Raw genomic sequence first — 101,334 nt, 5'->3', positions numbered from 1 at the left:
AAAAGTTTTCTTCAGAATGCATGAATTTTAACTCAATCACCAGTAGAGGGCAGAATATCATCCCACACCTCCAGTGAACACTTTGTAAAACAGTAAAATACTATGCATTTATTATGCATTATTCATTTAGCCTAACTAAACTTGAGAAAATTTAACTGAACAATATATATATTTTTTTTTTTTTTTTTTTTTTGATGTTTCTCAAAATTTCAGTAATTACAATTAAAAAAAGACTTTAGATCTAAATATATTTAAAGAGCGAACCAGGGCATCAAAGTTCCCCCACTTTATGCATTGTTAAATGATATTTGTGTTAATTTTTGATGTGATTGGATGCACCAGTTTGATGAAATGAGCGCACTGGTCGAAGGAGGGAGCGTGAAGTTTGTCCGCGCTGGCTTCCCATCCCTGTGGAAGCTTCATGCCATTGTCTCGTTGTCAAAAACAGCCTGTCTAGTCGGAAACTTTGAAACAGGATAATTATAGTTCAGGCTTGTTTCAGACACTGCCAAATCCAAGTATGAGCTTATGAGAAGTGAGAGTTTTTCGAGTAGCCCTAGTATGCAACACAGAAAATAGCATTTCTAGAGGAGAGAAGCGTGGAGCAGGTAAGACGCTGTTTGGTGTCTGTATGACCCATGTTTTCAGTGTTTGATGTTTTTGTGATGAATCATTGTGCTGAAAATCGTGAGGAATGTGAAGATCCATTTACCGCACTGTCCCCATTCATTTCACTTTTGCTGGTTTGTTTGGTTGTTTTAGTTTCGCTTTGTTTTGTTTCTGGGCTCTTTTGCATTAGCTGCTTATTTTGTCTTCAGACAGTGTTTGTTTATGCTTTCTGTCAAAAAAAGCTATTATAGCAAAACACAATTTATCCTCTGATTGAGTCGATATTTTTGTCATTTACGTCTAAATTTGAATTATTTTTAAACCAGTAATGTATTTACTGTTTAAAACATTTATTTTTTTATGGCTATGTTTGCATTTATTTACATGACTTCTTAAATAAATGGTTTTAATTTATTTTTTAATTTTGTTTTTAGTTTATTATTTTATTTTGCAAGTGGTTTAAAGGAATGACTTGTTTAATTTTTTATTTTTAGATACATTATTTATTTTACAGATGTTTTATTCAACAACTCCTTATTCCTGTTTTTTGTTTTGTTTTTACAAATGAATTCTAAAGAGAATATATTGTTTATTTTTCATTTGTGTTTGTTTAAAGTATAATATTGTAATTTTTGTTTGTTAATAAAATGTGTTGTAACATTCAAATATTCTAGCAGTGGTTTGTCAAAAGCTTTGTGTTTGTTGGACACTCACAGTGATCAAATAAGCTACTTTGGCCCAGTCGGTCTAGCACTAACCAGTCTCTCTCTCTCTCTCATATGAGACTAGGTGTTGCTGAATGGCATAAGTTGTTGAGCAGTGCCAGAAGTCATGGCAGAGCTGGAGGTGGATCAGTCCAACCTGCCCAGAGTCCAGGAGGGTAAAACCTGCCTGACATGCATCATAGTTACACATTGCAGGCCATTTCGTTTTGGGTGATTTGTGCTATTGTGCTGTTGATTCCCATTCTGATGTCTCAGATTTTCAGATGTCTCATTCTGATGTTATATCCCATGTGCTGCAAGCTTTTGCTGATAAGTCTGAGATCTGATTAACATTCCAGACATCTGCTGTATAGCTCGGAAGCAAAAAAGCTGTCTTTTTTCCATCACATGGCTCTGTTTTCTCCAGTATTGTCTCTTATGCTTCTTTTGAAGGGGGAAATTTTGATGATGATTTCCCTTCTGTTCTCATTCTGTACACAATGCTTTCATTGTTTTGTTTTGTATTTTTACGCTTAAACAAGCACTGGCTATAGAACAAAGACTCTATTAGATCACCCAATTAACTAATGTCTATGCCTTACTATGTCTATGCATTACTATGCCATGTTTTATCCCATTGGGTTAATATCCTTTTTAAACTTAGCCTGTGAGCAACAGTGTTTTCATTTCCTCAGTTTGTTTTCAGTACTAGTTCCCCAAAGCATTGTGTAATAAATCTCAGTGATCTCCCTTTGTCTTCACCCTTGTTTTATCAGTTCCTGTGGATGTGTTTTTGCTCTGGTAGTTCTCTTGCCATAGTCTTGGGAATGCTGTCTCTATACCCCAGTTCCCTTGAGAAACTCAGCCTCTTTCCTCACTGCCCTTTTACCCCTATGCATCCTTGCATACTCCATGCCTTCACTGACCCTTTTCCACTTTATGCTGTGAAACCTCTGCCCCGATAGATATTTATAAATGTCTGGTAGTATGGCAACTATATATTTCTCTTCAACTGTTTGGGGTCAGTAAGTTGTTTTTTTTTTCTAAGAGAAGTTAATCTTTTTCTTCAGCAAGGGAACACTTAATTGAGCAATATCATGATTTTACAAAACTTTTTCTTCTTTTTTTTTCTTTTTTGATCCATCTCAGACTTCGTTTGTCAACCACTTGTTTGTTTTGTTTCATCTCAGTGTCTCTGTCTGTTTTGCATGCTGTGACTGCTCAATCTTATTTTTTAAATGGGCGTATCATGTTTTTAAAGTATGCATATATGCTTTGAAACGTATGTTTTCCCTGTCTTTGTAATATGAGCATGTCTTTTTGGCTTGGCTTCTGCAAAACTAGTTTGACAACTTTATATCCACACCCTCTTGCCTGCCAATCCACTCAGCGCCCCAATCAGACACCTGAATGCTGAGGTTCGATCCACTAAACCACATCGCTGCTAGAACTGGGTCTGCAGGCTCAAATCCCTCTTCCTACAATGAGAGGAGCTAACAGGTGTTTAGACTGTCAAGAGTGAATTTTAAAGTAACACAGGTGTACAGCTTCTCCCTCATTGACTGGATAAAATGGACGATTCTTTCAGCATGTGAATCTGTGAGTGTTGTTTTGTTGACTGGAAATTTAGAGACATGAGCCTCCTGCTGTTAGAGGTTCTGGAGTTCCTCAGCTGTAGATAAAGATGAGCAGAAATCCCCAGCACTGCCTGAACTGTTATGGGGGTGGATACAGCTGTCAGGAATCTTATCAGTTTAGGTGTAGTTTGAAGGACGGATCAGTGTTTAGACAGAAGCCTAGTTTGTTTTCCTGACCAAACTTAATCACCATACTAAATTCAACTGTCAGTAGTTCATTTTGTTGTCCTTGTGTTATTAGGATTGTTTTGACTAAAGGAATCAGACCAGAAGTTTTTAATAATTGACTGTAGGTGTATGTACTTGGCTAGCTTGCTAGCATATGCTTCACATGTCTTTTGCTGTGTTATGCTTCCTGAGAACAGTAGCTCTGATTAAATGAGGCTGATAATTAAAATTTTTGTGAATCTTATATTGCATGTAAACGCCTTAATACATAAGAAACTGATTGAAATAGGATCTTAAGTGTGAGAATAATTGTTGGTCTATTGTTAATTGTCGCACTATTAACTATGACTTGCCTCAAATTCCTAATTTGCTGCTTATTGGTTAAGGTAGTTGTTAAGTTTTGGTATGGGGTGGATTAAGGGATCTAGAATATGGTCATGCAGAACAAGGCATTAATATGTGCTTTGTAAGTACTAATAAACAGCCCATATACATTAATATGCATGCTAATAAGCAACTAGTTAATAGTGAGAATTGGTCCCTAAATGGTTACCTAACTGTCATGGAGTCCTAAGATTGCTTAGCTTTTTAAAGCATTAAACAGCTCACCAAGGTTGCATTTGTTTGATCAAAATACATTAAGACCATAATATTGTGAAATATTTCAATTTAAAGTAGCTTTTCTATTTTTATCATATCTTTACAAAGTAATTTATTCCTGTGATAGAAAAGCTCAATTTTCAGCATCATCTTCAATATCACGTGATCCTTCGGAAATCATTCTAATGCTGATTTGGTGCTCCAAAATAAGTTGTGTTTGTGTGTCTGTGTGTGTGGGGAAACCCTTAAAAATTGATTCCAGGATTATTTGATGAATAAAAAGTCAAAAAAAAAAAAAAAAAAAAAAAATATATATATATATATATATATATATATATATATATATATATATATATATATTTTCATTAGAAATATTTTGTAACATTATAAATGTCTTTACTGTCACTTGATCAATTTAATGCATCCTTACTGAATAAAAGTATTAATTTATAAAAAAAAAAAATCTTACTGGCCCCAAACTTTTGAACAGTGGTCTAAACCTTTAATCTAGTTATCCTGACATTTGATGAATAGGCTTGCGTTTAATTTGTAATGTAACATCAAAATGCTTTTTCTGGCATATGTTTAGATACATTATTAGCAAGGAATATATATATATATAGGGTCCACAAATATTTTTATAGTGTATTTGTGTTGATGTTAGCGTTCTTGTCATGCCCTGTCCCCAGGCAGAGAGTATGTTGGCTGCTGGACAAAACAAACCAGCTGAGTCTACAGAGCCACTGAATGTCTCAAAAGAGGACAAAGACACTGGCCATTATGTTTTGCCCTTATCTGTACTCCTTTCCAAAGTAAACGCCACCAATCTCACTATCCTTTTACTCAGCTTGTGTCTTTTTTTCTGCTGCTGGCACATCTGGAAACCCTTCCTCCTGTGTGCAGGCGTATGTATGTGCGCTCTGGGTGGATGTGGATGTGGAGGGCATTGTTGGGAGGTGCTTGTGTGACCTGATATGGGTTATCGCAATATGCAGCAGGTGGGCTCAAGCAGAAAATACATTTGTCTTTTTGGATACTGAAATGATTGCATTTAAATCTGGGATACTCCACAGAAGGTTCATTTCTCTCTGCTCGCATTTTCAGGGAGTCAGTAGTTTCACTCCACCAGACGGGGTGGCTGGGCCTCACAGCTATACATAGATTCCCACCAGCTGCTCAAGTCAGAGGTTGTGCTGAAGTCAGTATGTCTCCATTAGGATATTATGGTCATGCTACTCTAATTCAGCATAATTGTTCAGGCCATCCTGAATAAAGTAGATGTAGCTAGAGTCATTTGTGTTTCAGTCCTGTTGAGTGTGAATCTAGCAGTTACACTGATGGGGTGGTTCTTGATTTAGTAAAACGCTCACTTTTACTGCTCTCAGTGTCTGTAATGTTCTCCGTCCCGACCGCAGGTCCAGCACCAGCGCTAAAGCCGCAGACTCCAGCTGTTGTGTCAATTACAGGCCATATTCCTTTCAGAAACTCTCTGCGACTCATCCGCCCTGTAAATCGCTGAATTTGAGGTTGCTTTTTACTAAATTTGAATTTGGCGTACACTTTGTGGATATCCTGAGGGGCGGCGCCACGGGATTGTTGAGGTTTTGTTGCCATGAGCGTGTTTATGAGAGCTCTACATGTTTGTTTGGTAACACCAGAGACGCTGCTTCAATCAACACTACTCAACATTCACCACAACATGTAGCAGAAAGGTTATTTACTTTAACTCCTTGAGGGATTCTGCAGTGTACAGAACACTGTTCTGAGCTTTTTTAGGTTTACTGCATACTGTATAGGCTTCCCTAGAGGTAAGAAAATGGCAATCCACAAAATAAATGTCAATTTCAGACAGAATTGCTCCTTAACGTCATCAAACAAATTACAAAAAAATTTTACAGCACCTCAAGAGGTTCGAGTAGGTCTAGTGTTTATTTAACTTTTTTTCTGTGGTGCTTTAGTGCTGCAAAAGATCCACACTCAGCTCTCATATAAGCAGCAACTTTTTTACACACGTGTATTTTATGTGGCTGTATATCAGCTTGAAAGACTCTCAAGAACTGTACTTTTCGGTTCACATGCACATTTGTTAAATTCAGAGTTCACTGACCTGATGGTCTGTGTTTTTGCTTCTTGTTAAAGGAATGTTCTGGGATAAATAAAGTTTAGTTATATCAGTGGCATGAAAATGCTGCTGATTAGCACAGAAAATAATGCATGCCCAGATCTTCATCCACCTAGAACAGTAGTCCTTCCATTAAAAGGGTGATTTAGACTATTTTAGAGCTCAGATAGCTAAGAAACACTTTAGTACAGAAGAAAATGTAATCTTCTTATTTCTGCTTTAAATCCTCTGAAACGCTTGCCCCATAGACATTACTTAAATTTTGTTTGGTTTTACAAATTGAGAGACAAATTATTTTAAATAGCACGACACAGAATTCTTTTAAGATTTTCCTTAAAGCAGAGAGAGCCTTTCTGGGTTTCAATTATTTTAACATAGGGTTTAAAACGAAGTGTGACACCTACGGGACCAAAACCACAAGTGTAATTTAGTTTTTAACCTTCCAGGGCCAGTTATTGTAATGCAGACTGTTATTATGGCTTCATGAAATTTGAGTGTCGTGTTTTTAAAGTTAGTGTATAAAGAATTTGACTTTTTTAAAAGGAATAAAATGTTTTTTTTGTTGTTGTTGTTTTTAAATATCAGGCTTCACAAATGTAGTGCTATGAACATTTTTTTAAATGAGCTTTACTAAAATGACCTGAAGTGATTTCTGAAGACATGAAATAAGACAGCATGTCTCTGAACACAGTCCAAATGTCTGCCAGTATTTTCTGACAGAGTCTCCATTTACAGCCTTGAATGTAATTTGTTTAAACTACTATAGATACTATACTTTTATAATCTGAAGTGATCATAAGACCTCTGATAAAAATCAGCAGCATTTCTCATAGCTGTTAATTGTTTTGAAGTTGTATTGAGTGTTGTTTTTCCTCTGCAGTATGCCAGTGTTTTGCTGTACTGGAGGATGGAGCTCTAGCTCATAACCTGCAGGAGCAGGAAAGTAAGTCCCATTTCTCTCATTTCATCTGCCACACCTAAAGCATTTTAATATCTTAATATCTGTTTTCTCAGCCTTGACATTAAGCCGTCTTTTGTAAACTTCTAAAGTGGGCTGATGTTCACACACCTAGAAATACATGTACAAGGGTGTTTCAGTACATAAGGTAACTAGACCAATTATATTTGGTCAAATAAGGTCTGTTCTTTGAACAGCCATCCACAGAGATCGCCGCATCAATATTTGGGTTAATGTTTTTCATCTCTGCCTTTTACCCGCCCCTAAATGGCATATAAAAAAACAAACTGTGATTAAGTTGATTTACATGCTAATCAGATGATCTCTCTGGGCAAGTGTGCACTTCCTTTTCACAGTAAGGCTACAGGAGGTCTAATTACATTATATACTGACACATCAATACAAATACATCAGATGCTTAGAAATAATTTTCAAGGTTTAAATATTCTGATATACACTACAGTTCATGATTTTAGTGTCGGTAAGATTTACACCTATGTTTATGTGAACAAAAATGCAGTAAGAACAGTAATATTGTTAAATAAATAAATATATATTTTCAAAATGTAATTTATTCCTGTGATGGCAAGTTTTCAGCAGCCATTACCCCAGGCTTCAGTGTCACACGATCCTTCAGAAATCATTCTAATATGCTTATTTGCTGCTCAATTAGAAACTGTAATTATTACTATATTAATTTTGGAAACAATTGCTCCGCTTAATTTTTTTTGGGACCCATTATACATTCTTTAATGAATAGAAAATTCAAAAGAACTTAGAAATGGAGATCTTTTATAACATTATCAATGTCTTTGTTGTCACTTTTGTTCAATTTAATGCATCCTTGCTGCATTGAAAACAATTATTCTACATATTCTACGATCTATATATTTTTTTTTTTTTTAAGGTAAGCGGTTGCAAATCTATTTTAGCTACATTTAAATAAATTTAGTTGACTAATTTTCAGCAAAATTTGTTTATTTACAAAATGTGTTTATGTAGGTAAAATAAATTGATTGCCACCACTTACCTTAAAAAAATAGTAAATTCAATGAATCTTTTTTTTTTCAGTGTGAATAAACATTATAACAGTAGCGTGTCTTCCATGTGCTCTTCTGTAATCTTGCATGCTTTCTTCAACAGTTGAGCAGTACTACAACTCAAATGTGCACAGAAGTCAGCTGGTGCAAAAAGACATTAGAGTAGCCAAGAGACTCCAGGATGAGGAGGAGCAGAGTGCTCAGATACTGCAGCACCAGACCACTCGCCAACTGTAAGATCACACACAGGCAATCAAAGACTAGTCACACCACTATCAGATATGACACTGTCTATTCATGCTTGTATACTGTTTATCAGCAGTTCAGTAGCTGATAGCATGTCCAAAGTCCACCAGTGTCCAATAATGTGACAGTTTTGGCATTTCTTCCTTACATTAAAGGAAACGGAGATGTTTTTTTAGTTGTTTTTATTATATCAAAGGTGTTTTTTTTTCTGTGAAGGGAGGAACGAGACTCAGAATACGCACGCATGATTCAGGAGGAGATCCAGCGGCGTGCGGACGAAGCTCGGAAGAGGGAAGTGGAGGACGAGGTGTGTAACACACTCCAGGCTCAGTAAACGTCACCCCTTCTGTTTTTCATTTACACCTCTGAAGCACTTTGTCTGAGGGATCAAATGGATCAATAATTAATGAGTCACTGTGGGACGCCAGTGAGATGATGTATTCTGCTAGTCTCCTGTGGAGTGTAAGTGCTGGCAAAGACCACACGGGAATGAGCATCAAGCTACTATAAAGCAAAAATAACACTCGTACTGTGCATTAATCAACTTCAGATGCATTTAACTCCAGCCCAACTTAAATAACCTCCCCAGGCACACTTATAGTCTTCGAGTTCAGTGAGTCACAAGCAGAACAGCTGAGTGTGGAAATGTTCTCCTCCAGAAATAAAAGGAAATCTCTATGGATCTGCAGCTTTTCTTTAGTGAGGGCTTTGTATTAAGGGTCCCATAAATGTTATAGCAGTTCTTTGTGTTGGAGGTGGTATGGCATAGTGGTTAAAAAGCTGCAAGCGATAATCCATGAAGTTTGTCATCATTTACTGACCCTCATGTCGTTCCAAACCTGTATGAGTTTCTTTCTTATGTTGAACATAAAAGAAGATATTTTGAAGAATGCTTGTTGTTGGTCCCCATTCACTTCCATAGTATTTCTTTCCCGACTATGGAAGTCAATCGGAACCAACAACTGTTCGGTTCTTTAAAATTATTCAAAATATCTTATTTTTTGTTCAACATAAGAAAGAAGCTCATACAGGTTTGGAACGACATGAGGGTCAGTAAATGATGACAATTTTCATTTTTGGGTGAATAATTCCTTTCATTTCTGGTTGCTCCAGAGTGAGCTATCTTTGTAATACCAGTACTAAAAGTTATTTTAGCATCAAAGTTTATAAATATTAAATCTAAGTTCTCCCCCAAAATGTTTTTCTGATTTATAGTAAGGCAGTAAATATAGAAGTATTTGGAGAAACAGTTCCAGAGCGTTAAAATACATAGATACACACACATACAGTGTGTACATATATAAGTTTGAGAACCACTTCAACAAACATCATGACCAGACAATTAATTTGCCTAGAATAGTAGTTGTCCTGATAAAATGGTTTTCACTTTTTAGTTCAAATAACACATTAAGAGATGTGCATTTGTGCATGTAAGACCTCCTGATTGCATTTGTTGATTTAAATTATCATGATCCAGGACAATCTCTGAGAAATTTAAATGGGTAAAAAAGTCTTCCAGGAAAAATTATTAACTTGTTCAGCTTTTATTTTTCCCTTCAATGACATTGCAGCAAACCTTAATTAAGGAGTCTCTTGTTCAGATTTGTTTGAAGACAGACAGACAGACAGACAGCCTGTGGGGGTTACTGTGGAAATCAAAGCCTGAGTGTTTTTGGGAGTGTCTTGAGAGTGGGAGAGTCCCAGGTGATTCAGGTGGCAAAGCTGAAAATTGTTGGCTCAGCAAGTAGAAAATCTGAGTCAGAGAACTTTGGCATATCAAATTATTAGATCCTGACCACCTATTATAATGCAGGTGATCTCGTAAATTTGGGTTCCAGGTAAATCTGAGTCAACATACCTGTGAGGCATTTCAAATTACAGTATTTTACTAATTCCGAATAAGGAGTTTTGGACATTTGGGACATTTTATGATTCAGAGTTGTATAGTGAACATGATCTCTGTTTCTGCAGGTATTTTTGACTCATGAAAGAATCATGACTTCTGCCAGCTTCACTGCAGAAATCATGCATGTTCTTAAACATTTTAATCGTTTTGCAGTTAATATATCTAAACATTATTAAAACAAAATTTAGAACAAGACTTTAAAATCAAGACTGATTTGTGAAGTATTTGATTTATTAATTTTTTTTTGAATAAACTTTATAATTTTTTTTCCAGATATTCTAAGTTATTACCTTACACAGTTCTGCTTCTCAAGTATATTTATCTTATTTTATTTTAAAGATGTTATTGGAAAGCACCAAAAGTGCTCATTGGCGTTGAAATGTTAGTTTAAACCTTTAAAACGGAGATGATAAAATATCAGTCTGCTTATTCTTGTTTAATTCATATTTACTAGTAATCTTGAAGGTGTTTTCAAACCTGCGTGGCATATTTTGCACTGACAGGCCTCGCATATTGCATAAAATGTCATTCCGCTGCATTAATTATACATATTTACACCCCTGCAGCCCTGTGTTAATTAAAGCCTGTGAGGCAGCAGGTCGCATCTAAATATCATCTCCACACGCAGCTCTGAAGCCTACTCCCTGCTCCTGTAGGAGCTTGATAGGACAGGAGTAATGCTGAAGATAATTCTCACCCAGTCGTTCTAATAATTGTGTACACAAACAAACCTCATCTGGAGGGGTGATTTCTTTAGAGTCCAGGTACCAGATAAGCTCAGAATCAGCCCCCTGGAGACAGGAGCTTGTCCCTGTGTGGGTCAGAATCTCTCAGCACAGGACAGTGGATTTAATTCGGTTGGTGCTGTGAAGTAAGAAAGGTCAGCATAACAGGTTAATTAGAATAGGAGGACACCGGGACCTGATGGCAACAGACATAGAGAGGCACTGCTGAGGAGGTTAACATGACAGTTTAATGCAAGGGGCCCCCAAATATGAATATTTCCTTCTAAGGGAGATATATATTTTTAGGTATGCAGACCCTTTTATGCTGTGTGTGGAAAAATATTAAGCATGGCATTATACAACAATTTCCAAAATTAAAAGACTTAGCTTTTTGTCATTGCCTAAAGCCAAAACACTTATTAATATTGTTGTTTTTTTATTTGTAGTTAACAGCAAAGTCAACTATTATTGACAACTATATTATTTTTTATTTCTACTATTAGAACATTGGAGAAACATAGTTAAGTTTCACAATAAATACTAATGCAAAGCATAGTGTTAAAATACATTGCTGTAAAATCTTTTTTTCTCTCAAATTTTCCACAGGCGCCTTAGCGCCCCCTTGTGAAACATTAATATACTCAAACTTAAAAACATCTGACCTAAACAGCTCTTTACTTACTGTCTTTACTTACTTAAGGTCTTCAAAAACGTTTTTATAAATATTTAGCCCAGCTCCTTAATTCTTACATCTTTCCTTCATGTTGAAGTATGTAAACCGCATTAAAATCCCAGATTTTAGCTCAGTAGAAATCAAAGTTTTATGATTGTTGGAAAGAACTTTTGTCATTGAGACAGAACTCTGCTATCCTCTGGTTAAGTGCTGTAAATTCTCTGTCATATACAGGGTGTGTTACATTTATAGTTGTTTCTGCAAGACTTAAAAAAAAAAAAAAAATAGTAATTATTTTGCAGAAATCATAGTTTGTAACTTTCTTTTGAAATGTGGATAAATTTCATCTTTATTTAGATGGCACAAAATGTTGGAAGGCATGTGATAAGATAAAAGAAATGGTCACTGTGGTAATCGTACTGTAATTGATTCAGTTAAGATAAGTTTCAACCATACTTTGTCAGAGGAAACTTGTGAGTCATTGTGGTCAGCTGTGCGATAAGTTGTGTCCCCTGTTTGCCACTTTAGCTGCAAACCAAGCACATAGCTGTTTGAAGCTTCTGCATGGTGGGCTTTTTGCAGTAAGAGCAGGCAGGTACGTAAGCGTGGAAATTCCCCTCAGTTGACGTACGGCCGACTATCACTGGCGTCTGTGTTGTGTATGAGCGGATATATTTTTAGTCACAAAACCCACGCTTAGTTGAGGGTTTCTCCTTGATGTGTCATAACTGTCAATATATTTCTTTCTGACGTGCTATTATAGTTTTTTTTTTTAAATACAATCTACAGGTATATTTTACATGCTTTTCTATATTCATTAAAAATGTGTTTAAAAAAACAGATCCTCACTTCCCCAAATGACCATTATGATCTGTAAAACTTATTTTTGTTGTTGTTTTTTAGGAAATGGCAAAAAGGATACAGGAGGAGGAAGAGCTTTATTTGAGACACAGGAGCAGTTACCAACATAAAGATGGTAGAGGTAAAATACTCCTCTGTAATTCATGGTGTTATTGAATGGTTTTTATGAAGCGGTGTAACTTCAACAGTTTTATTAGGTAGGCCGCTCTTTTGTGACAGCAGTCTCACATTGTGTTCACACTGACAATGTTTCTGTTGTGTGACAACTGCATTTCTGTATAGAAAATAGTTACATTTCTAGATTACTGCATTTTAATATTTTCTTTCATGATGGCCATACATTTTATAGATTATTAGGAGTGTGAAATCTAAATTACATGTCAAGTGGGCCACATTAACATTGAACCCGAGTTTGATTTGTGAAAGATCATGTTGATAAATAGGTTCATAGTGCAGTATCAATGAGTTTATGTGAGGCCCTGCAAAAATATGCTCATCTGTGATGCTACTTTCAGTGGAACTTCTGGGAATCAGCGACATGTTCACATACAGTATAAATGCTGCATACTGTTAATATGGGCGCCATTCACATGCCGAGGGCACAATGTGTGAAACACAACTTACATGTGATTAAAGCAGTTCTTTTGCGTGTATAACAGTATTTGTTTGTCTCCTTCGTTTACTTTGCAAACAGTAGCTTTCTTGGATAAATAAGTAGTAAACATGTTCACAGTAAGAATTTCTTATTCCAATAACATTGTGACTATGTCTCAATGTCTTGTCACATGTTTTCATTGTCTAGTCAAATGGTTGTTTCCTGTATAAGCATCTGATTTACTGTAAAATAATGTGACTCCACGAGTAATTATTTCTTACACCGAATACTCCATCCTTAAGCAAATTTGGAATATTAAATCTACTGAAATAATACACAAATACTTTTTCAACATGCAGTGTACTGTTAATGCATCCATCATACAGTATGACACACACAGCCTGCTGCTTCATTTGCTTTTTAAGCCCCACAGGACATGATATAATCTGGGATGATGATCCTGTACAGTCATGTTTGTTTCCTGTTTGTAAAGTTCTATGGTTACACCACATCCTTTGTGTCTGACATTAAAACCTGAATTCATTTAATGGCATAAACAGAGTTTCAAGAAAATGTCAAGTTTTGCTTTAAATATATTGACTTCATTCATGCCTGCAAAATTTACGTTTACACTTAAAACAAGCCCAGTTAAAATATAGTTCACCCAAAGGTGAAAATTAATTTGGAATGACATGAGAGTGAATAAATGATGATACTACTAACCATGTCCTGAATCACCCTGAATTCAGTGAAGCTCCGTGGGGGGTTTTTTCACATGAATTGCATGTATTATTTTAATTTGTCCTTTTTACTTTTAAACAGTGCTTGATATGTTAACTGTTTTACTCTTAACCCCCCCTGTTCTCTAACCATTTCTCAAATCCCCTGCTTTATGTTTGCATGGTTGGCTTTACTAAAGAGTCCACAAACATTCCTGCGCGTCCATACTTACCCCGGCCTGTTCATGTACCTCACAACCGGTCTCCAAGCAGAAGATGGCAGCACTCCTCCTCACCCACCTACTCAGATTCTGAGGAGGACCTGATTGAGTACAGTAGGCCTACAGCCATACGACAGGACAGCAAACCCACTGTAGGGCAGAGGAGGCTGATCGGCAGACCTTCCAGAGCTCATTTAGAGCAGGATAACAAAAGCATGACCAGCCAAAGCAGCAGTAACAGATCATCACACCTGTCAGGTGGATGGGGAGATGTCATTAAGCTCATAAAGAACGATATGAGTGAGCAAGGCTACCTGAGCCACAGCTCTGAGGATGATCTCTTTGAACCAGTCTATAAACTTGAGAAAATATTGCGACAGAAGCAGCAGGTCTCAGGAACAGGGCTGAGTCGACACAGCAGCATGAGGGAGGATCATAACAGAATGTGGCAGGGAGATGGTTGTGGCCGTCGAGAGAGTTTTAGGGAAAGACATGTTCATTTCCTGGGTGAACGGAGTCGCTCTAACAGTTATCTTGTCGACGCTTGTAGGACCTTTGAAAATGGTCACAGGGACACTAGGGAAAGAGTTCAGTGTTCTGCAGGGATGCTAAGAGATGATCACACACACCTCAGAGAAACTCAAGGTCTCCACACTCGAGCTCATGAGTTTCAACGAAACATTTCAATGCGACGTAGTTATCATGGTAACGTCAGGCGGACATCGGTGCGTGAGGGAAGCAGAACATGCAGCGTAGATGATTCTAACTTGGCTAGACCAAGACACTCAAATAATGCCCCCTCACTGCAGCCTAGAGTGCCACAGTTTATGAAGTTGGAAGTGGAGGACCGTTTGAGAGATACAAGAAGTTGGGAAATGGCAAGAGGCAGAAATGCACGGCAGAGTGCTCAATCATTAACAGAGGATGAAAGGAGGATAGACCGAGACCACAGGCGTGGAGAGTGTAGAGTGAGGCGAAGTCAAAGTGAGCGCTGTCAGACCTTCGAGAAAGAGAGATCGAGCACAGGGGAAGAGTTGGAGAGGGAGAGCAGGAAGGAGGAAAGACGGATACAAAGACTCCAGTCTTGCAGTGGGCGCTCTTCTGGAGCAGGTAACCCCTCTCTGCAGTGTGGCTGAGCCTGTCCCTACATCTGCTCATTGCTTTCCAATCATCCCCAATCAGTAAACAAGAACTCCTGTCCATTCCTGTGTGCTTCCGGTGTACATCTTGGGAGTTGAGACCATTTTTTGGTGTCATCTGCATTTTACTAAAGCTTCATCCCTTCTCCAGTGAGACTAGATCTCATCCTTGTTTCTCAAAAACTTCAAAATCTCATCTGCTTCTCTTTCTCTTAGAGCAGCATCAGTTGTTTTCTCCTTTTCAGTACCTCAGCGTTAAATATTCTTGGTTCTTCTTGACTTGGCCTTGCATTTACTTTTTGATTTGTCTCTTACTTTGTGTGTCCTTTAGGTGTGTTTTCAGGGCTGTAATCTTAACCAGTAAGGTTCCCAATGAGTTAATGAGTCTCAATCAGAAGTGTCCAATCCTGGTCCTGAAGGGCCACCTTCCAGGAGAAATTAGCTCCAGCCCTAATTACACCCATGAACCAGCTAATTAAGGTCTTCAGGATTATTAGAACCTTCCAGGTAAATGTGGTGGAACTAAACTCTGCAGCACAGTTGCCCTCAAAGAGCAAGATTGGACACCTCTGGTTGTGGCCCAAATGACTGAAGGTGATGGTGGCCTGAAAACCCTGTCTCCTCTCCACATTATCTGGCTGTGATTTTGCCCTTATTACCTGACAGGACCTGCTCTTAGGAGTGGAACGGCTGCTCTTGACTTGGGAGATTTGGAGCAAGTGCTGCTGGATGAGGAGCTGGCCCGAAGGCTTCAGGAAGAGGAGGAGAGATTGGCCGAAGAGGTGAACTACAAGACCAAATATATCTACTGCAGTTTTGGTATATTCCACTTACTCCTTAATCAAGCACACTTGATTCAGGTCATCGGCTCATTAGACATTTTAAGACTCTAAGACCTTGGAGTGTCAGACAAGGGAGGTGATGTTTGGTGTTGAGGGGCTCCAGGAACATGATTGAATATCACTGGTATATAGTATACCAAGCCGCCATGCTGCTGGAGGGCCACCTTCCTGCCAAGTTTACTGAAGTGTGTTCTCTTCTCTCAGACTCAGCAAGGTTCCTCACCTCTTAGAAGGGACTGTCCTATTGGAGACTTCAGAGCAGCACAGGTTGCTCAGGATGAGGTAAGCAGAGTTTAAATGAGGGCTAATTTTCAAATGCATAAATGGGTGCATAAATTGTCGTTTTGTGGCAGGAAATTGCACGTTTCATGCAGAAACAGGAGATAAAGGCTAAACGGAGGTCTCATGAGCTGGAACCTGTTCAAGAATACAGGGAGAATGACAGGAGAACAGCATGTGACAGACAGGTAGCCATATTTTTAGACTGACACTATCTTTTGTTACTGCGTAACCATGTACTCATTACTAACGAACCAAAAATTCAAACTATCTGAAAGTATCAAATGACACCTCCGCAGCACTGTCTTGTCCATGCATGTCTTGGACACAGTTCCTTCTGATATTAGTGCTAATGAACTGGTTAAACCTTACTTTTGATCATATGATTCATCAGTATTGCCACATGTGTTCTTTGGAAATATTGATCTTTCAAGGATGATTCACACTGACTCGGCAAACACCAATTTCTAACCAATTCTAAAACCCTGTTCCTGTTTGTTTGACCAGAGTGAGCTAACCTTTCGTTGCCTTTTTTTGTAGTAGTACAAAGAAATTCCCAATTTTTTTTAATTATGAATTTTGCTGTTTGATATACAGAGGCAGAGACTGGATTCCGAAGGTCTTAAATCCCCAGTTGATGACTTGACCCCAGACAATCAGCACCCTAATCACATTTCCATGACAATGTAAGTCACTATTTTCTCTGTGAACTATGGCTTAATTTTCAGGAAATATTCTTTAACTTCCTTTGGTGTCACCACAGGCAACTGCAAGCAATCAGGAATATTGCAGAAGAGCTGGACCCCACCTTTCAAAGGAAGGATACAGCTGAATCAGGTCAAAGCAATGATGCTTTCATTCATTCACATAACACAAACAGCTTTTAAAGTATTTATGAATGGTATGAATAATAATTATAATATTAACTTATAGATTCCTGTGAAAATCAAACTTCACAACAAGGAGGTTTGTACAGCCCCTTGGAGGAACCTACTTTTGTGCCCCCCACGAAACGACAGAGTGACAAGCTGGGACGAGTAAAGCCCAAGGAGAAAAAGGAAAATGCAAAAGAGAAAGAGAACTGCAAGCAACAGTGATGCTGGGCATATAAAAGTGTGAAATCAACTGCAATACTGAATTAATAACCAAATTAGTTTAAAGAAATGCATGCATGTCCTGGCAGTTTGGGGCTTTCCAGTCTTCTGCTTTCTCCAAGACTTGGGATACTTTTGTAATCAACAAATCAACCTGAACTTGCAAAACAGGGACACTCCATCCAGATAATGCTGCTATTACTAGTAAGCATCTGTTTAAGTCATGTCATGCTCTTTTGGTTCTTTTGGTTTGTTTCATTTTTATTTAGCAGCTGGTTAGTGGCTGGTTTGTAACCACAGAGGGAAAGCTACCACTGGCAGTACTTGGCATTACACATTTGACTTCTGGGAAAACCTGAAATGATACTATGCTTTGATATAGGAAGTTGGCACATGGTTGAGTGAACCTCTTTGGAGTTTTTCTGCATGACTGTTGGTCTTTTAAGATATTCAATCAGGCATTCTTTTTAAATTGCTTGTACATTTTTTATTTCCCCCCCCCCCCCCCCCCCCCCCCCCCCCATATTTCAGGAACTACACTAGTCTTAATTTACCCAAAGTGTTATTTTCATTTCTAATGGTTGCCTTATGAAGTTCTGAAAACTTTTTGCAGAACCTGGTCATGCATTCACATTGTAGAAATTAAACATTTACTGTTTCTAATATTATTTTAATAATTTTGAGTAGTTTACACGATTTTGGCTTGAGTCGTCTTCCTTCTTTGTAGTGTACATGAGCATAGTCTATAATATATGCAGTAATTTTGCCAGGCTGGAGGAAATGAAACTTATGAACTGATGCTGAATTCTAACATTATACTATATATGTTTTTATTGTATATTATGGCAACAATGTATATAATGTGTTGTCATGAATCAGTAGGCCTTCATTGCCTATTTAAAGGTTAATGAATGCTTTGTACAGAAGACATATATCTTTCTTGATTCACATAAATAAACACATTTTACATTTACAGCAGAAATTGTGTGGAATTAAATTTGAACTGTAGATAAAGGTTAAGACTTTCCCTAATTACAAACAAATTCATGCAAATCTCTGCGGGAAGCACCTCAAACATCAGTTTCCAGTGAGACCTTCTCTTCCCACAAAATGAAAGGGTTTTACAGACAGGATTACCCGGTATAAGGCTTTACATAGTAAACTCAATGTGACACATGAAGTGACAAATTAAACAGGGTGACCTTTTTTTGACCGTTAAAGACCATTATCACATTTCTCATCCACCAGTTGTTCCGCTCCACCCTTACTGCTCTTACGCTTATAACGCCCTGAGAAAACAGCTCCTTGGAGCTCTGCAAGTTGGTACACGTATGTCTAGATGTGGGAGGAAAATTAATCTGGAATGAAAAATGATTCATCGTGACTCCTAGATTATTAACATTACTGATACTGTAAATATTTTTCAACTCTGGTCATCAGGGAACTCCCACTGAGTCTGCAGGATATACAGTCCACTGAACAATCCTGTTAGATTAGATTAGAAATGTAAAACCATGTCAGAAACTAGCCACTTGAACTGGTTTAACCTCTGTTCTCAGTGAGAATAAACTTAAAGGAATTATTCCATGTTTTTACAACTTCAGAGGATTTTGTACCCAATAACCTGTTTAATACGGAAGTTCTAAGCGGCCATGCATTATTATAATTTTTCTGTCTTGTTTTCTCGTGATCACGACATAACGAAAGTTGTTTTGTCGTTATCACGACTTAATTTTCTCGTGATCTCGACATAACGAAATTTGTTTTGTCGTTATCACGACTTAATTTTCTCGTGATCTCGACATAACGAAATTTGTTTTGTGGTTATCTGGACATAACGAAAGTTGTTGATCTCAACCTAAAAACCGTTTTCTCACGACGTAATTGTAGCTATCGTGAGAAAATCAGGGTCGCAGTTGCAGACCCGACAGCCTCCTTCTCAAGTGTCCAACACTTATGTGTAAGTTGTCAATCACTGACAGACACAGAGCTAAAATGGCCGAGTATGAATATGCATGACAAGTATTCTATCATGGATCAATGTAGTCGGTCACACACACAACACCTTCAATATTTGGGATGGTATTATACCATATTTTTATTTTTATTTTTTCAGTTTGAGTGAGTCCCTAATCAAAGTAAAAGCGAATACGATCATCCATGATGCTGCGATTATGCTGCTTCTATAGCATTTTCTCATGCCGAATACACAGATAAAATTAAGTCGAGATAACGACAAAACAACTTTCGTTATGTCGAGATCACGAGAAAATTAAGTCGTGATCACGAGAAAACAAGACTAAAAAATTATAATAATGCATGGCCGCTTAGAACTTCCGTAGTATCCACTCCATGAACTCAAGGTATTTACCTACAGGAAATTCCCAAACACATAGATTCGCAGACCCCTGGGGCAAACTGATATATTTACAATATTGCCTACATAACAAGCTGTGCAGTATAGCTACTATAGTGCAACAGTGTAGTTTTTTCATTCCATAGCCTATGTTTTTATAGGGCTTTTTCCACTGACCTTAACACCAGGTTGTCATCTTTGCGTGTGAAACGATGCGACGTCAGAACGTAACGCCGACAACTAATCAAACCAAACACAGCGCTCGCCTCATTAACTACACATGAGGTTTGTAGAGTTATCGCAACATTCAGCGTTCTATTTAGTTTCAGCGTATGAGAGGTAAATGTCAACGCGTTAATTGGGGTGAAGAGACTATTTTAATTTTACAGTTGAAAGTTCGAAAAGTCTATTTAGCATAAACTGGAAGGCACAGCCAGGAATAAATAAGCCCAGCTGCTGCGTATGCGCGAGACAAAGCTTTAAGCAGTTCATCCAGTCAATGATATAATGCAATTATGCAAATAAGAATTTTAACCCAGGATTTACAAATGTAGTATGTGAAACCCCGAGTCGAAACCTAAATGCCCAGGGTAAATTCCTGACCCCAAGTGAAGAATGAATTGTGAATGAATGAACAGTAAATCATAATTTTGTTAACCCAGAAAGGCAAGAGTTGACAATTGTACTTATTTTTAATGTAAAAAACTAAAATGTACAAAAAAAATCTTGAGGTCAAATGTTTAGTTTCAGTAGGTCAACATGACACATCACAAACACATTTAGCTACAAAAAAACTACTCTGCTCTCTCTGTTGAGTTCCAGAGAATAAAAAAATAGAAATAAAAATAACTGGACCAAGAACTATTATTTAAAAATAAAAAATAAAATTTTAAAGTGCAAACATGCCTTTTAAAACAGTCTCATTGTGCTTATGTTGTCCTCTTTGTTCTTGATCCAAATATCATTTTTTTTTAAATGATGCTCTTTTAGAAAAAGTGGGGAAGCCCACCAGGGTATTTCAAGAGGGCTTTGACCAGAAAATGTGACACAAGCACCAGTAGATGACGCCTACTCTCATAAAAGTGTTGACATGCTGTCTGCTACTGCACACCTACATTAACATCCACTCATCTTTGTGTTATTAAGGTGCACCACACTTCAGAAGTTAAAAACTGCAATGTGAAAGTTCATTTTGTTCTTCAGAACAAATGTAACTCTTTTTGTTCAGATTAATCACTGAGACACCAACTGGAATGGCTGATTGACAGCCAGTCATGTATGTATTTCACAGTTTAGTAGATGTTCAGTAATTTTGTCCTCTTGTTACTGTAGCAATGCTAAAGTCAGATAAAAAAATAAAAATACTGTCCAGTAAACTCACACTATGAGTTTAGATTCTGAGTCTTGCGAATTGATGGACGCTGAGCTGCCACCTTGTTCCTGCTCAGGATGACGAAAACTACAGTCTTCCTGCTCAACAACCATTATCCTTGACTCCTCTGAGTGGTCTACAAGAAAGGAATGACAATACTGTAAAATCAGACAATATCATAACAGGTAGTTTTATTCTGAGAACACCATATAGGAAGGACAAAATGGACACAGGTTTAAATGGTACCTTGGTCGGGGGTATCGGTTTTTGGCTTCTTCTCTGTTTTGTTTTGTGCCTTTACGTATGCAACAACGGATGCTATGATAAAAAGGACAGCCAACCCTGCCATCCCTGCAGCAATGAAAACTGGAAGCCGGTTTGTCTGTTCTAGAGGAAACAAAAATGTCCTTGAGTACAGCTCTGCAATGGTGGTAATGTTTTTTTGTTTTTGTTTTTTTCACTAGATATTTTCATTTACCTTTTGTAATTTTTGTCCCAGTAGGTAAGAGATTTGGTCTAGGTTCTGTAACAAACACAAAAACATTAGATGATGCGGCATGTTGCTTTCCATCCAAGTTGTGTTCTCCTCACCTTCTAAATTTGTGCATGTACTGTCACTGGTAGCATTTCCTTTGACCAAAGTCTGTCCATCAGGACAACTAGAGAATGAATAAGAATGTTTGAATTATTTATGGCAAATGCATTTCGGAGAAACAATATTTAAAAAAACAGCCAATTGTACGCTACCTTTTTTTCCATTCTTTGCACATACTGTGGATTTTATCATTGAATTTTCCCTCTGGACATTTTCTACAAGATCCTGCAAGCATTAATTTACAGAATTTAATTGAAAATAATACAGCATAACCACAAGCAATTTGATATTAAAAAGCTTGAGAGCTTCTTAATATCAAAGCGGAGAAGGTGAAGAACAGGGGTTCAATTGAAATCTTACGTTCTTCGGTGGGCTCCTCCCCCACCTTGCATTCATCAACACAGAAGGAACATTTGTTGTTTCCACACCGATATCCGTCCTTGCATCCACATACGGTATCACTGCTGATAGTGCAAGGTTTATGTGTAAACTGATTTCCTGTAAACATGTACCAGAAAGATTAATGCTTACTCAGTATGATGTTATGTATATATTATGTACTCGGCATAAAGCACATATCAAAGCTTATGATGATGCAGATAAATAAAATCATTTGTTTTCTCATAACCATTAATTATCTTTTGCTAACCAAAATGACAGTGAGGATGTAAAACTGGATCATACCTATGCACTGGGTACATCTCAAGCAAGATAACTTAAGATTCTTAAATGGAATGTAAGTTTCAGGTTCACAGGGGGTACAGAACCTTTCTGGGTCTCTTCCACATCTTTCCACCAAGCGGTTCCCTGTAACCACAAGCAGCTGCTTTCAGCATGACTACTGAATCTCATACACATTTGACACTGATAGACATATGACTTCAGCACTCTAATCACTAAAGCGTGTCCAAAGGTCTTAGGTTTTTTTTCATCTCATTAAAATCCAGCAATAAAAAAGTTTTGAAAAATATAAAGTTCAACTTTTTATCTGATAATTTATTAACATTTTAGTCCACTGTATATTTAATTGTCTGATGTCATACAACATAACGTATGCTTATCTGGAATGACATTTCCAAAACATAGGGATTGTTACTGCTAATAGAGAATGACACCCACTGAGTCTCAGAACCCAGACCAGTGTTGGCCCAGATCCAGCCCACATCAGGCCCGCATGGATTTCACACGGGCCAGATCTGGGCCAACACTATGTTGCTGTCTGGGAAGGTTTGAAACTGCACATTTCAAGTAAGCTTTACAGAGCTCCTTATTTATAGTAAGATTTCTAGGACAACCCTTTGGGTTCTCTAAGGATTATCTAGTCATCTTTACGCAATGACAGAACAATTCATGGTTTTCCCTTTGAGTGCTAAACCACATCCTTTTCATGTGACACTTTTAAAATGATCTGAAACTTCCTTTACTAATGTGTAATTTCAGTGATAATCTGTAATCTGCTTTTTGGCATCTTCGATATTCCAATAAATTATTTTTTTAAAAAGGACTATTATTAAATTGCACCTTAAAATTAAGATAGATTTTTATTGTTAGGTTATATAACGCAGTACATTGCTGTCAGTAAATGTCTCTGTACCTGGCTTGCAGCTCTTGCAGCAGACGCCATTGTTTCCATTAAAAATCCAGTCATCACATCCAGTATCAGCACCTAAAGTGGAGTTCAGTACTAGACTGAATATTAGTAAAATCCTTGGAAGTCCTCTGAAAGCAGCCAACATTTCTTCCTGCACAACAAATAAAACATTTTAACAACTAAGGAAGATTGTTTAGCAATTATTAATTAACTGTAGGCTATATGTGATATAATACAATATAATTGTTTAATTACACTGACACTACTGTCTTCAGTAGAGCTGAACTTAAATTTCATAATGAATGTACTTTACAGTTACTGAACTGACTGGAGCTAAATAGTGACACTATTGACTTGCTACAGCTGATTTATAGCAGAATTTGGATTTGCCACATTTTTCAACTTTGCATCATTTATTCTGTTACTTTCCTGTTTAAAAATGTGAAGCTGCTTTGAAACTATCTCTATTGTATAAAAGACTATACAAATAGATTAACGATTGAAATATTATTATTAATAATAATTAAAAGTGTAATTCATTAATTCATTCAACTCTGTCAGCAGTGAACAGTGAAGTAAAATAGTCTCAATTAACATTTAAAATGCTCAAATGATTACATATTTTTAAATGTAGCATAGTTACAATTATGTATACATGATTAATATGAACGAAGTAGTCACATGTAAATAATATTCTCTTACTGTTTTCAGTGTAGTGGTCCTGACTCCAAGCAAACGCGCACTAAAATGAGAATTTCCACTGGCTTGTCATTTAAAGATCAAAAATGTACAACCTGTCATTGTAGGCGGGTCTATGACACGTTCTTTCACTCTCTCACACACTCCCACACACACACACACAGTAGCTGTCACACCTCTGTCAGCCTGACTTTTACTTCACCGTCTTCAGTGTCTGTCCTCACACATTTAATGTCGCGAAATAAAGCGTTACAGCGAAAGAGAGAGAAAGAGAGAGAGAAACAGGCAGCAGCCTTTGAAGCACGCGGACATACAGCTATAGACAGACATAGCCTACTAATAACTGTTTGTACTTTAACAGCTGGTTATTGACACATCATAACTCATAACTCAGTTCTCAGTACAGAAACTCTGCGGATGAGGAGTTTAGACTTCCTCATAAGTCTATTTAAATTATTTTCTTCTTACTCCTGCCTTTGGAATGGAGTTTGAAAGAGGCTTGGCAGTAACCTAAATTTCCTTGACTTTCAAGAAACAGCTGATTAAGACATTGCCCCAGTAAGTTTGTAACTCAGCTGCTTTTTTTTTTAACGGCAACACAAACAAACAACAAAAAATACCCATAATGAAAAAACATGCGTGTTATAAGGTTATTAAAGCGCTTTATTGCACAGTGAGATGAAGATAATTTGTATAAGACACTTTTTATAATACAGTCTTGAGCAATGCAAAAACCCACGAAAGCCACATTACACAAATAATCCGCCTTAACTGCAGTATCATGTCATTATTGACGTCGTTTCTAGTTGACCTAGCCTATTACTATGAGCTGTGCACCTCCTCTGACTCTGAATTATAGCAACAGCGTCCAAACATAGCGCCTCAGGAATAAATTGTACGTTACTGCCATACAGCCATATGGTAGGCTACAGCCATAGATACACCCTAGAATCCACATTCGACCGCTCCAGCCATGTCCGTTATCCCGGAAAGTTCTATATGTCATCACTCACAACATACAACAATATTTAAAAAAAAACAACAACATTGTGCAGCATCCGGTTGTAAAACTAAAGTAGGCTACCTTTCAAATGCCTTGTTAGCTAACGGATTTGTCTTGTATACAGGGGTGTGAAGTTTTTTTGCCCCCTTCCTGTTTTTTTGTTTTTAATTTGCATATTTGTCACACTTGAATGATTCAGATCATCAAACAAATTGTAATATTACACAAAGATTATTTTATTTAGTAAACATTGTGACGTTTTTCTGTGGGCGGAGCTTAGGTGGAGACAGAAAGATTCCACTAACCCCTTCACTAAGGCTAGCTATGAAGTCTATTTAGCTTGTTTTTTAATAATAACTGGAGTATAGCTGCACTGTCCAGGACCGCAATGTTATTTGAAAAGGTTCACTTTAACGGACGAAACCAGATTGGCTGACCCGCACACACTTGATGATTTGACCGGATTGTATAGTTAAGACAAACTCAGTGTCTATCTAGTCATGAAGATGTATTTCAATTTCAGCTGGCAACTATTTTTACAGCTACATTGTTATTCCAAGCCACAATTAATCACAACAATGTATATACAATTACATACGATTAAGCATATAAATAGTCAGTTTGTTGTTTTACACATTAGCAGCTACCTATTTCACCCATGGCATAGTGAGATGCATAAGAAATATGCAAGCATTTTTGACGATCATTTCTGTCCAGTCCGCTCGTTTTATCTCGTTTCACTACAGCTGTAGTCGGTTTTTTAACTGGCAGTAGCATTAGGTATGCCTTAAAGTTTCAAATTGGAGCCTCTACATCATATCGATTCGGGCACCCAACATCACAACAAGATGATATTTTAAGCTCCTTATGTAGCCGAATCTGTGCTGGTTTGAATTGGCTGCCTCCAGTTTTCGCTTTGTTTTGCCTCCAGCTAGCGCTGTGATGTAACTGTGGCGTTGGCCCTAAAAGGGTCTATTGGCAGTAACCTAACTCAGCTTTCTAAAATAATGTGGTTAATCACGGTTCTTTCATGATTTAATAGGAAGGGGCAATTAATTTTTCACGTAGGGCCAGGTAGCAAGGATCTTGGAAGGAAGATGGCGGCGCGATCGATCGCTGCGGCTGCTCCGGGTCCCAAAGACGGTGCTTTTATGTCGTTTAATGTCGTCTGTTCGTCTCCAAATAGTGTCAGTTTACCGCTATAGGTTTATAGTGTTTTTTTACTTCATTGTTGTAATGTCTGTATTTATGTAGCACCGTGGTCCTGCGAGACACAACATTTCGTTCCACTGCATGTCCCCACATGTAGAGGAAAGAAAATAAAGCTCAACTTGAACTTGAACTTGTAGGTTTGGACAGTTTTTTCTTCTTAATAAATGAAATCATCATTTAAAAACTGCATTTTGTATTTACTTGCATTATCTTTGAGTAATATTAAAATTAGTTAGATGATCTGAATCTTTTAAGTTTGACAAATATGCAAAAAAATATATATATTATCTTGAACACATATACATACATACATACACACACACACATATATATATATATATATATATATATATATATACATACACGCATATTGCCTCATTACTGGTTGTTTCTATGGGCCGCTATATGTAAGCAGTCGGCCATACTGGAACTTTCAAAGCCTGGAACTCTCAAGTGCAAGTACCTCTATCACTGTTAAAGAGTAATTATCTGGAGAAGTGGATTTACTTATAGAGTTCATTAAAGTTACCATGATCATTGATCATGGTCAAAGAAGATTTGAAAACGAGTAATCAGTCATAAAATTGTACGACCTTACCTTCACTCGGTAGAAATACAAACAACAAATACAGCTCTAAAAAGGGGCAGAGCTACATAAGGTCAGTTACAAGCTGTAATTATGTGTTCTATGAAGACCTGAACACTTTTTACAATCTCGTAATTAATAATCATATTTTGTGTTCGGTCAAGTGTGAAACAGACACACCCACCTTAACAATGTCAATATATAGTTTATCTTGCCCGAAAAGTCCATACCCATTACAGATAACTTCTGAAGTAACAAATAATTTACATACACACATCCTCTAGATACAAGACCCCATCTATTATTTTAGCCACATATTCTTTTTATATCTATTTCTTATGAAAGTGGATTCAAGAGGTTAATCAAGTCTATTGCATGTTAAGATGTCTAAAATTATAACTGTTAGTTCGTAAGCTTTTTTTTATTTGTCTATGGGCAATAAAGTGCTGCAGTGACATTTTCTTGTAGGCCAACCTGGAAATCTGCATTATCCCAGTTCTCTGAAAGCGGACTACTGAATAGGCTACAGGAGATTTCCTGTTCAGTTTGATGATGTGTAATGCCCCTGACAACCTCTGTAGTCTCATTTAGCCACTTGTTAGCAACCACCTTTTTCAAGATAACTCAAATATTAAAAATAAAAAAAAATCATACTGTAAATAAAACATGAAAATATCTCAAACACAGACATTATTGTAGGCATTTAACCAGAAAAAAAAAAAACTATTTTGAGACATTGGAAGTGAAAGTGCTAAAATGCTAACAAGTTTCAGGAAACTATCTACCCTCCAGACATGCATTAAAAATCCATCATACAGACCAATTAAAATAATTGAATGAATGAAAGAACAGCTCCTTTTAACACTGATATTAGTTTTAGGTGCTGGACCATAGTCGCAGCTAACTTGAGAGGAATGCCATGTCTTTTAAAGCGATGTGGAAAAACAGCTCTATCTGTGATAATGAGTCTCACTGTTTTTTCCCCCGTTGGTTTTTGTCTACAGTCTCATCATTTACAAAAAATTAGGCTGAATTCAGTAGTGCTATTCTAAAACACTTATGTCATATAATTAACTAAAAAGAAAGCTAGTAAGCTTCTGAGACATACACCTACACTATTACCACATCACACTCCCAAGTTGACCTTTTCATTGGAAGGTTTCATTGGTAATCGTCAGCCCACACCAAGAGGTCATTTGCAGATTGATTCACTTAAGAACCTGTCGAGACGTCATTTGAACGTCAGAAAAGAAAAAAAAAAAAATCAGTCTATGCATCAGACTCAGCATATATTGCACACGTTGCTAAAGACTCAGAGATATACATCAGTTTGTGTCACACCAAGGCTAAGTATCTTTTAGGCATCTGTTCTTTCCACTTGACACTTTCCCTCCCTTTAAATGATAAGCATTTTTTGCTTGCTGTCAAATAAAAAACACTTTGTCAAGCGGTCTAAGCTCACTTCCTCAGATTGAGAAACTGTAGTAGTGTGTCACAGCCAGAGCAGGGCAAATGTCTTATACGTAGCGGGGAAATACTTCCGTACGTATGCCAGGAAGTGTTTCAGAATCTGCATCTCAGGCTTACCATCGACTATTCTCTTTAAAGAAACTTTATAATGATGTAATAGACATACATAATTTATGAGGTGTAAAAGGCGTTTAGCCTTTAGATCATTGGTTCAGTGTGGAAAATGTTGTTTTACCACAACACCAAAGCTCTGGAGATATGATCAAAAACTATGCTTTGGAGATATAAAAATGATACCTTCTCACAAGTTTCATAATATATATACACACACACACAACACAGAGCTTGTCTTATAACTTGTATAATCTTGGGCATAAAGGACAAAAATGACAAGACAGGAGACACCTGTTCTTTGAAAATGATCCGGTGTTGTGGAAACACAAATCATGCAGACAAAACAGATAACAGATATCACTGCCGTAAGCTTTTACCAAAGACTCCAATGTTGTCTCCCAAATAGAAAATAGAGACCTGATGGTGCCAGACAGTAGACCAAGACAATGGCGGGCCACTTCTTAATACATAAATTTTATTTTCTCAGTTTTATATATATATATATATATATATATATATATATATATATATATATATATTTATATTTATGTTATATATTTACAATTTATTATTATTCTTTTGTGAAGAAACAATAAAGCAAACAGCTTTCACTGCAATCAGCGTTTCATTCAAAAGGGCCCAGAAGTTCCATTCCAAAAGTGCTTAACAAACTCTTACTCTTTCCTGTTTTGGCTCAGGCAGATGGGTCAGTTCATGGAAGATTACGAATAAGGACTCCGCCTCACTGCTTTACCAGTAAATTTGACCATAACAAATATATCCTTCCTCCAAAAACAACTGCTTTAGAATCATGACTCAGTAATTATCAAGGGCCTTTGGTTAGCCTATCTGCCTGTTTTAATATATAGGTTACAATTTACAAGGCCTACTACCATTCTACTGCATTAACTGTACAGTGACGTTCGTAATACAGTGGTGAATACTAAGACAACTGGTGACTATGAAAAGCACCTGTTTGTTATTGTTAAAAATGTATCATGTATATTTAGAGTTCATGATGGACATTTGGCATGAGTCTGAGCATTTATTTAGTGATAGCTTAACATGCTATCACGCTAATGAGGGAAGTCTGAGTTGTAGCCTCACAAGACAATACATTCAGCAATGTTTAGGGACGTCAATTGTCGTTACGATGTCTGATTGTCAATGGGGTTATGACTTTGTAAATATAAAGTCAAATGCAACTGTGTAAGGAAAAAATCATCCAGCGTGTGAATACATTTAAAAGTACAGACTGTGTAAAGAGTCATGCCGGTTGTCTGGCTTGTAACTTGTGCAAAGTGCAGAGCAGCTGAGTATAAGAAGCAGACAGTCTGATACACTGACTTTCCTGTTAAAAGCTTATTAGTTGAGTTATCTTGTGCTGCTACCGCAGTATTGTAGTTTTTGTGTTTCAGAGTTTAAATTAACTCTACAGTTGTGCTTTTTTTTTTAGTGTACTTCGGTGATCTAAATAACATTGAATGGACATTAAAGAAACAGTTGACCTAAAAATGAAAAATCTGTCATCATTAGCTCACTCTTATGTTTTTTTCCCCAAATACTTTCTCTCTTCTGTGGAACACATTTTTAAATATCCTGGTCATTCCTTTCCACATAATAGAAGTAAAAGGGGACTGGGGCTGTCCCGATATGCTCCAAAATTCCCAAAAAAAAAAAAAAAAAAAAAGTAACAAGTCCATGCAACAAAAGGGCTATATGACAAGTCTTCTGAAGACATACGATAAATTTTGGTGACAGAAAGCTAATCTGGTAACTAATGATAATCTTCTCTCTCTTAATTTTTTTCCTTCTCCTTTTATGGTTTTTTGTCATTTTGTAGCTTGACAGCCCTTGTCCCTACTCATTCTCATTATATAGAAAAGAGCTGGCAGAATATGTTCAGGATTTAAAAAATTGCAGTGTTAAGTATTATTTATATGCTATTATATTAATATTTTTAGTTAGCTTGATTTGAACATTTTTGTTAATTATGAGAATTTATCATTTTTATGAGTTATTTTTTAATATTTCTATACAATATTTATATTATTTTATTTAGTTTAAATCATTTTAGGACCACTGCTGTTGTTTAGTTAATTAAATGTTTAGTTCATTCTTTGTAAATTGCTTTAATGTATAAAAAAAAGCATTTTAAGACTTCAGCATAAATGTATTAAATTCTGTTAGTTGCCAAGGCAACATTTCTAATTTTCATTAAAGTTTTTCATCGAATATTTAGATTTGATTTCAGCTTTATTTCAATTACTGAACACTATTTTTTAATAGTTTTAGTTAACAATTACAATTTATTTTTTGTTCCACAGAAGAAACTGGATAAACGAGCAAGTTACAGAACTTTCATTATTGGGTGAACTGTCCCTTTAAATGCTTTAAATAGCGCTGTCAGTTTGTACATTTTCAGTGCAGGGATCGTCAGTAGCAAAAATTCATGAAGCAAACTGCGGGAAGTAGGCCTTGTGCTCTGAAAGGGTTGAAGGCACTCTCCTGTCACATAATATCAACAAAAAATTCACAAGGATTGCCCATAGCATGTTGAAATGACTGCCGACTAGCGGTGAGTTCTGGGGGTACGTTTCCTAGCTCCCGGACGGGGGGAGCCCCAGGTGGGCTGTTGCTTGCTGCCGCTTTGGGGGCGAGGTGTGCGAGGCAGTACGGAGGGGGCAAACCCGGCGGGCCATAAGAAGAGCCGTGACTTCTCTCACTGTGGGCACAGGACAGATGTTTGGGCTGAATGAAAGGGGCATGGCTGTAAGTGAAGTTGTGGCTATGCTGCGAGATGCTGTGACACTGGCCGTGGCTGTACCCAGAGTGAGTGTAACTGTGGCTGGAGTGGGCCTGACTGGCAGCAGAGCGGCTGTGGCTTTGATGACTCAGTTGACTGGGTGCTCTCTCACCCCTCCTTACAACCCACGCTCCCATTTCTGATTCACTGCCCCCACAGCACGGTGCCTTATGGTCCTTCTCTCGAGGGGAGGGTCTCCGACCTTTCCCAGCACTGGGGTTGGAGCCACTGCTTCTACTACCTGTGGTGAGAGATTAATGTATTTGGACAAAAGTAGTATTATTTTCCCTCACAAAACCACATGCTAACCAGACTCAACAAGCAATGACAGACATTTTTTCAGTTTTATCTTTATCTTTATATTTAGAATTACAGCCGTGACAAGCACATCTACATTTGGTTAGCTGCTTGATTTATATTTCTGTAGTGTCAACCCACGCAAAATATCATTGGATAAAATTCCGGCTTCTCATTTACACTATGTTTCAAACGTTTAAGGTCAAATGAGTACCTTTATTCAGCAGTGATGCATTAAATTGATCAAAAATGACTTTTGCATTGTTTTAAAAATGTTTAAAATAAATCCTGTTCTTATGAACTTTCTATTTATCAATGAATCATGAAAAATAAATGTATCAAGTTGGCAGTTTTCAGCTGATAAGAAGAAATCAGTGCTGTCAAACGCATCCAGAATAAAAGTTTTTGTTTATATATATATGTGTGTATAATTATTATGTATATTTAGACACACACATGCATTTTTTTATATTTTAGAAAAATATGTTTGTATACATGTTTGAAAATATGTTTGTATATTAAATATATTTATATATAATATAAATTACATAAATATAAATATATACATGTAAATATTTTCAAAATATATACTGTATGAGTGTGTATTTATATATACATAATAAATATACACAGTACACACATATATTATGTAAACAAAAACTTTTATTTTGGATGTGATTAATTGTTTGACAGCACTAGAAGAAATGTTACGTTGGCACCAAATCAGCATATTAGAATGATTTCTGATGGATCATGAGACACTGAAGATTGGATTATTGATATTTCACACTATTTTTACTGTTTTTGAAAAAAATTGCAGCCTTGGTGAGCATTAGTGACTTTTCAAAAATTCAGAAAAATCTTACCAACCCTAACTTTAGAATGGTAGTGTATACTAAAAATCAAAAATATACAGACAGAATGATTGTGGAAGCTGACAAAAATCCAACAAATCCCTCATGTTGTGCAGCAACATTTTTGCGCTCTACTGTAACGGTCTCCTTAAAATAAAACACAAAAATGTCCAAAATATTAACAAATATTTAGTATGTAATACTAAAAACAACCAAAACAAATTCCCCAATTCTGACAAGAAACACCATAAAAAGCTGTCTGGAGAAGCATCGTGGAAGGTACATGTTTAGTTTTACGCTCTTCATCTGTGCTCTGATTGGCTGTAATGTCTCACCTAGGACACAGTGTGAAGGTCAGCAATACCATGAGGGTAATTAACATCAATACCTTAACAGAAACGATATGGTACAAATATGAACATTTTGTGGTGGCTATGTGTTTTAACCAACGTCGGCATTGAGGGTAGGTCAAAATGATATGGATGGCCTAAATTTTTGCCATAATACAGTTCTTGGGAATGCATTAAGCTTTTACTGACATCATACAGTATCATTGAAATATTCACTTTAACTATTCCTAGTTGATTCCGACTGGCAAAAAGAGTAAATGTATTGCATAACAACTTTTCAAAGGATGAGAATCAGTCCGATTCTTATGCAAAATGAGGGTAAAACTGCACATGCACACACAAGAAACACAAACAAGAAACACAGCTGGGGAGTCACAATGGCCACCCCAATGATTCATATGCCATATGATGACAAACCACTGGAATAAAAAGATGTCAAGGAGAAAAGGTGGGGCGGGAGGACGTTTAAATGAGAGTGCTAATCTTACCGGATACCCCGTGAATAGAAGAAAATTCCATCAGTCTATAGACGGCCAGCAAAAACAGAGGGAATATCAGAATTACGACATGTTGCCCAACCAGATCTTCCATCTAACACTCCCACACAGAATATACCAACAAGCTCTTCAAAAAAAACACCTGCACACCAGTTTTTATGATGCCACCATATGTTATGCTTCCCAAAGCGACCAAACTTGAGTATGTTGGAGCGGTGTTAAAAAAGTCATTACGATCAATGACCTTTGCATTATTACTGATTCACATTCCCATTCCCAACTCTGTACTAACTCCACCATGCACATTTATTCAAAGGGTGGCATAAGCAGTGTAAATGATTTAAAAGTCTGGCCATACCACGTATATGGAATATCCAAGTGAATACAGCGACAATGATGAAGCTCTGGAAATGGAATAATTGGAAAAAAAAAATTGTTGGCATTTGAGATCTTGATTTAGTCTTACTGTTAAAAAGTCTTACTGTTTCATTATTTACTTTTTTTTAAATTCAATAAATAAAGTCATTTAATTTAAAGAAAGGATAATTGTAACACTCAAATGTAAAAATGATAAAGATAAAAATAAATTCTCACATATATAAATAAAGTTTGATATATAAACAAAAAAAAAAAATATATATATATAACGATTAGTGCTGTCAAGATTAATCACAATTAATCGCATCCAAAATAAATGTTTTTCTTACATAATATGTGTGTATACTGTGTATATATATTATGTACTGTATATATAAATACAAACACATGCATGTATATATTTATGAAAAATGTGTTATGTTTATATATTAATATATAATATAAAATATAAGAATATAAATGTATAAATGTATATACACATGTAAATATTTTCAAAATATATACTGCATGTGTGTGTATTTATATATACATAATAAATATACAGTACACACATATATTATGCAAACAAAAATTTATTTTGGATGCGATTAATTTTGACAGCACTTATATAAATAAAAGTTTAAAGATATTTTAAAAATGTTTTGAGAAAGTTATAGAAAAAGTAATTAATTAATGCTATTTTATGATTATGATTTATCTATATTACTCATGTATTATTATATATTATGCGATTTTATTTACATTACATCAAATAATTAATAATCATTATATCTTCTTTAAATATTTTTGTATTGTTTTGGGCAATTTAGAAGCAATACTACAAAAACATCAGAATTGTTCCTGTTTGTGTAGTATATCTTTAGGGTTTAATGTTTATTAAAATGTATTTGTCAAAACTTTGTCATGCAGGTGTCAATATTAAAGTCTGTCCTAAATCTTTAACTTATAATATGTCTCGTACCTTAAATGAAATTACACATCAATTATAATCATTCACATTATAGATAAATTTCATGAATGTAACATCAGCCTTTGTTTATTTCTAGTTTACCTGACTAATTAATTACTATGCATTTGATTTACATGAGTATCAACTGCCAATATGAAAAAATTGTTGATTTTTAAAACTTAATATTTTAAATACTTTCTGAATAAATGGACAAACTGAAAAGTGGTCTAATCATGCAAATATGTGCACATGATTTACTAGTCTTGTGTCAATGATGTCATTCTGGCTGGGTGCCGTGTTCATTCAGGTACTGAAAGCAAAACTCAATCTGCCATGAATATATTGTAGCATTGTACCTAAACACCCCACATGCAGATTTACAACAAACCCACTGACGGTTTCCATTTTACTGTAGTAAATTCCATTTACAATACATCCGAGCAGTTACTAATGTAATAGTTGTTACTAAACATCATTAGGCACACCTGAAACCGAAAGAAAAAGTCACACAGGAAGCTCACGGGATTGTGTGTGGGGACGAGTGTGGAAAGGGGTTTTCCCTTATATCCATAAGTGCATCATTTATTGCTCTCTCTTACACACAAACAACACCCACCTTCGCTCTGTTGGCTGCCAGCACTGCCACTGTGAAAACTGTGGCAAGGGTCCGAGTATCCAGGAGGGAAGCCCGGTGGAGGAGCGGGGTAACCTGGGTAAGGGTAGGGCTGACCGCCGAGAGGCCAGGGGTTGGTTCCTGCTGGAGGAAGAGGAGCGAGACCATCCTGGTCAGAGCCCCCACCACTAGATCCCTCGTTCAGATTGAGAGAAGCCATATCTGAAAACAGAATAATTACAGAATAATTACAGAATAACAGAATAATTACAATTATCTTTATTTCACGTCATTTTAATTGTAGTATTATTAATGACGGTTTATGACGCTAAGCACCAAATCTTTGACTTTAACCTTTAAGCCAGATCTTATCTTAATGTATTAAAGGTACACTAGTGTTAATAAATTGGTGGGGTTGGTCATTTCTTTTCTTTTTTTTGACAGAAATTAATACTATTATTCAGCAAAGATACATTAAATTGATCAAAAGTGATAGTAAAGACACAATCAGGGTTTTTAATACTGACAATAATCTGAAATTTTTCTTAAGCACAAATTCAGCATATTAGTATGATTTCTAAAGGAACATGCAACACTAAAAGCTGGTGTATTGGCTGTTGAAATTCAGCTTTGCCATCACATGAATAAATGACATTTCAAAATACATTACAATTGAACACAGTTATTTTAATTCTAATAATATTTTACAATATTACTGTTTTTGATCAAATAAATGTAGCCTTGGTAATATAAAAGTTAATAAGAGAATCTTTATCAACTCAAGTGTGTGTTCACTGTACTTTGGCACAGGTCTCCAAAGGTGTAGTAGCACTGCTCCGAGAAGGTGATTTTATTGACTGTGTGTCTCAGGTAGCCGTGTTTCAACAAACTGCTGGCATATTTTCGAGCATCTCGACGGTCCTTGAAGCCCTCCACCCGTGAGAACAACCAGTCGACAACATCAGCCCCTGGAACACAGAGATTGAGCAAATGAGAAAAATAACACAGATTACATTGATTATACAAAACATCTACCAAAAACTAGATGCTAAGGAAAGTATCTCCCACCCAACAAATTTAAACCACAGCAAAGAAATGCACAAACCGATGACAGCATTGGCTATAGTGATCTTCAACCACATTCGGTCTCTAATCTCCAAGCCTGAATCTGGTAGCTGCATAACTTTTACTATAGTTGCCATGTCTGTTTTTGACACTGAAATGGGGAGGTCATCAAACTCTGTGAAATGAGAGAAAAATTACAGTGTTGAGCATCATAAATCTGCCATTCTATTACCAGATGATCTCTAGAACAGTGACTTTGATCATACCGTAATGGGGGAATGGCCCAGAAAGTGCAGTAGTGTGTGAGATCCAGGCAGCAGGGTCGATTGGTCTCACCGGCTCGGCTGAGGACAGACAGACAGACAATTTAAGTACAATCCAATAAAACTGATCCAAAAACTGAACTGGATGAACACAGCATGGGTCTTCATGTCTACAATTTAGCTGCTATAATGGCAGGCAGTAGGTACCTCTAGGAATGGTGAAGTAGCTTCTAGGAGAGGGGTCCCAACATTTCGCCACTGTTAGGCTTATCGGCCTGTAGAGGACAAATGAAACACGAAACCGTGTTAAAGAGAGCATACAGATTCACTGAAAATGTATCAATCAACTGAGGTGTAACATCCAATCTCACCCAGGTTTGGAGACAATCTCCCGTAGAATCCTGACAGCATCATCATTACTCATGTTCTCAAAGTTCACGTCATTGACCTGAGGAAATTAAACCTCCCATTATTTGATGCATTACTTCAGATGAAGGTTTTTGGGTATTTTTACTTGAAAATTGCTTGAAAATTTATCAACAATAGTCCCTATGAGTTTAAATGCAACTATTGTGCAGCGTCATTATTGTTATTGTATTATTTGCAGAAGCTCCTCCACTACAAGTTTTTATATATAACAATATATATATTTTCTTATTTGAGGAATTTAAAGGTCAGTACACCTAAAAAAAAAAATAATCAAACTAATTTTTTTATTATTATTATTTACTGACTTTAAATAGTAAAACAAAATAATAATTATAATGATTATTAATAAAATAATACATTTAATAAATAAAATAATGAATAATACAATTATTATAAATAAAAAAATAGTCAAAAAATGACTACAAATCTCATTCGAGTTTCTTCTATGGAACATAAAAGGTGAATGAAGAGAATCCTGGCCACTCTTCAATAAAACAAAGGTGAATGGAAACTAGGTGTGGAACTAAGATGCTCCATAAAGGTATTATAAAAGTGGAACAAATGACTATATGAACTATATTCTGAAATCTGATAGCTTTGTGTGACAAAAAGACCAAAATGTAAGTCAACTTGTTCCTCACATAAAGCTATTATATATAACAGTGAATTAAGTAATATGGACTTTTTTATAGTGCATTTTTACTACTAATTCATTGTAATTGCGTAAAAAAGGATGAACAGGATATCTCTTTTTATGTATATCAATAGAAATGAATTCAAATGAGTTTGGAACAAGTTGGTGAGTAAATAATGACTAAGGTTTTTTTACTTTAAAAAAGCCACAGTTTCTTAGTCTACCAAACTGCCTGTTTGTTTACATATGTGACGTTTTATGGTCATTTGGACATCATTTTGCAAAATTCACCTAATAGCACAGGGTCATCTAACCATTATGGTTTTTAAATCAGATCACCAGGGTGAGGAAAACCCCTTTGTTATGTAAATAAATGACAAAAGACTTGAAAGCACCACTCTGTCCTTTGCGGTCATTGACACAAAAAGGTCATATAGCAGGAAGGAAAGGGAGTGGAGCACAATAAGTCAACAACACTGGGAGGTGACCCAAACCTTGACAATTCCACAAGTGCATTTAGAAACTAAAACGAGAAGAGACTTACAATAACAGGCCAGTTTCAGTTCTGTTCAAGTAATCATTGAAAGTGAAATTTATCTATTAAATTTGACAATGTCGCAGTGACATTGAAGATATATATAAAATGATTTTCCTGGTGTTAAAATTGAAGTGGTATTTACCTAATAGAATGACATGAGGGTGAGTAAATCATGACAGAATTCCCCTTTAAGTAACATTGTGGATACTGGCAATTATTAGGGAGCACATTTTATCATTTTTAATCTTACATTTATATTTAGTCATTTGGCAGACGCTTTTATCCAAAGCGACTTACAATAGGGGAGAAATCTTCCTAAAAGTGTATTAGACCAGTGTCTAGGTCCCCCTTGAAAGTGGTTTCAGACTGCTGATCATTTCACCTGTAACAGCATGTCTCCAGGCTCAATCCTGCCGTCAGCCGCCACCGCTCCACCTTTCATAATAGAGCCAATATAGATGCCTCCGTCTCCTCTGTCATTACTCTGACCCACTATACTGATACCCAAGAAGTTGTATTTCTCTGTGAGAAAGAGAGATAAGGCTGTGAATTTCCAATGCCGTGTTCATCTTTATTTAGACCACACTGTGCACACTAGACCTTGAAATACGGGAGGTTCGGTTTATTAAGCAGGTGCAGTTGAAAGATAAGAGATAAGAGGGAGGAGACAAGGGATGGATGATGGGAAAAAGAACAGGGTGATCTAATAGTGAATAAGTTCTTACCCATATTGAGAGTGACAGTGATAATGTTGAGGCTCATTGTGGAGTCTGTAATACTACTGAAGGACGAGGACTGTAAAAAGAACATATAAAAGATTAGTACAGATCAAACACAAACGTGTAGAGATGTCTACTTTTTCCTCCACATTCTCACCCTGTCCATTTTGGTGACTTTCTGCCTCCGTCGTCGGCGTTTGTGTCTACGCATGAGGTGTGATGAAGAGCTCTGCTCGGTTGAACTGCTAAGTCTGTGGCTTCAGAAAAAATGAGAGATCACAGCAGAGATCAATGCTACACTAATAAAGCAGCATGTTATTATGAAACTATAAGGGCTTTATTTTAGTGGTCAAACATGATCTCCAATATGAGTTCAGTTTTGAGGTCAGTTCAAGTTGTCAATTCATATCAGTGGGCAAATGAATACAGTCATTGTTTGAAAGGAAATGAATCCTGCACTCTCAGCCAAACATGTTCCAGGGAAATGAAACACTGAGTAATGTCTGACCTGCTGGCATCCTCATCCTCCTCACTGTCGATAAAAGAGCTGGATTCCAGCTCACTGCTCATCACTGATGCACTGTCATAGCCAACAGCTAAGTCACGATTCGCCCGCTCTGATTTCGAGTGACCATTCACACGAGGGACTGAGACAAAACAAAAAAGACATTGTTTAAAAGCTGAGGAAAAACAATACTTCAAAGACAGAATACAGTACATAATTCTGGGAAAGGCACAATAGCACTGAATGACAAATTTGATAAACAGGAAAGTGTTTTCTTGATAATGAACTTATAAAGACAGTCTTTGTTTAAAAGGAATTGAACCCTCGTCCATTTAAAAGTTTCAAACAATCTATGGATGAAAGTGTGCAGTCATAATACTCAAATGGGCTTTATGCTGAAGAACTGAAGGTTTATGAAGTTATTCGCTTCTGGAAACCATCACATCAGTCAAAAAACATGCTGGGGTATACATACAGAGACAAGGACGAAGCTGTGTCTCTGGGTGGCATCGGATGCGCTGAAATGGTCTGACCAAACGATAAGAGCGCTGTGGACCCCGAGAGCGACCGAAACATTCCAGTACTGCAGGAGTGGCCATTTCAGACCATTACCTTCCACATAGCCACTCATACGCACAAATCAGACACAGCTATATTATCCAACCATATTTGGCTCTTCACACACTGAGGAAGCTCTATCATTCCATGCCATGTGTGAGTTCACAGGACAACGGTTTCACCCCAACGATCAAGGGTACAAGCACAGGCCTGTGGCAAGATGAGCTGCACGCCTGCAGCCTATCAGTAGCCCTCTTTTTTTTCAGAAAGGATAGTCCACAGGTGGGTAATGCATTTATAGCCTCTCCAGAGTCCCTTTAGGCTCACTTTAGTATGCGTTAGACGTCAGGAAAGAGAAATAACAGAAGATGAAGATGAAGATGAAGATTTGCTTAAGATATGGGCACCAAAACAAATCTCTGGTAATGTTCCTTCTCTGACTTCAGGAGATGACCATGCCTGTGAAGCGCAATATTAATGTAAGTGAAGAATATATTCATACTAAAATCAAAACAGGCTATAAAAAGTCTAAAATGCTTTTTATAAAAGGCCTAAATCCTTTAATATTTGCTGAACTATTTCTAATGTTTCCTAGTCCAGTTAATTCACTACTGAATAATACTACTGATCAAGAGATTATAATAAATCTTAAGTAAACTTTTATATGGTAAGTAGAATATACTTATAGACACAGGATTTGACAGGATATTATTTTACAGATGTAACATTATATAGGCTAGTATATTATAAATATATACTTTATGATTACCATTTAATTTAGAAAAAATTGCACAGCAACAAGATTACAATCTATATCTATAACTTTACTGAATGTATTTTACTTTATCAGTAATTCATTCCAACTACACATAAAAACTGTATTTGTATCAACATGCAACAGAGATTTTAACCACACAACTAATTTTTTTTTCTTTGCATACAACACTAGTTCAAATTAATTATACGGGGTGGTGTACAAAAAGTAAAAAGAAATCCTAACATTCATGATAAAATTTATCTTAAACTTAAAAATACTCTTGTTATCAGAGAGATGCATTTGTCTTACCTCTGCTGCTGCACAGTTTTCATTACAGTGCTGCACCTCTCATTAGCTTGCAACATATCAAGGGCTCAATGAAATGTAACCTCCTTCACGCGGGAACTCAACTGTCTATCAAATATGTCCCCGCATCAGTTTCCACTTTAACGGCACAGGAGTGTGTAAGACAATGAACAAGCCCTGAGCGAGGGTGCAGTCTACGCTACTCACATATAAGCCTCTGGGCACTGCTGCCACTGATAACTGATGACTTTAACGGTAAAGCTGTGCACACAGAAAACTGTCATTTTGTTGTGCATTCACGATGACAGCAAAACACCACACAACACGAAATCTAGCTTAACCTACAGACGAGCCAAACCCAAAACAAATCAACACCTACATGTACACCAAACAGCAAAATGGAAACTGAATATCGGTGGCTCAGCATGGTTAATAGATAAGTGCCTGAGGCTAGAAAAGAGATCTCCTCTCTCACTCCTTCTGCCCCTAGGGCACACACCTGTCCTTAATAAGCAAACACATATTTTTCATCCAGTCACACCCAGCAGAGGTCAGCACTGGGACAACCTTGACAAATCACCCTCTGACTCTGCGAGATTGACAGAAAGTGAGTGCAAAAGCCATCTGAATTTTGCATTTGTTGCTTTTGTAATGAAAAGGTGACTCTGCTTTTGTAAACTAAGAGCTAAATAAAACTTTATTACAAATTAAACTAAAAACAAATCAATAGTGAGAAATATAATATTAGATTTGTCCTTATCAGAGAAAGGAATGTGTGCATTTGTACGTCAAATAATAATACTAACAAATATATATATTTATATTTGATTGTAAAGCTTAATATTCAGCATCATTCCTCCAGGCTTCAGTATCAAATACATGCATGTGTGTGTTATTAATGTATATTTTTAAACATTAATCTTCAGAATCTATCATGATAACTTTCTGGGTTTAACAGCTCTACTATGCATGACTATTTCTGGAGAAGAAAAGGGGAGCTGACCTGACATATTTCTCACACGCTCTACATCCAAAACCTCCAGAGATACAGCGCACAGTTACACGACTGCTCCAGACATACATATGCTAATAGCGAATGAAGATGCTTTACTTCAAAGACAGACTCAAAAAACCCAAGTACAGTTTGGATCACAACCATTAAACCATCAAGTGTTGGGGAGCAACAAACTGAAAGTACTGACACTACAAAACACTCCATGGGGAATGATGTCTCTAGCAGACAGTCGGAAACACAGAGGTTCAACAAATATCCATAAATCATCAGTATCTTCAGCGAGCACACAAACACAAACACACACACACAAACACCTCCATCTGTCTCTTGTGTCTGACGGTGTCGCTGCTAATGAAGCTTCACTAATGAATGCACTTGGCACTGATGAGGTGCAAACAGCAGGAGAAATAGAGAGAAAGAGCATGAAATGATTCCAGTGGACAGAACTGGAGAAACAGCGGGGCTTCCACAAATACATCAGATAGTATGAGAAGGAAGCAATCCTGTACTTTTCTATACAGTAAGAGGCTGAGGAAATCAACTATGATAATCAGGTTCAGCAATGTAGACATTCTAGATGTAGCTGGGGCATTTTCAATCACCTTAAAATCTATTGACAACACACACACACACCTTTAATCTTCTCTCATTGCAGGCAAAAGTACCTATAAGGAGCCAAGAACATTTTTTGCTGATGACAGAATATTTTTCTGTGCAAAAGGAAGCTTTTAAATTTCCAAGTGACCTCTCTTTACCCAGAGCTCAAGTCAGCATGCACACCAACAAAAATAAACTTTCTGTACTGGTTTAAAACAAGCAAACTTCCAGCAAACAACCACAGAAAGCTGGGAAATATGCTGGGGGAAAAAATCAACTACATCCTGCAACACCCTGTAACAAATTCTAGAGATTTGAAAGTGTTTAAGTTGAAGCGATGACGTTAAAGGAGTATTAGAGGAAAATTATGTCATTACTTATTCACTTAAGAACAATATCTTATTCAGCAAGGAATCAGAATCAAGTGACCATACTTTTCCCTTGTAAATTAATGATTTAATTATCTCCATAAAGAAAACAAAATATCACCACCCTTTTAGGAAAGTGTTAGGAAGTTAATCACTTTTTGAAATATATTTATCTTATGTTTTGTTAAAAACATAATTTCATAGAACTATTTAATTTTTTTTTTTTAAATTTGCACTATTAAACTCACCTTACAAAAGAAACACGTTTTGTAATGGCCCACCTATAAATATTGTTACCTTAGCAGTAGCTGTCCTAAAACAGCTTACCAACTAAAATGCTGTTTTTTTGTTTTGTTTTTTTTGTCTCGTGTGCCTGTGCTTGGAATATTTCATTCTTCTGCCAGACATTCATCGCCTGGGGAAAACACCTGGGGTAAGAACTCTCTTTACAAATAATATCATATGTATCATATGTTTCCCCGGCACATGATATGCGATGTGAATATAGTGTGAGAACTGGTCTGTTTTGCAGAGTATTGTTCAAAGTCACTCACTTTCTCGTGCCCTCCTGTGAGCTCGCTCCCTCTCCCGCTCTCTCCGCTGGCTCTGGAGAGACTCCGTCCCTGTTTCAGTGTCCAACCCATCCCGACTGCTCACCGCATTGGCACTAGTACACACATACACACACAAAAAGAGAGGTCTTTATTATATAGTCTCGAAACCATCTCTATTATGCTGAGTCATAATACACTTGGCCACAAAAGTAGATAAATTGTTCTGGGAAACCTTCTGAAATTATGATTACCAACATTCAATTTCATCGCCAACAGATATTTCATTGTTTAGAAGTATATGATTTACAGCCGAGCATTTTCAGCAGCTGTCACTAGTTATTCAAAGCTGAGAATGTATGGTAAAAAGTGTTTAGGACCAGCTGAGATGAACTGCAGCCCAGGAGTTTCAAATCCTGCAGGGCTGCGGTTGGGGGTAAATGGGGCCACGATGCAGTGTAGGAATGAATAAGTGTACGCAGATATGCCAAAGGCTAGTTATTCTAGCAGAGTGGTTAGAATGCTCAGGGCAGAAAAGAAATATGAGGTTGGTGAGAACAGCTCGCTGTGACACATGCAAAGATGCTAACACATGATAACACATGAGAAAAAAATCTGTCATTTTCGCATGGGTCCCCTGGAAGAAAAAAAACAGATAGCATAATGACTGTGAGACTGAGAAAGTATGTATGTATTTTAGAATAAAACCCCGCACCCAGGATCATTGGTTCAGTTTCCAAGCAATGCATAAATGCAATCTTGAATGCAACGTAAGTCACTTTGGATAAAAGCATAAATACATATAAATATAAATGACTGCCACACTATTACTACCTACAGAAAATAGGCAGTACACATTTAGTAGAGATTTTATTTGCATATTATTACCGTTACTCGTTTTGCATAACTCTTTTAATAAACTGACCACTATAACAATGCAAATAGTGCTTACCAGCTGTCTGCTTCTAATTGATTATTTTTATTTAATTTTTTCTGTCATATCCCTTCAAGGGTTTTTCCAGAAAATAAATTTACACAGATGTAGATTCATCCATTTAAGTTATAATTTCATTTGAAAGCAGTGTATAACAACTGACATGTATTCACATCTTAAGAATGAACAAGGTTTTGCCATATTTCTCTGTATTTCAAATCTGTTTCTATATTATATTAGCCCAAAGAGAACATACAATAAATTTATATAGTTATGTTATAAGGCTTGTGTATATCCAGTGATGTTTGTAATATTAGGATACTATTTAGGGGAAAATATCTTAAACAAAACAAATAGATAATGCTTGAATGATTTCGAGCCAGAAAATTGTATCTTCCTAAAGTTTACTTGCATCCACATACCAAAAAGGAAAGTCCCACCCCTCAAGCAAAATTAGCTCAAACACAAAGCAGTGTGATAATGTCTCTCTCTGCTGGATAGAGCCTGTTACTTCAGCAGTATTGTGATAATTTACCAAAAGTACATCAATTAATACACCAGTATCCATGCATTAAATCAGTGGATCTCAACGGTTAAGACAGAATTCTGGGACACAGGTCTGTGTTGAAACCAAACTGGAGGGAGAAACAAAGCTAAATGAAAATAATAAAAAAGCTTCTAATGCAAAAGGTGGCACAGAGGTACTTCTGTAGTGCCATTTAGGTCTAGACTGTTTAATGCTACTAAAACTGAACACATAACAAGCATAATTTAGTCTGGCTTTGTGTTTTCACACTGAATCTTGAGCAGGCACTGAGCAGTCTTAACTCAGCTGTTTAAAGATGCCTTTATATAATTATGCATAATTAGGACAGCAAAATATAAATTCTTGTGGAATTTTAAAATGAGAGAAATCACTATTTGTTTTGTTGCTCAAATGCAAAGTAAAAAAAAAAAACATTTAAAAAATTTAAAAAACAATTCAAATATAATTGCCTGATTTCTAATGGCTTACAAATAATACCCCAAAATGAACAAAATTCTGAAATCACTGTAAAATACATTTACATACAATGCTATTAAATACCAACTGATGCATTTAATGCACATATCTTGTACTCTGTGAGTACAGGGGGCAGACGGACCAGACGGTTCAGTCCTGGGGGAGACCGAGGCAGCTGTGTCACCCTGCAGAGCCCGCGGGGCAACGGAGACGGGTGCTTTTAATGTCCACTAATCCGGATTAGCTGCTCAAGGGACAGCCGAAAACATACTCTCCTCACCCTACCAAATTTATTCAGGAGGACCAATAAATAATGCACAGCATAAAGATAGCAGGCAGAGGATAACATTTGGTTACTTACTAATGCTTACAGCGAAGCTTTTATAATGGAAATGAGGGAGATTTCTTGAGGGAGAAACGTTCATATTAATTTCATGCAAAATTGGCTGTTAGTCTGTTGGAGAGACACTGGGGAAAAGGATTGACGGGAGAAAGGAAGCAGTCTGTGGTTCACCTTCACATCTGGCACTAGATGGCACTAGATACTACAGAAAACAAGTCGTGACAATTCTTCGGTAAGGTGAGAAGGTTACAACAAAAAAAGTCAAATATTAGATAAGAAATCGCAGGATTTTCACAAAAGTGAACAGGTGCAACAGATGCACAAAGAGAGGCTGTTGTAAAATATTCCTGAAGCTCATTGATCTAAATTTAGCCTTCAACATCTTCAATATGAACAAAGAGAATATTTAATCTGTGTTTGTGGTAGGCACAACATTACCAGATATGCAGCAGCGCACAACTCTCAAAGCCTTCTTTACAATGTGAAAGTGTTTTTTGAGCCTTTTGTTCTTGCAGTAAAGCTGCAGTTCATGGGTTTATTTTCACTAATAAATGGAATAAATTCCATCAAATATTGTGTTTATTGTAGCAAATAGTTCAAGAGATCTCTTTTTGTGTTTATTTATATATACACAAAAGGAGATATAAAGAAACAGCGAGTCGATTAAATAAAATAATTAGAACAAATTGGTCCAAGAAAGATTCTTTCATGAATCCAACATGACTATCACTAAAACAAATATTGATCTTACAAAAGCTATAACTGGTATTTGACCCAGAATATGAATTATTATGTGGCCAGCTGTGTATGAGTGGAGGAAGGTATTGCTACATGACTGGTTAAAGACCTAACCACATGAATACTGGCAAATCAAACAAACACATTGAACTTTGTGAGGCAAACATGTGTTCTATTAGAATGCAGCTCAAGAGACAGGCGCTTCAATTGGACTGTGATTCACACATGTGGCTCCCGAAAGGACAAGAATGATATTTTCCCTCCAGCTGGATAACAGACATCTGCTACTGCTGTGACTGTGGTCAGGAACTCAGAACAAATCAAATCAGTGGTTTTGTAATGCTTGTCAAGAGTGTGTGTGTGTGTGTTCTATGAATTCATGCAGACATCTGCAGATGTATTTGTCTGGTTATTCAAAAACCCAATGCATATGCATATATAATGCAAACATGCAACTTATACAATGACTTGAGTACACTTCTTCTATGTTGAACGTTTCTTTTTTTCTTTTTTGTAGGCCTTAAAAGGTGCAATAAAAAGACCCAATGATATTGGGATATTGAAAACAGTGATATTCATAATTCTTTATATTTGACTTCAAAAATTAGTTTACCTTGAAAGAAAATACTACTAAGAGTTGCTAAGATTTTTTTTTAATTCTCTCATGTGGAGAGGACAAGTCTCTTATGTTGCTTTCTTATGGGCAAATAAAGATTATATATATACAGTGGTGGCCAAAATTATTAACACTAGTATTTTCACCAGCTAAAAATTGGTTTTAAGTCAGTTATTTCTATATTTTGCTGTAGTGTGTCAGTAGGATATAGCAGTTTACATTTCCAAACATTCATTTTGCCATTAATTGTAATAATCCAGTGAGATTTTTGTTTGCACAAGGAGTCTGACAACATCATCATCCAGTCTGTCTGGAATGACATGAAGATACAGAACAAACTGAGACCGACTAAATGCAGAAGAACTGTGACAACGTCTCCAAGATGCTTCAAGAAACCTACCTGCAAAGCTACAGTACTGTTAAAAGTTTTAGGCACTTTAGACACAAAAAAAACCTGTCAATGATTTTCTTTATCAATTAACTTCTATTAACTAAATAAAATAAAAAAACATTTGTTATGACTATCCTTTGCATTTAAAGCAGCTTTTGTTCTAGGTGCACTTGCGCATAGTTTTATAGCTTTGAAGGTAGGTTTCTTGAAGCATCTTGGAGACGTTGCTTGGAGACGTTGTATTAATCATACTGACCCCACACTTTTGAACGATAGTGTATGTTTGAAAACTTTTAAGATGTGTATAAAATACATGAAAACAACATGAAGAACTTGACCCTCCGACTTCAATTTATACATTACATTATCTTTATTTGTCATGCATCCAGTTATAATGGGATAAGTGTCCTTCACTGCCTTTACTGGTTTACTACGGGCCTAAGAAGTGAGTAATAAATGTCAGACAAATTATTTGCATGGCATTACTCACTGGAAAGAGGGGGGTCTGGAATCTCCAATCCCTCCAGTTCGCTCCAAGGGTGGTGGCAGCTCTTTGTGGCTTTCTGTGCACTGAGATCCCCCATCTGAGTGTGTGCCTTCAGCCAACACCAACTACAGCCAAACACACACACACACACACACACACACACATACAATTACCCACAAAGGCTTCAGGAAGAAACTCTCCAGACTAACTACTAGCCCTGCATAAATAAGTAGACCAGCAGTAGGAAGAGAAGAGAGTGCATTTGTTTGAGAAGACAGGAGTGTGAAACATGGACCCTTTAAGGCAAGTCTTCTTAATAAAGGCCCTGGGCGGCCATTTCAACATATTTCAAATCAGCAATAAAATATGACCACAATGGTGTCATTATTGATCCATGCTTTGCTGAAATCACACACAAAAAATCAGGTTGGTCCAGTTAAATTTCATGCAATAGAATTGCAAATATTTCTATGAGCAGTCCGACGACTCCACCTCATTCTATCAGAGACAAAAAAGGAGCCTTATGATGTGGTAAAGTGCTTTCATGATCCAAATAATTGGCAGTAGATGAGGATATAACCTTATAAACACTGTTGTTCATTATCTGCACAAACCAATGATAAAACCTTGAAGTAAGGCAGAAATCCAATGCACTATGCAGTGATCATGTTATGGTATACTGAAGGTCTCCGTGTTTGGACAGCAGGCAGTGAAGCACATATTTTAGTGCAGCCCAGCTCAATGTCATGTCTCTCAGCATGTCTGTGCAGCTCTCTGCAGCTGGAGGCTCGCTGGAGTCCACTAACCTGTATTTTGCACCTCACATCCACTTTACACAACTCTATGGGTATAAAACCTGCTTGTAGTTGTGTAGATGTGTATTTTAGAGGCCATTATCAAATTAATTATTATGCTTTGCGTTTGCTGCACTATCATGTGTAAATATTTAAACAGTCCTCTATTTGTATGAAGTTTACTCATACAAATTAGGTCACAGAGTTTAATTCAGATTGCTGTCCATTTTACTTTTGTAATGTGACATGAAACAGGACATATTCAACGACAAAAATGTCAGAGCGGACTTTGGGTAGTGATTAGATCTTGAAAAGTGGTTTATACTGTAATTGTTAAATGATTAAGGCTTTGGTGTCATCACACAAAACAGAAAGTTTCAGAGGCAGAGCAAGTTTAACATTTTAATCAAAGATTATAAGCATAAACATCATTTGTATAAACAACATGCACTGTTTACAATAAAACCAGGAGTGTGAATTAATTCTGGTTTTAACTGGTTTAAGATCGTCTCCCAGCCTAAATACCCAAGCTGGTATTTATCTATTTACTTGGTTGGCCAGCTGAATAACGCCTGAATGATTCACAAAAAAGAGCTGATTCATAAGAGTCACTGAGGAATCAGACTACACTGGTCACATTGTATTGGTTTAATCACTAAAAAGAAACTAAAATAAACCAGTTCAAAAGAGACATTCGTTCAATAATCAGATAACATTAGTTGCGCTTTATTGGTTTATTCACTAAAAATAACTACTTCAAAATAGTCACTTATTCAGGAATCAGAAGACACTGGTTGTACTTTATTGGACTGTTGCTTTAGTGAATAAACCAATAGAGTCACCTGTTCAAGAATCAGACTACACTGGTTGCGCTGTATTTGTTTGATTCACTAAAATAAGCCAGTTCATAAGAGACATTTGTTCAATAATCAGACAACACTAGTTGCGTTTTGGTTTATTCAATAAAAATTCCTACTTCACAAGAGTCGCTATTTCAGGAATCGGGCCACACTGATCTTGCAGTACAACCCGAATTCCGGAAATGAAATTTGAATAAAATGAAAACTAAAAGAATTTCAAATCACATGAGCCAATATTTTATTCACAATAGAACATAGATCACATAACAAATGTTTAAACTGAGAAATTTTAAAATTTTATATGCAAGATGAGCTCATTTCAAATTTGATGCCTGCAACAGGTCTCAGATTAGTTGGGACAGGTGCATGTTTACCATGGTGTAGCATCTCCTCTTCTGTTCAAAACAGTTTGAAGACGTCTGGGCATCGAGGTTATGAGTTTCTGAAGTTTTGGTGTTGGAATTTGGTCCCATTTTTGCCTGATATAGGTTTCCAGCTGCTGAAGAGTTTGTGGTTGTCTTTGACATATTTTCCATTTAAGGATGTGCCAAATGTTCTCTATAGGTGAAAGATCTGGACTGCAGGCAGGCCAATTCAACACCCGGACTCTTCTACTATGAGGCCATGCTCTTGTAATAGCTGCAGTATGTGGTTTTGCATTGTCCTGCTGAAATACACAAGGCCTTCCCTGAAATAGACATTGTCTGGAGGGGAGCATATGTTGCTATAAAACCTTTATATACCTTTCAGCATTCACAGTGCCTTCCAAAACATGAAAGCTGCCCACACTGTATACAATTATACACCCCCATACCATCAGAGACGCTGGCTTTTGAACTGAACGCTGATAACACGCTGGAAGGTCTCTTTAGCCCAGAGGACATGGCATCCGTGATTTCTAACAAGAATGTCAAATTTGGACTCATCTGACCATAGAACACTTTTCCACTTTGAAACAGTCCATTTTAAATGATCCTTGGCCCACAAGACACGACGGCGCTTCTGGACCATGTTCACATATGGCTTCCTTTTTGCATGATAGAGCTTTACTTGGCATCTGCAGATGGCACTGCAGATTGTGTTTACTAACAGTGGTTTCTGGAAGTATTCCTGGGCCCATTTAGTAATGTCAATGACAGAATGATCCCGATGAGTGTCGTCTGAGGACCCGAAGACCACGGGCATCCAACAAAGGTATTCGGCCTTGTCCCTTACGCACAGAGATTTCTCCAGTTTCTCTGAATTTTTTTGATGATGTTATGCACTATAGATAATGAGATTTGCAAAACCTTTGCAATTTGATGTTGAGGAATGTTGTTTTTAAAAGTATTCCACAATCTGTTTATGCACTCTTTCACAGATTGGAGAGCCCCTGCCCATCTTTACTTCTGAGAGACTCTGCCTCTCTAAGACATCCCTTTTATAGCTAATCATGTTACAGACCTGATGTCAATTAACTTAATTAGTTGCTAGATGTTCTCCCAGCTGAATCTTTTCAAAATGTCTTGCTTTTTCAGCCCTTTGTTGACCCCGTGCCAACTTTTTTGAGACCTGCAGCAGGCATCAAATTTGCAATGAGCTCATTTAGTGGATAAAAGTGTAACATTTCAAATCAAATCAAAATCAAATCAAATCACTTTTATTGTCACATCACCACAGCACGTGTGCCTTCGTGAGTGAAATTCTTGAGAGCGTGCTCCAGACACTGCAAAAACAATTTACATATAGACATTACCATACATACGTACAGACTTATACAGATGACAATGTGTAATATACACATACATATACTCAGTACACACAGTGTACTATTAGACAGACATACAGTTACCGATACACATTATACACAGTATGTAGTACACATTCTACGTTATATACACACAGTAATATGCGAAGATGCAGCAGATTATATATAAACCGGATGTGCAAATGTCATGGATGTGCATTGGATGGTATCCGGTGCTGGCAAAAAGATTGTTGTATTTGTGCAGTAGTGTACTGGTAGTCCAGTTTGAACTGTATGGGATTAAAGTGCAGTGCGTATACTGTAAGGTGGGATTATGCTGTAGGTATATTAGTTTTGACTGTTCATTAGCCTGATAGCCTGAGGAAAAAAGCTATCCCTCAGTCGGCTAGTGCGGGATCGGATGCTGCGGAGACGTCTTCCTGAGGGCAGCAGAGAGAGCAGTCTGTGGGACGGGTGGCTGGAGTCACTGATGATCCTCCGGGCTTTCTTTATACACCGCCTGGTGTAGATGTCCTGGAGGGAGGGAAGCTCACCTCCAACAATGTGACGGGCAGTTCGCACGACCCTTTGCAGAGCTTTGCGGTTGCCAGCATTGCTGTTTCCAAACCAGGCGGTGATGCAGCCTGTCAGGATGCTCTCCACAGTGCAGGTGTAGAATGATCTGAGGATGCTGGGGTTCATTCCAAACTTCCTCAGCCGTCTCAGGAAGAAGAGGCGTTGGTGTGTCTTCTTCAGCACTGCATCTGTGTGAGCGGACCATGTGAGATCCTCAGTGATGTGAACACCGAGGAATTTGAAGCTGTTTACTCGCTCCACAGGTGTCATGTCGATGGTGATGGGTGTGTGTTCTCTGCTCTGTCTCCTGAAGTCCACCACCAGCTCCTTGGTCTTGTCGATGTTGAGTGAGAGGTGGTTCTCTTGACACCATTTAGTCAGGGTTCTCACCTCCTCTCTGTAGGCCATCTCATCGTTGTCAGTGATCAGGCCTATCACCGTTGTGTCGTCAGCAAATTTGACGATGACGTTGGAGCTGTGTGTTGCTGTACAGTCGTGTGTGTACAGGGAGTACAGGAGTGGGCTGAGGACGCAGCCCTGAGGAGCACCAGTGTTGAGGGTCAGCGGGGATGAAGTGTTGTTGCCCATTCTGACCACCTGACATCTGCCTGTCAGGAAGTCCAGGATCCAGCTGCACAGAGATCCGTTTAGTCCCAGAGTCTGGAGCTTCTCAACCAGTGTGGCAGGCACTATGGTATTGAATGCTGAGCTGTAGTCCACAAACAGCATTCTCACATAGGTGTTCTTATTTTCCAGGTGGGAGAGAGCAGTGTGCAGGGTGAAGGCAATAGCATCGTCTGTGGAACGGTTTCTGCGATATGCAAATTGTAGGGGATCCAGTGAGTCAGGCAGCACAGAGCAGATGTAGTCTCTGATGAGTTTCTCAAAGCACTTGCTGAAGATGGGTGTCAGAGCAATGGGCCTCCAGTCATTCAAGCATGTGATTTTATTTTTCTTTGGTATGGGCACAATGGTGGATTTTTTGAAGCATGCGGGAACCACAGACAGAGAGAGGGAAAGGTTAAAAATGTCTGTGAAAACCCCGGCCAGTTGGAATGCGCATGCTCGGAGCACACGGCCTGGGATGCCATCGGGACCCACAGCCTTGCGGATGTTCACCCGTCAGAAGGATCGGGTTACATCTGCGACAGAAAAGGAAAGTGCGCTCGCCTCTTCTGCTACAGCCGCGGGAGCGCGCTCTGTGTGGGCGGTGTTGTGAGCCTCGAAACGAGCATAAAAGTTATTAAGTTCGTCCGGTACAGAGGCGGCAATGTTCACAGTAGCTGGTTTATTCCCTCTGAAATCTGTGATGTTGTTGATACCCTGCCACATGCTTCTTGCGTTGTTGGTTTTGAATTGTTCTTCAACTTTGTTTTTATATTGTCGTTTGGCAGCTTTGATTGATTTCCTGAGATCGTAACTGGCTTGTTTGCGATCGTCAGAGTTTCCGGATTTAAAGGCAGATGTCCGCGCTGACAAGGCTGCTCGAACATCGCTGTTAATCCACGGTTTTTGGTTGGGGTAGATGCGGATTGTTTTTGTCGGTACTACATCCTCTACACACTTCCTGATGAAACACGTTACAGTATCTGAGTACGCCTCTATGTCGTCATCAGACGCTGCCCGGAACATGTCCCAGTCCACGTGATCAAAACAGTCCTGTAGTATAGCGTCTGATTGGTCCGACCAGCATTGAATTGTCCTGAGGGCGGGTGCTTCTCGTTTCAGTTTCTGCCTATAAGCAGGCAGGAGCAGAACGGAAGTGTGGTCCGATTTGCCGAAAGGTGGGCGGGGGAGCGATTTGTAGGCGTCCCGGAATGGAGAGTAGCAGTGGTCCAGTACACGATCACCACGCGTGTTGATGGTGATGTGTTGAAAGTATTTTGGAGCTATTGTTCTGAAGTTGGCTTTGTTGAAGTCCCCCGTAACAATAAACGCTGCATCTGGGTACGCGGTTTCCTGCTCGCTTATATTCCCATACAGTTCCTTAAGTGCCTGGTCTGTGTTGGCTTGAGGGGGAATGTAAACAGCTGTGATTATGATCGCTGTAAATTCCCTCGGTAGCCAGAATGGTCGACACAGAAGCATATGAAATTCCAGATCAGGGGAGCAGGAGGATTTAATAGAGTGTAGGTTCCTTTCATCACACCACGAGTTGTTGATAAAGAAACAGACGCCCCCGCCTCTGCTTTTCCCTGTGAGCTCTTTCGTTCTGTCCGAGCGGTGCACAGAGAACCCCGTGAGCTCGATGGCTGAGTCTGGAACCACTGCCGACATCCAGGTTTCTGTGAGGCAAATAATGCAGCAGTCCCTTGTTTCCCGTTGGTATGAGATGCGTGCCCGCAGTTCACAGAGTTTGTTGTCCAGTGACTGAACGTTAGCCAGCAAAATAGTTGGGAGAGGAGGTCGGAGGGGACGGCGTCTGAGTCTGACAAGGACGCCGGCTCTCTTCCCCCTTTTCCGGCGGCGTTTCTTCGGTCGCGATCGTGCAGCCCAGACAAAGGGCTCTGATGCGGTGTCTGTAAACAAGGCGCCGGCGTTCAGGAACTCAAAGTCCGGTTTGCGTTGCGCGACGAAGGAACCAATGTTTAAAAGCGTGTGTCTATCGTAGACAGTTATACTGACAACATCTAACACGTGAAACAACAAAATAACAAATAAAACATAAAAAACATAAGAAAAACTGCAGAGTTTTCTTGGAGCTCGCAACACGGCTGCCATGCTCGGCGCCATCTTGGTTCAACAAAGATTAAACATTTGTTATGTTCTCTATGTCCTATTGTGAATAAAATATTGGCTCATGTGATTTGAAAGTCTTTTAGTTTTCATTTTATTCAAATTTAAAAAACGTCCCTACATTTCCGGAATTTGGGTTGTATTTGTTTGATTCACTAAAACGAACCAGTTGAGACATTCGTTCAATAATCGGTTTACACTAGTGCTTTATTGGTTTATTCACTAAAAAGAACTAGTTCACAAGAGTCACTTGTTCAGTAATCCCACTACACTGGTAGTGCTGCATTTGTTTGTTTCACTAAAAAGAACCGGTTCATAATTGTCATTTGTTCAGGAATTAGACTACACTGTTCGCATTCTATTTGCTTGATTCACTAAAAGGAACCGGTTCATAAGAATCATTCCTACAGCAATTTATTCTCTTTATATGTTCCTCTAAAACTAGCAAACAGACTGGCCTGAGAGACCATCAAATAAGCTTAGGCTGTTTTAATCTGGGGGTTTTTTCAGCAGAGTTGATAGTCTGATATTTCATAATGTCACAATCTGTCCAAAACAGAGAGGAGGGCACATCCGTCTCACTTACCCAGGACACCACTCTGCCGTTGAAGCAGGGCAGCTTGGCGTTATCATCAGAGATTTCTTCTTTGACGACTCTGCGGGAAAGAACACAAACTTTTAGGGACTCTGTGAGACCAGCACCCAGGATTGAACACCAGTGTTCCCGTCTATTTGCAAAAGCTGAGGCATACTGAAAGCATGTCTAAATGAAGTATAAATGAAGATCTAATGTTTCTCTAAGTGTGTGAGTGTTTATGAGTATTGAGGGTAGAGTATCTGTACATTTATACATTCAAGTGTGGGTACATTTATATATGTGAAAGGTGCAGCAAGGGTGTCAGGGCACAGGAGGTTATTAATAGAGTGAGTGAGTGTTTTAGCAGAGTGTCTATCCCAGGCTGTAAATTCCCTACATAAATACCACACAGTTACCCTTTAACCCTCCCAGTCGAGGTTCAGCAGTCACACACCTGCTGGTCTCCTGTCACTGTGCACAGGCCTAGTCCATACACACACATACAAACCACATGAGAATGGCAAAATCCCTTAAGGCTCCATTCGTAGCCTGACCAAACAGGATTACTGGGGATGCACAATATATCTGTGACCGTACTGTTAACAGCCATAAGATCATTCAGATTTTAACTGATGGTATAAACAAATCTGAAAAAAATGTAAGTGCCATTTTAAATGGCTTTTTTTACGTATTACCTTATTTTACATATTTTCAATGCTGCATAAATGCAATCTAATAACAAACCTAATAAAATTACTAAATAGAACATATTTGCTTGTGAAAAAAACACTAAAATGATTTCTCCCAAGCCAGCAAGTACAACATATAACCACTTGCTGTTAAGTAAGTGAGTCTTAAATTGTGTGTTCACCAACTACTCAGACTGATATAACTGTCATTGAGTCCTTAAAAAAAGAATTACTCTTAAGAGTCATTGCGAATCAGATTACACTGGCTTTACGCTGTATTTCTGATTCACTAATTCAGAAGACTTTCAGGATTCAGACTACATTGCATTGCATTTATTTCATTCACTAAAAAGAACCACTTCATAAGAATAATTTATTTGGGAATCTATCTACACTGGCCACGCTGTATGTTGTTAATTAACAAAAAAGAGACAGATCATAGAATAATTTGTTGAAGAATCAGACTACAATGGTCATGCTGCACTTGTTTGATTTGCTAAAAAGAACTGGTTCATTAGATTCATTCGTTTATGAGTCAGGCTATACTGGTTGCTCATTTGTTTGATTCACTCAAAAGAACTGGTTCATTAAAGTAACTTTTTGGGAATCTTACTATATTAGTTGTGCTGTATGTTTCTGATTCACTTAAAAGAGCTAGTTCTTAAAGAGACATAGTGCAAGAATTGTACTACACTGTGCTGTTTTTGTTTGATTCACAAAAAAACTAAAAAAATTAGCTATTTTGTTTATCAGTCATTTGTTTGGGAATCACACAACTCTGGTCAAGCTGTATATGAACCTATTCATAATAATCATTTGTTTGGGAATCATACTGCAAGAAATCCTAAAAACCATTTGATTCTGGTATTTATTTTCCTCTATTCCCAACCTAGTTTTCAGAAAGATCCCAAAGTTTAGCACCTACAATCAAAAGTGACGGATCAACATGAATTCAAACATTTCTCAAATTCTTCAAATACCAAACACCAAATATGTGAGCAATTGTATCCAAGAAACATCCGATAAAGTTACAAAGTTCACATCTAAGATATGACAGCTGATGTGCAACTGATGTTATAGATTATTAAAGGAATAATGTCTTCAAGTAGTGTAACCACAGATCTTATTTAATCATAAATCAAACACAACCACTCTAAAAACCCATTAGAAGTTCCTGAGGGAACACATGGCTAATTAGCCCTCCGGGTTTGCCTACAAACTGACGTCATGACTGAACAGCTCTTTGCGGCATCCTCCTCTCTGCTTTTTGTCACTTCTTCATCCATGCACTAAATTTTTAAAAATACATTTTTAAACCTTTGTTAACTTCTTGTGTTACTGTCTCTTTAAGATGAACTGCCTGTGATGCAGAATTCCTCCAAATCCCCACTGGATTAAAGCATCTGCTAAATGAATAAATAAAAAATAGATGTAATATCACTAATCATATTTTGACCATAACAAAAATCAATATTGTGCAGTGCTAAAATGTGTTGACAGAACATTATGACTTGAGAAAATCCAGCATCCTGTCGTAATTATAACGTCTTCCTCTCCACTCCTCCAGAATTTCCAGGTCGCATCACCCACACAGCTGTGAGACCGAGGAGGTGAGTTGAGCGGGACTAAAGGATGATGATAACATGGTCTTGTTGGAAGAGTAACAAAATAAGGAGAGCTGCTGCAGTCTGTTCGAGTGCCCTGAGCCCAGCACAGGAAACTGGGGTGTAACTCTAGTCATGGGTAGGAAGTGTTTGTGTCCTCTCAAGAGGTCTTTACAATATACAGCAACATAGAGCGAAGAGTGTGGGGGGTGACCATAAGGAAGTGTGGTTTGTCCAAACTCGCGAGGTAACGCCTTTGGTTACACACTGGACTATAAATCTGTTCTTCTGGGTAATAATATCAGCTTTAAGCTTAAAATGTCTTGAAACTATCTAACAAGCTTTCTTAAAGGGATAGTTCACATAATGAAAGTTTTATCGCCATTTACTCGTCATTCCAACTTCTGTGTAATACAAAAGATGATATTTTGAAAAATCAATGTCAAAAGTCAATGTGTTGTTGAAACATTGTCCAAAATATCTTCTTTTGTGTTCTGCAGAAGAAAGAAAGTCATACAGGTTTGGCACAACATGAGAGTAAACAACATTTTTGGGTGAACTATATTTACAATTTGAGCAGTTCTAGCCTGTGCTAAACTCCCCAGCACGATGCTAGCTTGCTAAGGATGGTTGTTAATTTGTTGCTATGTGTTACTAAGTTGTTCCAGTGCTGTTATTGTTAGCTACATTTAAAACTGTTAGAAATATTTTCATTAACTTAAATAAAGCAGAAATAAAATGATTCTTAAAAGAAAAACTAATTTAAAAATACAAAAAATAGAAATGCCGCCTTGGCAACTAACTGAAATACATGTAAAGAACAAACTGAAGTACTAAAACTGAAATAACTATGAAAAGCTAAAATGAAATATTTAAAAAAGCTTACATTAAAATAAAAAAGAAGCTAAAATTAAAATAAAAAATGAAAACATAAAAATATTATTAAATACCGCAATATAAAATAACACTGGTTTTATAATCCGCCAAGAAAAAATCTGAAGTCAGATCACTTAGAAAATAAAAAGCATACTTCTTATCAACAAGCACCAGAATTTAAAGGACAATTGACATTTGTAGCCTGAACAGCCTGAACGTTAGTTAAAAGAGTAAATAGTGATGCAAGCACCACTGATGACATTCACGTTGAGATCTAACAGATGAAAATCAATATATAACCATGCACATGCCCTTCTTCAGAAATCTATAGGGTTTTTCTGACTAGCAACCACATGGTCATGATATCATTTATCTACTTAAGGGATTTCCTGTGATGTGGGACCGTTCCATCTGTGAGCTGCGGCACAGCTCAGCATGATCCTATAACAAATAATGAGGGCCAATCCAGTCCGATTAATGCCTGATAATCAGTCAGTGAATGAGACCATGAGATTATTTCACTAAAAGCATTTATTTCACCTACAAGCTATTAAGAAGAGAGAGGCACTTCCATATCACTTCCAGCCAAATGCCGACCAACAGCCCTCTGCGCAACACGTGACAGCAGCACTTTAAAAATTAAACACAACTGAAATCTTTCTGTGTAGTCAATGGGGGTCTAATAAAAAATACATCAACTTGGCCTGACACGGAGGAATCCATTACAGCGTAACCATTAGTTAAAACACAAACGCTCTGTATGCAACACGTACTGAACAAAGGCTGCTTAAAAGCCAATGAAATCCATCTGGATCATTATTCCCAGTCTTCATTCATACGCTCCACTGATATTAAACACATCAGATTTAAGATTACGTTATCCAACAATCACACGCAGCAGAAGCAGTGAAATGGAGGTAACTGGCACGCATCGGCCCTCAGAGAGATGGTGTTTGGGTGTCTGCCGCTGCTGTCTATCCTCAAAGCCAGTTTACAGGGATATTAACAGACTGCAGTGGATAATATCAGAAGATATTATCAGAATGTTGTTTATTATTACGGAGGACACACACAGTATGGATCTATGGCAGTAATAGTGGGATTAGCGACGTTTATGTTGGACACTGCAGGGCTAGTTATGATGTGATAATAAGGGGTGTGTCTATACGCTATCCCAGAGTTCATAGGTTCATCTCATTGCTGATCTGTAAATGTACATGTAGGCTAACTCACATTACAGAGGCTCATTTTTGTGCATTTGAGATCTCAAAAGACGTGTTCTGGTTGGATTTCTTCCTGCTTCATGAATGGTTGTAGAATGAACAATGCAAGGCTGTCTAAAAATAATGTTCGCCACATTTAGCTGCACACAAAATAAATCAGCTCCCCCTGGGATGCATTTATGGTTCTGAAATGTGTCCAGATCCAAGTTGTGACTCATAGTTTTGTAGTCAGCATACTGAACCTCAAAGTAGGACTGCTTGGTTATGGCAAAAATCATAATCATGATTATTTTGCTCAATATTGCAATCATGATTTTTTTTTTGTTTACATGATGAGGAGACCAAAATCTTATGATTAATCTTTTTTTACCACAGCAGAAAAAAAACTAGGCTAATTAATGTAAGTTTTAAAATAGTCCTCAAAAATCAATTTTTGAAGAGAAGTAAATAGTCAGCAATAAAATAAAAACAAAGGAGAAAATTATAAACAATATGACAAATAAATAAAAAATCTATAAATTTGGGCTTTTAAGGAAGAATAGAAAGCACCATTTTAAAAGAAATAATTGATCTTGATTTTATCTTGATTATTTCATAATCATTGGAAACAAAAATCGAAATTGAAACTAAAATTGAATTAATTGCACAGCCCAACCTCAAAGTATATTTAGGCCCATAAGGCTAGGCCCAAGTTGCTACTTAGCACAACAAAGTAGCCAAGGAGAACCTACCATAGCAGTCTGGCATGGAAGGTCAAGCTTTGTTTGTTCATGCAATCTACTTCATGGTCACCAGGGCCAACTGTGCACCCAGTGCTAGGTGTGACAGGAAAGCAATGCTGTTAGTAAACTATCCTATGTTAACAGGAAAAGCCAGTTTTTTGGAAGTTCGTGCTAGAACACCAACACATATTGTGGTGCATATGCGAGTTTAAAAGGGTCTTATGAATGGCAGGTTAATAGCCTTGTGGGATTAAAGCCTTCAAATTAAAATGTTGAGAAATAACCACATTTCCTACTGCAGAGGAGCATTCCTATCCTAGACATATCACTAAACATCTGTGCCTGCTGTGTGTGTGTGCCTGCTTTTCAGATTAATTATTCCAGAGACTCCTTAGATGTTAACATGGGAAGCCTAGATAAAATGTATCTATTTATCCATCCATGACATTACATTTTTTCAGATTTTGATTCTTCTAGCTGATGAATGATGAAAACATTGTCAACAGAATGTTATTATGAAGTTGTGGAAGGTGTGAAAACTAATATAGTTATCGTTATAGCTTCTTGGTCTTGAACAGGAGTCTTTTAGTCTAATAATTAGTAAAATAATTTAAAATAAACTCATCCAATGTTGACAATCCCAGTTAGAAGACTGCTTATTAACTGTACTATTATAGATACTAGCAGCACCCATAATTAAAGAAATAAACATTTAAAAACCACCCAGAATTTATTATGTGGTAATTGCTTAAGTAAATACCAAAAGAATGAATGGCTTGTAATAATGCACTGCTATTCTTATTGCTATTATAATGTAATATGTACAACAGACACCGTTTCTGTTAAGGAACACAATTTCCTGCATAATAAAATTATTATTGTGCTACAGCCTCAGTATTGTTAGAATATTGCCCATTCAAAACACTAGGTGACCTATTATGAATGACCATGAACACTTCTCAAATTTTACTCAACTTCAAAATAAACAATATCTAACAATCACAGAAAAAACAGAAAGCTGAAAGAACAGCTGGTTGTTTTATCTGACAGCCTGTTTGCCATTTGGAAATATTAGGCAACTGATCCATTCATGTTGGGTGACACTGACAAATTAGAAAGTGACAGTTCTGTCTGACAGCTGCTGGTTCACAGTCATTCAATTCCCCTCAACATACCTCAATCTATTGCTGGTAATTTTGAAGTGACAGAAAATGACTGAAAATCTGCTATACTAATGAGTTTGCCGTCTGAACAAATTAGGACCTATGAGATGTTCACTGGAGTTAAAGATTATGTTTGATGTTTTCTTTTGATCCTGTCAACACTGGTCAGTGCATCTGACCCATCAGTCTAACATGGAAGTAAATTCTGATCAATTTTAATTAACAATTAAGAGTGCTGTAGTTTTAGAGTTATAAAAGTTGCTGTCACTTTCAAAGAGCAGGCTGACTTTGTCATGTCATGTTCCGATTTTCTATTACAATGCCTCTGAAGGCATGGCCTTAACTTCAAAAGCTTCAAATCGAGGGAAGCCAGAGCACAAGTCGCTGTCAAATGGAGTTACAACACAAGACACTGTATTAGGAAACAACCATGATATATTTGCATCATGTGCACAACTGAAGCATGCCACTGGAGTTGACAAAATTAGCTCTGTTGCAGTGCATGTGTGGTGCTGTGGCAAGCCATTTAACATTTTTTGATTAAAACTAACTAGTACTTATTATGTTACTAGTAATTATTTTTTAAAGTAATCAAACAATGACTGGTATCTTTCTCAATTTTACTAATAACTACTAGTATTTACTTAATTTGTGTAATTGTGTAATTCAACCAATTCCAATTAGTCACCAGTAGAGTTTCAAAATTGTACTAGTCACTTAATGGTGAATATCTTAATACTGAAGTAACTTCTATTGTTGCTGGTAAAAAAATAAATAAATGCAATTTTTGTTACTTTTTTGGGGGGGGGGGGTATCTGCAGTTCAGACAGTAATAGAAACCAGTAACTGTTATGGAGGGGGAAAAAAGAATGAAGTTGCATTTTGTTTGTACTTACAATATGTAACAATGTAAAGACTAGTTAGTAAGGCCTTCAAGTGCACCCGGGAAACACTTCAGGCATTCGTTATTACTACATAAGCTTCAAGTCTGACATGTTGCTGGTACTGAAGAGTCAAAGAGTCAGTGTCTGGGTGATTAGAAGTGACACTATATAAATCACAATACCAGGAGGGGTCATCTCGCATCTCGACAAATCACATGAATGAATGCAAGCGGAGTCAGTCTACCTCAGGGGTTGTCGATGTGGGGCGTGAGAGCATGTCAGGTAGAATTATAATTAATAATTTGTTACTAATTTGAATCAGTACATTATAACGAAAACAATGCCTTAAAAATTAAAAGAAGCAGGTTTTTGCGATCAAATCATTTTAAACCAGTAAACTCTTGGAAAGTCCAAGAATCCAATAAGCAAATTCAAACATTGTTCAATACAGCGCTAATAATGCAGAGAATAGTGGCTTGTGTCCAGATGTCAGTATGTTATTCTATTTGGCTTAAAAGCAAGAGTGTTTTTTTTTCAATGACAAAATGTTGCAATGACAAAATATTGCACTAAATTAAAAATTCAAATGTTAGAAAAATTTTACAATAATGATGTTGTAATACTCATAGCACTGAAATAAAAATTTGATGTTATAGTTTAGAAAAAAGTAACAATTTTGAAATGCGGTGATGGTTGAATTTTTTTGGTTTTTATCTCAGCATTCCTATCAATGTTGCATAAGGTTTTTTATGTATAATAGTAACCCTAGAATGTGATCAAACAGTTTAAAATAGCTGAGCTAAGATGCATATAAAAAATTTTGACTGCAGAAATATGTGATTTCAGTACTCTCCAAATCCCACCGGTCACTATTGTGACCGAACATAAAACACAATTTTTCACACACTTTTCCAAAAAAAAATTCCCAAAATAATTATTGATTATTTCAAAGGGTTACTAATGACACATCATTTGGATATTTTCATGTCTGGGAAAAATTTGGGATTAAATGGGTTAATCATGTGCTCTGAACTAGTAATTAGGATAACTACTATACTATACAATACCATACTTCCGTCTTTCGCTTTAAAGGAAAACAAATGTTAAAGCGGCTTGCCACAATGGTGGAGGGTTCTGAGTCGAGCACTGGAGCACATGCACCCGCGCAAGAACGCGCACTTTAGAACACGGGTTCAAAGCAGGTGCCAGCAGCAACAATGTAACAATGTAGCAACGTCACAACGAACAACCAAACGTTCTAAACGCTTTCCAGGTTTGTTTGACAGCGTCTATAAGGCATGTGACTGCCATAATGCTGAGTCGATCATGGGTGTGATCGTGTTTTTTTTAATACTAAACCATACACTACCATATAAGCAAACAATATTTCTCCATACTTACCCGAAATCCTGATCCATAGATTTGAAAAAGAATTTATAACTGTTGACCGGACGGTTGTTGAGGACATTTTTAAAATCCGCCAATGTGACTTTTTCCGGAGAAACCGTCAGTTTCACTAAATAAGGGGTTTCTTCTTCGTCGATATGGTATATAATTTTGGTCTCCGCCATGAGTAGGCTTATATGGGTAGGACAATCATTGACAGAAGAAAGAGCAAGGGTTGCAGCAGCGCGATTAAAAATATATTTGTAGACTATAACTCGTCAAGTGCCATATATGCGCTATAAGGCGACATTGCTGGTTGCCGGTTTCACGTAGGCAAACAAAAATCCTGGTCTTGGACGGAGCGAGCGGTTCCAGACATAATCGGAGCTTGCGCGACTCTATCACGGCGTCAATGTTTCTCTCTGATCGCCAGTAAAACAGGAAGGGACGGTTCACATCCCTATGAGCTTGAGTTCAGGATATTTTACATTACAGTTTTCTCGTAGAGGCAGGCTGCCCTCTAGCGGTAGACAGAGACAGAGACTGAACTGCTGTGGCTCTGCTAAACCAACAGCTGTTAAAACTGTACTTCATATGTCCTTGCAGAGATGAACCTTTGAAAGTTTTTACTCTTTTTTTTTTTTTTAGAAGAAAAAGGGTGCGGTAAACAAATAATAGCCTATTACAAATATTATTTGAATATGTATAAGGGGTTTCAAACATTAAATTTCAAAAGTTTACATTTAAAAAAATACACTCACAAACATTACAACAACATATATATAACATAAAATTGATTGCTGTCTGTACATTGATAAAACAGAGACCTACTCTCATTGATGTTATACATTCACATATTACAAAAATAATTTGTCTTGCACTAGGGGTTAATTTGTTCATGTTAATGTCTAAATGTTTAGAACAAAACAAATAGTAAAAAACAAGAATATATAATCAGACATGTCAGCGATATATAGGAAAAATACAGAAATACATGCAATTGTTTAATATACAAATTAAACAGTTGCATTCTTTGTATTGCTTTCAGGATTTTACTTTTAGATATTGTTTCTTTTTAATGTCAGTTTAAATATATACATTTTCCATTCCATTTGCCTTTATGAATATATGATAACAAGGAATTATAATAATTAAATCAAACATTAGATTTAGATTTGTCTCAAAATCCAACGAGGAACACATCACATCAGCTTAACAACAACCATGTACCTTAGAATATTCCCAAAATAAATTAATAATTATTTTTACAAATAATAGGCTATTAACTTTTACATTTCATTGTATTGCTATATTGCACAATTCTACAAATCCGTTTTTCAATACTGTATTTGAATGGAACATAAATTGACAATAAAACAAATGAAAAATATTAAAAGTTTAACTATTATTAACATTTCATAGATAGATAGATAGATAGATAGATAGATAGATAGATAGATAGATAGATAGATAGATAGATAGATAGATAGATAGATAGATAGATAGATAGATAGATAGATAGATAGATAGATAGATAGATGTTCTGAAGTTGTGCAAGCAAGCATGAGCACCAGGTACAGACATTTTGGGTCATTATATATGTTCTAACAGCAGGGGGCAGCTCTATTCTTCTTTATACTTCCTGTATTTATTCCTTAAATTATTTGAATATTGTTTAGGAAACACGTACAGGCCAACTTAATGCAAACTCCAGGCCCAATCAACTAAACTCAGTGCTCACATTCTACATTTCACACTCTGCCTCACTGCACACGACCATTAAAGTGAATTTACTGCATGTATTAAACTTATTGGAGTTCAGTATTCTGAAGGATTCCACTGGCTCATGGATTTAGTCAATCAAAACAACTTTTTGCAAAGAACATTCTTTTTCTTTGCTCAGTTTATAATTAAAGTACCAGTTTGTCTCCTGAAATGCGCTGCTCAACATTTACAGTGAATAACTGAGTTGGATGAACTTGTGAGTTTAATGAACTTCCTAATGCAGTTAAATGATTTATTGCTCCACAGTTTCAGATTACAGCAAACATTTTAGCATAAAATACTGGATTTCTAGATTATTATTTCTAGAAATAATTTAGTATTTCTAGTTTACATAAGCCATAACTTATGCTAAAACAAAATGTTTTACTACAAAATGTACAAAACAGCTTGTTTTAAATATTGCACACAGGCACAGCTACAGTTCCCCATTCCTGTGGGACGTATGATATCAATTAAGACATTGCGATCCGAATCTGGTAACAGTGTTACTGGGCACTTTGTCAAGTAAAGAATGGAGATAATAGAACTACAATGCCTTACATTTAGAAAGAATGAATCTTAATTACACAAAATATTTCAGAATAAACTTTATTATATTTGTACATTGGTCCTTTATACCAACAAGATCATTTATTGCCATTTTAAAGATAACTGTACACTCCAGATCATATAAAACCACTGCATAAATGCTTCATAACCTATGTAAATGAACATCACTGACCAAGGAAATTGCTGAAAAACTGATGATGGAAAAAGATAAATGGGACTTGCTCATATTGCAAAAGCAAATATACTGCAACTGTAACCATTTACATATTGCTGTAAAACAAAAACTGTAAAAAGACAATGGACCAAAGAAGTCCGGGTCAACAGGGCTCAAAATTCATACGAGAAGTAACATATAGATACACATACATCAGAATAACAAGCACATTTAATTGCCTTTGAGGTTCACTTCTGTACCATCTTTTACTATTTAGACCTGAAGCCACAGCTATTTGTTTGCTTCCTGAGTTTTACAAGAAATTACCATTCAGATTCAGACACTTACAGTGGTTTCTACCACACAGAATTTGAGCAAATTAACTTAAAACTTTTTAAATTTAGAGATTTAACATAGAAGAGTACCAAATGCTGAATTCAACAAATTGCTCTACCATATTTTACATATGTTTAACTTGAATTCAATAGATTACCATTACGGTACACTGCGATTATGATAAGAAAAAATATATCAATTAAATTGACTTACCAATATCAACAGAATATGAGTATTATAAGATCATGTAAGCAGTATTTATGCTGTAGAAAGACAGTAATTCCATTCCTTTAAATGTAAATGTAAGTCCTTGAATCTCTTCTCATTCAGCTCGCTCTGGACCAGCCAGCAGCTCACTATGAATCACTTCCATGACATTCTCTCCATTTCTTCAGTTGAAAAAGAGGAAGACAGAGGAAGAGTGTGTAAATGCATCACAATGCATCTGGCTGTCCGGAACGAGATTCACTAATTGAGACCACATTACCTCTGTTTAGATCAATAACTTTTGGAGAGGGATAGTTGTTTGCTGCTGCCCTTTCTCTCATTATGTTGTTCTTGTAGTCTAAATAAAAATACAAGGATTTTTTTCAATATATGCTGACATAAATATGAAAGCATGACAAATTATGGTAAATCACTATCTATTAATTAATATACATCAGATGAGGGATATTCAGTAAAAAAAATATATATATATTTCACTGGAAAATTCCTTGTTAAAAAACAATAACCAACCAATAAAAAAAAATCCTGTGGTAATTTAAACCAAGAGTCTTTTTCTTGTGAATACTGGGGGAAAAATAATTCTTGCAAAACAAATCACATTTCTTTAAGACTTTCCAGAGCACTAGTTACAGAATCTACAGTCTTTTCTGGTTATTTTCATAAAGTCTTGATTTTTAAATGACCTACTTCAGCTTTAAGAGAAATCATGGAAAATGTGATTGCACTTACCCAGTCGCAAGTCCTCCTGATTGTAGGGTTGCAGTTCTGTGGCATCGAGCTCAATGGATGTCCTCCGACCCCTGCCAAGTAAAGCAAAAGTTATGCTTTTTATGTATCAGCGAGTGCAAAATGATTATTGTGGATTTTGACTTGACTCAAAAACACTGAATCAAATACTGTGAAGCTGAACTGACAAAACTGGAGAACTTTATGAGTAATCTTTACTGGTAATCCTTACCGTTCAGACCATCGAACCTCAAACTCGGGCCCTGAAACAGTTATAATATGAAATGTCAAAAGAAAGTTCAGTAAGATTCAAGCCTATAATCTCAAAGGTACTAATTATATATTTAAATGTTTCAGTTCACCAATCATCCACATGATCCTACTTTTTTTTCTGCAGTGCCTCGTGGTCATAATGATGCCAATGAGCATTAACAGAAGCAGCAGGAAGATTGCCAGGATGTAGCCCACTTGGTGCAAGAGGTGAGATTGATTCTCAGGCAGAATTACATTGAGGACGTGAGGCGCTTCGACCATGTTTGTATCTTCTCACCAAGAAGAAAAAGAAAACATGAGAAGACCAGATGAATGAGAACTCTTAAACATCTGATTTTAAAACATGTAACTACTTTATGCTGTACTAAAAGGCAAGAAAGTAAGATTACTAGTTTGTTTTTCTCATTTCACCCAGGTCTGGCAGGCGAGAGGGGAGAGGGACAAGGTTTCATGTCAGAATGGCCAAAACAGGCGTAATGAGTTCCAGACCTGATGTCATGCCGCAGCAATGGAGAAAAAAACACAAACCACAAGAACGGGAAGCGATAGTGCAGGCGGAGAGAAATACCTCCACTTCATGGTCAGTCTGTCTCTGGAGACATTTTCCACTTATTTAGTGCCAGTCAGTAGTGCTTATACAACCAAATAAACCAAACAAACTCACTGAATGCTGCTGTTTGTCTGTTTTACAGTATTGTAAATCTTGTTCTTGGTTTAACAACACAAAAAAATGACTTCTTTATTCTAAAACTAACAGACATTATGATTACTTCATGAGTCATTATGTCTCATCGCAATGAACAATGAAGCATCAAATGAGTCACACATGCTAAGACTGTTCATATGTGTATAATACTGAAGTGTATTGGAATACAACACATATAAAAATTTTGTGTATTATTTATAATGCCTTTTATGTTCATTGTTTAGAGGACAGCCGGAGAGAACAAAAGTGGGAAGAAGTGGAATTGGGATACAACACGATTTCAATCATTTCAACTCGTCCAAGTTAAATTGTTGCATGTGCATTAACCTCTAGATGTATCTTCAAATTTTTAACAATAAGGTTAAAAAATAGATGTTATTTAATATCCTTAAAAAATAGCAATATTTAATAAAAACATTTTTTTATATTATTTAAAATTCTAAAATTACTATTTACAGGTATATCACAAATAGTATGTGAAATAAAAAATAAAAAAAATAACTGAAAAAAAAATATTATTAACTACTATTTAAAAGTAACTATTTTTAAATAAAAATGGCTAGTTTTCTTCCCATTTAAAAATTACAAGGTCACATTCAGACAATGCACTAAATCTATAGGATAGCTGACTGATACGTCACATCTTTTTCTACTTATAGTAGAGTGGGGCAAAATGTTTACAGACATGTGAAGATGTGAATCTAACACAGACCATTGCCGCTTTGCGCTTTCATGTTACAGCGGGCCAGATGTTGTACAGATGTGGCTTTTCGTGTCAAAAACCAGCCCATTGCCAATGTGAGATGGGGAATATTGTCTGAGCAATGATGGTAAAATTTACAAACCCCAGCAGAAAGCAAGACGTTGCTGTGACCTTTTCTGGGGCTGTTATAGTTTATAAAGTGAGCTCAGCCATTGCTAAGCGGGAGAAATATGAAGCACTCTTCCAATAAAACCTCCCCCACCTCCTTTATGACCTATTCACTACATTTCTGTTGAAAACATTCACTCGTACAAACTCATCTTTACAAGTGTTTTGTAACACAGAGACGGCAATGACAAAGCCAAAATGGCTTGAGTGAGTCAATCTGAACGAAGGCAAAAGACAAAGGCATTTTAGACAGCTCAAAAAAGAAAAAACAAAGAGAGAGATTGAAAGATGACTTAAAATTCCCACTGCATAATGGAGAAGACGGAGCAGAAATGTAAACAGAGAGAAAAAGGCAGGAAGTAAATGTAGTTCTTAGACAACATTCCTCCCACAAACCCAAATATACATGTAAAAGGAGGAGCAAATGAACTGATTAGGAAAACACAGAAATATATGTTTCAAACCTACAAGCTAGGAAAAGGAAAATTGCACAGTTTTGTAAAAAAAAAATCTTTTTCTCTAAGTCCTTCACCTAGCATGCAACAAAAAAGGAAATTGTGCAGTTTTTTCAATAATCATTTGACAGATCTTACCATACAACTTCTGGTCATAATGACCACAAAGAAAAAAGCACCATAAAAGTGACCCATACAACTTCTGCACTATATTCCAAGTCTTCCAAAACCATATAATAGCCTTGTGTTGGAACCCCCCCCCACCACCACCACCACCACCCACCCAAATTTAAATCACTTTATTCACTGATAATCACCTCAAAAGTAAAAAAATGGCACATCAACTTTATAAAAACCAAACAGCATTGGTTCAAAGCTATCGGGTGATTTTCAGTAAATTTGTAATATAATACATAAGCTGTATGGACCACTTTTATGGTGATTTTATTGGATCTTGACATTCCTTTGTCAACAGCTCATTAATCAGTTATTCAAAAACTAATAAATTCAAATCACACCATACAAGACTGGAACAAAATTAGAGTAAATAGTGACAGAATTTTACTATTTTCTTCTAAAAAAATCAACAATGCAACAAATAAAGACCTAAATCACATTGAAAATATTCTCTTACTTGGGTTATCAGCAGGTGGGACAGGATAAGAAGAATGAGTTTTTGGTGCAACAGTAGAGGTATGCGCTGGAGGCAATGGCTGGACAGAAGGGCTGACGATCACCCTAAAGATTCGTCTTTCATGTAGACCACAGTAGTGATGGTGAAGGTGGCAGGAATACAGGCCTTTATCAGAGGGTTGAATGTTGTGGACGCTCAGGGAGAAATCCCCCATGGAGAAGGCATTGGTTGAGATGTTCATCTTATTCCGGAGGAAGAGTGGCCCGTATTGCCGGTTCTCTCCAGAGGCGTACATATCAATGAGGCGGTCTGCTCGGTCACGGGTGACCCCAGGTGCCTGCCAGTCCCAGTGGACCACCTGCTGCTGGCCCTCGTCCCTCTGACTCTCTGTCCACAATTGCCTGCGGTTCACACAGGGAAGCACCACACTCTTCCCCACCAGAACCACAAACACGGATTTATCACCATCCCAGACACGTTTTTCCTTTCGAGCTGCAGAGATTGACATTTTTGGAAATTATAATAATGTTTAATTTATATAGTGTTAAATTAAACATATTATTAACAAATTACATTTGAAAATCATAATTTTTTATGCTCAACTTGGTTGGATTATAAATACAGAAATGACACATTTCATCTTAACGTAAACATCCCTAAAACTATGGAAACCTAGAATTGTAGAAGCTCATTAAGAAGTAAAAAAAAGTGAAATAAAGCCACACTGTGAATTATAAAGTCAAATTGTGAGATATAAAATACACTATGTGAGATAAAAAAAAGTCACAATTATGAGAAATAAGTCATATTGTGGGATAAAATATTCATATTTGTGAGATATAAAGTCATTCTGTGAAATGTAGAGATAAACTGCATAGTAAAGTCAAAATTGTGAGATATAAAGACATTTTCTGAAATATAAAGTCACAGCTTTTAGATATAAAGTCATGACTGAGAAATAAACATTCTCAAATGCGTAAAATAAAGTCGCAGTTGCGAGATGTATCGTTGCAATCACTTTTCCCCCCAATTTTTCATTATGAGGTGAAAAAAGGCTTCCTTTCTTCTGTTTTTCAGCTCATAAACAAACAACAGATGTGAAGCTTATTCTCTTACGTGATTTAGTGACGTTGAGCTGGATTGGAATGGACTGGTGGACCTTGCAATAGTGGTGATGTAGGTTGCAGGTATAGATACCGTTATCATCCACGTCCACATCTGCACAAACAAAACAGCAACAGAAGAATGGCAGGTATTAAATATCACAAGTAAAAAAGAATCAAAAGAGTGACATGGACATGGTCTAAAAGGATGAACCTACTATTAATAACTAGTGAGAAATTTCCATCGCTAAAGGCGTCTTTTGAAATAGTAATTCGGCCCCTGTTGTAGTCGTTGTACAAGCGCTCTCTTCCCTCTGAGGACATATCTAAAATGCGCTCCACAGTATAATCGGGTTGGTTCCGGATCAGGTCCCAGTGCACAACGCGCTGACGGTCCCGCAGGCGATCCTGTCTCCAAACCATCCGCTGGTTATGACATGGCAGTAGAACATCAGACTCGGCTGGAACAGTAATGTTCCTTGCCTCCACAACCACACTTGACATGCTGTTTTGTGCCCAGGCTAAAAGACATGCACATACATTACATTATATATTCATTTGGGTTTATGCAGTATGAAAAAAATAACGGGAAACTGCGACCAAACAACTGTTTTGTTGCTTACTCACCACATGGTAAGATCAAGGCAGTCCAGACTGAAATGAGAACAAGAACACAAGCCTTAGAATTACTGTAGGTGTAAGTAACATTTAATGACATCATCTGAAAATGTAAATTTGGCATCTGCCCTGTAGATGTTTCAAACACTGAACTCGCCCATCAGTCAGTGTTGGAACTTAAGAACTGCTTAAAATGTATTACTAAATGCAGCATTTGCTGCTATGCCAACACAAAGAGGAACAGCACAGAGGATCCATTCATTCCCTCTCAGCAGTCAGACCTGTAATCCAGAAGATAAATACTGACTTTCTGAAGGCCTCTCCACAACCATCACTAAAACTACAGCAAATGTCATCTAATCAGAAAAAAAAAATTATAATCTATCTACGGTCAAGAAGTAGAAATGGTCACGGTCACAGTACATGGACAGTTAACTACCACCATCCAACACCAGATGTGTATTCATGTGAGGAATGCAAGGGGCGAATTTGTGATTTGCTTGTTCATTTTTTTTTGTCTAAACAAGAACATTTGATCAGCATTAAACATTGACGTGTCTTGCCACATTAAACTAAATCTATAACATGAAATAATACAACTTATATACTAATGAATTCATTAAAAATAAAAAATTAAAACAATTACAGAATGCAAGACAAGCAAAAAAATTACTGTCTGCCTCTGTAATTCAATTCTATATTGAGGTCAAGAAACAAAACAGGTCAATGACATTTTTTTTGTTATACAAAGAAAGAAAGAAACACTTAAATGCTAAAAATCCCATTAAAAGTAAAGTAAAAACTTATATGAATGAAAGAGAGATAATGTTTAGGAGGGTAGTGTTTTATAAGAGCCTAAACCCTGGAAAGCAAAGTATGGCCACAAAGACAAAAAAAATCAAAACCCCAACCCTGTAATTGTCTTTACAGGCATGACAGTGTTTAAACCAGAAGACTATTAAACATTGTCATGTCTTTCCACACAAAAGACTGCAATTGAAAAAAAAAAACTAAATGCAAGGCAAGGAGGGCAAAAATAACTTTTGGTTTTTCCCCATCTGTAATGCAACTTGATTTATATATTCTCAGACCAGATTTTACACTCTTTTAATAGAAATAAAAGAGAATTCATGAAGAAAACATTGCTAAATTTCCCTGACAAACCTGAGAAGTAGCACATGTGGAGGAAAACACATCATTGTTTACTACTGCTGATGTTGCAGAATGACCACGGTGACTGAATGACTCGTTCATAACTAATAAACAGAACTGACTTTAGTTAGAGTGAAGCCATAATTTAGTGAAGCACAACAACACACATTCTTTAAATCAGACCAAGCTTATACGCGTCGCGGAGGGGGGAGAAGCAGGTTTACAGAAAGAGAAAAACAAAGCAGCTGGAAAGACGTTTAATCTAAACCGTTCTGCCAGATATATAGACAAATTAGCATATATTTTTGACAAAGAAAACTGACAAACAAAGGGAAGGAGAGTTGGCAGGACGCCAGCACGAGGCAAAATTTAATGCACAATTCCACATTTACTGTGAAGGATGCAACACAGAAGACCTTTAGAGCGTTGTCTAGGTAAAAAAGTCAAGAGCAGTAAAAATAATATTAAATAAGTATTGGAATTCGTAAAAAATTATTTGACTACTTACTGTATGGCACAAGAAACATGTCCGAAAAGTGGTGAAGATATTTGTTATTTCTGGAGCGCGATAAAACTGTTTTTTTTTTTTTTTTCTTTTTCCAAAGTACTGAACTTCACCTCAAGTTTCGTCGACCAGCGACAGAAAACCAAATCTTTGCCGTCTGCTAGTCTGGCTCACTAATATGCTCCTCCTTCAGAATATATAACATCATGAAATACTAAACTCTCTCACATTACCTGCATATATTTCATAAATTATACCGGGTTTCAACAGCAACATAGGATCATATCTACATAATAAAAACGTATTCGGTTATTTGACAAAAATAAGAAATTAATATATATATATATATATATATAATTTCTACAACAAATATTAAACGTGCTATTTTTGATATACATATAAACGCTATTTTAAACAATTATTTAATTATACACGCGGTATCAATGAACTCATATTAATTACATGGAATACTTGCATTTTATTCATTACAAAATATGTTTAAAGAACATCTAATAAGATATATTAAAACGGTGGAAGACAACTTACATATAATACATTAATTATACAAACTATTTAGTAAAATCCTATAATTAACTAAAATAAAATACATCTGACATTTAACAGGTTATTCCATAGAATTATATGCAAAATTATTATTATTTTTAATTGTTGGTTTGGAATGAGGCCTGTGAGCCTCAGGACTAAGATCAATACAGTATAGTAAATAGACTACACTACAGTAGGCATGGAGATGATTTGCTTCACCCTAGTGGTGACTAGAGAACACAGTTTCTAAAAAAATTAATTAAATGGAGATGGGTTTTGTTTGTGTCATTCATATAAAGTCTAGGTGATATGGGCTGTTAAAACATTGCACAACTAAGAGGTGGGAGATGAGGCCTTTTTATTGCAGTAATGAGTACATATACAGTACATATTAATTTCAGGTCACGGTTTTGCTCCAGATGCAGTAAAAGTAGAGTGAATGGTATTATGAACAAACAAGTCAAAAAACATTTAAATAGCACAGATGTTAATTAATCTCTTTTTGTCTGACTCGTTCTGACATAGACTTGGGGTGCTGTCCATCCATCTGGGGCTCTCTTCAGTCCAGCTCGCCTAACGATTCGGGCAAGATCTCTCTCAAACCTAGCCTGAAAATATAAGAAATAAATGGAATGGAACACAATACATCAGTATGGTCTTTAAATACAAATGTCTTGTATTCGCAAAACACTTCAGAGTTCGAAAACACAGCTTCTGACAGATACCCGTTTCTTTTTAACAGACTTCAACCAAAGAAAAAACACACAGCTTATGACTTGTGAATACCTCTGCACCCAATCACTAGAATAAGGAAATAACTTTTACAGCACCTTCTGATCACACTGCAAAAAGTGATGTTCCTCCTCAGTATTTCTGTCTTGTTTTTCAGTGCAAATGTCTGAAGAATCTTAAATCAATATACTTCAGAAACATGTTTTTGAGAAACTGAACTTGATAAAAAAGTGAGAAAGTGAGGTAATGATTAAAACAAGAACAAATATTTACCAATGGGCTTAGAAAATCTTTATTCAAAGGGAAAACAAGTTTTCATACCCCAATGACAGGTATTTGTTCTCGTTTTAAGCTCACGTAATTTTGTTAGATTTGTCAGAAAGCATGCCTTCCTATGTTATAATTTGCATATCAGTAAATGTACCTTGATTTAAGTATATTTCAATATTTGTACAGGAAAACAAAACTGAGAAAGTTTTTTTTTTTTTTTGCAGCTTATGCAACATTTCATGTTTTAAGACATATTTAACACTACAGAAACCACTGAATATACTAAGCAGTTGAAAAAGTTAGATTTTAAATCACATAACACACAAAAAAAAAAAACACAATTTACTCTTGCTGTCTAGATGACTAACATAACTGACCTGTTTTTTCTTCCTCCTCACATCTCTCACCCTCCTCCTCAGGAACTTGGTCCGTTTTAGCAGCTTCTTGTATTTGTGCCTGTTCATCTTCCTTCGTCGGATCTGCAGCACATTCTTGCAGTTCAGTGGTGTTGAGCTTTCCCCATCCTCCAGTAATGGCACCGCAAATGGAGGCAACACCATGGATTTTCCCACAATCTCACCTTCATCCAGAGATGGTGAAGCCTCCAGCAATGGGGGGAGAGAGTAGCGCAAAGAAAGCCAGCTTTCCAAGGGTGAAACTGATAGTTTACGGGGCACAAGAACCTCCTCTAACTCTAAATCTGGCTCAAGAGGTGTCCATAATTTGGGTGGAAGTTTGTTGTCAGCAGCTGAAGTGAAGCATCTGCTTGAATATTTAAGAGCTCTGAAATGAGTAGAATGACAGTGTTGCACAACACTGCATAAAGCCTGGCTATGGTTCTGCAATGAACCTGGAAAACAAAAGAACAAATATGGGACATTGTAAAACCATCTAGAAAAATGAAATGTGTTATTGATGCAAAATTGAATAATCTTTACCAGACACTTTGGAAAGCAGGTTCAGCCGTGAAACCACCCTTGGAAGAAACATGGTTTACAGTCCTATGGCCGTTGCACCCTCAAGAGCATCATGGACTGAAAACATAATATACAAAATATACAGTTGTGTAGCTTCCAAATGAGTGCTTCTTTAACCACAAGCTATTTTATGTCCCAGGGATGATTTTTACAGATTTTCTTTGCAATATATAAAAGTCACGATAAAGCCATCTTAGAAACGAATTATCTGCAAAGCAATGCATGTATCTTTTTAAGCATAAACACATACAATACCTTTAAATGTATATATTTTACAACTACTATCCTTCAGTTGTGGTTTCCATCACGACCAACAACTCTGCCACTAAGTATTTCTAAAGTTAGTGTATACTTAACCAAAAAGACATGTCAGTAAATAAACAGCATGCTTTAGATGAAATACGAAACGTGTGAAGAAAAGGTCAAAATGAAAAAAGCGTGAAAATATTATGTATTTAACGTTAAGATAGATCAAATTGCTATAACGTTAGCTTTAGCAACAGCAACACTGCAATCAGGAATGTATACTGTAAAATATACTGACAGGATGTCGACTACACTGTATACTATGCAGTTCATGCTGGAGGAGTCTTTCATTCAGCTTTAATTCAAACCAGCTGTTATAGCTTAAAATGATAACCGTTAGTATTGGGTGATAAGTAACGTTATATAGACATTAATACATCTGTAAACAAGTAGGCAACTTTTAAGAAATACCAATCAGATTACATACCTTGCCAGCTCAAAAATGTTCAATGTGACTTTGTCTATTTCCGGTCCATTGAATATGGAGGTTCCCTTTAGAACGCATTTAACCTTCAAAGGTTCCGAGCCAGATATGTTGTGGTACAAATAGCTGTTGTTCTGTAGGCTATTGAGTCGAATCATATATTTGCATGTGTCACATCAGACTAAACGGATAATTCCGGTTGTTTTGGGAAGTGTAAATATCACCAAAATATGGTCAAATATGAACGGGAAATTATTTTTGTCGTTGTGGATAAAAACGAATGAAATATCCCGATGTTCTCAAAACTTTAAAAATAGCATAATAGAATTGTTTTATAAAATAATATTTTTGTTGTTGTTTTAAACAATCTAACATTTTCAAAACAGAACGAGTGTCTTTCTTACGTCTTGCTATGTCATGTTTCTCCTAATGGTGTCGCAGTTTTCCTAGAATCTAAAACCGTGCTTCTTTTAATTGTTTGTTTATTTATTTATTTACGCAACAAATAATATTTACAACAAATATACAAGAAGGGATCATTTAAAAAAAATAAATACACAATAATATACCAGATAATCTACAGAAGAAAATAAATAAGACACATCACACCAGTTTAACAACAACCGTGTACCTTAGAACATTCCCAAAATAAAATAATAATTATTTTTACAAATAATAGGCTATTAACTTTTACATTTCATTTTATTGCTATATTGCACAATTCTACAAATCAGTTTTTCAATACTGTATTTGAATGGAACATAAATTGACAATAAAACAAATGAAAAATATTAAAAGTTTAACTATTATTAACATTTCATAGATAGATAGATAATAGATAGATAGATAGATAGATAGATAGATAGATAGATAGATAGATAGATAGATAGATAGATAGATAGATAGATAGATAGATAGATAGATAGATAGATAGATAGATAGATAGATAGATAGATAGATAAAACAAAACATACATTTAACATCAATCGCGAGATCCCCTGCTTATGTAATAAAAGTGGTCTGTTGCCTGTTGTGTACCTTTGGTGGACTCTGACCATGAAGGTCATGAACTGTCTGAACTCAGAACCATAAATATGCAAGAAGTTGGAACAGAATCAAACACCAGGACATCTCAGTCATTTTATATTTGATATTCCCTTGGAGAGATAAACAGGTAAGATTAATTTGTGGCTAATATTAGAGTCACGCTGTCTCATCTGAGGTTTTGAAGATCTGAAGATAGAATTCATATCTGACAGTAATATCACTTGCCAAATCATGTTAAGTAAGGTGTTTTGCCAAGACGTTTCATTAAAATTCATGTGGCCAAAAAAAAGGCATGGGACCAGAAACACCCACAGAACTGTCAACACGGTAAAGTAACTATAATTCATTATAATTAAATTGTTGTTTTTAATAAGTCTTATATTTAGAAATGTAAATTTAGTACATTAAATGTGTTGTGAACACAACCAGAACTGGAAAAAAACAATATTTCAATAAAGCAGTTAAACAAAAACAGAGCAGAAGTGGTGGTGATATCTGCAAGGCAAGGTGAATATATCCAGAATAACTAGTCCTACAGGGTGTCTATATGAGTTAACCATAAATATTTAGGCTACTGCAGCCTTAAAATGAAAACAATAGAGAACTTTAGGTGTTTTTCTGTAGAGGGTTTATTATTAACCAGTGAATATCTTCAACAAGATGACGATAGTGTTTACGTTTCTTTTTCTTTTCTTTTTTTGGCTATCCAGCACAATTAGCAAACAGTGCAGTGTCAACTCTCAATGACCCACTAATCAGTACATAGTTAATAGGTGTGCTCCCTCCTCTCACACACCCCCTCTTCTCATAGGTTGCTTCGCTCCTAGCAGCTTGTCTGTCCAGTTATGTTTTTTACATGCCTGAGTGCTGGATATGGTATCATATTCACTCCACAATTAATATGCTGCAGGAGTCTCCACCATTTTAGTTTGTCTATTTTGGCAAATTATACATTAGGGTGCTCTATAGGGGAAAAAAAAAAAAAAAAAAAAAATCATTAATTATATTTACATTAAAGAATTAAGCACGTGGCACTGCAGAGATTAATTAAATAAATTCATGAAAAAAAATACAAAATAAAAATTACTGACTGTGTTTTTATGTATACACTGTAAAATGTTACATATGATATTAAATATCTAAACATGCTTAAGCTTCGTGTACCTCTAAAATCCCAATAGCTATTCATTTGAAATCAAAACAAAAAGTTTAAAACTTACAGGTTTCATTGACTCTCCAAGTTTCATGTTCATGAATACAGGAAATATAGGAAATAGGCTATAGAATTTAGGAAATAGGCTATAGAATTTAGGAAAAGATGTATTAAATTTGCATTTTAAAGTATTTTTGGCTTTAAAGAACTGTATGGAACTATACAGATTAAATAAATTCACTCAATAAAAATTATTGACTGCGAATTTATCCGCATTTAACCTTTTATTTATCGCAGAATGTCACACCTGATATTCTGCAGCAGTTTAATTTTACAGTTTTGTTTGTACATAAACCGATGGCGTGACGTCATGGACAACACCCCCGGCCAGCCGCTATGACGTGGGTCCGGGGTACTTCTCTCGAGCTCTGGGTTATCCGGGTTTAAAGCTAAAGAAGCCGGTCGTCGAGAATCATCAGGCCGCTGGCCTAAGCGACTACGTTTAGTTGTTATTTTAAGTCTAACGTTTTTGTGAGATACGATGGCTCTTTGAAATGGCGCAGAAAGACACGCTGTTACATCTCTTCGCAGGGGGGTGAGTGGAAATATATTCATATGAAACCGAGGATGACGGTTCCCAGCCTGGAAGGTCGATAGCAGCATTAAACGCAATGCGGCGACTTGACCTTAATGGCACACTCATCTCAGACTAATGCTATTTTTTTGTTGTTATTAATATCTCCTCTGTGTTATTTTGAAGATTAGTTCAAATGAAGACAGCTGTTGTTAGCTTTTAGCTAGCGGTGAAATTAACGTTAGCCAGCGCAGCAACCGAAGCATTTTAGATGACGCGAGCGGGTTTAGTGCTCAAATGACATTATGTAGATAGGTTGATAATACTTTTATTAACTGTTTTAAAATGTTGCCTGGAGAGTAAAAACTTTATTTAGGTCTAGTGGAGCAGTGTGTTGCGTTACGTAATTATGTCACTAACGAGGTTCATCTCTCGCGAAATATATGCATGTGAAATGTTGATTTCTGAAATGACTAAATAATCCTCTACGCAGAGCTAGCTTGCTTTAGCACCCTTTGTATATTTAAATAGAAGCGTCTTGCTTTACATAACTACATCCAAGGTCATTCAGTAATTATTTACGTCCTGCGACCCTTATTTGATATTAGTACTTATCTACTAAGTTACTCTTAAAGACTGATATTGATTTATTGGTGTCATTTTGCACTCGAGAACACGCCTGTGTTTTGTGCGCATTTCAATGCGTTGGCTTTGCGCAGGCTGTTCAATGCCACCTGCTCTTAGTAAAATGTGGCTGGAGAAGTGCTTGCTTCTTTCAAGGACAGAGAGCTTCATACGTATGTCAAGAATGCAAGCATGTGTACTAGACTAGAGAGTAATTAATGTAGGTGAACGTGTGACTGCACAATTGTAGTGCAGTGTTGTTAGCTTAAGATTTCATATGTGTTTTCATAAGTGTTTGAAATGGGCTTGAAATAAAAAGTAAAAATCCTTTGTCATGTATACAGACCCATTAATACGATTTGTGAAATTATGAAGTGATTTTGTAAAGTCGAAATATTGCACAATAATTAAATAATAGCCTTTTAGTTATTGTTGGCAAAACATTTGAATGTTTTTTTAAAAAGTATTTTAGCTTGTATTATTTGGAGTGTATTTTTCTCTTAATATTAGGATAAAATAAAAACATTCTTTGGTTAAAATGTATTGTATAGTGCTTGTATAATTTGTATTGTATAATTTATTGTGAAAATAAATGCAGTGGCTTTGGAGAACGTGTATATATAATACATTTATTTTAGTTGAATACCCCCCTCATTCACATTTTTTTTCATAAAACATGACAACACAATATTTTAACATGGGTTAAAATACACTTGTTGATGGCAGAAATGATGTCCTCAAATAATTGTAATTTTCATATTTCATATTGTTTTCATATGGTGAAAGCTTGAGGCATAGAAGGATGTTACCACATCAGGTTTTTGCATTTTGTTCAGTTATATAACTGAAGTTATAAGTTAATAATTTCATGTTTTGAGCTCAATTAAACATTAGTTAGATTCAGGTGACTTGTTGTGAAGGGCACAGACATCTGCATGTTAGTTTTATTTCAACCATGGGCAGGGCATTATATAATCATGATTCATGCCCCAAGCTTTGTTTGAGGTACAAAACAGTCTATTATAAAAACATTACCCTTGGTGCTCTGCAAGCTGTGTGAAGTAAGTCAAGAGGAGACTTGCATCAGTGTTGGGATTAAGGTGTTTGTTGAGGACGTCTGCCCTTGTAACTGAATGTGCTTCTCAGACAGATTTGTGATTAATCTGTCCTTTATTTCCTGTCCTGAGGTCTGAGGCATTGTGCTCTTCACATGTCTTGAACTTCTCTAACAACCCATGTCCTGTGTCAACATGTTTTGACTTCTGTGAAACATGATCTGTGATTTGAGATCTCCCAATTTATATGCCTCCAGTCTCACTAGAAATAAACAAGAGACATAAGGTGATTAAGTGTAATTGCTATGTATTTTGGTTACAAAAATTTCTTACAGGTTGGACTGGATTTTTCCTGCTTCATTAGTTAGCTTTGTTGTTTTCATTTATTTACATGGTCATGTTCTTCATCTCAGTTTTCTTTGATTTGATTTAGAGCCAATTAGGTTAAACCAGTGTAGGACTCTAATCCTTTTATTTTGTAACGTGAATCATGATCAATGTCACCTGCGTCACATTGTGTCATTTTGATGAAGTTCAGTTTGTTTTCCTTGACCTCAGTCTCATACTCTTGACTCTTAAAACAGCCAGGTAGGTTGTCCACAAATGTTGCTGACGCGTGCACATATATCTGCGTCTAAAGTTTAGTTTGAACTGGATTTACCTCAAACAGCAAATGTAGCGGCAACCTTTATAAAATTTTGTACTCGCAGGCTTATGTCTGTTTATTTAATCTAGAGGTCCTCATCCTTTTTTGGACACAGGCCAGTTTTTAGGTTGCTAAATTCTTTTGAATTTATATAATTTAATCTTATTATTATTAGTTATATACAGTATTTCTTCTGCATATTTTTGACCTTTTATTTATATTCGTTATTTTAGATATACGTTATAGATATTGATACTTTCATTCAATAGTTTGTGGTTGGTAAGATTATTCATTTATTTTGAAAAGTCTCATGCTTTTTGCATCTCATTGCATTTATTTGATCAAAAATACAGTAAAAACAGAAATATTTTTTTATAATTTAAAATAGCTGGTTTCTATTTGAATATATTTTAAAATATAATTTATTCCTGTGATGGCAAGGCTAAATTTTTTGCAGTCAATACTCCAGTCTTCAGGATCACATGATCCTTCAGAAATTATTCTAAAATGCTGATTTGGTGCTCAAGAAACTTTTTTTTCTTTTTTATCAATGCTGAAACAATGCTGTTGTGCTACTTAATGTTTTTTTTTGTTGTTGTTGTCATGATTCTTTGATGAATTGAAAGTTCTGAAGAACAGCATTTATTCAAAAGAATCTTTCCTGTTACATATGACAAATTTAGTTGCTTAATAAAAGTATTTATTTTCTCCACAGATGTGGTGGAACCGTAGGTGCCATCATGACCTGCCCCCTGGAGGTGTTAAAGACCAGACTACAGTCATCTGGCCTCACCCTCAGACCTATTTTCCAGGTCCAGCTGGGCACATTCAACGGTGCTGGCGTCATTAGACCAGGAACCGTCACCCCTGGCTTGCTACAGGTGTTACGGTAAGCAAGGAAGTACAAGCAATGTGACACACAGTCATCCACCCTGAACATAGATCCGGAACCTCTGTGGGGCGGCACTGCTTGACGTCTGAAGTCTGTTATGTGGATGCGTTTAGCAGCTGGATTTGATCTTCTAAATGAACGCAGATTAAAGCAGCTCTTATCCTGCTGTTAGCTGCTGCAGTTGATGATGATAAGGGGCGGGGTTTGTCTTATGTAAAGGCAAATGAGATTGCAAGTGTTCCCTGTCAATGTCTATTTTGGGTGATTGGGCACAGCATGGCATTGCTCTCATGAACCGATGCTGTCACATGATGCCTTCTTGCTGTGCTCTGATTACTAGCCGCAAACACAAGGTGTCTCTGGGGGAGTGTACGGGTCTACGTGACTTTGAACTGTTCAATATCTATCTTGGAAAAAGGACACCATGTTTAGCCTTTATTCTTCATGAGGAAGCATTTATCTTGTGACTCATTTTTTAATAGTTTCTAGTTTAAGGAAATAGTGTTGAAGTAGATGTTTGAATGGCTTTTCCTTTCAGGAAGTGATATATTATCGACCTGTAATGACAAAAAGAACTTCTGGAAAGTTGCTTTGTGAGAAGCATGATTCATTACTGTCAACATTCAGTATTTATCTGATAAAGAGGGGTTTGTGTCGTCATGGGTGGCTTATAAAGGAAATGAATATGTGTAAAGGTGTCACTAGTTGTGCAGCATAATTGCAGTGTTCAAAACGAGCTGTGTAGGTGGATTATAAACTGGTCTTGTGCAGTCTGACTGAAATGTCACACAGTAGTGTTACATCTGTCTAAATCTCACCTCTGTCCTCATCAGGTCAATTCTAGAGAAAGAGGGACCAAAATCTCTATTCAGAGGATTGGGCCCAAATCTTGTTGGTGTTGCACCCTCAAGGTAATGGTTCAATTTGTTTTTGTCCAAATCAAAGTTAGTTTATAAATTATCCACTCTATAATTTGCTATACATGCATATGTAATATGTACATATATGCATACTTAAAAAAATAAAAAAAGGGAAAAAAGGCATATATATATATATATATATATATATATATATATATATATATATATATATATAAGTTATTGTTAGAAAAAAAAATATATAATTTTTTTTTCCTAACAATAACAATGCCTTTCCTTGTAGCATGAATTTTGAATTTAAGAAAAAAAGAAGTTGGAGTCACTTTTTTTTTCTCATATACATTCACAATAATACAAATGTAATATACAATAATAAAACTGCAATGTAATTGTATACTAAAACTGTACCTTTCCTTCTAACGTTTGTTTGAATTAGGAAAAGTAGTTGATGTTTAGATAAGGTAACAATTCTTGTCAAGTATTGCTAATTAATTTCTTATCGAGATTTTTTTATTGAGAGAGCCATACATTTTTCATGCTAGCTTGCTAAATTACATTCAAATTAAAATGACTTATAAGCAAAGCAAGGTAGACTTTTTTTTTCACTCCTCTAGGATGCACTTATTCTGTGAAAATGCAGTCATTGTTTCCCACAGTCATCATGGCATTAGATCAGGGTGCTTATTAAGCTCTTTGTGCAGTTTGTTCCAGACATTCAGCACAGAGAATGGACTGCACTTTCAGGAACTCTCACTGCAAGCTGTTTGGCTTGATAAAACATTGGCAGCCTTTCAGTGCGAACTGCCCTTTTTCATATTAAAATGAACTCTGCACTGTCATGCGTGGAGAGAGGAAGCAGGGGGTGTCGAGTTCAACAGAGTAAAGGCGCTGATACGCTGTTCTCCTTTTGTTCTTCTTCAGGGCGATCTATTTTGCAGCTTATTCAAAGTCAAAAGAGACCTTCAATGGCATCTTTGTCCCAAACAGTGGAATCGTCCACATGTCCTCGGCTGGCTTTGCAGGTGATGCCTTAAGGTTTTTTAAAAAAACATTTATGCAACATTGCAAATAACGTTTCTCAGAACTGTTTGATGCTTTCAAAGAAAGTGGGTGTTTGAATCCCTAATTGCATTGTTTTTCTTACAGCATTCGTCACAAACTCCCTGATGAATCCCATCTGGATGGTCAAAACAAGAATGCAGCTTGAGAGGAAGTATGTTAATGCTGTAGACTTTCACCCTGCTTTACCCTTAACAGGGAACTTGCATGAGGGCATTACGCACATCTGTATCAGACAATTGAGTTGTGGCCCTTTTGCGTGTGAGGGTAATACATCCCCAGATACTGTGAGGGTAATGAGTTTTTTTAGGATGGGGGGGGGGGGGGGTGTACAAACAATTAGCGCACTCTGTTACGCAAATGTCATGATGATTAGCATGTGATCCAATCTGCTGCTGTGCAAATATCCACCTTGACACAGCCGTCGGGGCTTAGCAGGCATGTTCTATATTTGCGCTATAAAGAGCACCGGCAGTAAACTGCTAGAGTCAGATGAGAGAAGTTTGTCAGATGGTACAGTCTGAAAATAGTCTGGCATTTAATTCTCCCTCCCACTCTACATGCAAACCACATTGAGCAATGCAAATTAAACTTGCAAGTGAACCTTTCGAAGTCTTTGACTTTGATTTTAGTATTCAATGCCTAAACAAGGTTTTAAAAACAGAACTGTTAAATTCTTGACCTTTTGTAATCCATTTCTTCCTGATCACCTGACTGACTGTCTCTTTGTCCTCCAGGGCACGTGGGGAGAAGAAAATGAATGCGTTTCAATGCGCGCGGTACGTGTATAGGACGGAAGGTATGCGAGGTTTTTACCGGGGCCTGACGGCGTCGTACGCTGGCATCTCAGAGACCATGATCTGCTTCCTTATTTACGAGACGCTGAAGAAGTACCTGGCGCAGAGTCGATTCACTACGCCTGACACAGACACAGAAAAAGGCGCTTCAGATTTCCTGGGCCTTATGGTTGCTGCTGCATTTGCCAAGGGTTGCGCCTCCTGCATAGCTTATCCACATGGTAGGTTGTTATTACCTGTCAGCCAGTGTAAACCAGCATCAGTCAGTCTCTGGCTAAAGATAAACATAGATTGCTTCCTCTTTAGCAGTAAGACCTGCACTTTTATGACAGGACTTGGAGTGCATGAGAAACACAGTAAAATAACATTTTGATATTTAAAAAAACAAATATGAATTTAGAGTTTTGTTGGTTATTGCAACAACATGGAGTTATTCATAATGAAATGAACTGCTTAAAACACCTGCAAAGTTCTCTTGAACTCATGAAAAAAAAAATATATATATATATTAAATATCAAAAATATTAAGCAGCACAACTTTTTTTTTTCCAATATAAATAAGAAATCTTCTTATAAGTGATGGAAAATTCAGCTTTGTCATTACAGGAATTAATTATATTTTAAAATATTATTTCAAATTGCAATATTTCACAATTTTAATAATATTGATGTATAATTTTTGATCAAATAAATGCAGCTTTGGTGAGCAATAAGAGACTTCCTTCAAAAACATTAAAAAAATTCTACCATCCCCAAACTTTTGAATGGTAGTGTATAAATATATACATTTAATGAAAAGACAAAAAACAAGATAAAAAAAATTGCATGTGTATATATTTATACACTACCATTCAAAAGTTGGGTGTCAGTAAGATTAAAAAAAATCATGCTTTTATTCAGCAAGGATGCATGGCATTGATCAAAAGTGACAGAAAAAAATGAATTTTACAAAAGCTTTTTAAAATATTAATAAATAAAATTCAGGAAATTTGATAATTTAAGAACAAGGATCTGCAGAAGCTTCTACATCGTCTCATTTTTAATGACCAACCTTTCTTGGTGTGTTTTCCAGAGGTAATTCGGACAAGACTAAGAGAAGAGGGAAGCAAATACAAGTACTTCTTTCAGACAGCGCGCCTTGTGGCGGTGGAAGAGGGATACGCAGCTTTTTACAGAGGACTCATTCCACAGCTCATCAGACAGATCCCCAACACAGCCATAGTGCTGTCCACCTATGAGCTCATTGTCCATCTGCTGGGTGAACCCTCCAAATGAAGCTGAACACTACAAGCACAAAGATACTTTTGACCTGCAGCTAAAGTGGACAGAAAATAATCCATTGTGAACAGGGATGTTTATTTGAATTACCCAAAGACTTTAAATAGATTTTTTGTTTTGCGTTGACTGCATATGTTATCAGAACCGTTTTGCTTGTTCGTGTGTTACGTTAATGGCGCATATTGCATAGCTACTCCAAGATGTTTGTGTATACTGTATCAGTGTACAGCAAAAAGTCATCTGAATATACAAATAATGCTTTTAAGTTAACTAAATTATTCTTATTATAAGTAGCAGCGTTTTCTTTTCTTTTTTTGTCTGTGGAATTCTTTTGATCTATGATATGGTACATGTCCAAGAGTTTTGGAGTTAATCATTAGTGTATCCGGGTTTTATTATGAAGTTCTTGGAAGGAATGCAAATGATACTGTAATGGGGGCATAGAATAGCTGGTTAGGAGCCCCCAAGTTGCAATATTTTGTAACACTTTACTGCTTCATGACAACTAGTAGCACTGGAATCTGACCAATCAATTCCATTCACCTCTTTACTAGAAACCTATCATCTGTTTACTGTGTTAAGCTGTTCATCTTTTACAGAAAATGAGGGCCTTGATGCATATGCTGCTGTTGGCTTAATAAATTAAATTATGGAAGTTATTTTTTTCTGCACCGATAAAATGAGCCACATTAATAAATATACCTTTTTAAGTCTGTTTGCATGAATTTATGATAGCAAGACTTTGAAAACAAAGGAAGGAGTCAATAATCCCAGGATCCCAGCTGTTTACTTGAAGATTCCAAAACATGAACAAAGGACATGATCTTTGAGCCTTCTAGTAGATGATATGGTATCTCTTGTGCCACAATGCTGTACAAAGTGAATCAATCAGTTATGTTGAAGATAATGATGAAGCAATGTCAACATACCTGTTTTTAAACATGTTATCTTATGTTAATTACGATTCAACTTCCGATCACTGATCATATTTTGTACACAAACTTTAAGGTGACTGAAAGATGAGAATCCACTGTTCAGGGGAAAAAAATAATTTTTATTTTGTTTTTTATTTTGAACGTAAATCTTAGTAAAGCTTGTGAATGGCTGTTACATTCGTTGCCTCAAGAGGGCAGGTTTATACCATATAAACCTGCTTCAGTTCGCTTTCTTGAACAGGCATGATTTTATTTATTGAAGGCACTGCATATAGCAGTAATTACAGTAAAGTACTTTCTGCAAATTTCAGAGTAAGCAGAGATAAACACAGATAAAGCTAATGTTTTAATATTAAAAAAAGATTAATGCAAATCATGAAAATAGTGCAAAAACGAATTACAGTGCAACATAGGTATGGAGTGTACAAAAATATACAAAAAAATATTTTTTAATTTAAGAACAGATAATGTCTGTTATTGCACTGATTAAATATAAATTTATATTTTACATGTTACTATTTTATATTTTATATAATTAACAAATAATTGTTTTACGTTATTATTATTTTCCGTTTAGAAGTGCAACTTTTATTTTGACAGTCTTGATATCGCTCTCATGACCTGGATATGGCCATGTTGTAGATTGATGCGCGCTTCTGTTGCCGCATGCTCTACTCCAGCGTGTGGCTCCTTGTGAATAACACTAGTCAATATCCCGTTTTGCAATGGACGCGTTTAACCAAATATTACTACAGTACCCGCCATTTGTTGTCGGAAGTGTCGGAGCAACGGCGATCGCTGCAGGAGGAGCGCTGATCTACAGAATTGCAACCAGGTATTATGTCCCTGCCCATAAGATGTCGCTGGGCCTCTTATAACAGACATGAACGTTTAGCTAGGGCTATGGAACTACACTACACTTTTCACGGTTTCCACTATAATAATCATAAATTGGCATTAGCATTTTCAACAGTTCGGCCATGAAAAATGTTTGTGCACGCGCGGAGCTAACGTTATACAAACAAGCGCGCGAGATTTCGTAAAATGGCTTAGGCATGTGTCTGTGGTACTTAAAACAGATCAAAATTCACAGTTATATTAGTATTTTTCACAAAAAATAACATAAGTACTACAGTTATTGTTACTTCTATAAATCATTGATTAATTATTGTACTAATTCCTTCAGTGTTTTCATTCATTTGTTTTTATTTAGTTTTTGATAGCAGTGGTGGTTTAGATAATGACATCTATTACAAGTAACGTTAACGTTAATTATTATATTTTGACAGAAAATGAATTACCATGGTAAGAGCAACTTCGGAAAAGACACATTTTTATGAAAATGTCAAAATGATGCGTATAATGCTAGACTTAAAGCAAAAGTGCAAGATCCCATCATCTTTTATTGGTATTACACAAATGCCGTGCTCTTATATTAAAAGAATCAGTCATATTTTGTCTAGTAGTACAACAAGGTATTAATTTTCACCATTTAATAGGCTGTGGAGTTGTAAGATGCTTAATTAATTTCCAGGATTTTAGTTCTTTTAAATTTCGAAGTGATATTAAACATGCCAGCGTTTGTCTTCATGTGGAAGACATTATGATCTTTTATAATGTCACAGCTTGAGTTTATTAGTGTAATCAATCCTCTATCAGCCAGTAAATAGAAACTCTATTCATGCTACTGTTAGGTAATCAGTCTCAGGTCCTGAGACATTTATTGTGCTGTCTGGAAAAACAATTCAAAGCTCAAGCCCTACATTAGTTTCCACTGAATATCTTGCATGTCCCATGGAAATTAATCCAACCAAAAACACTGTGCCGCTCTTGTCCTAGTTATTAGACTGCAGGATTATTGTCTGTCTGCAGAACAGGCTGGTGACCTGTTAATGGAGAACCGGTGTAGTGGTCTGTCCGCTCAGTGTTAATGGGAGTATTACAGTTGTTTTCTGTTATTAATGCATGGTAATTTGCAGCGGTGCTCCTAAATCCAACTCTTTTTATTCGACAGGAAAAAACCAACTCATGTCAATGTGAATTGTTGGTTCTGCAATCAGGACACAATTGTCCCCTATGGGAACAGAAACTGCTGGGATTGTCCATACTGTGAACAGTATAATGGCTTTCAGGAGGTATTTTCAAAGCTGAATTTTCAGCAAGCATTTTCATTATTTCAGAAACCATTCTAATATGCTGATTTATAAATGTGCATTATTATTATTATCATCAATGTTGAAAACAGTTGTGCAGCTTAATATTTTTCGTGGAAATTATACATTTTTCAGGATTTTTTAATGAATAGAAAATTCAGAAGAGCAACAAATTTTCTATGTTAAATTACTGTGTTGCTGATGCAGCTTTTGGATATGCTGTAAATGTACTTTTAATCAGTGTTTGTTTTGCGCTTGTTTTTGTAGAATGGGGACTACAACAAACCCATTCCTGCTCAATACATGGAGCATCTCAACCATGGCATTTCGGCCGGTGTCCCGGAGTCACCGAAGACTCTGCAGTGGGTCAACTGTCAAATGCTTCTGTGCAAGAAGTGCAACAACAACCAGACTCTGAAGATTAAGCAGCTGGCCTCGTTCATCCCCAGGGATGATGTAGGTTTATAATTCACCCATTTAATCTCTTAATTTCAAGACGGCCAAGATCTAAAGCTCGTTTCCGAATTAAGATTTGTTTTTATGCTTTTTATACCAGTTTGAGACCGAAATGTCAAATATTAAATATGGCATTCAGTAGCCATGTATACATACTTGAAAGTCGTATTTATTTGAGCTAGAATAAACATCTTAAATAATTTTTTATTTTTAAAATGTGAAAAGCATCAGCTCAAAAACAAGTAACATGTATTTGCAAACTTTAATGCGCTGTGTTCACCATAATGGCAGGAAAACTATGATGAGGAGATCGAGGTATATAAGCACCACCTTGAGCAGACCTACAAGTTGTGCCGGCCGTGCCAGACGGCAGTGGAGTACTACATCAAACACCAGAACCGACAGCTGCGGGCTCTGCTCTTCAACCACCAGCTCAGACGCAGTCGAGATGCTGATAAAGCCTTTATTAAGGTGGTGATCTCTATATATTTATACGCTTTCAAATCAAGCCACAAGAAACATACAGAAGATTCCAATGTTCTAGAAATCTAAGAGATTGATTAAGTGCCAAGGGCTTGACATGGAAGAACTGCATTGAATTTAGATGTTGCCCAGATAAAACTGCAATTTTACTACAACCTAGGTATCGTTTGTTACATGTATGAAGTGTGATTAATGACCAGTCTGTTACTAGTGTTTTCTTAAACCGCAGATAAATGTGTGGACTTGATTGCCAGAGATAAGGAAAGACCTGTTCTCTCTTGCTTCTTTTGTGTCCTGAGTATTTTACTGTTGATTCAAGTGTAGTTTTTAATCAAGCTTGGCATGCAAGTATCAAATGCTATTTCCGTATCAAGTGATTTAAAAAATAAATAAAAAAACGTTTTTTTTTTTCCTTTTCTTCAGAACATCTACTCACTCACCACACCAGTCTGGTTGATCTTGCTCAGAGTCCTTGCGTTTCTCGCCTGTGCCTTTCTTGTGGCTGTGGCTTTGTCTGGATCTGGAGCTGTGGCTTCCTCCATCTCGCAGACATTAAGCAGAGGAGTCAACCAACCTAAACGGCCCCTCCAAAATGACAGTGAAAGCAAGGCTGAGGAAGGCAGCATGATGTGGGATGATCTGGTGGGTCTTCTGCCAGAAAAGGCTGTGGAGAACGCTCGACTCGTCTGGCAGTCCGGAAGCGATCATCAGATGGCCGTGGCCTCTGTTGGTCTCCTAACTTGCATCACAGGTGTTTTAATGGCAGGACCTGTCAGGTGAACCAATTAAATTATACATAATTTATTTAATGAAAAAATATATTTACCAATTTGTTTTTACATTTTTTTTACATATGAATTAAGTGTGTGTGTGTGTGTGTGTGTATATATATATATATTTGTGTGATTATTATGTGATGAAAGAATGTATCGATAAATTTGTGTATATGTGTATATTTTTATACTTACAAATGTACAAATATTTTATCTATATATATATATATATATATATGTGTGTGTGTGTGTGTGTGTGTGTGTGTGTGTGTATGTGTATGTGTAAGATTTCTTTATACAGTGAACTACCCGTCAAATTTTATTAAAAAATTTGGACCAAAAATTATTCAGACACTTTGACCTGACCATGTTTTGCTTAAGTGTTTTTCTTTAACTGCTAATGCAACTTTTTACACCACACACAGACTGAACATAATTAAGCATTGCTTGGTTGACCTAAATTGGTATTATCTAATTGTGTACTTAAATTTAACAGCTGGCAGCTTTTCAACCTAATTCATTACATACCTTTCTAAGTTATCTGATATTATCAAGATGAATTTGTTCTGACACAGTTTAACTCTGTGTTCTTCTCATATTTTGTTACCATTTTCTAAACTATAGCAAATAAACTGATAATGTGAGAAATGTTGAAGGTTGGTGAATGTTGGTGTCTGAATAAATTTTGGTTTGACTGTATATATATATTTATTTATTTATTTGTATATAATATAAATACACTGTACAAAATTATAAACGCAACACTTTTGTTTTTGCCCCCATTTTTCATGAGCTGAACTCAAAGATCTAAGACTTTTTCTATGTACACAAAAGGCCTATTACTCTCAAATATTGTTCACAAATCAGTCTAAATCTGTGTTAGTGAGCACTTCTCCTTTGCCGAGATAATCCATCCACCTCACAGGTGTGGCATATCAAGATGCTGATTAGTCGGCATGATTACTGCACAGGTGTGCCTTGGGCTGGCCACAATAAAAAGGCCACAATAAAAGGGCAAAAACAAAAGTGTTGCATTTATAATTTTGTTCAGTGTATATTTGTAATTACTATACAAATAAATGAATACATATATGTAAACTTATTGTAACTATAAATTAAATATATTTCTCTTCTTCTCAAGGTTGAGGAGGATTGACGCTGTGGCCTCTGTGCTTTGGCTCCTGGTGATATGTTTTTACCTGGCCGAGTGTTACCTCAAGACAGACATCCCTGATTGGCTGGAAACGGTCAAGTTGGGCATCACTTCTGTGTGTTGTCTGGTGGGATTCACTGCCGCTGTGGCAACACGCAAATCCACGAGTCAGAGAAGAGCCAGAGGTCGCAGGTCAGAATCTGAGCAGTGACACTAAGATAAGATATTTTATGGGATCTGTAATCGAGAACACTTTTGGGACATGTAGAATCATGGGTTTGAGTTATTTTTTATTTTTTCTTAGATTGGGAACATTTTCCTCCCAACTGTCTTCAATTTACACTAACTAACTAATGCACTCATTATAAACCTCCATGGCCAAGATACTTGCTAAATAGGCCTTTTAAACGCCATTCTGATATATTAAAAAATAGCGGATGAGCTTGCTCAAAGTACTAGAAAAGGATTGTTTAGTGCCTTTTTTGTAGTGCTTGACATTACCACCATGCCCCTAATTTGACAAAGCAGAACATGTTAATTTTACATTTGTTTTGGTGCAGGTTGAATTCACAGTTTTGGGGTAGCTTGTAAAGATACAGACTAGTTCATGAGTGAAGGATTTTTTTATGCATCTTGCGGTATGTAATGATGTTTTTGCATTAAAATAGAAAATGCATTGTTCAACAAGAAATTGCAATGGTGCTTAGGGATTTGGATATATTTTTTTCCATCATTGAATTTAAGCTTAAAATTTCCACAACATGTGCAACTTAAACCGCCTAAAACTATACCCACTGTATCAAACTGTAACAAAACTGCATACTGTATTATGCCGATACTGCTCCGATCTCATATTTGCAATCTCATAGCAATAGTGATATTATCAGTATTTAGTTGGTAACAACATACCAAAATGTTAGACTTGTGCTATATTTTAGCTCAAGTACTCAGCGTTCAGTTTTGAGGGCAAGCTACAGCTGAACACATTTGAGAGAGTCTCAAAATATTTGTCTCTTCGTGTTGATTCTTAATTAACTTGAATTTCAAGTCTGTCTCCACCACCGGGTTGATTTTGTAATCATTACCTCAGTACAGAATTTATGCAATTTTTCAGAAAATGAGCTAACTTTGCATAGCACTATGCTTATTGTATTATAAACATTATATTTACTATATTGTAAAGTGTTATAGGTGCATTACATTGTATTACATGCCATTTAGTTTGAATACTACTAACCACACTAAAGCTCTATAACACGTAGCCATCTCTTTCAAGTGTCTAACAAAAAGAGACACGTTTTTAAAGCTTTGTAGGGATTGTATGGAAAACTAAACACATTTCATTTTAGCTGTGGTCTAGAAACGTGTGACATTGTGACAGTACGACTATAGATAGTATGTTTTTGTAGGTTTGCATCACTGTATTTTCCCAAGTTACTGTAAGCATGTGGCATATGCTGTGAAGTTAGTTTTTTGCTGTGATCATAGTACTGATGTGACTTAGACACTTACTGTCTGCAACTGTTCTGTTATTTAAATCAATTATGTTCATTTCCATTAGATGTGTATTAACTTATACAGATCTTTGGTACCCGTCCACCTCCGACGAGCTTTAATATTTATTATTTTGTATTACCAAAAGGTGAAACGTGCCTAATGTAAAGCTTCATTAACTTTTTCCTTTATCGACTGTTTCATTTCTAGACAAATTTAGTCTGTCCAGAAGTATGTTGCCTCCCTAATTTCCATATGATTTCAAATGTGAGTAAATAAGAAAAACTGAATTTAGCACTGAGGATATAATGTGGTAGGACCTGTCAAAGTGAAATCACAGATCTGTGCATGTTGTATCAGAAGGCGCATGGTGATGTCAAAGACTGATTTCAAGGAATATTGTCAGTTTTGCTGTGCTTTTTTTGGTATATCATCGACACCTGATCATTGGTTTCTGGTGATTTTGACATGGAATGACCCCAAAGATATAATGTGAAATGAGCAACTGCATTGTTGAATAGTGTGAAATGGTTTCCGTCCAGAAACGTAAGCTCAGATTTGTTGTAATAATGTTGTGTTTTGAGTAAAGCAGCATGATGGAGCTGTACACTTGGGTTGTATTGCATCTTTTTATACTTGTATTATTTAACCCTATTATGAAAGTGAAATAAAACGCTGATAAAATGCGAACTGTGTGTTTGCCATTTCTTTTATTTATTTAGGTTGCATTAAATGTTGTTTGAGATGGAAGCTTGTTGTGCTTTTATAAATTGGAAAAATATAACCAAGACATTAGCGTGACAGCAGGAAATGGAGTGAGCTCTTACTAATGTACCATTTCTTAAATTGTTTATATTTATTATCTGCAATGAAGTCTATACATTACTGATATCTACTACATTCAAATGAGGAGCCATAATCAGATGTACCGTTTGACAGAATCAACATACTTTTTTTTTTTTTTTTTTTTTTTTTTTTTTTCTCTCTATCTTCAGGCTTTTAAATTCTGTGGAAATATGCAGAGTTGTTTTGCAGATAACTACTTTAAGTGAAACAGAATACAGTCTTCCTCCATAGCAGTAACTGAAGAGATATTTGCTCCATGAAACTCAGCAGTGGACCGATTCTCTTCTGTCTGTTGCAGGTATCTGTCTGGCAGTTCTTCTGGGCCGTACTACAGTAATCACTGTCCCTCGCTGTCTGCACCTGTGTCTGCATCCTCTACCTTCATCCCAATGCCTCCCCCCAACCTGTCACAGCTGCTCATCCGCCAGCAAAGCCACAGAACGCGCAAAGCCTCGCCCTCCTCGCTGCCTGGGCGACTCAACAGGGCCCTCTCTCTGGGAACTATACCCTCCCTCGCACGAGCAGGTACAGAATAAGAAAGATGCACATTGTCTTCTAAAAACAAATATACGTACGTGTGTGTGTGTATGTATGTATGTGTGTATATATATATATATATATATATATATATATATATATATATATACACACACACATTACTCCAGTCTTCATTGCCACATGATCCTTCAGAAATCATTCTAATTTGCTGTTTATGGAATATTTTGTATTATTATCAATGTTAAAACCAGTTTTTGCCACTTTGCATTTGTGTGGAAACTGATACACTACCATTCAAAACTTTGGGGCAAGTAAGATAAAAAAAAACAAAAAAAAAACAGGTTTTATTCAGCAAGGACAAATAAAATTGGTCATAGAAGTGAATACATTTATGATGTTATAAAATATTTCTGTTTCAAATAAATGCTGTTCTTTTGAATGTTCTGTTCATCAGAAAATCCTGAGAATTGTATTTTGGTTTCCACAAAAATTTTGGGCAGTTTTCAACATTAATAATAATAACTGTTATGGTGGTTAAAAATTAACCACCAATAATAATTGATAATAGCTGAACACCAAATCAGCATAGTATAATTTCTAAAGGCGACACTGAAGACCGAAGTATGCATCACAGAAATAATTATATTTTAAGATATATTAAAAATTAAAATAAATGTTTTCTAATGTATTTTTACAGTATTTTACAACATTACTGTTTTACTGTATATTTAATAAAATAAACTTTTTTTAACCATGCATATAACCTGCTGATAAAAATATTTTGAATAAAACTAATTATAATTAAATATTGCAATAAAACTTAATTGACTGTGCGATGAATTTGGCTTTTTATAACATGGCTGTAATAGTCATATAATGTAGAAAAACCTTCTCTTTGTTTGTGAAGTCAAGAGCAGTGCTGCTGTAGTTTGAGGCCCCAAGTGCTGTTTTGTGGAACCAATGCAGAAGTGCATGATGGGAAAGATGTGGGTCACTGACTGACTGAATGCATGGTACAAGGAGCTCAGCTCACACTTCACCCCAGACAGTGCCACACCTAGTAGGGGAATTTTGCCAACTGCCAAAGAAAACTGCAAAGTGTGATTGAGAAATAGTCTGTTCAGTATCTCCAGCTACCTGCATGCTACAGGGATTTTCCCACTGCTGATGAGTTTCCAGTTACAGGAAGTGACTAATTTACATTTACTTTATTAACAGCTTCATTGTTTTATCTTTAAATTTAAAGAATGGTGAACCTATAAATAAAATGTGTCGTCATTCACTCGTCGTCATGCTGTTCCAAAGCTGTATACTGTTATTTTTTCAGTGGAAAATTTATTCTCTGTCCAGTGACATATATTGACCGCAGACTATCAAACTCCAAAAGTGGAGTTGTGTGAAGAACATTATTCACTGATAATGCCCTCCATTTCAGCTCTCATATCAAATATGATACAGATCAATATGTACCATCAGTGTAGAAAAGATTTATTTATTAAAAAGTCACATTTTAGAGCAAAATTAGTAAATAACAGAAATGTAATTTTTCGATGATCTATTCCTTTAACAATAATGTTTTGATTCGTATGCATTTAAAAAAAAAAAGTTACCTAATTGACTCGCAGTTTTAACTCTGCATAACCTACCAACATATTGTTCATAATGTATATCAAAAGGGATGGCAGGGGCAACAGCTAGGTTTGCTATAGCTTTTAACTTTGACCTGTCAGTAAACGGGACTTTGTAATACACACAGGCTTTTAAAGCCTGGGATCAGGGTGATGTCGGGAGTGGTGTTTAAATGACTGTTGTGGGACGGTAGAAGAATCATGGTTCGTTTCATGTGTGGATCTTCAGACGAGACCAGATGAGATGGCAAACGTCAGCCTCCTGTAATCAGATGCAGTGGCTCGGCAGGTGTGATAAAAAGGGCCAGAGCTTGATCTTTACGCTCTTGATTTAATCACACACACTTGTCTGAGAAATCTCAGGGTTTGATTCATTTCCACCTCATTGCGTTATATAGAGATGGATATGTAATGGTGATCTTCAACAGCAACAAATTTGCTTTAAAAAAATTTGCTCTTTTTTTTGTTGTAGTTTTAAGAAATATCACAGAATAAAGAGTCCAGTGAGATCTCTCACAGCTCATTTTTACAGAAGCATTAGAGTATCACTCATCTCTCCGTCACACTTCCACAGTAGGCCTTGAAAAGGCTTTTGTGTGAGCAGGGCCGGTACCTGCTCCATCATGTACCTTCACCCATCTGCTCTGTAATGGTCTGTAATGGTGCTGCTCCTCTACGGCTGCAGCTGTGTTGGCTCCACATATAGAGACATTCCTGGAATGACAGAATGAGTGTTAAATGTCGCTACTTTGCAGTTGGATGCTTGTGTTGTATCATGAAAATTGCTAGGAATGTCTTTTGTGGGATAGCTACCTTTCACTTTTTGAGAAAGTAGCCATGGAAATGTTTCAAATAAGAAACTGCAGTTGTATTACTGTCCAAAAAATTAAAAATTTAAGAAATTAAGTTTTATTCAGCAAGGATGCTTTAAATTGATCAAAAGTGACAGTAAATACATTTATAATGTTACAAAACATTTCTGTTTCGAGTAAGTGCTGAACGTAATAAAAACTTTCTATTTTTCAAAGAAAAAAAAAACAGTTTTCACAGAAATTAAGTAGCAGAACTGTTCTTAACATTGATAATAATGAGCACGGAATCATATTAGAATGATTTCTGAAGGATCATGTGACTGAAGACGAGTAGTAATGATGCTGAAAATTCAGCTTTGCATCACAGGAATAAAATCCATTTAAAAAATGGAAAACGTGGTATTTGAGATGGTAATAAAAATACTTCACAACATTACCACTTTTACTGTATTTTTGATCAAGTAAAACATAAAAATGACTCCCAAACAATTGTGCTGATTTATTCTTTTACTTGTAGATTCAGGTTTCCTGTTCAGTGGGAGTAGACCATCTTCACAGTGTAAAGACTCTCCACCTTCAGGTAACTCCGAAGAATTGAAGGAGTTGTTGTATGCATCTTTATGAACTTTGAAAATTATGAAAATTGACTACTACTTATCAGTCACATCGCCATTTGATAAACACAGTGAAATTAATTTATTTTGTTTTTCAATAGATTACTACTCTCTAAAATCTGGAAGCCGACCCTCCTCTCCTGGACAGTCTCCAACTCCTTCCGTGGCAGGATCTGTCACTTCCACCTCCAGCTCCGCCAGGCAGCGCCGGCCACTCATCAGTCCGGCAAGACTCAACATCAGTGGGCAAAAGCTGCGGCTCTTTTCCTCTCCTCTGGAGCCTTTAAGTTTGGCCTCACCACCTCCCTTTCTTTCAGAGCAAAGCCACGTGCACAGCGGAGGATTCTTGCCTGATGTTCCACATTTCCAGTCACAGAATCATGGTATAGGACACATTTGGATGTTTTTTTAATCTACATGAATGTCCTAAAGTTTCTGTCAACTATTTGAGCTGATTGATAGTATAGAGTGGCCCTAAAAATTTTTTTTGACAACTTTTGTTACCGTTTTTAAGTTTCAAATGCTTTTTTGAGGACAACATACTAATGCTATTTTTAAGATGCAACCTTCAATGTGTTTATGTACTAGTATTACTTGAAAATTGTACTACTAATAACTGAAGTTTAGAAACCTCTGATTCTTAAGTTAAAAACCTCATATCATTCAAGTCTGTTGGTTTTATGGCCAAATGTTATTTATATGTTCTGTTCTCAGTATTCTTGAACTTTTAAGATTTATATATATATATATATATATATATGTGTGTATATGTGATCTTGTTTGAGATTCAGGTTCACTAATCGATGAGGGCAGTGTGTTTGAGCATGTGGAGAAGCGAATGAGCAGCTCCTCCGGGTCTTCAAACTGCCATGTAGACACGACCACAGGAAATGGAACTGACAGCAAGCCTGGATGGAAAGGTGCGAATAGGAAGTTCATTAGAGTAGCAGTGTTTAAACTAACTGGGTTACTCTGTTCTGCATAATTATTTAATGTTTGAATGTTTTTGTCTTTCACAGGGTTTTTGGGCCTGACGCTTTGGCCTGGTCTACTGTTTGCCAGCCTGACCATTAACTTTACCTTCATCGGTTTCTATCTTTACTACAATTGGAGATAAGCATATAGAAATTACCTCAGGAGTTCAAGGTCAAACTAAGATGTACACTGGTCTTTGTCACCTGCGTGCTCAGTAAATCTGGGACCTTTACAGGAAATACGTAGATAGCATTTCCTTTGGGTGACGGCTACGACTTTATTCTTGCTGCTCAACAATTGTGGATATAAAAGCGGAGAATAAAGGAATTCTCAAATAAATTAGAAGACCGTATTTTCTTAACTTAAGCTCTGTTAAATGCAGCTGAGATTCTACATTATGCCGCAAAGTATGATGTGAGCTTTGTAAAACATGTTTTTTGTGCATGTTCAATCATTTTTTGTGTTTTTAAACACTGGATGTGTTTCAGACTGAATGATTGTGCTGTTTAGTTTAACAGAATGATGTTTGTTGGGCATGTGATGCATCTTTATAAAAAATGTATTTGACGACTTTGCCATATTGCTGTAGTTAAGTGTTTCTGTTTATCCTACATCCTGAAAAAATAATTCCATGTCATGTCATTATCGTAATGATGTGATATTATGAAGTGCAATATGTTTGTGTTGATCTACTTTTGTCAACAATTTAGCAAATGTCTGTTACTGTGTCCATTGAGCCTCTGACTCTGTTTTATGATTCAACTCATACTGTCAAGGGAAAACAGGATAATTGAATATTTTGTACATAAAGGTGTTTCAATTACCAGATTCAAATAAATCTCCATTGTAATAGTTATACATTGGTTTTGGTGTCTTCTGTATTTTTTCACACATGTTAAAAAATAATAATAATGAAATATCTTCTGAATTTCTTCTTTTCTCTAGATTGTTTCCTAATCTCTGGCATTGTATATTACAAATATTGTTGGGTACTTGATAAATATCTTATACTCCTGTATTGTAAGTCGGCTTGGATAAAAGCGTCTGCTAAATGCGTAAATTCCCATATCATGATGTATTTGAAACATTCAGTTGTTCTTGCATGTTGCCCTTTTGAATTGTGTTAGAGAACGATGTAATCATTTACATTTTCAAAAAGTTTAAGGAAAAATATTCAATGGGAACTGAAAGTAAATAAAAAGTACTCCAGAGTACCAGAGTTTATCTTTCTCCATCTCTGGCTGGGTGTAGACAGTCTGTCTCCTGAAAGAATGATAACAATCTCTATTCTCTCAATATAGGACGTTATACAGCTCGGAGTGGGTGGTTATTTGAGAGATGATTAGGTTGTCAATGTCCACTTTCCAAAAAAATGAAGAACAGAATGCAAATTCATTTTAATTACAAGCCAATGATGTGTTCTGCAAATGGTTTAAAAGATACATTTCTGATGTATTTACTCTAATGAATGTGCTGACTTTAATGGAGGTAACTGAAGATCTGAGGCACTAGCAATGTATTTGTCAATGCACATAAAGATGAAACTGGCAGAGTGGGAAATCCCCCCCCCCCCCCCCAAAAAAGGCTAGTTAATACATGCATCTTGCTGTGAGAATGTTTTATGTTATTGTAAGACACATTCACACTA

The 101,334-nt window shown here is 36.5% G+C and overlaps 7 protein-coding genes across 10 annotated transcripts; 3 read left to right on the top strand and 4 right to left on the bottom strand.

Annotated features, from left to right (window-relative positions):
- Positions 1 to 345: 345 nt before the first annotated feature.
- Positions 346 to 18,117, top strand: LOC306859329 (uncharacterized protein). The gene is made up of 12 exons (XM_079400330.1): positions 346 to 608; positions 1,399 to 1,489; positions 6,721 to 6,783; positions 7,942 to 8,071; positions 8,301 to 8,391; positions 12,292 to 12,370; positions 15,590 to 15,705; positions 15,970 to 16,047; positions 16,119 to 16,232; positions 16,642 to 16,730; positions 16,808 to 16,881; positions 16,978 to 18,117. The coding sequence occupies exons 2-12, from the start codon at positions 1,441 to 1,443 to the stop codon at positions 17,139 to 17,141; spliced, it is 1,047 nt and encodes a 348-aa protein (XP_079256456.1). The 5' UTR covers positions 346 to 608; positions 1,399 to 1,440; the 3' UTR covers positions 17,142 to 18,117.
- A 2,051-nt stretch (positions 18,118 to 20,168) lies between these two features.
- On the bottom strand, positions 20,169 to 23,790 carry LOC306859364 (tumor necrosis factor receptor superfamily member 9-like). The gene is made up of 9 exons (XM_079400380.1): positions 23,755 to 23,790; positions 23,056 to 23,203; positions 22,146 to 22,268; positions 21,822 to 21,959; positions 21,614 to 21,686; positions 21,458 to 21,525; positions 21,345 to 21,389; positions 21,113 to 21,253; positions 20,169 to 21,002 (listed from the first exon to the last, which is right to left on the bottom strand). Exons 2-9 carry the CDS (start codon positions 23,195 to 23,197, stop codon positions 20,872 to 20,874), a joined length of 861 nt encoding a protein of 286 aa, XP_079256506.1. The 5' UTR covers positions 23,198 to 23,203; positions 23,755 to 23,790; the 3' UTR covers positions 20,169 to 20,871.
- Positions 23,791 to 30,169: 6,379 nt separating this feature from the next.
- Positions 30,170 to 63,952, bottom strand: LOC306859793 (segment polarity protein dishevelled homolog DVL-1-like). 2 transcript variants are annotated; one of them, XM_079401062.1, is made up of 15 exons: positions 63,529 to 63,952; positions 54,976 to 55,045; positions 47,701 to 47,822; positions 43,189 to 43,301; positions 39,037 to 39,175; positions 38,686 to 38,785; positions 38,535 to 38,604; positions 38,192 to 38,331; positions 36,580 to 36,656; positions 36,416 to 36,483; positions 36,212 to 36,289; positions 35,986 to 36,120; positions 35,681 to 35,848; positions 34,884 to 35,102; positions 30,170 to 31,183 (listed from the first exon to the last, which is right to left on the bottom strand). In XM_079401062.1, the coding sequence occupies exons 1-15, from the start codon at positions 63,696 to 63,698 to the stop codon at positions 30,648 to 30,650; spliced, it is 2,205 nt and encodes a 734-aa protein (XP_079257188.1). In that variant the 5' UTR covers positions 63,699 to 63,952; the 3' UTR covers positions 30,170 to 30,647. The 2 variants fall into 2 exon arrangements, with proteins under 2 accessions (XP_079257188.1, XP_079257189.1); XM_079401063.1 differs by having other exon boundaries at positions 30,519 to 31,183; positions 38,686 to 38,779; positions 63,529 to 63,822.
- A 1,923-nt stretch (positions 63,953 to 65,875) lies between these two features.
- LOC306859766 (matrix remodeling-associated protein 8-like) lies at positions 65,876 to 73,783 on the bottom strand. Its single transcript, XM_079401008.1, has 10 exons — positions 73,612 to 73,783; positions 71,961 to 71,987; positions 71,552 to 71,854; positions 71,347 to 71,448; positions 70,231 to 70,722; positions 67,675 to 67,833; positions 67,524 to 67,554; positions 67,295 to 67,365; positions 66,825 to 66,902; positions 65,876 to 66,726 (listed from the first exon to the last, which is right to left on the bottom strand). The coding sequence occupies exons 1-10, from the start codon at positions 73,628 to 73,630 to the stop codon at positions 66,701 to 66,703; spliced, it is 1,308 nt and encodes a 435-aa protein (XP_079257134.1). The 5' UTR covers positions 73,631 to 73,783; the 3' UTR covers positions 65,876 to 66,700.
- A 712-nt stretch (positions 73,784 to 74,495) lies between these two features.
- On the bottom strand, positions 74,496 to 77,153 carry LOC306859215 (small ribosomal subunit protein mS38-like). The gene is made up of 4 exons (XM_079400130.1): positions 76,867 to 77,153; positions 76,095 to 76,190; positions 75,534 to 76,006; positions 74,496 to 74,762 (listed from the first exon to the last, which is right to left on the bottom strand). Exons 2-4 carry the CDS (start codon positions 76,144 to 76,146, stop codon positions 74,646 to 74,648), a joined length of 642 nt encoding a protein of 213 aa, XP_079256256.1. The 5' UTR covers positions 76,147 to 76,190; positions 76,867 to 77,153; the 3' UTR covers positions 74,496 to 74,645.
- A 2,313-nt stretch (positions 77,154 to 79,466) lies between these two features.
- Positions 79,467 to 88,037, top strand: LOC306859574 (solute carrier family 25 member 33). Its single transcript, XM_079400672.1, has 7 exons — positions 79,467 to 79,658; positions 82,678 to 82,851; positions 83,688 to 83,765; positions 84,654 to 84,754; positions 84,879 to 84,945; positions 85,529 to 85,809; positions 86,661 to 88,037. The coding sequence occupies exons 1-7, from the start codon at positions 79,618 to 79,620 to the stop codon at positions 86,861 to 86,863; spliced, it is 945 nt and encodes a 314-aa protein (XP_079256798.1). The 5' UTR covers positions 79,467 to 79,617; the 3' UTR covers positions 86,864 to 88,037.
- Positions 88,038 to 88,419: 382 nt separating this feature from the next.
- LOC306859346 (transmembrane protein 201) lies at positions 88,420 to 100,894 on the top strand. 3 transcript variants are annotated; one of them, XM_079400356.1, is made up of 12 exons: positions 88,420 to 88,636; positions 89,816 to 89,936; positions 90,222 to 90,410; positions 90,702 to 90,881; positions 91,317 to 91,669; positions 92,808 to 93,011; positions 95,458 to 95,684; positions 98,615 to 98,677; positions 98,813 to 98,953; positions 99,029 to 99,094; positions 99,503 to 99,631; positions 99,731 to 100,536. In XM_079400356.1, the coding sequence occupies exons 1-12, from the start codon at positions 88,527 to 88,529 to the stop codon at positions 99,826 to 99,828; spliced, it is 1,881 nt and encodes a 626-aa protein (XP_079256482.1). In that variant the 5' UTR covers positions 88,420 to 88,526; the 3' UTR covers positions 99,829 to 100,536. The 3 variants fall into 3 exon arrangements, with proteins under 3 accessions (XP_079256482.1, XP_079256480.1, XP_079256481.1); XM_079400355.1 differs by having other exon boundaries at positions 88,426 to 88,636; positions 99,497 to 99,631; XM_079400354.1 differs by having other exon boundaries at positions 88,425 to 88,636; positions 98,813 to 99,094; positions 99,497 to 99,631; positions 99,731 to 100,894.
- Positions 100,895 to 101,334: the final 440 nt, after the last annotated feature.

Source organism: Barbus barbus, assembly GCF_936440315.1.
Source record: "Barbus barbus genome assembly, chromosome: 40".
Classification (NCBI taxonomy): Eukaryota; Metazoa; Chordata; class Actinopteri; order Cypriniformes; family Cyprinidae; genus Barbus; species Barbus barbus.
The sequence above is the reverse complement of the archived record's forward strand: the minus strand, read 5'-3'. Positions and strand labels throughout refer to the sequence as shown.

What these genes read in the sequence shown, in the direction of transcription:
- LOC306859329 (XM_079400330.1), top strand. Translation starts at nt 1,441, where the DNA reads ATGGCAGAGCTGGAGGTGGATCAGTCCAACCTGCCCAGAGTCCAGGAG. An exon ending in CCTGCCCAGAGTCCAGGAGG is followed by an intron (nt 1,490 to 6,720) that starts GTAAAACCTGCC and finishes TTTCCTCTGCAG; the next exon opens with TATGCCAGTGTTTTGCTGTA. An exon ending in CACCAGACCACTCGCCAACT is followed by an intron (nt 8,072 to 8,300) that starts GTAAGATCACAC and finishes TTTTCTGTGAAG; the next exon opens with GGAGGAACGAGACTCAGAAT.
- LOC306859364 (XM_079400380.1), bottom strand. Translation starts at nt 23,197, where the DNA reads ATGTTGGCTGCTTTCAGAGGACTTCCAAGGATTTTACTAATATTCAGT. An exon ending in CTGCAAGAGCTGCAAGCCAG is followed by an intron (nt 22,269 to 23,055) that starts GTACAGAGACAT and finishes TTGTGGTTACAG; the next exon opens with GGAACCGCTTGGTGGAAAGA. An exon ending in GAGATGTACCCAGTGCATAG is followed by an intron (nt 21,960 to 22,145) that starts GTATGATCCAGT and finishes ACATGTTTACAG; the next exon opens with GAAATCAGTTTACACATAAA.
- LOC306859793 (XM_079401062.1), bottom strand. Translation starts at nt 63,698, where the DNA reads ATGGCGGAGACCAAAATTATATACCATATCGACGAAGAAGAAACCCCT. An exon ending in AAGTCACCAAAATGGACAGG is followed by an intron (nt 38,605 to 38,685) that starts GTGAGAATGTGG and finishes TTCTTTTTACAG; the next exon opens with TCCTCGTCCTTCAGTAGTAT. An exon ending in TATAGCCAATGCTGTCATCG is followed by an intron (nt 35,849 to 35,985) that starts GTTTGTGCATTT and finishes TCTGTGTTCCAG; the next exon opens with GGGCTGATGTTGTCGACTGG.
- LOC306859766 (XM_079401008.1), bottom strand. An exon ending in TGCCTTGATCTTACCATGTG is followed by an intron (nt 71,855 to 71,960) that starts GTGAGTAAGCAA and finishes CATGTCTTTTAG; the next exon opens with CCTGGGCACAAAACAGCATG. An exon ending in GAGGCACTGCAGAAAAAAAA is followed by an intron (nt 67,555 to 67,674) that starts GTAGGATCATGT and finishes TAACTGTTTCAG; the next exon opens with GGCCCGAGTTTGAGGTTCGA.
- LOC306859215 (XM_079400130.1), bottom strand. Translation starts at nt 76,146, where the DNA reads ATGTTTCTTCCAAGGGTGGTTTCACGGCTGAACCTGCTTTCCAAAGTG. An exon ending in CCTGCTTTCCAAAGTGTCTG is followed by an intron (nt 76,007 to 76,094) that starts GTAAAGATTATT and finishes TTTGTTTTCCAG; the next exon opens with GTTCATTGCAGAACCATAGC. An exon ending in TGAGGAGGAAGAAAAAACAG is followed by an intron (nt 74,763 to 75,533) that starts GTCAGTTATGTT and finishes TTATATTTTCAG; the next exon opens with GCTAGGTTTGAGAGAGATCT.
- LOC306859574 (XM_079400672.1), top strand. Translation starts at nt 79,618, where the DNA reads ATGGCGCAGAAAGACACGCTGTTACATCTCTTCGCAGGGGG. An exon ending in TTACATCTCTTCGCAGGGGG is followed by an intron (nt 79,659 to 82,677) that starts GTGAGTGGAAAT and finishes TTTTCTCCACAG; the next exon opens with ATGTGGTGGAACCGTAGGTG. An exon ending in GTCCTCGGCTGGCTTTGCAG is followed by an intron (nt 84,755 to 84,878) that starts GTGATGCCTTAA and finishes TTTTTCTTACAG; the next exon opens with CATTCGTCACAAACTCCCTG.
- LOC306859346 (XM_079400354.1), top strand. Translation starts at nt 88,527, where the DNA reads ATGGACGCGTTTAACCAAATATTACTACAGTACCCGCCATTTGTTGTC. An exon ending in TTAATGGCAGGACCTGTCAG is followed by an intron (nt 91,670 to 92,807) that starts GTGAACCAATTA and finishes CTTCTTCTCAAG; the next exon opens with GTTGAGGAGGATTGACGCTG. An exon ending in CAGCAAGCCTGGATGGAAAG is followed by an intron (nt 99,632 to 99,730) that starts GTGCGAATAGGA and finishes TGTCTTTCACAG; the next exon opens with GGTTTTTGGGCCTGACGCTT.